The sequence below is a fragment of the Haematobia irritans genome, chromosome 3 (genome assembly GCF_050003625.1).
Source record: "Haematobia irritans isolate KBUSLIRL chromosome 3, ASM5000362v1, whole genome shotgun sequence".
Classification (NCBI taxonomy): domain Eukaryota; kingdom Metazoa; phylum Arthropoda; class Insecta; order Diptera; family Muscidae; genus Haematobia; species Haematobia irritans.
Genome location: NC_134399.1, coordinates 41445856 through 41562642, shown reverse-complemented (window position 1 = coordinate 41562642; position 116787 = coordinate 41445856). Strand labels below are relative to the sequence as shown.

Sequence of the window (116787 nt, the reverse complement as noted above, 5' to 3'; positions counted from 1 at the left end):
TTAAAAGAAAATACTAACCTTCGTAAAATACTTAGTTTTTTGCAATATAAGTAATTTTTGTACAGTATATGTTTTTTAGAACCATTTACTTGTTTTACTTGATTTGAGAATGCCTTTTCTTTATAATAAAAATAGTAGAAATAGGTGTACTACTGTCAGTTGGATTTCACATAGCCGTTTTAAATGCGGAGGAATTAATAAATTTAAATCTGCGTGGTTGGTATTTTGCATACCCACACGTTGTACCTAAATCCAACACGTTGCATTCACACGTTTATGCCTGCAAATTGTGGAAATTGCATTTGAGTAAAAATTTCAAAATAATTTTATAAAAAACTTTTAAATACTTCAATACGAGTATGGCGTTTCCATGACATAGGATATGAAAAATAGTTTTTGAAATTAAATCTAAGGATCATGTAGGTGTTTTTGACATTTACTACGTTTTTACGTTTTATGAAGGTATATGACGTTTTCGACGTTTACAACTTTTTGACAGGTGAAAACTCTAAAAAATGCTACTCGGACCACCCCTTGTCTATTATTTGAATTTGAAGTAAACAAAAAATTTTAATTTTCATTTAGCCATTGTGAGGCAACCTAAATGTGTCTGACAGTTCGATGTACTTGGACATTGTTGTTGTAATAGTGCCATTACCTGTAGTAGTTATATCATCAAAGGCATTATGTGATTCACTGTACATACATATAATCTCGACTTAAATTTAGCCGCCAATTAATAAAAATTATTAATTTACATCAGAAAAAATTATTACTATTCTTGTATTTTTCCTAAAATTTTGAAACCGCAGAATAGACAAATTATATCGACTTAGCTGTTAAATCGCAGTCGCCGAAGGCAAAATTCAGTGTCAGCCGCCGTACAGTGGGGCAGAATCGCAAAAAATGGAGATTAATTAAACTACTTATCCGATTTTAAAAATTCTTTCACTATTATAATGCTACGTTATAACTGAGAATACAGATTGGTTGTGACGATCGAATTTATTGCCAACCTCCTTTTGGCAGTTGTAGCAACTACCAGTTGGCAGTTGTGATACCCAACAAATTCGGTCGACTCAATCGAATGCTGAAAAACCCAAATAATACTATATGTGGAGTTGGTTGTGTCAGACGATGAAATTTGTCGTTGCTCCGTTCTTCATTTAGTTGTATCTCCCAACTTTAAAGCACCATGACTGAATTGAATAACAAAATCCCACAAAATACTGCATTTTATTTATATTTTTAGATGATAGGAAGGTACATATACATAAATACAATATATTAATACATTATAAAAAATGTTCACCCTTAAAAGTATACCCTCCAGCATGAATAGGTTGGGGAATCGACAGATAATGGAGCTAAATCTTTGGTACTCTTAGCATATTAGTATTTATAGATATTGTCCGAACTGTCTATAGCCCATCTAAAACACACAATAAATTAAGTAAAGAAATTAGTGTGGGGTTTTAAAAACGACATACGAACCTATCCCCGATGGTCACTTTCTTGGGGTTTCCTATATATAAGGCAGATGTAGAGATGGATTTTTTCAGAGCCGCCGTGTTAAACACAATGAAATTATTCCATATTGAGGATGCGCACCGTAGCATTGAGTATCCTGAAGCTATTTGTTTGCAATATAGCCAATATTGCTGTGTATTATTTTAGTTTCACAGCCAATATAGTGTACTAAAACTAGTTTCGCACGGCGCGAGTTGTTCACGACAATATTTTATAGGCAGTCCACGGATGAGGCAGATAAACTTCGAAACGAATAAGAAATATTTCGTTTTCAGTTGTAGTTATTTAATATTTAAAAAAACACACTATACTTCAACGTTGATGGTAACAATTTTATTGACATTTCAAAAATATATTCAAAGGAATTCGGCTGGGAGCACCAAACGAAAGTGCTGACTACTAAATGACAGTTATAAAGGTTTTATAAGGTTGGTTGTGCCTATCGAATTCGATCAAAATTTTTCAAAAGAGAGGCATTTAGTTTAGACAACTAATTGTCTTGTATTGCAAGCAACAAATGGTAGAAGGAACGAAATAACGATTGCAAATAAAGTAAAATGAATGACACAACTGTGATTTGATTGTAAATGTAGAATTTTCGTTACAATAATCGATTTTCAACCTATCTGTTTTCTGTGTGTAGGCTACACATCTTTTGGAAAAGTGGGCGGTTAAAAATAGCTCTAGCGGCCATAGTAACGGACCGACTGTCATGAAACTTTCCCAATGTTGTACTGTTAATCTGGTAATAACCCTTGTCTATACATGTCCTGCTAATACACAGAGAATACAGATTGGTTGTGATAACCGAATTTATTGCCAACCTCCTTTTGGCAGTTGCAGCTACTATCAGTTGGCAGCTGTGTCACCCGAATGATTCGGTCGACACAACTAATACCACATATGGTGTTGGTTGGGTCTGCCGACGATATTAGTTGTGACTACCTTCATCATTCGGTTGTGTTGCCCAACCTAAATAATACTCATGACCGAATTAAAAATATATTTAAAAATCAATTACTTAACAGTTAAATATTATATTTTATTTTATTTACATATAGGTATAGTGGTACAAATAAATCTTAATACGCTAAGTGTAGTAGATACAATTTTTCTCTAGAATCTCTATTTATTGCATGAAAATGTATGCACACCCAGAGTATAAATATGATCACTTCTTAGACCAAACATTTTTTACGATGAACATGTATCATTGTTGCTCAACCCTGTTATTTTCTCGGTCATTATGTACCTGATTTCGACAGCTGACGAGGAAGCAACGTTTTTGCGGCGCAAATGTTCAATTTTCCTCGTTCAAAAATTAAATTTTGTTCTAGGAGAGTCATTTTTCTTCCCTGCATGCAAAAAGGCCGTTTCAGCGAGTTCGTTCATTAATCGTAAAAAAACTCAATTTGCATATTAGTAGAACCAAATCACTCATTGGATGAAATAACCAGAACGTACCCGCAATCTCCAGCAACTTCAAGAGATTTAATGTAAAGCAATGTGGAGGCTCATTTTCTATTTATTTGGTCAATTTATAATAATATTCCCATCTTTGTATATGACTTCTCAAACGTATAGGAATATATTTAACCAATCTTTGAAATTTGTTGTCCAATATTCCTGTTTATCACTCTGCATCCAGAGCAAATGTCGGTTCTTCATTATCTTGCGGTTCAGTTTTAAAGACAAATATAATTAAGCGGGCTTGAGCTTTTCATATTTATAGTGGTTTAGAATTGAAATTTGAAAAATTAATTTTTTTCGGCTATAAATTAGTAATGACAACAATGACATTTGAACAATAATTCAATTTACATTCGGCTGTGTATATCGAATCTAAGTTGTGATTATTAACTGTTAGTTACTAAGCTGATTTCAAGTAGGTCGTATTGACTGATATTCTGAATTTTTTTTTTTAATAGAGACACTTGGTTACTACAACTATTTATCATGCATCACAAATGAAAATTCATTCCAATTATCACCAAGTGGTAGAAATGACGAAAAAATGTTTGGAAAAAATGAATGTAAATTCACCCAACTATCATTGAGCTCTAAATGTGGAATTTTCATTATAACGATCAATTTCCAACCAATCTATTCTCTGTGTGTAGACCGTGGCTATACTTGGTTATGATTGGGCGTGGCACCGCCCATTCAAACTTGGAACGGATATATCTCATGAACTATCAGGGGTATGAATATGAGATTTGGTATATATGTTGATCGTACAGTATGAGTTACATCCAAGGTGAAATAGGGCGGTGCCACGCTCCCTTTTAAAAAATGTTCTGGCTCAGTCGAATTTTTTGTTTTTTGGAAAAAATACAATTTTCACATAGTAATTAATTTATTTGTATTATTATTAAAGGTTATACATATGTTTTTATATTTATATCGTTTTATATTATAAGACATGTGTTTCTGATCTGCTATTTTAAAATATATGCCCAAAGTCATCAAACTCGAATGCATTGTCCTCCATATAATCATCGTCGTCATCTGTTTCATGATTTGTGCCTTCTGGTGCCACGTTCGTCAAAACTGAAGGCGAAACAAGTAGATCTAAAGGGTGATTTGTTAAGAGCTTGATAACTTTTTTTTTAAAAAAAACGCATAAAATTTGCAAAATCTCATCGTTTCTTTATTTGAAACGTTAGATTGGTCCATGACATTTACTTTTTGAAGATAATTTCATTTAAATGTTGACCGCGGCTGCGTCTTAGGTGGTCCATTCGGAAAGTCCAATTTTGGGCAACTTTTTCGAGCATTTCGGCCGGAATAGCCCGAATTTCTTCGGAAATGTTGTCTTCCAAAGCTGGAATAGTTGCTGGCTTATTTCTGTAGACTTTAGACTTGACGTAGCCCCACAAAAAATAGTCTAAAGGCGTCAAATCGCATGATCTTGGTGGCCAACTTACCGGTCCATTTCTTGAGATGAATTGTTCTCCGAAGTTTTCCCTCAAAATGGCCATAGAATCGCGAGCTGTGTGGCATGTAGCGCCATCTTGTTGAAACCACATGTCAACCAAGTTCAGTTCTTCCATTTTTGGCAACAAAAAGTTTGTTAGCATCGAACGATAGCGATCGCCATTCACCGTAACGTTGCGTCCAACAGCATCTTTGAAAAAATACGGTCCAATGATTCCACCAGCGTACAAACCACACCAAACAGTGCATTTTTCGGGATGCATGGGCAGTTATTGAACGGCTTCTGGTTGCTCTTCACTCCAAATGCGGCAATTTTGCTTATTTACGTAGCCATTCAACCAGAAATGAGCCTCATCGCTGAACAAAATTTGTCGATAAAAAAGCGGATTTTCTGCCACTGATTTTGGTAATAAAATTCAATGATTTGCAAGCGTTGCTCGTTAGTAAGTCTATTCATGATGAAATGTCAAAGCATACTGAGCATCTTTCTCTTTGACACCATGTCTGAACTCCCACGTGATCTGTCAAATACTAATGCATGAAAATCCTAACCTCAAAAGAATCACCCTTTATCACTGATTTTGGAAGTTGGTGGATTTTTTCTTTTTTTAGCAATTTTGATTTACCAGATAGGATTGGATCTTAACTAAGTAGTAATCTATTTAATATGTCTCGGTGGCAATCCCCTCGACTACATTTGCGAGAAAAATGTTCTCTGTAGTTCTTAAAATCTTTGTTTCGGACAACCCAGGAACCCAATTACAAGTTTTACATCATGTGAAAACGTCAGACGTGTTGACGTTTTCGCATTTCAATACACAACACATAACGCACAATAACAAATATGTACTCTTATCATTGTAACACACAGTTGCTAACGATATTTAAAAACAACAGTTATAACAAAGAAAACGAAGAAAAAGCTAAGAAAAGACAAAAACTCGTGTTTTTTGCTTGAGTGACTATTTTCACAGTTAATTTAATAAAAAAATTTCGCGCAAAAACGCGCAACATTTTAATACTTAATATGAAAGCCTAGGAATTGTAGTTTATTAAAACATTAATATTCTAACGCCAAGTGACCACATTCATGTTTAAATATCCAAGAATATTTTGAAAATAGCCAAAATTTAGACACATTTTAAAATATTTTTTCAAAATATTTATACACATTTTTTGTTTACACAATTTTTGTAGAACAACGCTAAAATACCAGAGGTTGAAGATTCCATAGTGAAAATATTACTTTTGGTTTGCGAAATACTATATATTAGGCTCCGAAATATACCGAATTTAAAAAAAATACTACTTTGCGCGAATAGCTCAAAAATTGTTTAACTTTAACATAATGCAGCTTGACAAGTAAACAACATATGACATTGAAATTTTCAGTAGTGATGTAGAATTTCATATACTTTAATCGGATCCTAAGTATTTTTCAAAAAGCAAAAAAATTAATTTTTCAATTAATCTCTATTTTTTGCGATCTTGCCCCTCTGTGCGCCGCCGACAAAAACTGGTCGGCTTCATTCTCTCCACAACTCGAAAAGTCTCTATTCACACAATTTTTTTTCTGATTCAATCACGAAATTAATGGACCTAATTATTTTTTAATTGAAATGTCTTCAATCACAGAAATGATAGCATCAATTAAAAAATTAATTGATCCAATTAAAAAATTAATTGATAATATTAATTTTTGTTTCAATTAAAAAATTTTTTGAATCAATTAAATTTTTAATTGAATATTTTTTAAAACTCAATTAAGATTTTAATTGAAAAAAAAATATTTCTGTGTTCGAATGACCGGACAGTTCCATTTGTATTGATCTGGTCACATGGACATATCAGGAAACTACATTGCAGGTGAATTAGGAGGTACAGTACTGAACAAAGTATATGGAATTTGTTTCAGTACCTCTGCCAACTTTCAAGTTCACGGTGCATGAAAATGTCATTATAGAAACAAAAGGCATACTACATATAGATGGACGTACCATGATTGTGGTGACAAGAAAAAGTGGTCCATCTAACATTAAACATACATTAGGGCTGTTATCTTTTAGCACTGGATGCAACATTTGTATGGGCTATCCAGAACATCGCTGCACTGGTGTTCTATCCAGAACATCTCTTCAGCGCAAGTCGCGCCGATGTTGCCAGACTGTATTTTGATAAAGTGACGCTTCTTCGATTCCCAATAGCAATTTATTGTGACTAATTTATCGAAAAACATGAAATTCAAAGTGGTACAGTCTCATAAATAATCGCAACAGCAAATATTTATTACTAATTGGAGAATTTCATACATTAAAAATGCTAGATTTCACTTCTTTTCTGTGATTGTTTTTAAACAACTGCTGACAGTGTTGTATATTTTTGTAGATGTCCGGGATAAACGAGTACTCTGTTTTCTTATAGTCTTTCACGGCTTAGGGTATCCAGTGCTAAAAGAAAACAGGCCTATTATATGTAATAATATTTTCAAGGCGTCAATTATCACTCCTGATATCTGTGATATAAGTTCATTGCTGATTTGACTTCTTCAGGGCAAACAAATATCAAATCCAATGTTACAAATTCACATTCGTAAACCGATTGTCTTGAGATAGGGGTATGTTCCGTCAATTTCTCTTGAAAATTATTGTATGCATTCTATGGTGGTGGGTATTTTAGATTCGGTCCGGCCGAACTTGTTTTTATTTTGTTTACTACGTTAGAACTAATGTTGACGATGGATAATATCATGACCATGACTCAAACAATCAAAATTAAAAATTAATTAATTGATTGGAGACAGAACAAGTTTATTTTACTCTCTATTCACAACAAGCTAGAAATCTCTCCTTTTCCAGAATTGAGTTCTCCCTTTGCATATAAGTGGAAGATTTCAAATATCAAAACTATATATATATATATATATATATATATATATATATATATATATATATATATATATATATATATATATATATATATATATATATATATATATATATATATATATATATATATATATATATATATATATATATATATATATATATATATATATATATATATATATATATATATATATATATATATCTCACGAGTATATAGTAAGAGGATTTCATCTAATTGGCAATAAATTGGTTTGTATGTATGTACGAACACATATGTCATAATCACAGCCTACACATATACATTTGCAACAAGAAAACAAAAAATAACAACAGTGCCTTTTACACAATGAAAAATAAATGAAGATTTTAACTGGACACGGAAATACTAAAATATTCCTAATAGTTTGCAAGACATTGTATCACAATAACCCCCATTTGCATGAAGCTCCGTTAGCTAACGAACTTTTAAATCTTACTGTGGACATATCTGTTATCTTGCCAATATATTCCATAAGCCAGTTAGGAACTTTATTACTGAAAATGTTTCAGATAAAGTTAACCGCAGAGAAAATCTTTGAAATTTTCAGTCCGTTAACTGGCAGTTAAAGACTAACGGAGCTACATGAACATGGTCGTAAATCATATATCCTCAATACCATACATGTAAATGTATGAATGATTTTTTCAATGTGAAATAAATATCAATAATTAATAGATGCAGAATAATAGGTACAGGTTTACTTATTTATATGGTAACTATATAAATTTAAATATAGATGTGAATTTTTTTTTTTGTGAATTATTAAGGAATTGTAAGCCTACACTAAAAATTATTTCGATTTAAGAAACAAAAAATTCATACACTGGTAGGTTTCGAATAATGGGTACTATGTTGTCTACAAAAGGTTGACTACACTGAAAAAACAGTGAACCCACCAGGAAGAAAAATTTTGGTTAATTTTAGAAAATTTTAACTAAACAGTACTACAAACGCTGACATCACGCCGATATCACAAAAATAAGTAAATATTTTTCGACAAATTCAAGAAAATTTATTAAACATAATTAATTTTTTTCACTTGACAAAGAAAATTTTGTAGTTTGAAGGAAAAAATTGGAGTTCAAAATGGCAAGAATGTCTTTAGTGCCATACGAAGTTCAAGATGGGCGCATTATTGGTAAAATTTACAAAATTTAAGAAATTCTGAACTATTTTGTGGGATACACGGTTTTAGTTAATCGCTTCATTTGTGTATAATTTTTTCCTCTGTTTAACTAACGTACGCAAAAAGATATTAGAGTCATGGAAACTTTCTTAAAATGTAATAATTCTATGAACTAAAATATAGTTAAATCGGCTTTAGTGAAATATAGGGTTCACTTTTTTTTTTGAGTGTATAAAAGATTTTTTACATTGTAATTCGTATCAGGGACGTTCTCTCGGCAATTAGCGTATACACATTCTCCATCTTTGTCTATATGATGTTATATTCAATAAAGGGATTTCCGGTTTTAGATTTACGGATTATTGGGGGTTCCACTCAAATGTTGCGTGTACGATATCTTCTTGTTCAGCTAATTCTAATAGATTTTAATTCTATATTTATGGTCTTGGCCACCAAATTTTAAGTGTATTTTGAAGGCATCTATTTCTAAAAGTTTAGAGATATCTTAAGCCCATATATTTTGTAAGTTAATGTAAGACATCTTTCACGAAACACTTATTGATCTTAATTGAATTAAAAAATGAATTGAGATTTCAAATTATTTAAAACGAATTACAAAATCTATACATATGTATTTATATGTATAGCGAATAAATTCTTTTGATTTTCTTAAAACATAATTTAAAGTGTTTGCAAAATATGCAACACACTATAAGATTTTGGTTGGTTTTATCATTGCACTGGTAAAAAGGATGCCCGGTTCCAAAGGTTTTGTCTTTACTTTAAAAATGTTTGTATTGATTCCGAGCCAAAGAAGCGGGGAATACAAGTAAGGATACATTTAAGACACAATTCTCTTTTAAATTTGGGTTTTGTGGACTTGCTTCTAGGAAGCAAATTTAATTTTTCGTTTTTTCTTCATATGCTATCAAAGTCCTTTAAAAACGAGTTAATGACAACTTAAATTTCGAAATTCGGACTTGACTTCCAGTAGAAATTTCAAGTAAAAAACGTCTTCAAAATAAAGTGTTGAAAAATATGTCCTATATTTGAAGGATTTTTTGCTTTGTAGTCAAGATGCAAAAAGACATCAAATTTAAAGACAACAATTAAAGTCAAGTTGACCTTAGCCCAACATTTTTTTGTTTCATGTTAGAAGACCCATTTTGCAGTCAAATCACTTAATTATAAGAACAATACGAATTCATTGAAAAGCAAAATTTGCATTCGTATTTTAAAATCTTTGACCTCAGGACAATATTTCTTTCAGTGTGTATTAAACAGTTGATAGCAGAGTTGCACGTTATATATATTCTGGAGAAACGAGTTTAGTGTTTTTTTTTTGTTTTCGTTGAGACTTGCTGTACAATAAGACAAGTTTAACATATTTTATATTATAAAATTATATATATTTCTTTCATATTGAATACGGAGATAGCGAACATAGTATCCTTTTTTCGAAGAGTACACAAACAAACGAACACCAAGTACGAATCTACAAACGCAATTCATTTTTATGTATTATTGTAGACTATAAAATTTAAAAATAAAATTGAGCATCAAATGAAACAAAACAAAAAATAGAAAAAGTATTTTCAAAGCTATCTAAAATATGCAGACTAAAATCTCAAATAAGAAACGTTAATTTTCAATAAAGGCAACACACCATCAATAAAATATTAATAATAAATTTATATATATTACGCTTGTTGCCAAAGATGTGGCGTGTTAATATGACTTCTAAGCAAATCACTGGTTTTATCAACTTGTCGAAATATGAACATTTAATTTTCAACTATAATGATTTCAGTAAAAGTAGTGGCAACTAAACTCTAATTTTATACAAACTAAGAATAATTATTACACGCATTTGTAAGATTATCTGTATTATTGCGAATTAATTATAATTGGAAATTGCAAAGAATGATCTAAGTATATATGTATGTATTTTATTTGCCTATTTCCAAGAACTATTGTAAATTTTTGTGTTATATAAAACTAAAAGAAATATATACATATATAAAATTACAATATTACCAATTGAATAATTCTAGTTAGATAATAAAGAGATAAAATTAAAATTTCATTAAGGTTTTAATTTAGAAAAATAAGAAATCGAACTATAAAAATAAATAAATGCTAATTTACAAATCAAATCATATTGTGGGATTTTCTTAATAGACTATTTTTAGAGGAATAAGATATCTCGATACAAAGTTCTAGCTGTTCTGATCTTACACCAGCCAACCCAACCATATTCCAAATTTTCTTGTCGAACACCCCATACATCAAAATCGACCTCACTTATAATACGTTCAAACAATTTTTAATTCACACCGAATATTATTATATTATATTTATTATTTTAACAATAATTGAGTCATCCTTCGATGAATTCATAGGGCTATATTATTATACGAAGAAAAATCTAAGTAAAGGGTGATTCTTTTGAGGTTAGGATTTTCATGCATTAGTATTTGACAGATCACGTGGGATTTCAGACATGGTGTCAAAGAGAAAGATGCTCAGTATGCTTTGACATTTCATCATGAATAGACTTATGATCTGCCACAACGTCGAATTTTCAGTGAATGGGCCCTAGAAAAGTTGGCAGAAAATCCGCTTTTTTATCGACAAATTTTGTTCAGCGATGCGGCTCATTTCTGGTTGAATGGCTACGTAAATAAGCAAAATTGCCGCATTTGGAGTGAAGAGCAACCAGAAGCCGTTCAAGAACTGCCCATGCATCCCGAAAAATGCACTGTTTGGTGTGGTTTGTACGCTGGTGGAATCATTGGACCGTATTTTTTCAAAGATGCTGTTGGACGCAACGTTACGGTGAATGGCGATCGCTATCGTTCGATGCTAACAAACTTTTTGTTGCCAAAAATGGAAGAACTGAACTTGGTTGACATGTGGTTTCAACAAGATGGCGCTACATGCCACACAGCTCGCGATTCTATGGCCATTTTGAGGGAGAACTTCGGAGAACAATTCATCTCAAGAAATGGACCGGTAAGTTGGCCACCAAGATCATGCGATTTGACGCCTTTAGACTATTTTTTGTGGGGCTACGTCAAGTCTAAAGTCTACAGAAATAAGCCAGCAACTATTCCAGCTTTGGAAGACAACATTTCCGAAGAAATTCGGGCTATTCCGGCCGAAATGCTCGAAAAAGTTGCCCAAAATTGGACTTTCCGAATGGACCACCTAAGACGCAGCCGCGGTCAACATTTAAATGAAATTATCTTCAAAAAGTAAATGTCATGGACCAATCTAACGTTTCAAATAAAGAACCGATGAGATTTTGCAAATTTTATGCGTTTTTTTTTAAAAAAAGTTATCAAGCTCTTAACAAATCACCCTTTACTTGTTACTTTGGGGATAACATTTTTTGGCAATTACCCGAGATGTGAGAAATGCAGTTAACAGAGTATTTTTGTATTAAAACATGAAAAATAAACGTGGATTCAACAATTTAGACAATAAACCGTGAAAGTTATAGAACCGTGAGGGTAAATAAGAGGGGAATACATTATAAACCCATCTCCAGATTTCTTCTGAGAAAGCTTATGCAATCCGTAAGTATATACATTTTAACTTTAAGTGAATTTTATGACTGAATTTTAACTTTAAGTGGAATATTTTCAGCAGTTAGTTTGTGTGTCTTAGCCACACAGTAAATTTTGAAATTTTCGACTCAAAAATTCAAAACGAAAAATTGATGTCATAAGTAAAATTATATGTACTTAATTTTTTAAATTATGTGTCAATAATTTAAGGAGAAATTTTCCACAAATTGTACATAGATGAGCAAAGGCATTGTCATTTATACACTCAATGAAATGTGAACCCACTGCGAAGGGAAATGAGAAGAGAAGTTCACCAATGTGGTATCACAATTAGAGGTGGAGAACTATCGATAGCACTATCGGCACTATCGATTGTTGGGCACTATCGAGCTATAGCAGCCAGACATTTTCGATAGTACTATCGATAGTTAGTCGATAGTTTGGCTTTCACATCACCAAATATTCTCCTTTTTTTGTGACGTCTGCTGCAGCATTAAAAGGAATGGATCGCTTTCTCCAAAGAGGTGTAATATTTACTTTTAAAGTAGTTCTGAGTTTTGACTATGTGTTGAATTTCAGCTAAACTTCGGAGCTCCATGACAATCAGTGAGTCGACCATGTCAGGCATGTGATTACAACAGCACAGACTCAGAGAAAGATTTGGCTACCGAGAGAAAAAAGAAAAATAAAATCTTACAAGTATGGAAATATTTTAAAAGGTCACAGGACAAACAATTTTCAAAGTGCCTTAATTGCGGAAAGGAGTATAAAACGAGCAGAAACACATCGAATTTTCACGACCATCTAAAATGATACCATTCTGGCTTTGAATTTCTAGCCTCTGATTCCAGCTATTTCGGCGGATACTGCCAATATTGCACCGACAAGCAGAAGTTGTAGATCGTCAATACATTCAGTAGCTTCTTACTTTCAAAGAGCCGTTTTGTACGACACAAGCATCCCTGCAACAAAGCGGGACAAATTGTTTTCGACAGGCGAAAAATGTTAACATTATTTTATTTTTAAATCAAACCTTTTGGATCAAATAACTTTAATATCGTAAAATATTCATATTAAAATATTAAACAAATTTTAAATACGAACCAAATATGTATATTATTGTGGACGATACTATCGTCGAATATCGATAGTACTATCGTCAACTATCGATGGTTGTGAAAGTACTATCGTCGACTATCGATATTTCTCCACCTCTAATCACAATGGCCTGAATAGTCTAAGTGCGTCTGAAATATCGGGCTGCCACTATACCTAACCTAACCCGCGAAGGAAAATGTGGAAAATTTTAAATAACATTTATCACATCGATATAACAAAATAAGTAAATGGTTAGGTTAGGTTAAAGTGGCAGCCCGATTAAGATTCAGGCTCACTTAGACTATTCAGTCCATTGTGATACCACATTAACTAAAAGTACCTATTACATATGGGCTCTAGTTTTAATTGCTGAACCTTCTTGATTATTTTTCTTTGTTGAACCAACCAGATTGTTCCAAAAACATTAGCAGACTGCTTAAGTTAACGTTTTCCAGATCCGCCAGTAATCTGAAGCTATATGCTCCTAAAAGTTGCTTGCGCTTTACACAAAATGCAGGACACTCACACAAAAGGTGTTTAATTGATTCCTTTTCCTCCGCATCATGACAGCTCATACAATAGTCATTATACTTCGCGCCTATAGTTTTTGCAAAATCGCCTATCAGGCAGCAACCCGTTATAGCAGATATCAGGAGTGATATCTGACGTCTCGAGGACACTAGCATATCTAGTGTGCGGTTTAAGTTTAAATGGGGCCATATTTGCTTGGTGTCGTTACAACCCTTGCAATTCTCCCATCGAACATTTGCCATCATAACAGCCTTCTCACGCAGCACGAGCTTGCCAGCTCGAGCCAGGGGCATACCAACAGATTCTAGTTCCCCTGGAATATGTAAGGTAGTCCCTAGCCTTGCCAACTCATCCGCTTCGCAGTTCCCCGGTATGTTCCTATGGCCAATAAAACACCTCTTGTGTGAGTGTCCTGCATTTTGTGTACGGCGTAAGCAAATTTTAGGGGCATATAGCTTCAGATTACTGGCGGACCTGGAAAACGTTAACTTAAGCAGTCTGCTAATGTTTTTGGAACAATCGGGTTGGTTCAACAGAAGATAATAATCGAGAACGTTCAACGGTTAAAACTAGAAGTGCCCATATGTAATAGGTACTTTTAGTTAATGTGGTATCACAATGGACTGAATAGTCTAAGTGAGCCTGAATCTTAATCGGGCTGCCACGTTAACCTAACATAACCTAACCTATGGCCAGGCACCCATATTAGGTGAATATTGTACTGCTCAGCCATCTCATTGAGAGATTTGCGGCAGTCGATGGCCGTTTTCGAGTTGAAGAACACAGAGTCCAAGGATTTTATTGCAGGTTGACTGTCTTAGTATATATTAATGCCCACATTTTTTGGAACATTACTTCTCAGCCAATTCGCCACCTCTCTTATTGCTAATATTTCAGCCTGAAAAACACTACAGTGATTAGGTAATCTTTTCGCTATTCCAGATCATTAGAATATACTCCGAAACCCAATTGTCCATCCAATTTGGAGCCATCAGTGTAGAAATCTATATATTCTTTATTCACCGGGGTCTGTGTGCACCACGCCTCACTGTTGGGGATTAGAGTCTCAAACTTTTTGTCGAAAAGTGGACTCGCCAAAGTGTAATCCACTACAGCTGACTGTTTGGCCAAAATGTCTAAAGGCAATAGATGCAGCATGACATTAAGGGAATTTGTTCCTGTCTTGCTGAATGCACCTGAGATACACAAACACGCCATACGCTGCACTTTGTCTAAACTTGTTGGCTGGTGAAGTGCCGGCCACCAGACTACAACACCATATAGCATTATAGATCTAACCACTGCCGTGTATAGCCAATGCACAATTTTTGGTTTTAGTTCCCATTTTTTTCCTATTGTCTTTTTGCAAGAGTACAAAGCTACCTTTGCTTTTCCCGCCCTTTCTTCAATATTAAGCTTAAAGTTCAGCTTCCTGTCCAAAATAACGCCAAGGTATTTTGCACACTCACCAAAGGGAATTTCAATACCCCTTAAGGAAATGGGCCTAACCGTGGGAGTTTTGCGATCTTTGCAGTACATGACTAGTTCTGTCTTTGCAGGATTTACCCCAAGACCATTGTTTTCGCCCATTTCTCAGTCATCCGGAGGGCCCTCTGAATAATATATCTGATTCGTCTAAGAGCCTAAGAATACATGGATCAACATTCAGAGTTGTCAGTCCATTTAATATCGAGCTCGGATGGACATTATTGAACGCCCCTTCGATGTCTAGAAACGCCACGATTGTGTATTCTTTGATAGATAGTGAGCTTTCAATAAAGCTGACTAGGTCATGTAATGCGGTCTCAGTAGACGTGCCCTTCGAGTATGCATGCTGTCGTTTCGATGCTAGTTCTAAGATAAATATTTATCATCCTCTCCAGAGTTTTAAATAGGAATGAGGATAAGCTGATTGGTCGGAAATCCTTCGCCCTCGAGTGAGAGGCTTTTCCCGCTTTAGGTATGAAAACGGCTTTTGTTTCCCTCCACTTTCCTGGGATATATGATAAGTTGATAAATTCTTTATATATCGCCGACAACCAGGGGATAATTTTGTCAGTCACTGCTTGTAACTCCGCCGGAGTAATTCCATCAGGTCCGGGGGATTTGAATGGTCCAAAGCTATTTAACGCCCATCTTATTCTAGATTCCGATACAATTTCCTCGATTGGAACATGGTTCAACCGTCTGATTTCCAGGAAAATGTGTGTCCAATAGTACCTCCAGCGTCTCCCCACTGGACGTTGTCCAATTGCCCTCCGATGTTTTAATGAAACCTGGAGCGGAGTTAGTGGATGGTAGTACCTTCCGTAGTCTGGAAGCCTCGGACGTATTTTCAATACTGCTGAAGTAATCATTCCAAGAGTTATGCTGAGCCTTTCTCAGTTCTCGCTTGTATCCTCTCAGATTCTTCTTGTAAGCGTCCCAATCCTCAGGAGCTCTGGTGGACTTTGATTTGTTAAAGAGCTTCCTGCAGAATTTCCTCATATTACTTAACTCCGTAGACCATAATGGTGGTCGATTTTTCCCCTTGGCTTCCCTCTAGGGCATGCAGCTTTCAGTGAGATGTTGAAGGCCTTAGTAATCCTCTCCACTGCGTGTTCGATATCTTGCACAGTGCTCATATTTGTATCTTGTATTTCCGGTATCATCATATCGAACGATTCCCTATACCTATTCTAATCAGCTTTCCTAACATTTGGCGGAAATATGGTCTTTGAAATACGAACAGCCAATCTGAAACTGATGTAGGATGATCTGAGAAGCTATGTTCCCTCAAAACTTGCCACTCAGATATCTTATCATTCAGTTCCGGAGAGGCCAATGTGACGTCCACAACCTCTTGCCTGTTTTTCGTGACGAAGGTTGGTGCATCTCCCTTATTGCAAACTACCAGGTTAGTACGCAAAATAAACTCTATTAGTGATACTAATGCAAGGGGAGAGTCGCATCGCATCCCATAATGAGTTTTGATTTTGTTTTCAGTGACTCCTCAACTAAGGTGTTAACGGCACATGGAAACATCTCCCTATCATGTCCCATGTAGACCGAATATACCCAGTATTTGCATTTAGATATCTCTAGACTGGCTACGACAGTGTCTGCATTGCTCAATGAAGGAAGTAGAAACAAGTTTAGTTCGTTTTTAGCAATTATACATGCTCGATTTATATCGTTACCGGTATTATGCAAAAGTTTGAAACCCGTAGTGCTTAATTCACAGATCTTGTTCTTATATATGTATGGTTCTTGAATAAGAACTATATCTATGTCTCCTTTCATCAGGAAAACTTTTAAGGCAGCACAAGCGGCCTTACAATGGTGAAGATTTATCTGGAGGAACCGTAGAACCATCCAAATTTTCAACCACCGTCACATCAGCCGCTTCAATTGAGTCATCGAGGGCTTCCTCTTCACAGATCTCGGTGACTCTCGCAACAATCCGCGGTTCAGCTTTGGTGAGGTTTGAGCCTGTAGAAACTTCCCGCCTATGATTTTCGCCATAGTCTGCAGGTTTTATGTCTCCTTCGGCTTCGCTAGGAGATTTTTTCACTGCTGACTTTACCGGAGGCTTGTCCGTTTCGGAATCCTTTGGCTGATCGTTTTTGTATACCTTCATATGGATATCATGAAAGCCATAACTTACACGTCCTTGGGTCTGGGCTAGATGTGGCAGCGACTCAATGTTCAATATAAACACCGCATGTCGTCTTGGTCCATCCACGTCATCCAAACGACCAACCTTCCAATCGGCGGTTGGAAGATCTGGGTTACATTCCTTTAGTCTGTGTATTGACTCAAGATCAGGAGGATTTGCAGGTATCCATGCATGTGCTCTAAGTTTAGCCGGTATGTCTTTTCTATCGACTAACTCCAAAGCGGCTCCTTCCCAAACTTCACCAATTAGCATCAAAGCAGCTTTAAAGTAATCCATAGACCTCTGGTCCGCAAATGCTATTAACTTATATCGTCCTTGATACCATCCAGCATTTTGCCGTCGAGGACTTGGTCCGGGAAACTTTTTTCGAACCTCTGAGTAGACACCAGACATCGCGTTCTCAATTTCCTCCCATTTTTGCTTTGGAACCATACCTCCTTTATTAATGATAGCCATCACTAGGCTGTCTTTTGCAACTGAGGTAAACGATCTTTGATCCCCTTTAGAGGATGGCAGTTCATCCGGTGATCGCTCCCTTTTGTCAGCTTCAAAAATTCCTTGAGCCCATTTTAAAAGATATCTGAGTGGCAGGTTTTAGGTGAACATAGCTTCTCAGATCATCGCTACATCAGTTTCAAATTAAACATTACTTTATTTAATTATTTATATATATATATATATATATATATATATATATATATATATATATATATATATATATATATATATATATATATATATATATATATATATATATATATATATATATATATATATATATATATATATATATATATATATATATATATATATATATATATATATATATATATATATATATATATATATATATATATATATATATATATATATATATATATATATATATATATATATATATATATATATAAACTAACGCATTGTTTATTTTTATTTATAATGTCGTGCAAGCAAACATCACATGTTTTTACACACTCTTTTTGGTTCAATTTCAACAATAAGTAATAATTCCATATTTACGTCGTGCCCATCAAATATACAAACGCAGACATCATGTTACTGAAACTAAAATAAATGATAACATACAGCCAAATTCAGAAAAGGAAACAGATACATTTTTCAATAACACTTCCCTTCATTTATGCTCAGATAAAACCACTTCTGAATAAATAAATTAACACAAAATACAGTAATTCCGTATTCTCCGTCCATTCCAAGCAACAATCAACACACGACTGTCGCGCAAAATAAAAATCGTGTGTACCTGCTCCATGTTTCTATAAAATTCCTCTCGCTGCAAAACGTTAAAAATGGAATGGTCACGAAAAAAATGTACATGGTTATGTAATGGTTCTAGACATGTCTATACGTAACCTATAAAAATACTTTTTTCCCTGCAAAAAAGTAAAAAAATTTAATGGTCAGATACATGATTTTCCCGACCATGTAATGGTTTAAAATTCTTTCATTTAAATAATAGAACATGTTTGCGCCATTTGAGAACCATTTAAATACTTATTGTTAGCATGTATTTTTCTCCGCTAGAAAATTATTTTTACAAAAACAAAGTACATGGTTTTCGCGACACATGATCTAGATAAGCATTAAATGGACTTTTGCGAAATTGCCTACATTCCCCACATTTTTGTATAACATTGTGTTCCGACCCAAGGCATTAGCCGATTAAAATTTTTCCTTTCTTGTTTTAAATTAAAATTATTAAACAAAAATATTTCAAAATGTGTTCGAATAAAATTGTCTGTATTGAGTACCTTTATTCTCATCTAGAGCAGAAATGATTTAAATTCAATGTTTATTTTAACAAATGAGACTTTTAGATTTCTGTCGCTTTTGCTGCACAATTTAATACTGAAACAAGTAAGTAAAGTAGAAAGTCGGGCAGGTATTTGTCTTTTGTCTTTACTTTAAAAAATTTGGTATTGATTCCGAGCCAAAGAAGCGGAGAATACAAGTAAGGATACTTTTAATACACAATTCTCTTTTAAATTTAGGTTTTGTGTACTTGCTTCTAGGAGGCAAATTAAAATTTTTCGTTTTTTCAGCTTTTTTCTTCATATGCTATCAAAGTCCTTTAAAAACGAGTTAACGACAACTTTATTTTCGAATTTCAGGCTCGAATTCCAGTAGAAATTATGCTTTGCGTCAAGTAAAAAACGTCTTTAAAATAAAGTGTTTAAAAACATGTCCTATTTTTGAACGATTGTTTCTTTGTAGTCAAGATGCAAAAAGACAACAAATTTAAAGACAATTTCATTAATTTTAAAGAATTTTTCTGAATTTTTAAAGTCAAGTTGACCTTACCCAAAAAAAAATTTCTTTCATTTAAGATACCCATTTTTAAGTCAAATCACTTAATTATAAGGACAATACTTTATTGAAAAGTTTATCGACTTTTGGACAAAGAAAAAAACTTTATATTACAGAAATGCGTATTTTATGCTAAGCAAAATTTGCATTCGTATTTTAAGGGCATGAAATCTTTGGCCTCACGACAATATTTTTTTCAGTGTATATTTAAGAACATTAAGGGGTACATTTTTATGGGAGTTTTGTCAGGAGTATAACTAATATTGAGCCCATTATTAAAAAAGAAGAAATAGCTCAATTAATGTGGGTAATAAATCAAAAATCGGGCAATATTATTATAAAAGAGTTACATGCAAGTCTAAATACGATGGGATAATACATAAAAATTTGAAACTTGAGTAGAATTGGTTAATAAATAAGTGTATTATGGCCAAATTTGGGAAAATCGAGCGATATATAAATCTGGGAGCTATATATAAATCTGAACCGATTTGGATGATATTTTCCAGGTTTAGTTGATACCACAGGGTGTTACTGTGTGCTAAATTTGAGTAAGATCGGTTAATAAATGAGGCCACTATGGTAAAAATAATTTTTTCAAAATAATTTTTTTCAAAATTGGGTGCTATATCTAAATCTGAACCGATTTGAATGATATTTTGCAGGTTTGATTGATATTACAGCATATTACCTTGTGCTAAATTTGAGGAGTAAGATCGATTAATAAATGAGGCCACTATAGTGGCCAACTTATTGGGGACAACTTTTTCAAAATCGGGCGCTGCATCTATATGTGAACTATATCTAAATCTGAACTGATTTGGATGATATTTTGCAGGTTTGGTAGATACCACAGGGTGTTACTGTGTGCCAAATTTGACTACTAAAAGTAATTTTCTTCATTTTTTAAAATATTAATTTTTATTTTATGTATTTAAAATTTTCTTTTTTATCTTTAATGTTTAATTATTGTATATACTTATTATAAGTCAGAGATGTTTTAACATTTATAATCCTTCACTGTAATTATAAGATTTTAATCTTGTTGTGTACACGCTCACAAAAAATCGCTTCTGTAACATATACTCCCAAACATATTTTGCTTCAAGCATATACATTTTTGGGTATTGCCCAAACATTTATATGTTTGATCTCTTCCAATATATAATATGTTTGAAAGCATATTGGTCTAAACAATATATGTTTGGGTAGTCTAAGTTCCAAACATTTTGTATTTTTGCATCCAAATTCAATAATGTTGTCTTCCAAAAAACAATATGTTATTATGTGACCATATAATATGTTTGGAAGCATTTTGCACCCAAAAATATTATATGCTTAAAAAAATTCTCCCAAACAATATTGTGCTCAAAATTTTATTTATTTATTTAAATATTTACAATCATAATGAATTATGAAAATAAACAGGTAATATAGGTGCTAAACACATAGGTTTTCGACCTGAATGCTCAAAATTTTGTTTCTGCCTAATTGTATATTCTCCACATCTTTCTCACTTCCACGAGATTTTTTAGTTCTTAGCACCTTTTTCTGTAATAAAGGGTGATTTGTTAAGAGCTTGATAACTTTTAAAAAAAAAAACGCATAAAATTTGCAAAATCTCATCGGTTCTTTATTTGAAACGTTAGATTGGTCCATGACATTTACTTTTTGAAGATAATTTCATTTAAATGTTGACCGCGGCTGCGTCTTAGGTGGTCCATTCGGAAAGTCCAATTTTGGGCAACTTTTTCGAGCATTTCGGCCGGAATAGCCCGAATTTCTTCGGAAATGTTGTCTTCCAAAGCTGGAATAGTTGCTGGCTTATTTCTGTAGACTTTAGACTTGACGTAGCCCCACAAAAAATAGTCCATTTCTTGAGATGAATTGTTCTCCGAAGTTTTCCCTCAAAATGGCCATAGAATCGCGAGCTGTGTGGCATGTAGCGCCATCTTGTTGAAACCACATGTCAACCAAGTTCAGTTCTTCCATTTTTGGCAACAAAAAGTTTGTTAGCATCGAACGATAGCGATCGCCATTCACCGTAACGTTGCGTCCAACAGCATCTTTGAAAAAATACGGTCCAATGATTCCACCAGCGTACAAACCACACCAAACAGTGCATTTTTCGGGATGCATGGGCAGTTCTTGAACGGCTTCTGGTTGCTCTTCACTCCAAATGCGGCAATTTTGCTTATTTACGTAGCCATTCAACCAGAAATGAGCCTCATCGCTGAACAAAATTTGTCGATAAAAAAGCGGATTTTCTGCCAACTTTTCTAGGGCCCATTCACTGAAAATTCGACGTTGTGGCTCGTTAGTAAGTCTATTCATGATGAAATGTCAAAGCATACTGAGCATCTTTCTCTTTGACACCATGTCTGAAATCCCACGTGATCTGTCAAATACTAATGCATGAAAATCCTAACCTCAAAAGAATCACCCTTTACAAACATTGTAGAAGAAATTATTCAATTTTATGATTTTTTTATTTTAATTTTACCTTTTGCCGGCCGGGGATTCGAACAGCGGACCACTCAGTTTGTAAGGATCAAAGAAGTAGCTGATCAATTGCCCAAGGACAAATAAAATGTTAATTTTGTAATAACAAGCAACAACCACCAACTTAATTCAATATCGCTCCCTGTTAAATAGCGCTCCAAGCTACTAAACACATATATGTTTATAGGATATTTCTAAATTAATATATGTTTGCATCCAAGCATATTATATTTACAAACATTTTATGTCCCAAACATAATATGTTCTAACATATTAACATATATGTCCCAAACATGTTATGCTAGTTTATGAACATTATATGCTTGCACTCAAAAATATTGTGTTTAAAAATTTGTGTTCCAAACATATAATGTTTATAGCCAAACATATGAAAAACAGTCTTTTTCAACCGTGTAGGTATTCAATAAAATGAAATGAAAAAAAATTGAGTAAGACTATAAGTACTATAAAAAATTATATTTGGTCAACTTTGAGTAAGATCGGTTGATAAATAAGGAACTTATGGCCAAATTTGGGAAACTCGGGCGATACATACATATGGAAGCTATATCTGAACCAATTTCGATGATATTTGGCACAATTAAAGGGTGGTCAATTGGATTTGTAGCAAATTTGACGCGGATCGGCTAGTAAATGAACGAAATCTGACCCCATTTATCGAAATCGGGCGATACATATATATGGGAGCTATATCTAAATTTGACCCGATTTTTCCAAATTCAATAGCGTTCGTCCTTGTACCAAAAAAAAAACGCCACATACCAAATTTCATCAAAATCAGTTAATAATTGCGACCGCAATCCTGCGGACAACAAATAAATGGACGGACGAACGGACACCAAGCGCTAGATCGACTCAGGAGGTGATTATGAGTCAATCGGTATATATTTTATGGGGTCTAAAATCAATATTTGTGGTAGGCACATTTTTTGGCAGATCAAAGTTATTATACCCTGACCACTAAGTGGTTTAGTGTATATAATGAAAAACATCACGAACTTTGGTTGTATTAAATACTCTGCATTTCCGAACATATGCATGAGATACAAATTGAAAAAATTACTAGATTGTATTTTCCTATTCTATGTTAATTTCTATTACAGTCAGGTATCGTGATACCTGTACATCACATAATGTACTAACATTATAATTTAAGCACGTAAATCAATATAAATATATTTCATATCCACTTTAAAATTTTAAATTTGAATGTCTCGTTCTTAACTTTCAGTTAAAAATTCCATTGTCATACGAAACTACATCTGGAAAGTAAAATACTTCCCAAATTATACATGCAATTTAATGAATTTTATTTTTTCTTTTTTTGTAGAAAAAAATTCTTTTAAGCAAATTGAACTTTAAATGGTATATTGGTTTTGTACTGGCAATTCTTAACTTTTTAATAAAAGTAGTAAATTATTGAATTTAATATTGAAATCCTTTTATGAAGTTAAACTTTTCATCGTTCTTAAATAAATAGGCTTGTGTTTAATTGTGAGCAGATGCGAGAACTTTTATTTCAAACTAGAATGTGTCTAAATCGTAAAATCTACGTAAAGGGTGATACGGTCAAAATATGGTCAATATACATGCAATTTAATGAATTTTATTTTTTCTTTTTTTTGTAGAAAAAAATTCTTTTAAGCAAATTGAACTTTAAATGGTATATTGGTTTTGTACTGGCAATTCTTAACTTTTTAATAAAAGTAGTAAATTATTGAATTTAATATTGAAATCCTTTTATGAAGTTAAACTTTTCATCGTTCTTAAATAAATAGGCTTGTGTTTAATTGTGAGCAGATGCGAGAACTTTTATTTCAAACTAGAATGTGTCTAAATCGTAAAATCTACGTAAAGGGTGATACGGTCAAAATATGGTCAATATAAACTTGACGTATTTCTTTCAATTTTGCATTTAAAAAACCTGAACACCCCTCATTTTGAAGGTGTGTGTGTAGAATGTTGCTCCTATTTTGATTTTGGAATTCACTCTTCAGTTGTCAAAATGCCGTCCAAGCAAGAAGAGCAGCGTATCAAAATTTTGCTCGCGCATCGCGAAAATCCGAGCTACTCGCACGCAAAGCTGGCAAAATCGCTAAAAGTTGCTAAATCAACCGTTACAAATGTAATTAAAGTGTTTGGGGAACGTTTGTCGACAGCCAGGAAGTCTGGATCGGGGGGAAATCGAAAACCGGAAGCCGCTGAGACGACAAAGAGAGTTGCCGGTAGTTTCAAGCGAAACCCTAACCTCTCTCTCCGATATGCCGGAAATAAGCTGGGTGTATCGTCTACAACCGTGCATCGAGCCAAAAAACGAGCCGGACTATCGACTTACAAGTAGGTAGTGACTCCAAATCGCGATGATAAACAAAATACGACGGCCAAAGCGCGATCCCGGAGGCTGTACACGACGATGCTGACGAAGTTTGACTGCGTGGTAATGGACGACGAAACCTACGTCAAAGCCGACTACAAGCAGCTTCCGGGACAGAAGTTTTATACGGCAAAAGGAAGGGGAAAGGTAGCAGATATTTTCAAGCACATAAAACTGTCAAAGTTCGCAAAGAAATATCTGGTTTGGCAAGCCATCTGTACCTGTGGCTTGAAAAGCAGCATTTTCATAGCTTCCGGGACTGTCAACCAAAAAATTTACGTGAAAGAGTGTTTGAATAAACGTCTGCTGTCTTTCCTGAAGAAACACGGTTGTTCCGTACTGTTTTGGCCGGATTTGGCATCTTGCCATTACGGTAAAAAGGCCATGGAGTGGTACGCCGCCAACAACGTGCAGGTGGTTCCCATGGACAATAACCCTCCCAACACGCCAGAGCTCCGCCCAATTGAGAAATACTGGGCTATTGTCAAGCGGAATCTAAAGAAGACAAAAAAAAAAACTGCTAAGGACGAGCAGCAGTTCAAGGCAAACTGGCTTTCTGCGGCGAAGAAGGTGGACAAGGTGGCTGTACAAAATCTGATGGCAGGTGTCAAGCGTGAGGCCCGGCAATTCGGATTTGGAAAAGCGAAAGCCTAACTGAATATTTTTCCTGAATTTTATACTAATTGAACTTGAAAAAGAAATTTAATTTGATTTTTTAAATAAACGATTTCACCGATTTACACGCGTTTTCCCTTGACCAAATTTTGACCGTATCACCCTTTATTTTCACAAATATGGCAATATTATATACATTTCTTAGCCGATCTCATTCAAAAATTGCACTATATTATGTTTTATAACATCACTTATCGGCTTAGGCATAGCTTCCATACAAATTTATAATAGGTCGTTTTAAAATTCTTTATAAGGTTTGTTCTAATATACCCCCGTAAAAAAATTATATGTTCAACGTGTAAATTTATGTTCTAGTCTTAAGGTGGGCATTAAGTTCGAGTTTAGCCGCTAAAATCGTCATTTTTTCACTAAAGTGAAAACTAAACAAAGGCATACAATTATATATATTTGTTGCAGATTTCAAAATAACTTGATGGGGAATAGCCAAAATCAAATTTTCACAAAGTTTGTAATAGTGAAAAAATTACGATTTTAGCGGCTAAACTCGAACTTAATGCCCACCTTAAGACTAGAACATAAATATACACGTTGCACATATAATTTTTTTGCGGGGGTATATTAGAGCAAACCTTATAACACGGACGAAACAACACGTACACTGATGTGACAGCCACTGGCCGATGAGTTGGACCCATAGAGACCTCCCACGGCAGACGAGGATAGTTTTAGCCCAATTAAGATCAGGCAAGTGCAGCCGCCTCAATTCCTACTTATCAGTGATTGATAGCAGCGTAGCTGACGTATGTCCAATTTGTAACCAAGGGCCACACGACATGCGTCATCTTTTCTCTTGCCCTGCTAAACCAACCCGACTTACCACCAGATCACTCTGGACGCACACCACCTTAGTCGCAGAGTTCTTCGATCTGACCACAAGATGAAGTACCAGAGCGTATAACATAAAAATGGATGAAATCACAATAAACTGTTACAACAACAACAAACCTTATAAAGAAATTTAAAACGACCTATTATAAATTTGTATGGAAGATATGCCTAAGCCCATAAGTGATGTTATAAAACATAATATAGTGCCATTTTTAAATGAGATCGGTTAATTAATTCGTCTTCAATTATAAGGTAATATTCAGTGACGCTAACCTTTTGTGAAAAAATTGGTTTATGATTTTTTATATTTGTAGGTATTGAAATTGTAAAATGAGGACAAAATCGTTAGGCAGCAACTTATTGAAAGTGAAAGGTACAAGAAGAAGAAAAATGCGGTTTACAGTTGATAACATTACATGGAAATTGGAAATAGCGGAATAATAAACCAATATTTCAAGGCTAGTCGATGCTGTTGATTTTAAATAAGTATATTTAATATATTTATAAAACATGTATTTTATAGAATAAAAATTGTTTATATAAATAAATAAATTGTATTTAAAATTCTAATTTTTATGTAAAAGGTTTTCCACAAATATGTAAGATTTGTCCAAATGATTGAAAAAAAGTTCAATAAAATCAATCCATAACAGGTTGGATGATAAGTCCCCGATCTAACAAAGAAAACACACATTTTTTTGTCAAAATTCGTTTTCATTATTCAACATAGTTCCCTTCAAGAGCGATACAACGATTATAACAACCTTCCAATTTTTTGATAACATTTTGGTAGTACTCCTTCGGTTTTGCCTCAAAATAGGCCTCAGTTTCGGCGATCACCTCTTCATTGCAGCCAAATTTTTTCCCTGCGAGCATCCTTTTGAGGTCTGAGAACAAGAAAAAGTCGCTAGGGGCCAGATCTGGAGAATACGGTGGGTGGGGAAGCAATTCGAAGCCCAATTCATGAATTTTTGCCATCGTTCTCAATGGTTTGTGGCACGGTGCGTTGTCTTGGTGGAACAACACTTTTTCCTTCTTCATATGGGGCCGTTTTGCCGCGATTTCGACCTTCAAACGCTGCAATATCGCCATATAATAGTCACTGTTGATGGTTTTTCCCGTCTCAATATAATCGATAAAAATTATTCCATGCGCATCCCAAAAAACCGAGGCCATTACTTTGCCAGCGGGCTTTTGAGTCTTTCCACGCTTTGGAGACGGTTCACCGGTCGCTGTCCACTCAGCCGACTGTCGATTGGACTCAGGAGTGTAGTGATGGAGCCATGTTTCATTCATTGTCACATATCGACGGAAAAACTCGGGTGTATTACGAGTTAACAGCTGCAAACACCGCTCAGAATCATCAACACGTTGTTGTTTTTGGTCAAATGTGAGCTCGCGCGGCACCCCTTTTGCACAGAGCTTCCGCATATCCAAATATTGATTAATGATATGACCAACACGTTCCTTTGATATCTGTAAGGCCTCTGCTATCTCGATCAACTTCATTTTACGGTCATTCAAACTCATTTTGTGGATTTTTTTGATGTTTTCGTCGGTAACCACCTCTTTCGGGCGTCCATTGCGTTCACCGACCTCCGTGCTCATTTCACCACGCTTGAATTTTGCATACCAATCAATTATTGTTGATTTCCCTGGGGCAGAGTCCGGAAACTCATTATCAAGCCAAGTTTTTGCTTCCACCGTATTTTTTCCCTTCAGAAAACAGTATTTTATCAAAACACGAAATTCCTTTTTTCCATTTTTTCACAATAACAAAAGTTGCTTCACAAAAGACGCTCTATCTCACCAACTAATTGACTTACAGACGTCACGCCATCTATGTGTCGGACCGAGGACTTATCAGCCAACCTGTTATATGAATTCAATTCAGTTAAATTTTTTCATTCTGTAGTATAGTGGTACATACATATAGGAAAATGTTAACTAATATATGGAATGCATTCTACCTAATTTCTACGAAAATCACATCGTTCAAACAAATAAAAATGTCTTTGGCGCTATACCAACTTCAACTTTTTCGCAATGAGTTCATTTTAACATAAAGAAGGGGTCACCTTTTTCTGGGTGTATCAGCCTTATTTTGAAAACGAAGAAGAAAGTTCCACAGAAGAAGAAGGTTTAAGGCTTCTACTATAAGAAATCGCATTGCCCAAAGCTTGGTTTAAATGTAAGAATGCGGTATTATGTATTACGAAAATTTGATTCCATTTATTAATAAAATAAAGATTCAATTCAAAAATATTGAATTCATATTATTTAAATTTACATAGAGATCAAATTTTTTAAACTAAAAGAAAGTACAGATTGCAACTCTTTCCAAACTCAAATTCAAGTTCACAAATCATTTCATTTTATTTGACAAAAAATCTTTTTGGGAATATTTTTTGTATATGTATTCAACATATAACTTTCTTGAGATCAATTTCATTAATTAATTTCCAAATCTGTTTTGAAGTATATTCAAGGCCGTATTCAGGGGGGGGGATGAGGGGGATCAACCCCCCTCCCCCCCGAAATGAATGAATATTTTTATATAAATAAATATATATTTTTAGCTGCATAGAAAAATCTTATCGAAGATGTTGAAGAAAAGCTGGAGGTTTTATTTTGAAACAAGTAAAGAAAGTCTAAAGTCGGGCAGGGCCGACTATATTATACCCTTCACCACTTTCTAAGTCCACATTTTCGATACCATATCAAATCCGTCCAATGTGTTGGATGCTATATGAATCCATACACATATATTCTGTATATCTGAGCAGATCTGTACAGAGTTCTGCAATACTTATAGATTTTACATTTAAGTCGGCTAATGCGCTGAGGTGGAACACAATGTTAGTAAAAAAAATAGGGGAAACATTTAAATATGAACCAATTTTGAGGCAACTTCGCAAAAGTGTATTTATGATTTATCGGTCGATAGATGTGTAATAGAGTAATAGGAAAATTTGAGTCATTTTGATAAGTTTTGGACTTAGCAGTGGCGATTTGATAAGGAAAATGTAGGTATTTCGGCCAGTTTTCCCTAAATAGGAAAAACATATATATGGAATCTATATCGAAATCTGAACCGATTGTAATCAAATTTCACACGCATAGTTACTATGTTGAATCTACTCCCTGTGCAAAATTTCACGTAAATCGGATAACAACTTTGACCTCTGTGGTCATATGACGGAAAAACAGGCGAAAGATATATATGGGAGCTATATCAAAATCTGAACCGATTTCAACCAAAATAAACACGCATATGCAGAACCTTAATTCTACTGCCTATGCAAAGTTTCAAGTTCAATTCTACTCCCTCTGCAAAATTTCACGTAAATCAGTGTATCACTTTTGCCTCTGTGGGCATATTAGACCAAATCGGGCGAATGATATATATGGGAGCTATATCTAAATCTGAACCGACTTCAACTAAATTTTGCACAATTAACGATACTATAAAACGTACTCCTTGTGCAAAATTTCAAGCAACTCAGGGCAAAACTCTGGCTTTTGAGGCCATATAAATCCAAATCGGACGAAAGATATATATGGGAGCTATATCTAAATCGGAACCGATTTTAACCATATTAAGCACACTTAACGATACTATTAAACGTACTTGTTGTGCAAAATTTGAAGCAACTCAGGGCAAAACTCTGGCTTTTGGGGCCATATAAGTCCAAATCGGTCGAAAGATATATATGGGAGCTATATCTAAATCAGAACCGATTTCAACTAAATTTGGCAAAATTAACGATACTATTAAACATACTCCTTGTACAAAATTTTAATAAAATCAGGGCAAAACTCTGGCAATTGGGGCCATATAAGTCTAAATCGGACGAAAGATATATAGGGGAGCTATATCTAAATCTGAACCGATTTCAACTAAATTTGGCACAATTAACGATACCATTAAACGTACTCGTTGTGCAAAATTTGAAGCTAATCAAGGAAAAACTCTCGCTTTTGGGGCCATATAAGTCCAAATCGGACGAAAGATATATATGGGAGCTATATATAAATCTGAACCGATTTAGCTGATATTTGGCAGTTTTTACGGGACTGACAAAACATTCAGATGTACAAAATTTGAAGAACGTCGGTTCATAAATATGTGAATTATGATCAAATCGGTGATAACTATATATGGCAGTTATATCTAAATCTGAACCGATTTTCCAAAATCAATAGCGATTGTCTTCTACCCGAAGAAAGACGTTATGTCAAATTTGAGGACGATCGGACTTAACCTGCGACCTTTACTTTGTGCACAAAATTACATATACAGACAGACGGACAGACAGACAGACAGACGGACATCGCTAAATCGACTCAGAATTTAATTCTAAGCCGATCGGTATACTAAAAGATGGGTCTATGACAATTATTTCTTGGCGTTACATACAAATGCACAAACTTATTATACCCTGTACCACAGTAGTGGTGAAGGGTATAAAAAGCTTACCTATAAAACTTGCACAAATCATAGAATACTAGTTAAAAAGTCCGTCAAACGACGGCCGAAAAAACAAATTGTTTTTGTTCTCGCACCACAAATTTCATTTTTGGAAAATGTCTTTCTGCTTTTTATTTGTGTTTGTTGTTCTTTTTGTGAACATGACTCGCTTTGTTTAGCCATAGCAACAACAACGAAATAGCCAAACACACATGTGTAAATGAAATGGCGCAAAACCTGCGAAAAGAACCTGCCTAATTCAGCGATGGAAGCACTTGGAGAGTGCAATAAAGAGATATTTCCAAACGTGCATATTTTTTAAAAATTTTGGTCAATTTGCCAGTTACTCAGGGATGGAAAATACAATTTTTAAGAAAGTACAAAAAAGATATTTTTTGAGCGGAAAGGTACTTTTTACAAAAATTTCACTGGAAAATTATTGTCAAGAGTCTAAATTTTAAAGAAAATAAAATTTTGACAAAATTTTCTATATAAATAAAATTTTGACAAAATTTTCTATATAAATAAAATTTTGACAAAATTTTCTATATAAATAAAATTTTGCAAAAATTTTCTATAGAAATACAAAATTTTCAATTGAAATAAAATTTTGATAACATTTTCTACCGAAATAAAAAATCGATAATATAGAATCGCATTCTTTTTTCGACTAAAACATTCTTGAAGATCAATAAAATCCTGTTTTTGACTATGTCTTTTACAAAATCGAGATTTTCTTCCCACATGAACATGTCTGTTTTGCCATATTTGTAAAAGACTATTAGCAAATAAGGTTGATAAAGACTTTCTCAAAATATTAAAATATTTTGTCAAAGATATTGTACCATAAATCTGATATCGACTCAAAAATGTCTACACAAAAGGTACTAAATCATTCGCGGGGGTACTACGGTACTGACCGGGGTGAAAAAGTATTGAAAAAAGTACTATAGTACTGCATTTTCCATCCCTGCAGTTACTACGTACTCATCCGAACTTTCATTTTCAACAATGAAGAGATTAAAGACGTATCTTAGAAATTCGACTAGCGAGAGTAGACTCAATGGATTGGCATTAATGTCGGTTCATCGCCGAATAAATGTGCCGACTGAAGAAGTAATTGATTTATTTGCTGCCCAAAAAGCCCGTCGGCTCAATTTAATATTGTAAAAATATTGCATACATACCTATGCATAAATAAAATTTTCTACACAAGTTGACAAGTTCCACACATTTTGTATTTTTGCATCCAAATTCAATAATGTTGTCTTCCAAAAAACAATATGTTATTATGTGAACATATAATATGTTTGGAAGCATTTTGCACCCAAAAATATTATATGCTTTAAAAAAATTCTCCCAAACAATATTGTGCCCAAAATTTTATTTATTTATTTATATATTTACAATCATAATGAATTATGAAAATAAACAGGTAATATAGGTGCTAACAACATAGGTTTTCGACCTGAATGCTCAAAATTTTGTTTCTGCCCAATTGTATATTCCCCCACATCTTTCTCACTTCCACGAGATTTTTTAGTTCTTAGCACCTTTTTCTGTAATACAAACATTGTAGAAGAAATTATTCAATTGTATGATTTTTTTATTTTAATTTTACCTTTTGCCGGACGGGGATTCGAACAGCGGACCACACAGTTTGTAAGGATCAAAGAAGTAGCTGATCAATTGCCCAAGGAAAAATAAAATGTTAATTTTGTAATAACAAGCAACAACCACCAACTTAATTCAATATCGCTCCCTGTTAATTAGCGCTCCAAGCTACTAAACACATATATGTTTATAGGCTTAAATTAATTAAATTAAATTAATATATGTTTGCATCCAAGCATATTATATTTACAAACATTTTATGTCCCAAACATAATATGTTCTAACATATTAACATATATGTCCCAAACATGTTATGCTAGTTTATGAACATTATATGCTTGCACTCAAAAATATTGTGTTTAAAAATTTGTGTTCCAAACATATAATGTTTATAGCCAAACATATGAAAAACAGTCTTTTTCACCCGTGTGGTGACATGGCAATTTGTGAGTACGGTCCACCACCAGTTGCAGACGTTTCGGGTTTTTTATGAACCAATTTTTTTTTCGAATGTTTACTTTCCAACCTATTCAAATGAATGGCTTAATCGTATATGTTATCCACAATTATTATCGTTATATAAAACTTACGTCTTTTACTGGGGGTCCAACACTATTTAATGACGCTATTAATCTACCCCATTTCTCATCAGCGTGTACGCGGTCTCCTTTCACAAAGCCTTAGCGATGTTCGGATTTTCATACATAAACTGGAGAAATATGTCCTCCTGCTGTAAGTTTTTGTGTTTTCGGCTAAAATAAATAAAAATTTAAATTAAAAATGCAAAATTAGTCTTATAAAAATACTTACGTCGTCTCGAAATTCTCAGAGTTGTCAATCGTTTACAAATTAGTTTAGAGGATTACCAATCTTTTCCTTATTTACGCCAATTACGCGAGTAGTCTCACTCAAAAATTACGGAGTGTTTGAAAATGATTTGTTTTACGAAAAATAAGTTTTGGATGTGGGTTTTATTGTTAAAAATAGAATCTTATGCGCTTTACAAACTATCAGTTATTCCGGACGACAGTGCTCGTATCGAACATATCCCATATATTGTGCACAGTATAAGTTAAGTCCGAAGGCATAATCGATACTGCTGCATGTTTATGGTATCGATAACACATTTATCGATCGCCGACAAGTCGTATCGATCCGACACACTGTAAGATTCTTTACAAACACCGACATTCCGTCCGGAATAACTGATAGTCTGTAAAGCGCATTAACTGTATTTTCCACTATATCACTTTTTGTATTAAACATATTTTGTCGTTTTGACATAGAAAAAAGCACCACAATTCTAAATTCGCAACCTCAAGTACAATCGAATTGGAATGACCAGAACACGCCAATTCGCAAAAATTTTGCGTATGTGAAAACCAGAACACGCCTGATATTTTAGCTATACAGTGCACTTACGGTAACGTGACCACCCCCTAACGTGAACTCCTTATAACGTGAACACGCTTTTTATACCCTCCATCATAGGATGGGGGTATATTAACTTTGTCATTCCGTTTGTAACACATCGAAATATTGCTCTAAGACCCCATAAAGTATATATATTCTGGGTCGTGGTGAAATTCTGAGTCGATCTGAGCATGTCCGTCCGTCCGTCCGTCCGTCCGTCCGTCTGTTGAAATCACGATAACTTCCGAACGAAACAAGCTATCGACTTGAAATTTGGCACAAGTAGTTGTTATTGATGTAGGTCGGATGGTATTGAATATGGGCCATATCGGTCCACTTTTACGTATAGCCCCCATATAAAGGGACCCTCAGATTTGGCTTGCGAAGCCTCAAAGAGAAGCAAATTGCATCCGATCCGGCTGAAATTTGGTACATGGTATTGGTATATGGTCTCTAACAACCGTGTAAAAATTGGTCCACATCGGCCCATAATTATATATAGCGCCCATATAAACCGATCCCCAGATTTGGGTTGCGGAGCCTCAAAGAGAAGCAAATTTCATCCGATCCGCCTGAAATTTGGTACTTGATATTGGTATATAGTCTCTAACACCCATGCAAAAATTGGTCCACATCGGTTCATAATTATATATAGCCCCCATATAAACCGATCCCCAGATTTGGCTTGCGAAGTCTCCAAGAGAAGCAAATTTCATCCAATCCGGTTGTAATTTGGAACATGGTGTTAGTATATGATCTTTAACAACCGTGCCAGAATTGGTCCATATCGGTCCATAATTATATATAGCCCCCATATAAAACGTTATCCAGATTTGACCTCCGGAGCCTCTTGGAAGAGCAAAATTCATCCGATCCGGTTCAAATTAGGAACGTGGTGTTAGTATATTGTCGCTAACAACCATACCAAATTGGTCCAATCACACAAAAATTGGTCCATATCGGTTTATAATCATAGTTGCCACTAGAGGCAAAAATAATCTACCAAAATTTTATTTCTAAAAAAAATTTTGTCAAAATTTTATTTCTATAGAAAAATTTGTTCAAATTGTATTCGGTTCATAATCATGGTTTCCACTCGAGCCAAAAATAATCTACCAAGATTTTATTTCTATAGAAAATTTTGTCAAAAGTTTATTTCTGTAGAAATTTTTGTCAAAACTTTCTTTCCAAAGAAAATTTTGTCACGTATGGACTTACATACAATTTAGAAGATGGTGTTAGGAGGTTTTAAGATACCTTGCCATCGGCAAGCGTTACCGCAACTTAAGTAATTCGATTGTGGATGGCAGTGTTTAGAAGAAGTTTCTACGCAATCCATGATGGAGGTAGGCTTGCCAGATGGCCGGGATTCGCCTGGATTGTCCCGGAATTTCGTCTCTATGAAGTGTCCCGGATCATTCACAAAATTTACCAAATATCCCGGAATTTCAATTACTCAAGGCATATGTTTTATTTTTTTTACATTTCTTAAAAATGAAAACGATTTAAAATTAAATCGCTTTCAAAAATATTTTTGGTTTTGGATTTTCATACATTTTAAATGTACATTTGTTTGTCCGATTTTGTACCATTTCATTTAATCTCACCACTTTGAGAAAAAAATCAAATCACTGTCTTGCGAATCATCAGCTGTCACTTGAGTAGAATGTAAAAAAAATATACGCAAATATCCAATTCACGTTTTTCTGCAAAATGCATTTTAACAAATTATAAGTCAAGTTTGTGCTCCCTACCATCATTTCAAAGTTCGATTTTATCCTATGATTACCATAGACCCTTTAGTGACACTATAACAATCCCCAATTCGGATACGAAATATACCTAAAACCATGTCCATGGCGATATCCAAATTCCCAGTCCAGTCGAAAGCCACTACAAAAGAAGCAGCGATTGTCACCTCAGAGCTTAAGTTTGTTTGCCAAACCCGAAAGTAATATGCCAGTAAATATGAGTTTCGGTTTCCGTTTAAAAAAAATATTCCCAAAATTATTTACGTTTTATATAAAATCGTCGCAGCCATCTTGGGAGAAAGTTTCAGAGGCTCCAATATATTTAGGAATTTCAAAGCTTGCTGACAATTACGACTACGCCATGGCGTTTATGCAAATTTACCAAGTGATAAAATATGGGGAACTAATATCGAAAAATATGACTGTTTTTGCTTGTCCCGACAAATCCCGGAATGTACGGCGCAATGTCCCGGATTTCGGCAACCATCATCTGGCAACCCTAGATGGAGGGTACATAAGCTTCGGCCTGGCCGAACTTACGGCCGTATATACTTGTTTTACACTAAATACTCCGTAACGCTGAAAAACATGAAATTTTACGTTAAAGCCAGATTCACAACGCCAAATATAATTTCAAATACACCTACGGAATTTTTTAGTGATCTAGTTTGGCTTTTTCGTGAATTTTAATTATTAATTTAAATTGCTTTATAATTACATACCCACTGATATTTATCCGATCTGTTTTTTTTAACGTTTTCATGAAGTTAAATTAAGTTTTTAATATTACCAATAATAAAACTAAAAGACTATCACGCTAGAACGTGTAAACCTCCCGAATATGACTATGTTTTGTTCTGAAATTCGCTGAAGTTCGCTAATGTGAACTCTATTGGTTTTAATTAGTTCACGTTACCGCGAGTGCACTGTACATCAAAATAAAATTAAGATAGTTTTATTAACTAATACACCCTCAAAAAAAATCGCTTCTTTAACATATGTTCCAAACATATTTTGCAGGAAGCACATATATTATTGCATACTGCCGAAACATTAATATGTTTGTTTTATGTGAACATATTATATGTTTGGAAGCATTTTGAGCCAAAAATATTATATGCTTGGAAGAATTTTTCCCAAACACGATTGTGCTCATTCCCTAACATACTCGTAATTTTCACTTCCACGAAATTTTTTAGTTATGGGAACCTTTCTCTGTAATACAAATAATGTTGAAGAAATTATTCACTTTTATAAATTTTTTAAATTTTACCTTTCGCCTGCACGGAGAATCGAACCGAGGACCATACAGTTTGTAAGCCAACACACTATCCACTGGGCTACGTAGCTGTTATAGTCACCAGTAGATAATTATCGTTTTAAGTTACATTTATATAGCATAGTTTGCAGCGCCCACGAGCCCATGCAAACATAACATTATTTAACAGAAACATACATTTGTTTGCCACGTGGAGCAGTGGTTAGCATGTCTGCCTTGCATGCAAAGGGTCGTGGGTTCAATCCCTGCTCCGACCGAACATTTTTTTTTTTTTTTTTTTTTAATTTACACATTTATATTTATACTATATTAATTTTTTTTAAATGAAACTTCGAAATGTGTGTTATTAAAGATTTATAGTCAGTAACAGTGCTTGATATAAACGAAATTGACTGATTTTTGGATAAAATATTATTTTTTATTGCAAAAATAACAATCTTGTAATAAAAAACTGTTTTTGTACAAAACTTTAAAATTTGGAAGGAATTCAAAAACTAACAAAAGAAGAACGTGGAGTCGAGTATAAACATACATACATAATTTTATAATATAAACATAAATTTATTTAGGAGTGAACAGTTTTTTACTAGCATTTAACACCATCGCTCTAAAATTCCTTTTATTTTTCTTTAATAATTCATTTTAAAGAAAATAAACTTTTTAAATTGTTTTAGCTGTAAAACTCGAACTTAATTCCCGCTTTTATATTTGATGGTGTCCGTCAACTCCTCGTGGACTACTTTTTAATAAAGAGGAACTAAAGTTTGTTTTTTTACATTTTACTGTGTAATTTTTCACTATTTCCTCCTTATTTCATTTTACTGTCCCAACTCTAAAAAGAGCATAGTGCCCTTTCGTTATTTTTATGAAGACCCCTGATTTCGTTTAACGAACCAAGAAAAAAATTGTGCCCATAATGCCAAAATGATAAACAAAACACATGTCCACACATACATAAAATGCTGCTCTCAAGGCGAAAACATAAGCTGTTTGTTTTTCAAATGTCTATTCTCTTGGTTCAGAATGTATATTCTCTTTATTCAAATTAAATAATATTTAGACTTAAACATATCAAATTTTTGGCCTTATCATAAAACAGTTTTCCGAAACAACATACAAGCGGTTTCACAGAAATTGTTCTCTTTTGACTCTTTTGCTGTGTTATATTGATATCTTTCGTCAACTCTCCCGGTTTCCATCTCTATTTCTCTCTATACTCTCTCTGTCGCTTGAATAAAATATCACAACATATGTATGTTTAGTCGAAATTTGTAAATTTATATATGTTTGTATTCACACATATGATTTTTATGAAACATTGATGCCCCAAACATAATATATTCTAACATATTAACATAGATGTCCCAAACATTTAGTGTTAGTTTAGGAACATTACATGTTCGCACTTAAATATATTGTGGTTTAAAATCGTGCCCGAAACACATTTTGTTTATATCGGAACATATGAAAAACATATTTTTCTAACAGTGTACGATATAGTATTGCCCTTGTTTATTATTGCTGTAATCGGTGAGGAATAGAACATACCAAGTTTTTCAAAGTTGCCATATAGAATTTTTCCCCATTGTGCCGTAATTGCAGACTTCAGTTCTTTGGGCGTTGTATATTGCTTGGACTTCGCAAATACCATAGCGGATAATATGCCCCAGAAATCTTCTATAGGATTTAGATTGGACTTAGCGCTGGCCAGTCCAGTAAAGGTATATCAAGAGACTTAAAAAAGTTTTTTGTGAGGCGTACAACATGGATGGGAGCAGTATCTTGTTGGACAGTCCAAACACATATAACACATCTGCAGAACTATTAAATTGTTCTCTAAAAAATCGACATATATCTAGGCTTGCCAGATTCGCCTGGATTGTCCCGGAATTTCGTCTCTCACAAAATTTGTCAAAAATCCAGGAATTTTAATTACTCAAGGCATATGTTTTAATGTTTTCCATTTCTTAGAAAAGAAAACTATTTGAAATTAAATCGTTTTCAAAAATGTTTTTGGTTTTGGAGTTTCATACTTTTTAAATGTACATTTGTCCGTCTGATTTTGTACAATTTCATTCAATGTCATCACTAACAGAAACAAATCAAACTACCATCACGGTCTTTCGAATCATCAGCAGTCACTTGAGCAGAAAATTAAAACAAAAAATATGAGTAAATATCTAATTTTATTTCAAATTGACGTGAAATGCATTTTTACAAATTATAATAATCAGTTCACGTTTAGTGTCCAATTCTGTTCAAGTCTGTATTCCTTGCCAACATTTCAAGGTTCGATTTTATCCTCATCACTAGCACAGACTCTTTACTAGCACTATAAATCGCCAAATGTGATGCGAAATATACCCAAAATCATGTCCATGGCGATATCCAAATGCCGAGTATCTAAAGGCACTACAAAAAAACAGCGATTGCCACCTCAGAGCTAATGTTTATTTGTCATAACCCTATGTAATATGTCATAATATAAGATAAGGCTTCCGACTTTCAAGAAACAACTTTTCCACAAATTTCGACGTTTTATTAAAATCATCGCAACCATCTTGGGAGAAAGTTTCAGAGGCTCCAACATATGTAGGTATTTCAAAGTCTACTGACAATAACGACTACAACATGGCGTTTATGCAAATTTACCAAAAGAAAAACTAAGTGATAAAATATGGGCAATTATTTTCGAAAAATGTGACTGTGTTTGCTTGTCTCGACAAATCCCGGATGTGCGGCGCAATGTCCCGGATTTTGGCAACCATCATCTGACAACCCTACATACATATATCTCTGTCTTCATTTTAGTAGGGACAAAACATATTTTAGATTTTCCTCGTGCTCCAAAAGCTGCCCATACCATAAGAGATCTACCCCCTTGGGTGCGTTTATAGCAAGTTTGATGAGGGTACCGAGAATCTCGCCAATATTTGTGATGGTCATCAGAACCATCCAAATTGAATTTCTTTTCGTCGCTAAATATAACCGTTTCGAACTTTTCGTCCCAAAACTTGTATCTTTCAGCAAAAGAAATACGAGCATTTTATGGTGTTGTGTTAACCGCGGTTTAGGAATTTTATTTTCGTATTTTAGTCCTATATCGTGCTGAATTCGTTGTCTAGTCACATTCAGACTCAATTTTACTTTTATTTTTCTGCAGCTCATATTTTCATTGGCAGCAAGTTGGCGAATATGTCGCTTTGTCCTTTGGTCAACGGAATGCGCCTACGGCGTTTAGCACAACCATAGTTTGTGGGATTTTCTAAAAAATTGCTAATCGTATTGCGGTGTCGTTGTCACCGATGCAATTTCTCCAATTTTTTGCCAGCTAGGTCCATTCCGATAATTTTTCCGCGTTATTCCTCTGAAAGTTCACTTCCTCGAGGCATTATTCACTAAAGATTAAAAGTTTGCGCTAAATTTCTTCTGAATACATAAAAAGAACATAAATCTATATTTATTATTCACAACGAAACTGTAATGAGCCTGTGCACTCTTCAGCAATGCATATATAACTATTTGCTATTGAACTTCTAACTTTCATTACAAATTTCATATAACGGTACATCGAATTAAAAGTGGCAGCCCGATTAAGTTTCAGGCTCACTTAGACTATTCAGTCCATTCTGATAAATGTTAGGTTAGGTTAAAGTGGCAACATGGAATTGGTGTCTAGCGATAAAATCGCTAATGATAATCATATCATAGAGGGCGATAAACATTGTTAAAAAGAAAAATTTTAAGTACCGCTATTTTCGTCCAAAAGAGAAATGAAACAATTTTTGCACATATATTTATTTTACAGAGGTACTTCCCACAAATGCAAACCTATATTTGGATGTAAACGCCATACCTAACATAGACACCAACCGATCTTGGCAAATGTATAAATAGCCCATTGCACAGAAAAAAATTTCACGAAAATTTTTCCAATTAAAATTTTAATCGAGTTTTAAAAAATATTCAATTAAAAATTTAATTGATTTAACAACTTTTTTAATTGAAAATTAATAGTCTCAATCAGGGATCCGGAGCGGAGCGGAGCAAGCCCTTTCTTTGCCGGAGCGGGAGCGGCATTTCTAAAATCCGGAGCGGAGCGGGAGCGGAGCGGTTTCCAAATGAAAAACCGCTCCGCTCCGAATAAAATATTACTTGAATGAAATGTGTAACTTTGAAATTACACTGTGTAGGTAATTTCAAATATAGCTAGTACTTAGCGTAGTGTGAGTAAACGTTTAAAATGTACGATATGTATTTTTGTACGTACGTACATTGGAAAAAACACAACGTGTTTTTTTAGTAATTGTTTTCAAAAACGGCAAATGTCAAAATATATCTCTAGCATGTGTTGTAAAAGTAACAATAGTACTTTCGATCAATTTAATCCCGTATTACTACAAAGATGTTTGTAATGAACGTCAAATAAATGCAATTAAACGATCTTATTTATATTTAATTTTTTAGTTTTCTGAAAAAATATTGTCGTGAAGTCAAAGATTTCATGTCCTTAGAATAAGAATGCAAATTTTGCTTAACATGGAAGACGCATTTCTCTAAAATAAAGTTTTTTCCTTGTCCAAATGTCAATAAACTTTTGAATGAAGTTGTAATGTCCTTATAATTAAGTGATTTTACTTAAAAATGTGTATCATAACATGAAAGATACAATTTTTGAGGTAAGGTCAACGTGACTTTAATAATTAAGAAAAATTCTTTAAAATTAATAAAATTGTCTTTAAATTTGTTTCCTTTTTGCATCTTGCCTACAAAGCAATAAATCGGTAAAAAATAAGACATGTTTTTCAACACTTTATTTTAAAGACGCTTTTTACTTGAAACATAGCATAATTTCTACTGGAAGTCGAGTCTCAATATGGAAAATAAAATTTTCGTTAACTCGTTTTTAAAGGATTTTGATAACAACTGACGAAAAAAATCTAAAAAAATGAAAAATTAACATTTGCTTCCTAGAAGCAAGTACATAACCCCCAAATTTAAAAGAGAATTGCGTCTTTAAAGTATTCTTACTTGTATTCTCCTTCTTTGGCTCGGAATTAATACCCAAACTGTTAAAGTAAAGACAAAATCTTTGGAACCGGGCATGCTTTTTTTCAGTGTAAGGACATTCATATTTGCTTTACTATTGTACTATATCCTAGCATTCTCTTATTTCTGATATTAGTTATCGAAAATTTAATTAAAATTATGGATAGTTTCAATTTTGGTTGAAAAATGTGCGCATATACATTTATTTTAATTTTTTCTCACATTGAAAACTAATGACTTGATTTGTATTATTGCATGTTATCTACTTTTTTTGAGAACGAACATTTCTTAAAAACGCTGTTCGAAAATGTATTTTTACAATAAAGGGAAAAAAGTGAAATTAGGTAACACTAGATCTGAGTAAGAATATTCGTAGGTATACCACGGGCTGATTTCGATGGAGGTTGTTGCAAACATAAACATACACTCCCACATTACAAATATAACAAAACCTCTTCTCTACGTCTGTTGCAAAACCAAAAAAAACTTTCGGAGAGTAGTTACTTCTACTCTGTGTATAGACTTTCAATTCCAATCAGCGTTGCCGTTTTGGTCCGATCGGACCAAAATCGGTCCAAAAGATTTCTAATTTTTGAATTTGGTCCGATGGTCGGACCAAACAGAATTTGGTCCATTTTCATAAATTTGGTTTCTATCACATATTAAATAGTAGATGGTGCACCGCAAAGAATATTGTCGGGAGGCCAAATATTTCACATGCTTAAAATACGAATACGAATTTTGCTTAGAACAGAAGACGTATTTCTCTGAAATAAAGTTTTTTCCTTGTCTAAAAGTCTCTAAACTTTTCAATGAAGTTTGTTTGTCCTTATATCTAAGTGATTCGACATAAAAATGTGTATCCTAACATAAATGAAAATTTCGTTTTAATGAAGTCAAATGGATTTAATATTTCTGAAAAAAATCTTCAAAATTAATAAAATGTTTCAACACATTGTTTTAAAGTCATTATACCCTAAACCACATAGTGGTTAGGGTATAATAAGTTTGATCGGCCAAAAAATGTGCCTACCAGAAATATTGATTTTAGACCCCATAAAATATATACCGATCGACTCAGAATCACCTCCTGAGTCGATCTAGCGCTTGGTGTCCGTCCGTCCGTCTGTCCAGGTATTTTTTGTTCACAGGATTCCAGTCGCACTTATTAACCGATTTTGATGAAATTTGGTACAGGGAGTTTTTTGGGCACAGGGACGAACGCTATTGAATTTGGAAGAAATCGGATCAAATTTAGATACAGCTCCCATATATATGTATCGCCCGATTTCGACAAATGGGGTCACGTTGCGCTTTTTTTTCAAACGGATCGTCACCAAATTTGGCAAAAGGTAATCTTTTCCATCGCCCTTCAAGTCTGAAAAATTTCATCCAAATCGGTTCAGATTTAGATATAGTTCTCATATATAAGTATCGCCCGATTTTCCCAGATTTAGCTATAGCTCCCATATATATGTACCGCCCGATTTTTTTAAATATTGCAATAAAACCCTTATTTATCAACCGATCTTACTCAAAGTTGGCTAGATCCAGTCCACTATAGTACTAACGGTATGTGCAAAATTTCATCGAAATCGGTTCAGATGTAGATATAGCTCCCATGTATGTATCGCCCGATTTTGAAAAATTCGCCCCTAATAACCTTATTTTTGACCGTAGAGGCCTCATTTCTTAACTGATCTTTCTCAAATTTTGCACAAGGTAACCTTTTGTGGTATTAATTAAACCCGCAAAATATTATGCAAATTGGTTTAGATTATATAATTATATAATATACTATAATTTTCTCGAAGAGGAGCGGAGCGGAGCATGGAGCGGAGCGGAGCGATTTTTTTTTCTCGGAGCGGAGCGTGGAGCGGAGCGTTTTTCTTTTTTTCCGGAGCGGGAGCGGAGCGGAGCGAAAAAAATGGACCGCTCCGGATCCCTGGTCTCAATTAATTTTTTAATTGGGTCAATTAATGTTTTAATTGACTTTCCATTAATTTTTTAATTGATACTATCATTTCTGTGATTGAAGACATTTCAATTAAAAAATTAATTGGATCAATTAATTTCGTGATTGATTCAGATTTTTTTTTGTGTGTGTGGATAGTTGTCTAGTAAGAAATATGGTGTAGTCGCCGCAACTTTCATTCAAAAGATTTCACTTGTGTGGTGAAAACTATAATAAATTTTTATTTCACATATATTTAACAGATTTTTACATATATTAAAAAGATTTATACATATATTTAACATAATGTTTACTTCACTTAACGTCTACATACTCGTATTTGGAAAATAACATATTCTTATATACACGCTAATCTTATGAGCTATCATCTCAACACGGTCGACATGTTGTTTTCATATTAATAACTAAGCTGGGAAACATAACGTACTCCCTTATACTGCGCTATACTTTTTTGAAATTTGAAATATAGCTTTATTAGGAATCCAAAAAAGGCAGGATTTCGTATATAGTGTGAACGTAACATGAAATCAGGACATAAAATGAGATTTTGGTCATCACTGCTTCATTGAAATAGCTTCCTTTTGTCCCTTCTCAGCCGATTTTAATTTGTTTTCAAACTCAGTGGAAACGTCTTTGTAATAATGGCCCAATTCTTCGCGCACATCGTCATACCATCTTGTAAGTTTATTGCGGCTAGCGAATGGATTAAAACCAATATATTCTAAAAAGAAATTGAGACATTTTTTAATGAAAAGATATTTTGTGTAAAATAATACGAGCTAATGTAAAAGAATTTTGGTATTGATTCCAACCAACAGTCGCGACTCCCAACAAATAAAGATACCTTAAGAAAACAATCTACCATACAAATTCCTTCAATAAAGTGCCAGTAAATTATTATGAATACGGACATACGTTTACAGCAATTTCAATTAAAATAAAGTTCACAATTCCCAATAAACACAAACGTTTGAAAAATACTAAAATTCAATAATTTTTCAAACATTTTTTCAAAGGATTAGGGTAATATTCAAGTTGAGAAATTGTTGAGAAAATCGCGTTCTCAACAAAAAACAGACATTACCCTCAACAGTAAAATTCAACACAATAGCAATAATTTCTCAATTGTAATCCTCAAATTGAAATGCATCGCTACTCAATAATTTCTCAAACAGTTTTCAATGTGAGAAAAATAAAAAACTAGCATTGTTGCGAATACTTTCAAACCACAATTTGTATGAAAGTCAATCCTAGTTCTAACTGAAAGTCAATACTAAATTTCTAGGGATTTTGTAAATTTTATTATTTTTTCGTTAACAAATATAATAATCTTAAAAATAACATTAATAATATATGAAAATAATAATATTATACCAATCAAAATGTAATTATCTTATTAAACGTATTAATAAATAAAACTATGAATACAACTTTAAATATCATAAACATTTTTACATGTATAATTCCATTTCCTCCATAATGTTGGTGTCATTAATATGCTGGCAATTTGAAATAATTACTATCGAGGAACTTGCTGGCTTGTGTGTTAGAATAGATTCCAGCAAGAGGAAATCACAAAATATCAAACTGATGACGGGATGTAAATTGATGTAATGCACATTTTCATCCAGAAGTTCTTGATATAGGAATTGTTGCACTTTGTTTTAATTGGTTGCACTTTGTAAGTTTTCTGAAAACTTTTCTTTGTTGTTTCCTTCATCGGTTTTTCATCGGCCAACATCTTCCAAGAATATACCATTCAATGATTTTAATTTTCTGCAAAACAATCGAGTTTTGTGATTTCCATTATGTTTTCATTTCACTTTTTATTTTGACTTACCAATTTGTATTTCTTCCAACTGACCACGTACTTCGTGATTTCCTCAAGAATGTTGGTGTTACAAAATTGTTGTTATTAAAATACTGGCAATTTTCAGGAACTTGATGACCAGATAATTGGAATAAATTTCCAGCAATTTCAATTCACAAAATAACAAATTAAACCGATGATGCACATTTTCATCCAGAAGTTCTTGATATAGGAATTGTTGCACTTTGTTTTAGTTGGTTGCACTTTGTAAGTTTTCTGAAAACTTTTCTTTGTTGTTTCCTTCATCGGTTTTTCATCGGCCAACATCTTCCAAGAATATACCATTCAATGATTTTAGTTTTCTGCAAAACAATCGAGTTTTGTGATTTCCATTATGTTTTCATTTCACTTTTTATTTTGACTTACCAATTTGTATTTCTTCCAACTGACCAGGTACTTCGTGATTTCCTCAAGAACGTTGGTATTACAAAATTGTTGTTATTAAAATACTGGCAATTTTCAGGAACTTGATGGCCAGATAATTGGAATAAATTTCCAGCAATTTCAATTCACAAAATAACAAATTAAACCGATGATGCGATATAAATTAAACTATCGATGTGATGCGAATTATCATCCAGTAGTTGTTGATATGGAAAAACATAAATACCAAGTTTTTTTGGTTGCACTTTGATTTATGGAAACTTTCTCTTCTCGATAAGCCACTACCATTTTTCATCGGCCAGCCTCTTAATGTGTCCAAGAATCAGCATCCAAATATTTTAGTTGTCTGCAAAGAGATTTGAGTTTAGTGACTTCCTTCAAGTTTTCATTTCGTGTTTTAGTTTTACTTACCAATTATTATAAGCAATTTCAATTGATTATTAAAAAATTTCCACATTTTTGTATTTCTTCCACGAACTTTGTTGTCCAAAGTAGTATTGAAAACCATGTGGTTTTTTCGTTGCATTTCAGGGTAGTGTTTTGTCAAAGTTTTCTCCAATTATCTTCAACACATTTTCAAAGTTTTCGTCAACATTTTGCCAAATTGGTTGTAATTCGCAAACAATTTGAAGATGAATTGAAGATGAGCTTTTTCAAGTCAAGTTGAATTTATGTTGAAAATGATATTTACCCTCAAACTGAAGAGGTGTTGCATTTGAAAAACGCTCATCCTGTGTTTATTGGGTTTTTTTTACTAAGTACACACACTAGCGAATCTCATTTGACTGTAAACTACGCAGCAAGTGACAGGACGCAAATGTATGTTAGTTTTACAATAATTTAAATGTAAAATATTAAATTTATTTTTTTAGCGTTCTGCACTCAAAAAATGTTTACTTGGATCAAATGATTTTGACCTTCCCCTTTTAACCTTAACCTTCCCTTTAAACGACATACACTAATAGAAAAAGTTTCGTTATATTAACGAAATGTGTCGTTAAAAGTCAGCCAACGAAACAAATTCGTTAATACAATGAAATTTTTCGTTATTATAAAGAATTTTCTGTTAATTAACGTAACGTTTCGTACTATTAACGAATATCTTCATTGTATTAATGAAAATGGTTCGTTATATCAATGAAAATTTTTCGTTGGCTGAGTTTTAATAAAATTTTCTTTGTGTGTATCTGGCTTTAAATCTAAATAAAATTAATATTAGGGTACAGATCTCATTAATCGAATTTTCGTTCTTTTCGTGGTATTATAATAAAGCTATTCACGTAGAAACAAATGCCCGTTTAAAAATCCAAATTGTAACGGATACTTCAAAGTACAAAATTTTTTCTTAATTCCAAACAAACTTTAAACCAAAGATGCTAAATCCTCAAAATAAGTCGTAGCCTATATTTGAAGCGTTTTTATCTTAAATCTAAAGATCCAATATTTTAATTGACTTAAGGACGATTTCTTTAAATCGAAAATGTCTTTCTTTACATTAAGGAAAATTTGCCTTAGATCGAAGACATGCGACTTTAACGGAGGGACGCACATTTCCAATTTTTTTCCTAAATTTAATAAAAACAAATGTTTTGTAGGAACGATTACAAACTTTATTTTAATAAAAATTCCTTATTTTAAACAAATTTGTCCTTAATACTTTGTAAATTGCACACCCTAAAATTTAGGTTGCGTAGTCTTTAATATCACGTAAATATTTAATTTTCGACATAAAATCGATTATATCGTGCCGAAAAAGTACAAAATATTGCTTTGAAATTTTTGGCAAATCTATTTTTCTTCTCTTTAAATTAAATGAGATATTAAGTCTTTGGGTTAAAGATAAAACGCTTCTTATATAGGCTAAGATTTATTATGAGCATTCTGTATTCTTGACTTAAAGTTGTTTTTGAAAAAACATTTCTTTACTATAATTTTGATTGTGTTCATAAATAGCTTTGTTATTATATGGCAAAAGAAAATGGATAATTTGGTAAATGAGATTTGAAAGAAACTGCATCTTTGGCTCGACATCAATATCGAAATCCTTAAGTGAATGTCAATGAAGGATCCAGGTAAACAAAATTCGATTAATCAATTTTTTGTCTATCGAAATAGTGGAAGATTGATCCTCAGTGATAGGATAAGAGAGCACTCAGTGATAAGAGAGAAGTTCACCACTGTGGTATCACAATGGACTGAATAGTTTAAGTGAGCCTGATACATCGGTCTGACACCTAACCTATCCTAACCCGCACATAGGAGTATGAAGTAATTCGAATGAGCACTAGATCAGTGGGTTTCCAATTTTTATAAACTAATACATAGTTTTGAAATTAAAAAAAAACTGTTAAACACTTGGAATCAGATATAATGCCAACGTAGCATTATACGATTTCTATCAATATTTCATAAAGATCTACACAATATCCTTAAAATTAAATAATATAAATCGTTATAAGCGTCTTATATCGTTAAAACTTTCTTGTTATTATTATCAAAATATATTAAAAAATTGCAAAGGTAAGTTTTGTTAGGTAAAATGCCCCCCAATATATATTTTTAAAGAGATTGGATTATTTTACTTTTTAAACTCCTCTACTAAATTTTAATATACCCAATGGTAATAAAAACCAGCTTTTGGTATTAAAATTATATGCAAAGTATTGTGAAAAATATTCCTGGTAATTCTCGCTCTTAATTCCGGGGAAAGCGGGAGCGAAAATATTGTAAAACCCCGAGAACTCCAAGAATCTTTATTCTTAGCGATTTATATTATTTTATTTGTTCAAAAAATTTACCTAGAATTTGTATAAATCCAACGTTCACTTTAATACATTTCCGTGATTTTAGGTTACAATTACGATGCCTTTTGCTACATAATTTAATATCGAAAAAAAATTATTGCATACATTACATTATATGTATAACAAACAATAGCACGAACTTTTGTAGTATCAAATTGTCTGGATTCCAAAACATATGCATGCGATTGCAAATTGAAAATTTTACTAGATTTTATATTCCTGTTCTATGTTAATGTCTGTCACAGTCAGGTATCGAGATACCTGTACATCACATATTGGTTTAACATTATAATTTAAGCACGTATAACAATAAAAATATATAGATTTCATATCCAATTTAAACATTTTAAAATGTGACAAAATTAGAAAAAATTTTTAGTTTATAAGGTGAGTACTATGTTCGGGTTTTTCACCAAAACACTAAATTAAAAGTACAAAAATATATATGAAGACGATTATATTTTTATCAAGTCTTGTGAAATAGAGGATGGAAAATATACAAGGAATTAATTGCGATGCATTTTATATTTCTGAACTAATTAATTTAAAAAGTAACCGTGAAAACAGCTTGAAAACGGAACATAGTACTCAGCTATACGCACAAAAAACATATTAATCGAGACTTTGTTGTATCGTAAACGAAAATGTTACAACTTTGCCCATTTTATTCGCAGTTTCGAAGAAAATGTTTTATACATTTATGAAGAAATTTCAACCGCGAATATTTCGTAAAACATTCCTAGTTCACAAAAATCATGAAATGTGACAAAAGTTTCGTTAAAAGTACGAAGACATAGTAATGTAAAATGTTTAAAATATACCAAAAAACTCAATTAAAATTTCGTAGCTAATAAAAATACTTCGTAAAAAAAATCTGAGTGAAGTTATGGCTAGGATATCATATAGCCGACTCGGCCCGAAATTAAAGATTAACAAGTATATACGGCCGTAAGTTCGGCCAGGCCGAATCTTATGTACCCTCCACCATGGATTGCGTAGAAACTTCTACGAAAGACTATCATCCACAATCGAATTACTTGGGTTGTAGTATATTAAAACTCCTTAACATCGTTTTCTAAATTGCGACTTAGTCCATACATGGTAGAGATCCAGAATTGAAATATGGGGGTCGCTTATATGGGGGCTATATACAATTATGAACTTGATATGGACCAATTTTTGTGTGATTGGGGATCGATTTATCTGAGGTCTATATATAACTATAGACCGATATGGCCCTAGTTAGGCATGGTTGTTAACGGCCATATACTAGCACAATGTACCAAATTTCACCTGACTCGGATGAAATTTGCTCCTCCAAGAGGTTCCAAAACTAAATCTCGGGATCGGTTTATATGGGGGCTATATATTATTATGGACTGATATGCACCACGTACCAAATTTCAACCAGATCGGATGAATTTTGCTCGGAAAGCCAAATCGGGGGATCGGTTTTTTTGGGGGCTATATATAATTTTTGACCGATGTGGACAAATTTTTGCATGGTTGTTAGAGACCATATACCAACACCATGTACCAAATTTCAGCCGGATCGGATGAAATTTGCTTCTCTTAGAGGATCGGCAAACCAAATTTGGGGGTCTGTTTATATGGGGGCTATACGTAAAAGTGGACCGATATGGCCAATTTGCAATACCATCCGACCTAGGTTAGGTTATGTGACAGGCTCACTTAGACTATTCAGTCCATTGTGATACCACAGTGGTGAACTTCTCTTTTATCACTGAGTGCTGCCCGATTCCATGTTAAGCTCAATGACAAGGGACCTCCTTTTTATAGCCGAGTCCGAACGGCGTTCCACATTCCAGTGAAACCGCTTAGAGAAGATTTGAAACCCTCAGAAATGTCACCAGCATTACTGATGTGGGATAATCCACCGCTGAAAAACTTTTTGGTGTTCGGTCGTAGCAGGAATCGAACCAACGACCTTGTGTATGCAAGGCGGGCATGCTAACCATTGCACCACGGTGGCTCCCATCCGACCTACATCAATAACAACTACTTGTACCAAGTTTCAAGTCGATAGCTTGTTTCGTTCGGAAGTTAGCGTGATTTCAACAGACGGACGGACATGCTCAGATCGACTCAGAATTTCACCACGAACCAGAATATATATAATTTATGGGGTCTTAGAGCAATAGTTCGATGTGTTACAAACGGAATGACAAATTAATATACCCCCCATCCTATGGTGGAGGGTATAAAAAAGATCAATCCTTTCTCACTTAGTTTTTGTACATATTTTAAGTTTTTTGTACATATTTTAATAGGTACACCTTCAAAAAAATCGCTTCTCTAATATATTATTGGATACTGCCGAAACATTAATATGTTTGTTTTATGTGAACATATTATATGTTTGGAAGCATTTTGAGCCCAAAAATATTATATGATAATATTGGAAGAATTTTCCGCAAAGAATTTTCACTTCCACGAAATTTTTTAGTTCTTGGCACCTTTTTCTGTAATACAAATAATGTTGAAGAAATTATTCAATTGCATAAATTTTTAAAATTTTACCTTTCGCCCGGACGGAGAATCGAACCGATGTCCATATAGTTTGTAAGCCAACACACTATCCACTGAGCTACGTAGCTGTTATTGTCACCAGTAGACAATTATCGTTATAAGTTACGTTTATATAGCCTAGTTTGCAGCGCACACGAGCCCATGCAAACATAACATTATTTAACAGAAACATACATTTATTGGCCACGTGGAGCAGTGGTTAGCAGTCTGCCTTGCATGCAAAGGGTGGTGGGTTCAATCCCCGCTCCGACCGAATACCATTTTTTTTTAATTTACACATTTATATTTATACTATATTAAAATTTTATTATGAAACTTCGAAATGTGGGTTATTAAATATTTACAGTCAGAAACAGTGCTTGATATAAACGAAGTGGATTGAGCTTTTGGAAAAATATTATTTTTTTATTGAAAAAATAACAATTCTGTAACAAAAAACTGTTTTTGGTATAAAAGTTTGAAATTTTGGAAGGAATTCAAAAACTCTAACAAAATAAGAACGTGGAGTCGAGTATAAACACACATAAATAATTTTATAATATACACATAAATTTATTTAGGCGTGAACAGTTTTTTACTAGCATTTAACACCATTTTAAATGCATTTAAAACTTATCGTGTTTTGTACTTAATTTCATGTTTACCTTTAAGTCCGGTATTATGTTGGCATTATCGCTCTAAAATTACCATGTTTTGCCTTTTACTTTTCTATAATAATTCATTTTAAAGAAAATAAACTTTTTCAATTGTTTTAGCTGCAAAACTCGAACTTAATGCCCGCTTTTATATTTGAAGGTGCCCGCCAACTCCTCTGGGGCTACTTATTATTAAAGAGGAACTAAACTTTGTTTTTATACATTTCACTGTTTAATTTTTCACTATTTCCTTCTTTTTTCATTTTACTGTCCCAACTCTAAAAAGAGTATAGTGCCCTTTCGTAATTTTTGCATATTTTCCACCGTTTTTTTTTAATTTCGTTTACCTGAATATTTTGACTTACTCCTCGGGAGTCACGGTGGTGCAATCGCTAGCATGCCCGCCTTGCATACACAATGTCGTGGGTTCGATTCCTGCTTCGACCGAACATCAAAAAGTTTTTCAGCGGTGGATTATCCCACCTCAGTAATGCTGGTGACATTTCTGAGGGTTTCAAAGCCTCTCTAAGTGGTTTCACTGCAATATGGAACGCCGTTCGGACTCGGCTATAAAAAGGAGGTCCCTTGTCATTGAGCTTAACATGGAATCGGGTAGCACTCATTGATAAGAGAGAAGTTCACCAATGTGGTATCACAATGGACTGAATAGTCTAAGTGAGCCTGATACATCGGGCTGCCACCTAACCTAACCTACCCATCGTACATTTCGATTTCTTTTAAAAAACCAAGACAAAATGATAAACAAACCACATGTCCACACACACACACAAAATGCTGCTCTCAAGGCGAAAACACATGCTGTTTTTTTTTCAAATGTCTATTCTCTTGGTTCCGAACATAGACCTTATAATACATAGATGAGCCATGGGTGTCAAACTATGTTTGACAGTTCCGAAGATTAAGAATAAACAAGAAAATTAAGAGCACGCTTACAATCTCTTTCGTTTTCCTTTTTGTAGTTTGCCAATTTTACACAAAATTAGAACGTTTATGATGCAACAGAGGATTTATAAATAAACTAATATATTAAAAGTTCATATTTGAACAAAAAATTGTGACCGCGAAAATACGAAATTTAATTTTGAGCAGCATTGCTCTTTACGAACAACACAAAAGCAAATGCGCGAAAATTAATGTTTGGGACTGACTCTTTAAAAAAATCAAAACGAAATGTCAGAAAATTAATTTTTGGAACTGACACATTTTTTTAAAGAGAATAGTGGATCATCTGTGTATTATAAGGTCTACGGTTCCGAATGTCTATTCTCTTTACTCCGAATACTCATTCTAATATTCAAATTAAATAATATTTAGACTTAAGCATATCAAATTTTTGGCCTTATCATAAAACAGTTTTCCGAAACAACATACCAACGGTTTCACAGAAATTGCTCTCTTTTGATTCTCTCGCTGTGTTATGTTGATATCTTTCGTCAACCCTCCCGGTTTCCATCTCTATTTCATTCTCTATACACTCTCTCTGTGGCTCTCTAAATAAAATATCACAACATATATATGATTACTCGAAATTTGTAAATTTATATATGTTTACATTCACACATATTATTTTTATGAAACATTCATGCCGCAAACATAATATATACTAACATATTAACACATGTGTCCCAAACATTTAGTGTTAGTTTAGGAACATTACATGTTTGCACTTAAATATATTGTGTTTAAAAATTGTGCCCCAAACACATTTTGTTTATATCGGAACATATGGAAAACATATTTTTCTAACAGTGTAGATATGTGTTACGATCACAACAAATACCATGAAATGAAACTGTATTTGTATTGCAATTACTTACTCGGCTGATCAATTTCACAAATAGCCATTAGGTCAGCGTATGAAATGTTATCTCCAATCATAAACCGTTTCGAACTGAGAAAGAGATTTTCGAAGTCATTTAGGGTACGTTCAAGTTGCTTGGTCGCCACATTCACCTAAAGAAACAAAACAATGATAAATATATGCAGCTCATCGTTAAAATTTTAACACGAAAGAAATGAAACAAAACAAAACAAAGAAAGACAAAATATGCAAATCGACTGAAGCGCTTGTAAAGATTAAATCAAGTTTTAAGGTGAAAACGGTGTCATTGTCAAGGTGCTTCCGTCATTTCATTTGCATGCACTCATGGAAGACATTAGTGACGCTTTTGTTATTAACCACCATTGTTTTGTATATGTTTTCGGTGGTATACTTACGGAACGCTCATTGGGCCTGGTCTTCTGCAGGTATGGTACAAACCATTTTTGCTGGAAATAGTCGGTGCAAGCCACACCCATGTTACGTTGACGCCATTCTAAGTACTCATCGACACGACTGCGACCCAGGTTCTTGCGTGGATACCAATGTTCGGGAACAAGTTTCTCACGAGCTAAGTGACGGAATATAGCAACACTTTCGGACAATTGAAATCCATGATCATTAATTGCTGGAATCTTTTTGAAGCGGGTAACTTTGTCGCGGTATTCTCCAGTCAAATGTTCGCCTACAATAAAAAGATACAGTCATTGATTATAATGCCAATGTATTCAACCAATGAAGTCCCTTATTACAAATTGTAAGATGTTACACTAATAGCAAAAATTACGTTCCATAGTCGTGAACGCACGGTTACAAAATGAAGCGGAAACGTTCACAAAAAATCAAAACGGAATGTTCACAATTTCGTCCACGGACGTTCACGATTTCATGAACGGCATTCGTTTTTCTTTGGCCATGAAATGTCTTAAAATAATTGTTAGACGCTATTATGGCAACTCCCTCGGTGGTGCAGAAACACAGGTTCGAGTCACACCAGCGGACCTCTTTTTTTTAATTTTGTTTATAAAGTCGTAACCATAACGTTTTCAGATCATGAACGCTGGTTGTTGTTTTGACAACGCATGGTATCATTTTACCATTGTCAGATTGTCACCGCCTGTTCTCAGTGTGACACCACATGTTTCTTCATTCACTTTCATAAACGAATCGTTTTGAAATGAGCACGCCGTGCATGATTTTTTCTATGAGTGTATATACCTCTTATACACTGATCATAACACAGAGAAGATACAAGATGAACATGATCATATCCGAAGAGCAAAACAATATTATTGGTGATTTTTTGTTTCGATTATGTACCACTTTCACCGCAAAAAAAATACTTTCCTGCAGAACGAAATTTGATACATTTTCTAGCGGGAATATAAAACTTCGTTCCCCTGAAAATAAAACTCGTCTTTCTTAATAAAAATAACATAATGTTATAATCTCCATGAAAAGCCATTTGTTCGAATTAAATGTGTAAACTGTTGTGGTATTCGGTAAAAATGTTTTCTCCCACTTAAAAGAACATGGTTACCATTTAAAATGGTATGATAGTTATTTTTCCCAGTTAAAAGAAAGTAGTCATCGTATAAAATGTTAAAACGTAGAAATATTTTAGAAATCTGTATATAACATAAGTACCTGGTTCAATAAATAATTTATTAATATTATATTTCTTTGTTCTTCGAATATGATGGAAGCACGCCGTGCATTATTTTTTCTATGAGTGTATATACCTCTTATACACTGATCATAACACAGAGAATATACAAGGTGAACACGATCATATCCGAAGAGCAAAACAATATTATTGGTGATTTTTTGTTTCGACTATGTACCACTTCCACCGCAAAAAAAATACTTTCCTGCAGAACGAAATTTGATACATTTTCTAGCGGGAATATAAAACTTCGTTCCCAAACTCGTCTTTCTTAATAAAAATAACATAATGTTATGATCTTCATGAAAAGCCATTTGTTCGAATTAAATGTGTAAACTGTTGCGGTATTCGGTAAAAATGTTTTCTCCCACTTAAAAGAACATGGTTACCATTTAAAATGTTATGATTATTATTTTTCCCAATTAAAAGAAAGTGGTCATGGCATAAAATGTTAAAACATAGAAATATTATAGAAATCTGTATATAACATAAGTATCTGGTTCGATAAATAATTTATTAATATTATATTTCTTTGTTCCTCGAATATGATGGAAGCTCGTTCTTTGCAATACAAGAAAGCTTTAGCAATATAGTCTAATACATGCAGAGAAGGAATGTGATCACCTCAAACATGTTTCTCCCACTTAAAAGAACATGGTTATCATTTAAAATATTATGATTGTTATTTTTCCCAATTAAAAGAAAGTGGTCATGGTATAAAATGTTAAAACATAGAAATATTATAGAAATCTGTATATAACACAAGTATCTGGTTCAATAAATAATTTATTAATATTATATTTCTTTGTTCCTCGAATATGATGGAAGCTCGTTCTTTGCAATACAAGAAAGCTTTAGCAATATAGTCTAATACATGCAGAGAAGGAATATGATCACCTCAAACAAGTTTCAAGAGCAAATTTGGACAATGAACATGGAACATTTTTGTCGCAAAAATGTTCTTTTATCGGCAAACATATACATGGTGGCCGAAGTCAGATACATAATTTTCGAGAAAATAACTTTTTTGCGACAAACATGTTACATGTTCCCCTCCAAAAATAACATTTTGCTCTTGCAACATTTTGAGGTGGTCGTATTCCTTTTCTGTGTGTAATTGAAATAAGTAGATCGTCCAACAAATGAAACTGATGAGGATGTGGAAACATAGACCAAGGAAGGTATAGACATCTCAAGTGAATTTACAGCGCTGTAGTTTGTCTGCACACCGTAGATGGCTCTTTTTCGTCTGCAATTGAGTGATTCTTTAATTTGGCTTTAATTTGTTTTCTTTCCTTTGTTTTCTCGTTGAAACACCAAATATTGCGAAAGTTTATAAAATACTATTCATCCACACCTTTTTTGTAATGCAAATTTACTCATTTATACGGTTATTCTCGTTTTCCAAAAAGAAATTGAGTCACTTGATTGCGCAATTGAGTGGAATGACTGCGCACTGCAAATAAACAAAACCATGGTGAATTATCAAGGTATGTCTCTATATTTTCTTGGTCTATGGTGGAAATCCGAAACAGCTGTCTTCTCAACCATTTTAGACAACATTTTTTCCTTTCCATAACATCATAAAAAATGAGTAATGATAGGCTCATATAGGAGCCATAACCCTCTAATGCCTAAGCCCGCCTTTAGGCGGGCTTCATTTAATAAGGAAGCTTTTAGTAAAACACACCTTAAGGCAACAAAAATGGGCAAAATAAAAAAAAACTTATTTAAAACTATTCAAGAGGCTTTGCAGCATATGCTGTATTTTACGGTATACATTTTTCTTGATTAGTTCTCTTGCTTTTGTGTCGTTAACATTGAAAATTTAATAAGCTGGCAAAAAATTGGGGCATTAGAGGGATAATATGATTACATTTCCTAGAGTACAATAACCCTGCCAACATTTAGGATGATTGTTTGCAAATATGAGTAAAAACTTACTCTCTTGGAAGATTTAAAAATGTTCAATCGAAAAACTGACTCATAGTTTAGTCATTTTTAAGCCTTAAAAATGATTGTTTAAATTTTGAACACTAAATCAGTAGAAAGACTTATTTTTTACTCTTTTGTTACTCTTCTCGAGTATTGTTTATATTTGAACATATGAAGTGAGCAATTTTTAACTCTATTTAGCAGTTTTTCAATTAATCGAAATTGACGCATTTGGGGGAGTTATTTATAACTCTCTTTGCTGTTTGTTTCAAATGTTTTCTGTACAAGTTTGTCTAAGTAGTTTTGTTGAAATGCTTGTCAATGTGACTTTTAACAAGTATATACGGCCGTAAGTTCGGCCAGGCCGCATCTTAAATACCCGCTACCATGAATCAAATATTAGGGTTTTCTTTGAAATTTCAAGGGGTTTGAGGACAAATCAAGCAGAAAATTCAACCAGTACACTTCCCGAAGATAAATTTAAAGATTGTACCTATGAAAACTATATCAGATTCTGGATTTGTAAGAACCATTTTTGTTTGAGTTTTAGAGGAATCATTAACATCTCTTGTAAGTGTGCAAGAAAATTATAAAATAATGTCTTGATTTGAAATCTTAAATCTGTAGATTTTCACCCGAGAAGTAAAATCTGGAAGTTTTACATTGAGTTTCAAGCAATTTTCATGATCGGTGCGCCTTCTATACCCTCAAGAAGTGAAATTTCAGGCAAATCGGATAAAAACTACGGTTTCTAGAAACCCAAGGAGTTAAATCGGAAAATCTTTCTTATGGGGGCTATACTAAAACATGCACCGATACCCACCGTTTTCGGCACACCTTCTTTTGGTCCTAAAATAATTCTAGATTTCGAATTTGATGCAAATTGGATAAAAACTACGGTTTTTATAATCCCAAGAAATAAAATCCGGATATCGGTCTATATTGGGGAAATACCAAAACATGAACCAATACACACCCTTTTCGGTACACCACCTCTAGAATCCCAAACAATAAAATCATTTCTTGCACAGCTATTTATAGTCCTAAACAACCTCCAACAACCACGGTTTCTACAAACCCAAAAAGTAAAATCGGGAGATCCGTGTATATGGGTTCTATACTAAAACATTGACCGATACTCACCATTTTCGGCATATCTCTTTATGGTCTAAAAATAATTCTAGATTTCGAATTTCATGCAAATTGGATAAAAATTACGGTTTTTATAATCCCAAGAAATAAAATCCGGAGATCGGTCTATATTGGGGATATACCAAAACATGAACCAATACACGCCCTTTTCGGCACACCTCTTTATGGTCATAAAATACTTCTAGATTTCCAATTTCAGGCAAATTGGATAAAAGCTACGATTTCTATAAGCCCAATACCCCAAATCGGGAGGTCGGTTTATATGGGGACCATACCAAAACATGGACCGATGCTCACAATTTTGGCACACCTCTTTATGGTTCTAAAATACCTCTAGATTTCCAATTTCAGGTAAATTGAATAAAAACTGCGGTTTCTATAAGCCCAAGAAGTAAAATCGGAAGATCGGTCTATATGGGAGCTATACCAAAACATGGACCGATACTCACAATTTTTGCACACCTCTTTATGGTCATAATATACCTCTAGATTTCAAATTTCAGGCAAATTGGATAAAAACTACGATTTCTATAAGCCCAAGACCCCAAATCGGGAGGTCGGTTTATATGGGGACTATATCAAAACCTGATATAGCCCATCTTCGAACTTGACCTGCCTAAGAGACGAGCTTGTGCAAAATTTCAGCGTGATTGCTTCATTATTGAAGACTGTAGCGTGATTACAACAGACAGACAGACAGACAGACGGACATGGTTATATCGTCTTAGAATTTCTCCCTGATCAAGAATATATATATACTTTATATAGTCGGAAATCGATATTTCGATGTGTTACAAACGGAATGACAAACTTATTATACCCCAGTCACCATTCTATGGTGGTGGGTATAAAAATAATAAAAAATATATTTTAGTATCAAAAATTGTGCTGAATTTTTACAAAATGGATAAAGGCCACAAATATCAAGGTAAAAAGTAAGTCTGGAATACTTTATTAATTTTAATACAGGTAAGTCTAAACAAAAATAAACATTTTTGAAAATTTTCAGGTTCATATGTTTATGTCTTTTGTAATATGTTTTGTAATTGTTATATGTCTTTTTCTTGGGTTAACAAAAAATCGTAAAAACGAGTTATTTCTATCTCGTCCAATCAATAAATGTTTAATCATTTTGGGGATTCATTTGTTACTCTTTTTTATTAACCATTTATGAATCATTCTTTTAACTCATAAATGAGTAAATATATTATTCATAAAATACTCATTTTACTGATTAATTTATGAATATTATTTGCAACTCTTTTATGAGTCAATGAATAGAATCATTTTTCGACACAACTACTTTATACTGGAGACTCATAAATGACTCCCAAAAGCACTCTTCCGCAATCGTTTTGAACATTAAAGTTATTCCTAAATGACTCATTTACGAGCGAAAATGTTGGCAGGGAATGTACTTCGATCAATACATTTTGAAACACACAGACTGAATAAAAAACAAAACAAAAACAACGGTTACAACTATATTTATGCTCTGCATATATATTCCCTCTAACTATCATGGATATATGATTAAGTGATGGGCTTTACTGAGTACCATAGACCAAGGAAGGTATAAACAACGAAAGTGAATTCACAGCGCTGTTGTTTGTCTGCACACCGTAGATGGCTCTTTTTCGTCTGCAATTGAGTGATTTTTTAATTTGGCTTTAATTTGTTTTCTTCCCTTTGTTCTTTTGATGAAACACCAAATATTGGGAAAAAAATTTAAAATTCTATACATCCACACTTTTTTTGTAATGCAAATTGACTGGAATGACTGCGCACTGCAAATAAACAAAACCATGGTGAGTTGTCAAACGATGTCTTTATATTTTCTTGGTCTATGATGAGTACCAAGGCAGATTTAGTAAGGTAGTTTTAGTATTACAAAAACAAAAATGTCAGTCGCCATATTGAAACTTTGATTGTCAGTCAAATTGAATTAAATTTCTCACTTGTCGAACAATATATTCAATAAGTTGGGAATTTAAAATAGAGAAAATCTGGAAATGATCGATGTATGCTTCGAAATATGATACGGTCTACAAGAATAATTGAAGTAATTCTTACCATCAATTATGATAATTTATTTCGATACTTTTCTGTCATAAATTTAAAGCAAATTGAAAATTCAAAATTTTTGGTATAAAAAAAATTTTATTTTGAATTTTTATTTTTATTTGTCACAATTGTCTATTGAAACATTGGCGTAGCTAGCAACATTTTCGTAGGGGGTAAAAGCTACGATGTGTGCTCATTGTGAAGATACCTCAAAAAGAGAAAAAATAAATTCTTATAGATGGGAAGAAACCATAATATTTAATTCAATGATATATAATCATGATTTGAAGAAATACTGAATGGTATTTGGTAGGGGGAGATGAAAAACCCATAAAACCCCTTTAGATACGCCTATGCCACTAAGCAGATACCGACAATCAAAGTTCTGCTCAAATGAAAAAATTGTAATCATCTGATAGCTTGAAACTACCTTCCTAAATATACCTTGGATGAGTACAATTCCTTTTTTTATCGGTAGGTAAGAAGTTCATTTCATAAATGGATCGTATAAGACAATCCCAGAAAAAATTTTGGAAGTTGTTCTCAAAGCACAACTATAAAAGCACTTCCAAATAGAGGTGTGCACGTGAGTAATATTTTGCTCACGCACACTTACGACGTGAAATCTTATTCACGCACACACACGCACGATATTTTTTTGGTAGGACTCGCGCTCACGAAAAGAAAATTTGTACTCACGCACGAAAATCTTTAAAATATCGTGACTCACGAATAATTTTATGAGTAATTTATCTATAGAACCTGATTGAAAACATGAGTATGATTAAAATCGAGAGCGTTACACCTAGGGTGTCACTAAAATTATAAATGAATTCAACTCGTAAGCATTTTATGTTCGTACGCGGAATTATTTTCGTGAGTGTGTTTTTCCGAAATTCGTTACTCACGCACACTCAAGAAGATATTATTTTCGTGACTCACGCTCACACACGACATTTGGTTGGTTAATCACGCTCACGCACACTCACGACGTTGCCGTCAGCGTGAATCACGAAAATTTTCGTGAGTCACGACAATTTCGTGTCACGTGCACTCCTCTACTTCCAAATAGAGGTGTGCACGTGAGTAATAGTTTACTCACGCTAGGACTCACGTTCACGCACACTCACGAAAAGAACATTTATACTCACGCACACTCACGCACGAAAACGTCGTGACTCACGAAAAATACCGTGACTCACGAAAAATATCTTGACTCACGAATAATTTTATGATTAATTTACCTTACCGAAGTGTTTGAAACCTTGAGCATTATTAAAATCGAGAGTGTTTTTAAACTCTTAACATCGCAGGTGTCACTAAAATTGTAATTGAATTTAACTCTTAAGCGTTTTATGTTGGTGAGCAGGAATATTTTCGTGAGTGTAATTCGTTACTCACGCTCACTCACGAAGATATTATTTTCGTGACTCACGCTCACGCACGACACTTTGGATTGTTAATCACGCACACTCACGCTGTTGTCATGAGCGTGATTCACGACTCACGCACGAATCACGAAAATTTTCGTGAGTCACGACAATTTCGTGTCACGTGCACACCTATACTTCCAAACATGTTCCATCAAAGAACTTATTTACAGTGAAACCTCTCAAACTTGCACACTCTGAAAACCGGACACCTCCCAAACGTGGTCAGTTGTTATAAAGGGTGATTTGTTAAGAGCTTGATAACTTTTAAAAAAAAAAACGCATAAAATTTGCAAAATCTCATCGGTTCTTTATTTGAAACGTTAGATTGGTCCATGACATTTACTTTTTGAAGATAATTTCATTTAAATGTTGACCGCGGCTGCGTCTTAGGTGGTCCATTCGGAAAGTCCAATTTTGGGCAACTTTTTCGAGCATTTCGGCCGGAATAGCCCGAATTTCTTCGGAAATGTTGTCTTCCAAAGCTGGAATAGTTGCTGGCTTATTTCTGTAGACTTTAGACTTGACGTAGCCCCACAAAAAATAGTCTAAAGGCGTCAAATCGCATGATCTTGGTGGCCAACTTACCGGTCCATTTCTTGAGATGAATTGTTCTCCGAAGTTTTCCCTCAAAATGGCCATAGAATCGCGAGCTGTGTGGCATGTAGCGCCATCTTGTTGAAACCACATGTCAACCAAGTTCAGTTCTTCCATTTTTGGCAACAAAAAGTTTGTTAGCATCGAACGATAGCGATCGCCATTCACCGTAACGTTGCGTCCAACAGCATCTTTGAAAAAATACGGTCCAATGATTCCACCAGCGTACAAACCACACCAAACAGTGCATTTTTCGGGATGCATGGGCAGTTCTTGAACGGCTTCTGGTTGCTCTTCACTCCAAATGCGGCAATTTTGCTTATTTACGTAGCCATTCAACCAGAAATGAGCCTCATCGCTGAACAAAATTTGTCGATAAAAAAGCGGATTTTCTGCCAACTTTTCTAGGGCCCATTCACTGAAAATTCGACGTTGTGGCTCGTTAGTAAGTCTATTCATGATGAAATGTCAAAGCATACTGAGCATATTTCTCTTTGACACCATGTCTGAAATCCCACGTGATCTGTCAAATACTAATGCATGAAAATCCTAACCTCAAAAGAATCACCCTTTACTTTTAACACATAAAAAATAACCTCCCATGTACATCTCAAAGGTGGACAAAACTAAGGCTATTGTGTGTGTCCACCTTTCGGAGGTATTTTAACTACACAGGAAATTATTCTAATTCAATTTTTATAACTCGCGTTTTTAATATTCTTGATGGGTAATTTTAACTTTTTTGTTTCAAATATGTTAAAAACAGAGTAATAATTAATAAAATGGTACCAATTATTTAAATTTAGGCGAAAATCAGTTCCAGAAAAATTGCGAATTTTCGAAAATATTCAGACAAACGTTATAACGCATTAAAAATCATAAAAAAATTATATTCACATCAAAAACAGCGAATTCGGAGAAGAAGTGATGCAAATTCAGAGCAACGGCTGTTGAAATGATGGACATTTGTCCTATGACAAGCCCATGTTAAATGCATAACTTCTGCGACAAATTTTAGACAAACAACAGTCACCATTGTTATAAAGCATTTTCCTTAAGAGCAAATATACGGTAATCTATTACAAACGATGTAACGATTGTCTCTAATCTATTTTATTTGCGTTTAAGGAAAGATATTTAGTGTCAAAAGAAAAATTTAGTTGCCTAAAATGTTGTTCCTCAGGAAAGAAACGAATTGTACTTCTTTCAGTATAGAATTATTTTGGGACAACACCAATAATGGTTCTTATCCGTCCACTTTCCATAACTTCTTGAGCACATAAAAGGTTTAATTTAAGTTCATCGCGCGATTCTCGAAGATCAGCCAGAAGTGTACATTGTTATGTGTTGTTAACTGAAGTTAACGCTACGATAACGATTCATATGAACGTTCTAATCAACGCTTCTTTTTTTTCAATCATAAAAACTTTACAATTGGCTAATGCAAAATTTAAGTCGTTTCGGTGTCCTTATTGTTTCCAAACAGAAATGTTAAAATCATTTTCTGAAGTGTTTAGTTAGATCTTATCGTTGAAAATTGGAAAATAATAACCTAAATTTCTTGACAATCCCAGCTAAAGCGCAACAAGTTATAACAATATAAAAAAAAAAAAACAAAAAACAAAAAAACATAAAACTAATTATGAAACAAAATTAATTTGTCATAAAATAAAGTATCGTTTTTTTTTTTCATGAAAAAAGTACAACAGTAAAAATTGGATATATTTTCACATTTCGCGTATTGATAAATGTCAATAAGTATAATATGGTTATTATCGTATTATTATCGCCAAGAAAATTGACCATAGTTATAACCAAAATGTTATGATATTTGTACAAGTATACGAGGAAATCTATTAATCGTTATTCAATAAAATGTTGAGTTATTGGCCAAACAAAGTAAAATGTAAAAATTCGTTTAGTCCAAAATAATTATTCGATTTAATCTCAATTCTCGAGTGCCCACGATAATCGAATAACGATACAATTAAATGAAAATTATGGAATTAAAATACCTTGGATTTTTTTTAATATTTAATTAAATTTTAAAGTGTCAATACATTTCTGTTCTCTATGCCCTTTATATTGCCAAGTAATATATTTTTGTTTCTTACGCTATTTTGCATATTGAAAGAGTATATTTAAGTGTACCATAGGTCGTGTTTTGCTACCAAACATATAAAGCAATACCGTGTGTATTAAAACTGTTTGATAACAGAATTGCTTCAGTTAATTGAAAAATGGCCTGAGAAACAAAAGAACAAAAAATATTAGGAATATAATAAATTGGTTTCATTGTTTATTCTATCGCCCATGGAAATCTCCGATAGTCAAATATTTTAGTCCAATGTTATTGACATAGAAACCATTTCTAATCGTTTAGACAAAATGGAACAAAGCAGATGTGATTTAGAAAGTGTCACTCACTCACGGAGTTTTTTAGATCTATCATTATCTATGGCGGTAAATTAATAATATTATATATTTTTTTGCCAATAATAAAAAATCCGCACACTGGTCCCAAATTATTTTTGTTTTTGTTATGAGAGACAAGGGTAGAACTCCTGGGATTTTCGGATGTTTTCGATCCCGTTTTCCCGAAAATTAAATGCGGGAATTCATGGTAATGTGTTTACAATATTTTATACACAATTTTACTACTAGTTTGTCCAGATAAGAGGTTTTTTGAAAAAGCGTATGATCACACTAGGCAAATATTTGTCCAAAATAAGTGTCAAACTTTTTTCCAGGAGGACTTTCGAAATACTTCGATACCGTTTTTGGAAAATACTCTTGTCATGAAGTTTCGATGTTCGATCTTATGCATATAGATTCACGACCAGGATGATGATCTGGATATGCCCATCTTTCTGATGGACACTCTTATGATGCAATACTTTCAGTGCAGGCGCAAAAATACATATACAGTCTAAGCCTTATATTCATAATAATTTACTCTATGTTTATCGAAGGAATTTGTATGGTAATAGTAGGTTTAAAGTTTATGTTAACTTTTATGAATATGGGGGTTGTTCCCCCAAACAATAAACCAGACTATAAACCAGATTGTAGCACACACACAAGCAGATTCAAAGAAACTTCATTTAAAGAAAACAAACTACTTTAGTTGCAAAAGTCAGATTCCTTTTTTAGGAACAATGTACTAAATACAACTTTTGGATAAAATTGAAATAATGTGATTTTACACATATTCCAAAAATATTTGGAACGGATGTTCGGCATTGCATACCATTATATAAAATTTTTGTTACAAAATCTTAAATTGTTTCTTATTTAAAACATAAAGTCAGAAAAGTATTTTTTTGGCAATAAATTTATGAACTTTTCGAAGAAATTCGAAAGACTGTAACAATAGCACAAATTAAATCGTCTTGGACTTTGCAATAGAAAAATATTTATCTACAGAAAAGCTATACCTTGTGTTTTAGATAAAATTTTTAATTTTTCAAAGAAACTGGAAATGAAAACGAGTTACAGTTCAAATGCTGCATGGAAAGTTTCGTACATCAATTTTCTTTTTATTCAGATACTATTCTGTAAACTTGTATTTAATCAAACTTAAATGATTATTGTAAATGATTTCTAATAAACTGTCAAATAGATAGTAAACAAATACTGATTGTATAAGATTATCATCATTTTGCAAATATCCATTTAAGATTTCTGAATATCAGAATTCATTTGAAACGTTAACCGGTTGGAAATGAACTACAATTGTAATTGATAATACATTTAGTTGAAAGGGCGTAATTACGTTAAGTATGGATTTAAAAGTTGATTAGGAGCCTTAATTAAGTAATTACAGCATGGAATATTTTGCTTGCTGATATCAGATAGACTTTTTCCAATGTGTGATAAACATTAACCATGTTTTGGACATCAATATAAAACATTCGAAATATGTCGCACCTTAAATACAAAAGCACCACATGTCCAAATAAGGCCATTTTTAAAACTTATTTTAACTATTTTATGATTTTTGTAGAAACTATGAGTTTATTGTGGGTTTCGGCTGTTTTAGCAAAACATGAAAGTCTCATCGTTTAAGAACCATTTTATAAAAAACAAAAATAATTTTTGCTATTTTTTTAAATGGGTGCCTTTTGTATCTAATGAACGATGTATATTGTACATATAACAGCCCTTTCAAGCTAACTATCGTACGAAAAGGGCCTAACGAATCATTTAAGCCCTCAGAAATGTCACCAGCTGAGAGTAGACAAAACACTGCTGATTTTGATGTTCGATCGAGACTATAATTGAAACCACGACCCTTTATATGTAATGCGGGCATGCTAACCATCCATTCATCTGGATTCTAATTTTGTGTATCAGTAATAAAGGTTATTATCATAATGTAAACTATGTTTACTATATACCATACACCCAGAAAAAAGTGACCCCTTCTTTAAGTTAAAATGAACTCATTGTGAAGAAAGTTGAACTTCGTATAGCGCCAAAGACATTTTTATTTGTTTGAACGATGTGATTTTCGTAGAAATTAGGAATAATGCATTCCATATATTAGTTAACATTTTCCTATATTTATATACCACTGTACTACAGAATGAAAAAAATTAACTAATTTGAATTCATATATGGAATGATTTTATTGAAATTTTTTCATTCATTTCGACAAATCTTACACATTTGTGGTAAAACTTTTACTTCATAATTAGAACTGCTTACCTTCGTTTTTAAATACAATTTTATTTATTTCTATAAGCAATTTTATCTTCAATAAAAGACATGTTTTATTAATATATTGAATATATTTATTAAGAATCAACAGCATCGAATCTCTTTGAAATATTAGTTTATTATTCCACTATTTCCAATTTCCGTGTGATATTATCAACTGTAAAACGCACTTTTTCTTCTTCTTGTACTTTTCACTTTTAATAAGTTGCTGCCTAACGATTTTGTCCTCCTTTTACAATTTCAATACCTACAAATCATAAAACATTTTTGTTGCAAAAGGTTAGCGTCACTGAATATTACCTGATAATTGAAGATTCCAAAATGAAGACAAATGAAAGGGTTGTTATTCTGCTGGTGTTTTCTTTCTTTATACACTATCACGAACATTGATAGATTTATTTAAAAAGAACGAAAATTTTTCTCACTAATTTAAAATAACAAATATTTTATATATTTTATTTGTTATTTATTATATTATTTTACCATATTATTTTTTAACAATCTCTCCGAAACAACGCGATTCCAACTAAAAAAACAACCGACGCGCAAATATATCGATTACACCCACGCGCAAACACATCGATTACGATGACAGGTATCGATTACAGGTAGACAATAGAAATTTAGGAAAATTTCCTATATTCTAACAAGTGTGTTTCCTTAAGTTTTGAAAGGATTGCATACTTCTTAGTACGAATGAACTAAAATATTTTTCTATGCCAAGTGTTGTTCGTATGTATGAAAAACTTTCTATTATAAAGGAAGTCGCAATTATCATTTTATAAGAAATTTTACTAATTTTGAGGAAACTTGGTTTTAATTCGGTTTTTGTTTATTTTTACGAATGCTTTGTTATCGGTGAATAAAATTTTCTTTTTCAGTAGTAAATTCTTATACCCAGCGAAGAAAATAGTATGAGTAAAATTCCATGCCTTATTCTAGTTAATGAACTATTCCTAACTGCTTACAGTTTAGGATTTTTTTTACTGAAACGAGTAAATTTTATTATTTTTCACAAAAATTTACCTTAATGGAAATAAAATGGATAAACTATATTGATGAAAATTTTTTCCTTTAGTTTCGAAGGCACTTTTTTCTGGGTGTAGTAAAATAATTCACAGGTAGTTGCAGTATTACAAAAACAATAAAAACAACAAAATTCAAGTACACCCAAATGTTTCAGTTTTGTTTACAAATTTAATGTTAGTAAACAAAAGATATTAAATATTTTCTATTTGTTTTGTTTACATTTTAATGTTAGTTACCAATAGTAACCTATGTAACCAATAGTTACCTATGTAACCAGTAGTAACCAGACATGTTTTTGACAATAATAACCTGCATGTAAAATGTAACCAATAAAATCTACGTAACCAATAGTAACCTATGTTGTTACCTACACTGAAACAAATATTGTCGTGAGGTCAAAGATTTCATGCCTTTAAGATTTCATGTCATGTCTTTGCTTAGCATAGAAGACGCATTTCTCTAATATAAAGATTTTTTCCTTGTCCAAAAGTCGATAAACTTTTCAATGAAGTCGTATTGTCATTATAAACTGGAAGTCGAGTATTAATTTGGAAAATAACGTTAACTCATTTTTGAAGGACTTTGATAGCATATGAAGAAACAAAGCTGAAAAAGCGAAAAATTAAAATTTGCTTCCTAGAAGCAAATACACAAAACCCAAATTTAAAAGAGAGGATTCTTAAAAGTATCCTTACTTGTATTCTCAGCATCTTTGGCTCGGAATCAATACCAACTTTTTTAAAATAAAGACAAAATCTTTGGAACCGGGCATGCTTTTTTCCAGTGTATGTCACCAATAGTAACCATACATATTTTTGACTATAGTAACCTGTGGAATGTAAAATGTAACTAATAGTAACAAAACATGTTTTTGGCAGTTGGATGTACTCAGCTGTTAACAGTTGACTGTGATGTAGTACATAGACCAAGGAAGGTATAGACATCTCAAGTGAATTTACAGCGCTGTAGTTTGTCTGCACACCGTAGATGGCTCTTTTTCGTCTGCAATTGAGTGATTCTTTAATTTGGCTTTAATTTGTTTTCTTTCCTTTGTTTTCTCGTTGAAACACCAAATATTGCGAAAGTTTATAAAATACTATTCATCCACACCTTTTTTGTAATGCAAATTTACTCATTTATACGGTTATTCTCGTTTTCCAAAAAGAAATTGAGTCACTTGACTGCGCAATTGAGTGGAATGACTGCGCACTGCAAATAAACAAAACCATGGTGAATTATCAAGGTATGTCTCTATATTTTCTTGGTCTATGTGTAGTACCATAGACCAATTAAAATAGAGACATACCTTGATAATTTACCATGGTTTTGTTTATTTGCAGAGCGTAGTCATTCCACTCAATTGCGCAGTCAAGTGAAGCGCATATACCCTTACTAGGGATGAGAAAGTTTAAAATATAATTCACGCGAGCACCCAAATTTTTTCTCAAACTTCGACAAATGTTATTAGTTCACAATTCAAGAATTAAGGTTATTAGTTCACAATTCAAGAATTAAGTTTTCAAATTTTGATAAATGAAATTTGCAATCTAATTTTATTTTTATCCTAGATTTATAGCCAGATAGGTCGCTAAAATGTCTTTATTTTAAAGAAGCCGCATATTTGGCTCGGAATCAATACAAAAATCCTTAAGGGAATGTCAAAATCTTTGGATCCAAGTTAACTTTCTTTTTGAGTGTAGACTATACATTCCATTATGATACCACAGGTGGTGAACTTCTCTCTTATCAATGAGTGCTGCCCGATTCTATGTTAAGGTCATTGATAAGGAACCTCATTCTCCCATATAGCTTCTTGACTAATTGAGACTCTACATGATGTTAGTATGTTACAAGTAAAAAAGAAGAAAATTTTTAATTTTTAACAGTATATTTAAAGTGAAAGAAAAACGAGTCTTCCGACCTATAACAAACCAACTTGAAATACATTGCTTCTGATCTGATTTTGCAACAATTCCGGATCAAAAAAAAAAAACGTTTTCAAAAGCTACACCTTTTTTTCGATCGGATATATTTACGAGTTTATATATCTTTATGACTTTAAATAGATCCAGATTCGAAAAAAATCATATGGGTCTATACACTCAAAAAAAAGTGAACTCTCTATTTCACTAAAGCCAATTTAACTTTATTTTAGTTCATGGAATTATTATGTTTGGAGAAAGTTTCATTTACTCTAATAATTTTTTGCGTACGTTAGTTAATTGAACTAAAAAACGGGAAAAAATTATCCTCAAATTAAGCAAAATGATTTACTAAATTCACGCTTCCCACAAAATAGTTCATTATTTCTTTAAATTTGTAAATTTTACCATAAATGCGTTCATCATGAACTTCGTATATCACTAAAGACATTCTTGCATTTTTTAACTCCAAGTTTTTCCTTCAAACTAAATTTTCTTTGACAATTGAAAAAAATTAATTATGCCTAATAAATTTTCTTGCATTTGTCGAAAAATATTTACTTATTTTTGTGATATCGGCGACATGTCAGCGTTTGTAATACTGTTTAGTTAAAATTTTCTAAAAATATTCAAAATTTTCTAAAATTAACCAAAAATTATCTTCCTGGTGGGTTCACTGTTTTTTCAGTGTAGTACGTCTTATATGTTATGTGTCTAAATAAACCCAAACTATGCATAAATAAGGTTGCAACTTCAAGAATTAACATCGGCTCTAGAATTAAAAACTGCGTGGTTGATACACTCAGAGAGATAGACATACCTAGATCATCATATGATATCATTCTGGTCATGAATTTATACGCATATGGTCGAAAATCAATCCCAAAACTTCGATGGGTTGCAGATGAAAATTTAGCAATAACAAATGAGATATTACCATACTTGACAAACATACACTGAAAAAAAAGCATGCCCGGTTCCAAAGATTTTGTCTTTACTTTAAAAATTTTGGTATTGTTTCCGAGCCAAAGAAGCGGAGAATACAAGTAAGGATACCTTTAAAACACAATTCTCTTTTAAATTTTGGTTTTGTGTACTTGCTTCTAGGAAGCAAATTTTAATTTTTCGCTTTTTCAGCTTTTTTTCTTCATATGCTATCAAAGTCCTTTAAAAACGAGTTAACGACAACTTTATTTTCCAAATTAAGACTTGACTTCCAGTAGAAATTATGATATGCTTCAAGTATTAAACGTCTTTAAAATGAAGTGTTGGACAAGGAAAAAAACTTTATAGTAGAGAATTGCGTCTTCCGTGCTAAGCAAAATTTGCATTCGTATTTTAAAGACATGAAATCTTTAACCTCACGACAATATTTTTTTCAGTGTAGGGTCCTGTCATTTCTTATATAAGTACAAGTTTTGAGTTTTACGAATCACTCAAACTTTATTTCACATAATATTTTTGAGGGACTTAAATGCAATAATTTGACAGTCGGATAATTAGTTTATGAATTGACAGTGAGATTGACATGAAGTGTTATCAAGTTCACACTGATATGATCATAAAATGGAAATAACAAATATATGATATTTGTTTTATGATCAGCTCTATTGTTTTCATGTCGCCAAAACCATTTGCTTCTGAGTTTTTTTTTTTTTTTTTTTGTTAGAGAGTATAAATACATCTTAGAGAATACATTTTTTGAATATCGGACCCTAAATCGTTACAATGACAGATAGAATAAAAAGACAAGAGGACGAAACTGTGAAGCGAAACTGCGTCAGTAGGTGACAGTCATGAGGAAAATTTCTCTAATATCATGCAGTTTTTGTTGGCGCTTCTCTCAAATATCATACAGTTTGCGTCGGCGTCACCCAGTTCAGTTCTCTGCCGGCTTTACGAAACGTAAGGAAAATAGAAATTAGAACCTACTTTGTAATAACAAATGTTCTTTTATATAAATATTTTCATTCTATTAATTTTTTTGGCAGACAATTTGAAATTTCACAGCGCTTCGACCGCAACGTCGGTAATACCAAAGCTGTAGGCATTGAGCGACATCTATACGGTTGAAAAGAGCGCTTTTCGTTCTCTTGTATTTTTATTCTCTCTGACAATGATATTGGTAGCGTTGCCAAACTTCAAAAACCACGATTTATGGTGAGAATTCAACGAGAAACATTTCCCAATTCGGCACATTTTACTCTCGAAAAATTGTCGTGTTTAGTTTATCGAACGCATATATGAAAATGTATACCATTGCATATTCGTCTCTCTGAGGCCACCATAAAGAGCGTAATTACCAAATTTCGGTGCCAAGCTACCGAAAAGAATGCGAAGAATGTGCTATATGGTGCGGTCTATGGGCTGGCGAATACATCCGTTCTTTAAAAATTAAGAAGGACGACGCGTTAGCGTGAATGGAAATAGACACTGAGTGATCAATGAATTTTTGTTGCCAAAACTTCAAGATATGGACGTGAACGAAATGTGGTTTCAACAGCATGGTGCCACATGTCATATTGACTTATTGAAAGAACATTTCAACCACAACATTATTTCTAGAAGTGGACCGGTGAATTGGCCTCCGCGTTCATGTGAGTTGACGCCACTCAATAATTTTTTGTGGGGATACCTAAAGTCATTGGCAACGATTGACGCTGTGGAAACCGATATTCAAAGTGTCGTTGCTGAAATACGCCATCAAATGCTCGAAAAGGTGGACGAAAACTGGACCTCCTAAATAGTCATTGTGGCCATATGCCCGAAATTATATTTAAATGCTAAATGACAAGAAATTATCTACCAAAAAATTGTTTGGCCATTTCATAATTTGGAATGTGTTTATATATTTAAATTTCAAATCAGCGAGAAAAACACCTTTTATACTATAATTCTCTTCCAGACAAACTTTTCGATAATGCTTAGTACTATGTTCGTTTCTGCAAAAAACAAATATTAGCATTTATCACAGTCAATATTATTATTTGTGCGCAATAATATGCCTGGTTTTTTCCGTGCGAAAACTTCAGAGTTGTATTGTTATCATTATATGTTCGAAAAAGTTCAAAACAAAGACAAATAACATGTACTTTTTTGTACAGAGTGTAATACTTTTTCGTGCGGAAACGTGATCTTTGTACTGGAAATAAGCCAAAGAGAGATATAGGTAAATAACGTCATCTATTGAAAATATAATGGATTTCCTTTTACTACAGCTAATATACAATTTTATGGTGATTGTGAAGTAATTTACGAAATACAAATTTTGTCAGTAAAAGAAAGATAAAGAAAGAGAGGCGCAGAGGAAATAATGTAATCTATCTAAATAAATTATTATGTTGTAGTAATGAGAGCTTTTGTCCATCTACGTATTTGTCTGTCTTAAAACAAAAACTATCACTCAATCAATTATCGACTTTATTGAATTGCCTTAGAAACTGCCTTGATGAAGAATATATACTTTGTATCAAAAACCAAAGAAAATGGGGGATGAATGTCGTAAATGAAAAATTTCGTATGAACGGAAGCCGGAATTTTTATTCCATTTGTTTAAATTTAAAATCCGGAGGTATTCTAGATCTATGACAAATATAGTTTATATCGGTCAATGTTTCGATAAATATCATTAACATTTTGGTTCTCATAGCCCCCAATATAGACTGATTAAAAGTGTCCATTTCGAACAATTACCATCCACTGCCTATATCTACAGAATTGAACAGCAGACTCTCTCTAGAAACCAAACAAGGAGAGAGAGGGATTTTCCATCTAATTCACTTGAAATTCTACACTCGAAAAAAAGTTTACTTTGATCCAAAGATTTTGACCTTCCCTTAAGGAATTTGGTATTAATTCCGAGCCAAAATGCGGCTTCTTTAAAATAAAGACATTTTTAGCAACATATCCGACTTTAAATCTAGAATCGATAAAATTGAAATTAGGATACCGATCTCATTTATCCAATTTTCATTCTCTTTTCGCGATATATTAATAAAGCTATTCACTTACAAACAAATACCAGCTTAAAAATCCAAATTATAACGGATACTTCAAAGTAAAAAATCTTTTCTTAATTCCAATAATCCTCAAAATAAGTCGTAGTCTATATTTGAAGCGTTTTTATCTTAAATCTAAAGATTAAGATCAGTTAATTTAAGGACGGCTCCTTTAAATCAAAAATGTGTTTCTTAATTTTAAGCAAAATTTTCCTTAGTTAAAAGACATGTGACTTTACCGCAGGGACGCAAATTTACAAACTTTGTATCCTAAAGTTAATGAAAAAAAATTTGAAGATTATAAACTTTATTTTAACTAGGCTAATCTTTATATTACGTAAATATTTTTCATTGTAATATTAAATTTATGGCCTCAAATGTCCATAAAAAAGTGTCTCAATACTTCCAATTTACATTTTTTATCCGCAACAAATATCATGATGTTATATATGTGCTATATATGACAATCCATTACGACACTGAAAAAATATTTACGTGTTATTAAAGATTACGCAACCTAAATTTTACGATACCCAATTTACAAAATATTTAGAACAAATTTCTTTAAAATAATGAAATTTTAATTAAAATAATGTTTATAAATTTTTTTATTAAATTTTGGATACAAATTTTGGAAACTTGTGTCCTTCCGTTAAAACCGTATGTCTTTGAATTACTCGTAGGTAAATAAACACATTTTTGATTTAAAGAAATCGTCCTTAAATTAACTGAATCAAATATTGAATTTTAGATTTATTTTGAGGATTTAGCATCTTTGGCTTAAAGTTTTTTTGGAATTAAGAAAACATTTTTGCTTTGAAGTATCCGTTATTATATGGATTTTTCAGCTGCCAGTTATTTGTACGTGAAAAGCTTTACTAATATACCGCGAAAAGAGAATGAAAATTCGATAAATGATATCTGTATCCTAATTTTAATCTTATTGGTCCTAGATGTAAAGCTAGATAGGGCGCTAAAAAATGTCATCATTTTAAAGAAGTCGCATCTTTGGCTCTGAATCAATGCCAAAATCCCTAAGGGAAGGTCAAAATGGTTGGGTCCATGTAAACTTTTTTGAGTGGAGTATGTTTTCAAATATAATTATTGTATTTGTTTCACGGTGGCTTATAGTCATGTTTTTTCTTCATATGGTCAAAAATTAAGTTTTTGATGATGGGTTACAAAATGAATGGCAAACCTAACCTACTCCCCATGCAAAAGTGGAGTGTATCGAAAGCTTGTTTGCGAACCGTAATGCATCTATGTTAGCTTGATGAAATCAAAGTTTCCATCAAAGCCATTCAAACGATAGATTTCCAATTGCATGCAAGTTCAAAGAACTTTTCATTTTCAAACACTAAGGCTAATGTCCGACTTGAAGGTGAACAATGAGCATACTACTCATATACACAACGGGCGCCAATATTTACATTCTGGAAACAATATTTTAAGTGATTTCACAAACCGAAGGTGGTGGTATTTCTACTAACTAACCCCAAGACATTACTGCATAATTTGCTCTATTGAATATGGATGTATGCATGTATGGGCGCTTTGGCTTTAGGTGCATTTAGGCAATTCAAATTGATTTGCCTACTTGAGCACATCGGACTTTGGTCTGTAGTAATAAAATAGATGACATATGTTATCTGCGTGTATATATATATATATACGTGGATATAGATATGCGAAGCGCGTCTGTTGAAAGTTGTTTAATTATTACGTGCATTATATATACGGAGCGGAAAAACCTGTATAGTACAAATCTTAGATGTATATTCAAACTGAATCAATTTTTTACAGTGCCTATTAAACTTTATTGCTGCAAATGATCGTAAGAGTGGAGTGTTTTTGAACTATAGATAGTAATGTTCCACTTTTAGAATGGCCACCTTGTTTACAATTGGCAGCGATTGAAAAATACGAAACAAAACGAACTAAAATGCGATTGCCACATGAAGAAGATGTCATTTCACTAACCCAAAAATAGTATATATTACTACAGTGGAACCTCTTCGAAGAGGCCATCCACGGTCCTCTACGTTTTATCTATACTTGGGGTTATACACTTACTTTTACTTTTGCTGAACAGCAAAACCATCAAGGCAGTGGCGTACGCGGATGACATCGCGATATTTTTATCGGCAAAATTCCTGAATACGATCTCAGATGTGTTGAGTGAAGCTTTACAGTATCTCTCGGACTGGACAAGAGAATGTGGATTTGGTGTGAACCCTGGAAAAGCAGAGATGATACTCTTCACCAGAAAAAGAAAGACATTTTATACAAAGCTCTTAAATTTCAAGGGACGAATTTGAGTCTCACGAAATCAGCAAGATACTTGGGAGTTCCCTTGGTCTCTAAACTGGACTGAAAGGAAAATACGGCAAACCACATAAGGAAGGCCTATGCGGCATTGTACTCTTGGTAGTCGTTTGGTAGACAATGGCGAACCACTAAACTTATATATCGAAAATAAATAGGATAAATAGAACTCAACTTCCGCTTTGGAGGTGGAGATGGGAGTATGCTCACTCGATTTGCACATAAAGAAAATAGCAGAGGCGATAGGTTAGGTTAGGTGGCAGCCCGATGTATCAGGCTCGCTTAGACAATTCAGTCCATTGTGATACCACATTGGTGAACTTCTCTCTTATCACTGAGTACTGCCCGATTCCATGTTAAGCTCAATGAACAGGGACCTCCTTTTTATAGCCGAGTCCGAACGGCATTCCACATTGCAGTGAAATCACTTAGAAACCCTCAGAAATGTCACCAGCATTACTGAGGTGGGATAGGTTAGGTTAGGTGGCAGCCCGATGTATCAGGCTCACTTAGACTATTCAGTCCATTGTGATACCACATTGGTGAACTTCTCTCTTATCACTGAGTGCTGCCCGATTCCATGTTAAACTCAATGACAAGGGACCTCCTTTTTATAGCCGAGTCCGAACGGCGTTCCACATTGCAGTGAAACCACTTAGAGAAGCTTTTGAAACCCTCAGAAATGTCACCAGCATTATTGAGGTGGGATAATCCACCGCTGAAAAACTTTTTGGTGTTCGGTCGAAGGCATCGAACCCACGACCTTGTGTATGCAAGGCGGGCATGCTAACTATTGCACCACGGGGGCTCGGTGGTGGGATAATCCACCGCTGAAAAACTTTTTGGTGTTCGGTCGAAGCAGGAATCGAACCCACGACCTTGTGTATGCAAGGCGGGTATACTGGAGAGCACTGTTTGCAGACATAGGGAACTTCTTGGCGAGCGTCAGCAACTGAGTATGTTATTACCATACGCCCAGATACATTATACCAAGTTTGGAGGAGTGGGAGGAAAGAAGGATACTTTTCAGAACTCTGAATATGTATACAGACGGATCGAAAATGAACGAAAGCATTGGTAGTGGCATTTATTGCAGTGAACTAGGAATACGGGAAACTTACATGTCGATATCAGTTTCTTCATCGACAGTAAAACAGTAATAAAAGTCTTGTTCAATGCGGACATAATGTCTGAGGTAGTCGCCCGCTGTCATAGAGAACTTAATGTTCTTGCTGAATAGCAAAATGTAACTATGTGCTGGGTATCTGGGCACTGTGGAATTACGGGAAATGAGAAAGCAGATGTGCTGGCTCGTGGAACGAATAATGTCCTTGCGGGACATAGAAATTACGAAAGTCTGATGACGATGAACAGACAGTTATTACTTTAATTGGCATTATAACTGGACATAGCACACTTGGGAAACATATGGTAAGAATATGACTTAAAGATAATGACATCTGCAGATGGTGTCTGGACCCGTAAGCTCTCATCGAACTGCGGGAGCGTAGCTTAAGGAACATACTCGCCTTCATCAGGGCCTCTGGCTGGAAGTTTTAAGCAATTTTAAAGAAGACGGACAAATGGTAGTTCTTGAGCGACTTTAAAGGAGACCACCAGGTTGTGTATAGAGACGGGCAGGCTCACTTAGACAATTCAGTTAATACCACAAGTGGTGAACTTCTCTCTTTTCAATGAGAGCTATCCGATTCAATTACAAGTTACTTCCGCTTTAAAGCTGAGTGCGAACGGTGTTTCACATTACAGCGAAACCACATAGAGAAGCTTTCATCAGCATAATCCATCGCTGCCACAAACATGTTGCATGGTCAAAAAGTAAAATTATGCTCTCGAAAGATGTTTGAGGTGATCATATTCATTCTTTGGGTGATATTGAGCCTGAAGGACATGCTATGTGTGAAACTTTGGAATACTAGCATTACTGAGCGGACATAAACTATCGCTGAAAAATCACCATTCACTACTCTGCATTTTTTTCTTAAGAGCGACACTGAAATCTAAACCAATATTTTCTAAAATGTAATTGGATGAATAAATTTTGAAGCGTAATCAGTATAATATAATGCTAGATCAGTTATTTTGCATCACTGACCTATGATAATATTTTTTTCTGTGTGCTATGTAAGTAATAAACTCAATTGGCTTTAACGCACACTCACGTACATTTTATTGTTGTAATAAAATAACATGTTTGCATGTATGTAAGTGTGTTTAAGATAAGCCGGTTTAAATTTGTAAATAAACTTCGATTAACAAGTTTCAACGTTTTTTTCTTTGTTATTATTATTAAAGCTGTCTACAGAAATCACAGGTCTTTAGTGGATGCATGTGTCAACGTAAATATCTTCCATCTGCTGCAGTATCCTATCAGTTTAATAATAACAATAAAATTACAATGTTATGATTAAAGTACATATGTGTATTCCAAGAGGAAGGCGGTAAACAAAATATTCGCGGTCGTCGATTCTCTTGAGGTTAGATTCTGGTAGGGATGTAGAGAAAAGTTAATGTGCATATCCAATCCATGTTAATTTTAACTTTTCATTTGCTAATTTAAGGTTAAATATACGACAAAAAATATAGTTTTTAATTGTACTTTACTGGCTACACGACACGACAAATATAAATAACTCGTTGAAAATATAGTCGTAAACACAACGATATCTTGTCCTTAAAAATATATACATTGTTTTCCAATATTGAGACACATTTCTCTATTGCACAGAAGTTTCAATTAAAGTTTACCAATTTAATTTGGCCTTAAAAGCATTTTGAATTTAAAGTTGTTCAATTGGACTTTTTAATAAATCTAAGAAACAAGTCACATTGAAGAGAAACGTTACGAACATATAGTTACATTTGTCTGTAAGGATTTTTGTATCTAAAGACTTAATAAATAATAAAACAAATGAGTATGGTTAAACAAAGGTCGCTCAATGGCCTCACTGCATTATTAGAGATTGAAGCGGCGTTACAGTAAATTTTTGCAACTGCCTCTAAAATTGGAATCGTAAGTTATATGAATAACTCTTGTTTGGGAATAACACGTTCTAACTTAAGCGATCCCGTACAAATTCCAAAATAAGTATCATAATGTCTCAGTTTCTACACCGAAAAAAATAAAAACTAATGCTAAATTAGCTTATTTGTATTGCAAAAAAAATTATTTCTTTTTAGTTAAATTTTAATAATTTTTTTCGAAATTTCCCACAGCCCAAAAAATTTTTTCCTTTTTTAAGTATGGCAGAAACATTTTATGAACTAAACGTGGCTATAAAGTTCAATGACCGTGCACATAAGTTCAATATGAACTGAAGCAAACGAATGGGATGAGCTACTTAATTTTAAAACAAATACATATTTACCAAAAAAAAAATAAAAAACAAGAAACAAAAAAATTGGAATTGCATTAACTAAACAAAGAATTTATTTAATGTACAATTATGAAATTTTAAATATCAGATACCATTTAACATGACAGTGCTAAAAGTTACAATTGTCAGTGTCTCGATTGAATAGAGTAATTGATGATTTCACTTTCATATGTAAACACATGAAAACGTATAATCGAATATGTAAACAAAGATATAGTGTTAAAATTATCAAAATATTTACATAAACTCAAGCAAACAATTTTAAAAAATATCTGTGTACAATAAAATGTACAACACACAAAGTCAGCTGTTCAAATATAACCCTATTACATCTTTAATGCATACATTTACCAATTCATTTTTACGGTATAAAATAAAATAAATAAAGGATTTCGAATATATTACGTTATTTACATGATAGTAATGTTCTAATTCAAAGGTATGAAGTTAGTCTACGATACCGATAAATATTCTGGGGGGCTTATCACCCCCTAACTACGCCACTGATTGGTATATATTTTATGGGGCCTAAAACCAATATTTCAGGTACGCACATTTTCTTGCTAAATTTCCTTACTTATGTTAACCTACTAGACCTATTTTACGATATTTTGTTTATTTGTAACCAAAGTATTGGTCTCAGTTTTTTATTATTAAGTAGAATGGGGTAATTTTATCTCTTTTGTCCCATATACATTTATTTGACTACAAAATGCATTTTAGCGATGTGAATGCAATTTTAACGAAATCGGTCCAGATTTAAATATATACGAGTATCTTCTACAATTTATGCAAGGAACCGTTTTGAATACTTTCATCTGGAGCGAAAATTTAGACAAACGAAATTCCTCTTTAATGTAAAGTATTTTTTCATCAAATAAACCTGAATTCATGAGATGTTCTCTAATCTTTTCCATTTGCATTTAAATTTTTTTGTATTCAAAATAAAATTTCGTTCCTCAGAAAAGAGAACTCTTCTGACAGAGTTAATCTACAAAGTGATGTAGAGTATAATTAGTCCGTCCCGTCCGACTTGTATAACTCCGCCTATTTATGTTCTTTACTTTTAAACAAACTTAAAAAAAAACTTCTTGTTTATTTTACACTTAAGTCAAATTTTGAATAAAACTGATATTGCCAATGACCGGGTTCCTTACTACCTGTTCTATGCACTGAACTTAAAAGAAACATTTCCATATATATGTATTCCAACCTACCTTTTAGCAGAGATATTGGTACGGCTTCAAATGGGATTTTTGAAGCTTCCAAAAATATATACAAAGCGCGACTGGACTGATTGAGGACATCATAATAGAATTTTATTGGTTGCATAGGCATGGTCACGTGAATGTTCTTAATATTTTTTAACGCTCTAGATGCATAGGTAGGTTAAAATTTAAATTTGCTATTAGCTTAGATTCTTTTAGCCAATCTAATGAGACTTTATTCACTTCACTTTGCGTCTATTTCGATATTTAGTCGACCAAAGTCAATGTTGAACTGAGCTTAATTCACCAGTGGAGATCAATTAATATGTGTCTCCACAGTTTTGGGGGCCTGCTTTTACTGAGTGAGTTGGACCTTGCGCTGCACTCATACCCATTGATCAACTAATACTAGAGTTGCTACTTTTTTCAAAACACCTACATATGAGTGCAGTATGTGCGATGTTTGTATACGTGTTTAAACGTAGGGTACGTAAAAACAATAATTCCCTCTCTTCACCACACTTTACTCAATTCTAGCAAGTACTTGAAATGCAAATATTTCTCCTTTGACGTAAATGTGCCTGTAGTGGTGAGAAAAAAAAGCCGGTCGTTCAGTCCAACGAACAATCGATCGTACATCGTACCATATAGTAAAGCATATACAAATTTGTACAATAGGGTATTATTTGAAAATTTTTAACAATCATATAATATTCAAAACAAATAACAAAAAAGAACTAAGGTCGGGCGGAGTCGACTATGATACCCTAAATCAACCGTTCTGGATTAATATACCTCAATACGATAGTGCAAAATTTTATGAAGATTTGTTACTTGATGGCATATTAATGCTACATTTTCCAAATCGGTATATTTCGTTAAAAAAATAAGATAAACTTTATTTAAAACAAAGTACCAAATACAACTTTTTGAAACAGACATGATGTACATACATACATATACAATATTCCAAATATTTTGAAAGCATGTTCGGCATTTCATTTACTACGGAGCTAGAAAAGAACAATGCTTGATGTAAACGTAATATACTGTTACGTTTTTATATTGAGGCGTATTTAATTACCCGATAATTAAAAAGACAGTTCTTTTCAATAACGTTAATCTACAATTTATTTGTTTAACTGATTGGTTTCACTTATTTGCTCTACGATGTGTACTGTATAAACTTTAGCTTACGACTGACTTGACTGCTCCCTCCGCCAGGGGCTTATATACCGTGATTTGACGATTTCGAAAATTCTGGATAGTCTGGCCTACAACCATCTAGAACTATCTTGTACAATTTATCTAACACCACATATTCAACTGGTTATCTTCATTGCCTACAGCCATCTGGAATATTCTATCGGCGTTATTTTACAGGTGATATGGCACACATACTTTTAGGCTTATGCTAATAATCTAGTGCATTCTACTAGATTAGGTAGATGTCGTGCAGGCATAAAACAAAAGGCGTTACTTTTACAATGAACGATTGGAAACACAAAAGATGTTTAAGAAAGTACTAGAAAATAAAGAAATGACTCTAACAAGTTATGACGTAATTTTATCGTTACAATTTGAAATTTAAATTAACGTAAACTAATTTAAATAAACTTAAATCTAGAAATATCACATTCGTAACACTGCCTCCCGCTTAAGCCTGTTCGTCCCGAATAGGCACAGAACCCGTTCCGTATGGAGCCAAACGTTCCAGGTGAACGACTTTCATCTTTGACCTTGGGCTGTCGTCTTTTTGAATGCGGTATATATTTACATCATTGATCTTCTTGATGACTTTATATGGGCCTTCCCACTGTGTTTGTAGTTTAGGACATAATCCTTTCTTTCGTTGCGGGTTGAATAGCAGAACCAGTTGTCCTTCACTAAAGCCCTCAGTGTTTGCTGCACGATCATATCTCGCCTTCATTCTGTTGCTAACCATTTTTATTTTGTTTCGCACTGATTCGTGAACTTTACCAAATGTGTTTGGTATGTCGTTACTGGTTTCTTCCATGGCGAGCTCATTGGGTGTAGCGCCAAATATCAAATCTCCGGGCAACTTCAATTCCGTTCCGAATAGGACCTTGGCCTGTGTTCGTGACGTAGAATCATGTATGGCTGATCTATACGGCAGCAACAACTTTGGTATATGATCGTCCCAGTCTCGTTGGCCGTTATCCACCACCTTTCGAAGATGTTCTTCCAGAGTGCGATTAAACCTTTCTACCATGCCATCAGACTGCGGATGCAATGGCGTGGTCCTTGTTTCCTTGATACCAAGGGAGTCACACATCTCTTTGAATATGGCCGATTCAAAATTTCTTCCTTGGTCTGAGTGTATCTCGGTCGGCACACCGTAGCGACATATCCAGTTCTTGTCGACTACATCTACAATCGTCTTCGCCTCTTGGTTAGGAATGGCATAAACTTCTGGCCACTTGCTGAAGTAGTCCATGACCACAAGGACATATCGATTTCCAGAATCACTTACTGGGAAAGGCCCTGCAACGTCCATTGCTATTCTTTCAAAAGGCGCTCCTGGCCTATACTCTTGCATAAGACCTCTACTTTTTCGTCTTGGCCCTTTCGCCTTTATGCACTTCTCACAATTTGCTACCCATTCAGCAATTGATTTCTGGCATCCAACCCAGTAGAATCCTTGCTTCACTTTCTCGGCTGTTTTGGTTATTCCTAAGTGACCTCCACTAGGTCCATTGTGGAATTCCGTCAAAACATCCTTTACCTTAGAATCTGGCACGATTATCAAGTTGCGGCTATTCTTGCCATCTTCACTTTCCCAATTACGTTGTAGGGTTCCGTTGACCAGACATAGACTGTCGCATTGAGCCCAGTATGATTTCATAAGTGGGCTTTCGGCTGCGATGTCTTTCTTACTGGGTTTCTTATCTTCTTCTTTCGCCGAAATAATTTTTCTCAGAATGGGATCTTTACGTTGCTCTGTTGACCAGTCTGTGCCAGATTCGATGTGTAACTGCCTGACATTTACAACTGTCTCCTGTGGTTCAGCCTTCGTGTAGCGTGTGCTTTCTACATTGCAATGCCGTCGTGTCAAGGCTTGATCAATAACTTGTTTGCCACCTTTTCTATTATCCGCAAAATTTAAATTTGAGTCGCTTGGCTTTGTGGTCGCCTTCTTATGATTATTGTTTAATGGAGATGGCGAGATTGACCCCGACGTTTTACGCCACGCTTTACATTCCCGGGATAGATGTCCAGCCTTATCACAGTTATAGCATTTTATTCTAGATTTATTTGCCTGCTGCTTCATTTCTTGCATTATCTGCCTTAGAGCCTCTTTTACCAATTCAATGACCGATTGCGTTTCTTCACACTGGGTCTCTACTCTGCGTACTTTGTGAATTTGAGGCCGTGCCAACAATCTCGCAGTTTCTTGTGCATGTGCAAATGTTACTGTTTCTGCGAATGTAGCCTTTTGTGACGCATATGTTGCACATTTTATATCAGGGTCTCTAATTCCATTCACAAAGGTCTCGATCTTGATGCGGTCCACAAGTGGATGACTTTCTCCTGGATATGTCAAAAGCACCAACCGCTCAACCTCTGTTGCAAAGTCTTGTAGAGTCTCATTTGACTTCTGGACTCTTCCTCTTAATTCCATTCTGAAGATGTCTTGCTTATGTTCTCCGCCGTACTTACGTTGAAGTGTCGCTATTACTTCATTATAATTATTTCTAGAGGCAGCGGGAATGCTTTGTATCACGTCAGCGGCATTGCCCTTTAATGCCAATAGAAGTTCAATTGCTTTGTCGTTGTCGTTCCACAAATTTCTACAAGCAACCATTTCGAATTGGAATTTGAAGACATCAAATGATGTTGAGCCATCGAAAACAGGAGGTTTGGTTTTTGAGCCCTCGATAACGCGCACTGGTCCACCTTTAATTTCCAGCTCTGACATTTTTCTTTCAATGTGTAGAAACTTCTCATCATGAACCATAATTTTCTCATCCACAGAAATAATCTTCTTATCCAGCTCCCCAATTTGGCTTTCGATATGGTCCACACGTTTTTCCATGCCTTCAGCAATTTGTTGAAGATTCTCACTTAGAATTCTAGAATTTTCGTCCATCTTTTTTGAATTTTCGTCGAATTTTTCTTCCAATTTTCTAGAATTCTCTTGCATTTTTAGAGAATTTTCTTCCATTATTTTTCTAGAATTCTCTTGCATTTTTAGAGAATTTTCTTCCATCATTTTTCTAGAATTCTTTTGCATTTTTAGAGAATTTTCTTCCATCATTTTTCTTGAGTTCTCTTGCATTTTTAGAGAATTTTCTTCCATCATTTTGCTTAAAATATTGACCATCGATGTGTAATCAACAACATTAGAAGCTACAGATGGAGTTTCCAAGGCGCTGGCTACTACTGATTCGTCAAGATCTTCCTTATAATCGAACTCATGTGTTTCGATATCAATACTGCGCCGCTCGAACTCTTCCAGTAGTCGCTTTTGTAATTGAGCCTTGTTTCCTGTAGTCGACTGCCCCATTTTGCTCAATTCCTTTTTCAAGTCTTCCACTCGGAGCTGATTAAACTTCATTGTAGATTTTTTTTCGTTATTTCACTTCCGACACCAATTGTTACGTTTTTATATTGAGGCGTATTTAATTACCCGATAATTAAAAAGACAGTTCTTTTCAATAACGTTAATCTACAATTTATTTGTTTAACTGATTGGTTTCACTTATTTGCTCTACGATGTGTACTGTATAAACTTTAGCTTACGACTGACTTGACTGCTCCCTCCGCCAGGGGCTTATATACCGTGATTTGACGATTTCGAAAATTCTGGATAGTCTGGCCTACAACCATCTAGAACTATCTTGTACAATTTATCTAACACCACATATTCAACTGGTTATCTTCATTGCCTACAGCCATCTGGAATATTCTATCGGCGTTACTTTATAGGTGATATGGCACACATACTTTTAGGCTTATGCCAATAATCTAGTGCATTCTACTAGATTAGGTAGATGTCGTGCAGGCATAAAACAAAAGGCGTTACTTTTACAATGAACGATTGGAAACACAAAAGATGTTTAAGAAAGTACTAGAAAATAAAGAAATGACTCTAACAAGTTATGACGTAATTTTATCGTTACAATTTGAAATTTAAATTAACGTAAACTAATTTAAATAAACTTAAATCTAGAAATATCACATTCGTAACAATACCATGGAATATCTATCGGTGGGTACTGTGTTAACTTTTCCAGCCGAACAGCAGCTTTTTTCAATTTTTTATCAATTAATTTTAAAAGATGAAATTGTACACAATCAATGCTCTAAATCTCTTTCATCCAAGGTCTGAAAAGATTAGAAACAAGTATATAAGGCCGTAAGTTCGGCCAGGCTGAATCTTATGTACCCTCCACCATAGATTGCGGGGAAACTTTTACTAAAGACTGTTATCCATAATCGAATTACTTGGGTTGTGGCAATACTTGCGATGGCAAGGTGTCTTAAAACTCTTTAACATCATCTTCTAAATTGGAAGTTAGTCCATACGGGGTATATATTAGGCAAATAAGGCAGATTAAAATTGCCGGTCAAGAACACGCAGAGAAGGAATATGATCACCTCAACCATGTTACGAGAGCAAAATGTTATTTTTGGAGGTTACCATGGAACATTTTTGTCGCAAAAATGTTGTTTTCTCGGCAAACATATACATGGTTGCCGAAATCAGACATATGTTTTTTTGAGAAAATAACATGGTTGCCGCAAACATGTTACATGTTCTCTGTCCAAAAATAACATTTTGCTCTCGAAACATGTTTGAGGTGCTCATATTCCTTCTCTGGGTGAACTCAGTTCATATAGGTTTAATTCAGTTCTTGACCGGTATGAATTTTTGCGCGCTAAAAGAGAGGCAAAAGTGAAATATGGGGGTTGATTTTTATTTGGGGCTATATACAATTATGAACCTATATGGTCCAATTTTTTGTGATTAGTACCAAAGAAGTAAAATCTGGGGATCTGTGCACAATTTTTTTTGTCTTCAAACACGAAATTAATTGAACCAATTAATTTTTAATTGAAATGTCTTCAATCACAGAAATGATAGTACCAATTAAAAAATTATTTGAAAGGCATTAACAAATTAATTGATCCAATTCAAAAATTAATTGATACTTTTAGTTTTTGTGATTAATTTTTGTTTCAATTAAAAATTTTAATCAATTAAATTTTTAATTGAATAGTTTTTAAAACTCAATTAAATATAATTACGATTTTATTTAACATAATTTTGTTTAGCTATAGAGTATATACATATGTCTTTACTTAAACTTAAAAATCAAAAATGAAAAACTCAACACTGCAAAACTTTTAATTGAAACAAACCCTTTGTAAAGTTTGTTTGTTTTTACGCTCACTGTATATTTGTTCAATATTTCTATCTTGCATCAAATGTGGTTTCAATATGGAAGAGTGTATGTTCATACACACCATAATATTCGAATTTGTTTTTGTTTTCGATTTTTTGTTTAGTCCGTAGTATTCGTTAACTTGTTGTTAATAAAACACATCATATCATAAAATCAATTCGTGTTATGAATGTAAAACTAGAGATAAATTCAAACTACAGTCAATAAAAAGCAAGATATTATACACCAAAAAAAAAGTAAACTGTTTTATAGGAAGAATAAACTAACTCGTACGAAAATTGAACTAATTTTTTTTTTATTTATTTATACAATATATTACAATATTCAAATATATAATGCCTCAGTGCACAGGGGCTTAAGGAGGCTAAAAAAGAGCAACTGCTTGAGCTTGTAATTAATACATAGATAATCAATCAATTATAAAAAAAAGATGTTCAGTTTAAAGTAAAATTTATGCAATAAGTATTTCCATATTATTAAGAAGAACGTTTTTGAGGCGTGTCTTAAAAGTAGACAACACTCGTATTTCTTTGAGATCAGTCGGAAGTTGATTGTATTCATAAGGACCAAAATAATATATTCTCTGCTTAGTAGCTTCAAAGCGGCATCTTGCTGTACTTAATTCCATGGCATGTCTCGTCATTCTATTCGTATGGGATATGTTACGACGAAACTGAATTCCGTAGGATCCCAGTCCCCTCAAGGACTTAAAAACATACATCAGAAGTTGATATTTAAAAAGACCTCTCATGGGCAAAATATTCCTCGCATAATTATTATATAAATGTATTGTATGAAACCGGATTGGAAGATTGTATACAATTTTTAGAGCTTTGTTCTGAGTGGATTGCAATGCTCGTAGTGAATGGCTCATCTTATACCCATATACTATAGGGAGGTAGCACAAATGCGACTGGACTAACGATTGATACATCATAAGCTTCACCCTAGTATCAATTTTCCACCTAAATTTATGGAGTATACCAACTGCTGATGAAGCCTGTGAACTCAATCGAGCAATGTGTTCATCCCACGTTAGATTATAACTAAGCCACAACCCCAAATAACATACAGACGTGGATATTCCCTTATTACATTTTACACATTACATTTAATCCACATTTTGAGATTTCCACAAAGCGTTGTTAAAACCAGGAAAATTTAATGCCCCGTTGTACTTTTTAACTGCAGTTCTCGAAATTACACCCTCACATAGAAGAAGAAATTAACTAAAATTAAAGAAAATCATGACCATTCATTCTTACTATTTTTGGGAATCCTACGAAAATTTTCATTTGCTTTAGTTCATATTGAACTTATGTGTACGGTCATTGAACTTTATACTCACGTTTAGTTCTTAAAATGTTTGAGACATACTTAAAAAAACGAAATTTTCATTGGGCTGTCGAAAATGTCGTAAAAAATAATAAAATTTAACTACAAACGAATAATTTAACTACGGAAATTTTCTCCTGTGTAACAAATATTTCTAAAAAATTTAAAGTGAAGCTATACAGAAACTACTATGGGAATTAAATTTCCAATCCCGTGCAAAAAAACTACTACTTTTATTAGACTATAATCATATCAAGTGAAAAAGTTGACATGATTAGTAAAATTATACGTACTTAATTTTTAGAGATAATGTGTACATTCATTGAGAAAAAGTGTGCTCAAAACAGTAGTCAGTATCTGCTCATACATTTTTGTACTTCATGGTCTAACGTACAACAATTCGTAAAATTTGTATTTTCAAGAACCGAAGATAGTTTTTTTGCCCTCTAATATCCTTAAAACCCCCCTTAATGCGACAAGCAAACATTTTGCTCGCTGTTATTTCTTCATTTGATATTCAATTTCTTTTATTATTGTTTGTTTCGGTCAAACTAAAACAAGTTTTAGTGTAATCAAGTAGACATTGTTTGTTTTTTTCAGCACATAGTTGCTGTTTTCCTTTTTTCAGCAAACTTTTTTTTTACCGATTTTAGGAAATTTTTCTGCTGTGTCACTAAAAAATTTCTGGGTGTATGCAGAACAATTCTAAAATTGTGTTTAGACGAACAAAGGCAGGATAGGGAGCCACCGTGACGCAATGGTTAGCATGCCCGCCAGCGTTGCCAGAATTGTTTCACCAAAAACCGCTAGATTTGCCCAAAAAAATAGCTAAAAAAAGCTAAAAAATTCTAAAAAATAGCTAGAAAAAAAGCTAAATTTTTTTTGTATCAAAAGTCAAATTTTTGATTGAAATTTAACAAACTTAAAGGCTTTATTTCACTTAAAATGCATATTATTTTCATTTTAATTCAGTTCAATTCCACTTCTGTGAGACTGTAACAATATCTAAGGCATATTAGCTCTGTTTGCGTATTCGATACATTTTGATTACTATCACAATTTTTTTACTGGAAGTCTTTCGTTTTGTGGGAGTTACCTTCTCAACACCTCTATTTTATTTACTTGTTATTTTAAAATATTAAATAATCTAAGCAAGCTTTGGATTGGGTAAGAAAATGATTTGTCGTTTTTTTTAAATAAAATTTTAGTTTGGTTTTGAAATTGTGAGAAATTCGAAATACATTACTTTTATTTAAATTGTAGAAGATACCTACAGTTTACATTTCCCAATAAAAACATTTTCCTTTTCTTCATGAGCTATCAAAGTGCTTTAAAAACGTGCTAACGCCAACTTAAATTTCCAAATTCAGACTCGACTTCAAGTAGAAATTATTTTAACATATACGTTTTTAAAATAAAGTGTTGAAAAACATCTTCTATTTTTGAATGCTATTTTGGTTTGTGGTCAAGATGCAAAAACTCCTCACATTTAAAGACTATTTCATTAATTCTTCCTTCTTTCATGAAAAGATACCCATTTTTAAGTTGAATCACTTAATTATAAGGACAAAACGACTTTATCGTCTTTTGGACAAGGAAAACAGTTTATATAAGAGAAATTCAAAAATGCTATTATAACCAAAATTCGCGTTCGTATTTTAAGGAGATGAAATCTTTGGGCTCACGACAATATTTTTTCAGTGCACAAAGCAATCCACATCTACTATTTTAATTTAGTAATATCGTAATAACTTAAGAATATTATAATAACATAAAAACGATTAACGAGTCAAATGCTAATATTCCCAATAATTTACTGACAGTTTATCTAACAAATTTGTATGGTAATAGTAGATTTAAAGTTTACGATAACTTTTATGAATATGATGAAAAAAACTTTACAACAAGGTGTATTTGCTACAAAAATGCCCGCATAATGGCTGGAATCATTATTAATGTTTCAACTGAGCTTTGAAATATGTGGATACTCTTATTCTTGCAGCAAGGCTTAGATAAAAACGCCGTTTTATCCATATTTCAATAGAAACATGTCGAAAATAAAAAAGCCAAAAATAGCTAAAAGGGTCATGAAAAAAAGCCAGAAAAAAAGCTAAAAGCTAAATGCATTTTTTTCCCGCTAAACGTCTTCAAAAAAAGCCAAATCTAGCGGGAAAAAAGCCAAATTGGCAACGCTGATGCCCGCCTTGCATACACAAGGTCGTGGGTTCGATTCCTGCTTTGACCGAACACCAAAAAGTTTTTCAGCGGTGGATTATCCCACCTCAGTAATGCTGGTGACATTTCTGAGTGTTTCGAAGCTTCTCTAACTGGTTTTACTGCAATGTGGAACGCCGTTCGGACTATAAAAAGGAGGTCCCTTGTCATTGAGCTTAACATGGAATCGGGCAGCTCTCAGTGATAAGAGAGAAGTTCACAACTGTGGTATCACAATGGACTGAATAGTTTAAGTGAGCCTGATACATCTGGCTGCCACCTAACCTAACCTAAGGCCGGATCCCATTTGGGAGTTGAATCTGCGATCCAAGCTCAGTAACAGATAGGCAAACAGCATTGATACATAACATATATCTAATAATTCTATCTAAAGGCCGGTACTAAATTCGTGCGAAAATATTGATTTTTTGAAAGTTACTTTTCTTCAACAATTCATTTAATAAACTAACCTTTTGAATTGTTGCATTGGATCATTCCAATTCAAGAAATGCGAAAAATGTTACCATTTCTTTCAACACTCCAAACAAAGTTTCTTACATCCAAAGATTTTGGCCTTCCCTTAAAGGTTTTCGTATTGATTCATATACGTCATATAGATGATATATGTATCCCAATTTCAGTTTTATAGACTCGAATCGAATTTTATGGTGTTTTCTTTTCTTGTAAAAAATGCGCACTTCTTTGGCATTTTTTCTAAAAAAAAACAAGCAAAAGTGCGAAAAGGCTTCGAATTCTGTTGTGAAATTAGTGCCACGCATAGAGGCAAAATGCGAGCATTTTCAGCACTGCCGATAAACAAGAGTGCTGCGTAGCCCTGTTTGCTCCTTTGAATTCTTTGTATCTTTGTATCTGATACAATTTTTTAGGTTGCTGGCAACATTTTAAAAATGCGCATTCTGTTTAGACAAAATGAAGGGACAGCACTTTTTGGGAAAAGAAAACACCATTAAATTCTTTTTGCAATATAAAGGGTGATTCTTTTGAGGTTAGGATTTTCATGCATTAGTATTTGACAGATCACGTGGGATTTCAGACATGGTGTCAAAGAGAAAGATGCTCAGTATGCTTTGACATTTCATCATGAATAGACTTACGATCTGCCACAACGTCGAATTTTCAGTGAATGGGCCCTAGAAAAGTTGGCAGAAAATCCGCTTTTTTATCGACAAATTTTGTTCAGCGATGAGGCTCATTTCTGGTTGAATGGCTACGTAAATAAGCAAAATTGCCGCATTTGGAGTGAAGAGCAACCAGAAGCCGTTCAAGAACTGCCCATGCATCCCGCAAAATGCACTGTTTGGTGTGGTTTGTACGCTGGTGGAATCATTGGACCGTATTTTTTCAAAGATGCTGTTGGACGCAACGTTACGGTGAATGGCGATCGCTATCGTTCGATGCTAACAAACTTTTTGTTGCCAAAAATGGAAGAACTGAACTTGGTTGACATGTGGTTTCAACAAGATGGCGCTACATGCCACACAGCTCGCGATTCTATGGCCATTTTAAGGGAAAACTTCGGAGAACAATTCATCTCAAGAAATGGACCGGTAAGTTGGCCACCAAGATCATGCGATTTGACGCCTTTAGACTATTTTTTGTGGGGCTACGTCAAGTCTAAAGTCTACAGAAATAAGCCAGCAACTATTCCAGCTTTGGAAGACAACATTTCCGAAGAAATTCGGGCTATTCCGGCCGAAATGCTCGAAAAAGTTGCCCAAAATTGGACTTTCCGAATGGACCACCTAAGACACAGCCGCGGTCAACATTTAAATGAAATTATCTTCAAAAAGTAAATGTCATGGACCAATCTAACGTTTCAAATAAAGAACCGATGAGATTTTGCAAATTTTATGCGTTTTTTTTAAAAAAAAGTTATCAAGCTCTTAACAAATCACCCTTTACTTACAATGATATACAGGTACAAACAAATGTCAGTTTAAACATCCCAATTATACAGATGGTTTAAAGAAAAAATGTTTTTTTAATTACATGTAAAACTGTAAGCCAAAGATTGAAAATACTCAAAATAAGTCATAGCCTATGTATATATGCAGCATTTCTGAGTTGATCTGGCGATGTCCGTCCGTCTGTTGAAATAACGCAAAATTCCGAACGAAACTTGAAACAAGAAGTTGTTATTAATGTAGGTCGGATGATAGTTAGTTAGTATAGCCCTCATATAAACAGATTCCTAGACGAGTCTTCCGAAAACTATTTGAAGAGCAAATTTCATCCGTTCTGATTAAAATTTGGTATGTGATGTTACTTTGTGCCCTTAAGAAGGCAAAATTGGTACATATCGGTCTATAATTATATAAAGCTCCCATATAAACCGACCCCATGGAGAAACTTATTTAATCCGATCCGGTTCAAATTTGGCTTCTAATTATCATGCGAAAATTGGTTAATATCGGTTCATAACATTTTATTAGACTCCTCTATATAAGACGATTAAGTGCGAAAGTCTAAAATCAATACCGAAATCATTATATATTTAGAACCCGTCAACTTCGATATTTCTTTTAAGCACCAAAAAGTTTTTATCCAACATACGAGGGCGGCTCGGAAACTTCTTAGCCTATCAATGAAAGAGAATAGTTAGTTTTGCAAAAATATTTTTATTTTTCAATATAATCTCCTGAAACTTCAATACACTTAGTCCAACGCTTTTCTAGCAATTCTATCCCTTGATTAAAATAGTTTTCCTCAAGGTCTTCAAAATATTGGTTTACAACTGTAATTGAATCTTCATTTGAGGTAAAACGCTTGCCAGCAAGGATTTTTTTAGATTTGGGAACAAGTAAAAGTCACTGGGAGCTAAATCAGGAGAATAAGGTGGGTGGTCAAGCAACTCGTACTTTAATTCGTTGATTTTAGCCATTGTTAAAACACTCTTGTGCGCTGGTGCGTTGTCTTGATGAAAAATTATTTTTTGTTGTAAGCCAGGACGCTTTTCTCGAATTTGTACATTTAATTGATCCAAAAGGTTGCAATAGTACTCTGAATTTATTATTTTACCCTTTTGCAGATAGTCAATCAATAAAATACCTTTGAAGTCCCAACAAACCGTTGCCATAACCTTACCAGTCAATTGAATTGTGTTTGCCTTCTTTGGGGCACTTCCTCTAGCGTCAGTCCATTGTTTGGATTGTTCTTTTGTCTCTGGAGTATAGTGGTGGATCCATGTCTCATCAACAGCTATGAAACGACGCTTTAAATCCATTTTATTTCGCTTAAAACGATCCAAACAAGCTTGAGAAATGTTCATTCTTATGCGTTTTTGATCGACTGTTAACAAATGCGGCACTCAGAAAGCTTTTTCATCTGTAGTTCTTCATGCAAAATTGAATGGACTCGATCATTTGAGATGCCCATGATATTAACAATTTCACGCACTTTTATTCGTCGATCATTTAATACCATATATCATGCACTTTGGCTACAATTTCTGTTGTTTTTGCTGTTTTTGGACGTCCACTACGTGGTTCATCTTCAATGCTTGTACGACCACGTTTAAATTCAGCAATCCATTTTTTTACTGTTGCATCTGAAGGAGCACTTTCACCTAACACATTCACCATATCATTATGAATGAATTTCTTGTCCCGATAAACCTTTTTTATGTAAATATTTAATGACAGCACGCGTTTCTAATTTTTCCATTGTAAAAAAATTGGGGATGCGTCTTTTTCGAACACCTGTTTCTATATGAAGGAGTTGCCAGATCGAAACAAAATTTAACATGTATTCATAACAGAGATGGAAGTTTCCAAAACACTTAACTTTTTTCTGTTTATACCGCACTTTTTGTGCTAGGCTAAGAAGTTCCCGAACTGCCCTCGTACAGATGTACTGAATAGGTTTGGATTGTTTGTATTCTTATTATATATTTTTTCTAGCAGTTGGCTCTAATCGTCGAATCTGATTGACAATAATATTGGCTAGAACCTACTTGCGAAGAAGAATTTCCGGGCATTTCCTGGAAAGCTGCCGTGAAAATATTGCAAAGTTTCCGTAATTCGAAATTCCGGCTACATTTTATAACCTAAATGACACTAAATATTAATACTATGATATTTATGAAATGTAATTTCTATAAATCTACTGTAGACCCCTGAGGAAGCGATTCGATATCGTAATCGCAAAATATTGGGAAAAATAAATAAAATATTGAAAAAATGCCTCGATCTTGAAAAAACATGAATTTATTATTTTTCGTCATTATAAGAATAAAATTTCAAAAATGAAAGGACAAGCAAATGTCTGTTAAAAAGCCATACATTTTTACTAGCACCGATCCTACATGCAGGTACACAGAAAAAAAATTAATGAAAAATTTTCCAATTAAAGTCTTAATTGAGTTTTAAAAACTATTCAATTAAAAATTTAATTGATTGAACAAATTTTGAAAAAATGAATATAAATTGAAACAAAAATTAATAGTATAAATTATTTTTTAATTGGATCAATACATTTTTAATTGATATTATTATTTCTGTTGATACTATCATTTGAAGATATTTCAATTAAAAAATTAATTTGATCAATTAATTTCGTGATTGAATCAGAAAACAATTTTTTTGTGTGTATCGACAAAAGCATTCTTTCCTTACCAAGTATTTGAACTGAAACTCCCAATTTGTTCACATTCTGCAATTTTTGGGCTATATCTGATTGTGGACCAAATGGTCAATTCATAGATTGGTCAAATCAGGAGATTGGTTTATTTGAGGGCTATTTATGGGACGATATGGACCACGTTTTGCTAGTTTATTAAATGGTTTGTACAGAATTGCAAAAGGCTCGTATTCATAACAGACTCAATAAAATAAGTCTGCTCGCGATGTATGTCATGGGGAAAAGTAAGACTCAAGAGGTCAATTCTGTGTATCTGGGGGAGTTATGAATAGGTGTCACAGTTATCATGATTTCAGCAAGCGCACACAAGGCCGTAGCTAGGATTTTAATTTAAAAAAAAAAAAAATATTCATATAATCTCATGTGTAGAAAATTTTATTTATGCATAGGTATGCATACAATATTTTTATACCCACCACCATAGAATGGTGACGGGGGTATAATAAGTTTGTCATGTGTTACAAACACATCGATATATCGATTTCCGACTATATAAAGTATATATATATATTATTGATCAGGGAGAAATTCTAAGACGATATAACGATGTCCGTCTGTCTGTTGTAATCACGCTACAGTATTCACTAATGAAGCAATCGTGCTGAAATTTAGCACAAACTCGTCTTTTGTCTGCAGGCAGGTCAAGTTCGAAGATGGGCTATATCGGTCCAGGTTTTGATATAGTCCCCATATAAACCGACCTCCCGATTTGGGGTCTTGGGCTTATAGAAATCGTAGTTTTTATCCAATTTGCCTGAAATTTGAAATCTAGAGGTATTTTATGACCATAAAGAGGTGTGCCAAAAATGGTGAGTATCGGTCCATGTTTTGGTATAGCCCCCATATAGACCGATCTTCCGATTTTACTTCTTGGGCTTATAGAAACCGCACTTTTTATTCAATTTACCTGAAATTGGAAATCTAGAGATATTGTAGGACCAAAAATACGTGTGCCAAAAATTGTGAGTATCGGTCCATGTTTTGGTATGGTCCCCATATAAAACGACCTCCCGATTTGGGGTCTTGGGCTTATAGAAACCGTAGTTTTTATCCAATTTGTCTGAAATGGGAAATCTAGAGGTATTTTAGGACTATAAAGAGGTGTGCCAAAAATGGTGAGTATCGGTCCATGTTTTGGTATAGCCCCCATATAGACCGATCTCCCGATTTTACTTCTTGGGCTTATAGAAACCGCAGTTTTTATTCAATTTACCTGAAATTGGAAATCTAGAGGTATTGTAGGACCACAAATACTTGTGCCAAAAATTGTGAGTATCGGTCCATATTTTGGTATAGCCCCCATATAGACCGATCTCCCGATTTTACTTCTTGGGCTTATAGAAACCGCAGTTTTTATTAAATTTACCGGAAATTGGAAATCTAGAGGTATTGTAAGACCACAAATATGTGTGCCAAAAATTGTGAGTATCGGTCCATGTTTTGGTATGGTCCCCATATTAAACGACCTCCCGATTTGGGGTCTTGGGCTTATAGAAACCGTAGTTTTTATCTAATTTGTCTGAAATTGGAAATCTAGAGGTATTTTCGGGTCATAAAGAGGTGTGCCGAAAACGGTGAGTATCGGTCCATATATTAGTATAGCCCCCATAAGAACGATCTCCCGATTTAACTCCTTGGGTTTCTAGAAACCGTAGTTTTTATCTGATTTGCCTGAAATTGTAAATATTATGGTATTTTAGGCTCACAAAAACGTGTATCGGATTAAGTTTTTATCGGTCCATTTGGTAATGCCTCCATATAGACCGACTTCACTTCTTCAGGGTGTAGAAGGCGCACTGATCATGAAAATTGGTTGAAACTCAATGTAAAATTTCCAGATTTTACTTCTACAGATTTAAGATTTCAAATCAAGACGTTATTTTATAATTTTCTTGCACACTTACAAGAGATGTTAATGATTCCTCTAAAACTCAAACAAAAATGGTTCTTATAAATCCAGAATCTGATATAGTCCTCATAGGTGAAATCTTTAAATTTATCTTCGGGAAGTGTCCTCAAGTCCTCAAGCCCTCCTGAAATTTCAAAGGAAACCCTAATATTTGGTTCATGGTGGTGGGTATTTAAGATTCGGCCCGGCCGAACTTACTGCTGTATATACTTGTTATAATATTAAATTGAGCCGACGGGCTTTTTGGGCAGCAAATAAATGAATGACTTCTTCAGTCGGCACATTTATTCGGCGATGAACCGACATTAATGCCAATCCTTTGAGTCTACTCTCGCTAGTCGAATTTCTAAGATACGTCTTTAATCTCTTCATTGCTGAAAATGAACGTTCGGATGAGCACGTAGTAACTGCAGGGATGGAAAATGCAGTTCTATAGTACTTTTTTCAAACCTTTTTCACCCCGGTCAGTACCATAGTACCCCCGCGAATGATTTAGTACCTTTTGTGTAGACATTTTTGAGTCGATATCAGATTTATGGTACAATAGCTTTGACAAAATATTTTAATATTTTGAGAAATTACAAATATGGCAAAACAGACCATGTGGGAAAAAAAATCTATTTCGTAAAAGACATAGTCAAAAACAGGATTTTATTGAACTTCAAAAATGTTTTAGTCGAAAAACGAATGCGATTCTACATTATCGATTTTTTATTTCGGTAGAAAATGTTGTCAAAATCTTATTTCTATATAGAATTTTTGCAAAATTTTATTTTTATAGAAAATTTTGCCAAAATTTTATTTCAATTGAAAATTTTGTAAAAGATTTATTTCTATAGGAAATTTTTGCAAAATTTTATTTCTATAGAAAAAATTTTGCAAAATTTTTTTTCTATAGAATTTTTTTGCAAAATTTTATTTCTTTAGAAAATTTTTGCAAAATTTTATTTATATAAAAAATTTTGTCAAAATTTTATTTTCTTTAAAATTCCGTCTCTTGACAATAATATTCCAGTGAAATTTTTGTTGAAATTTAGTAAAAAGTACCTTTCCGATCAAAAAATACCTTTTTTGTACTTTCCTAAAAATTGTATTTTCCATCCCTGAGTAACTGGCAAAGTGACCAAAATTTTTAAAAGAATATGCACGTTTGGAAATATCAGGCAGGTTATTTTCGCAGGTTTTGCGCCATTTCATTTACACATGTGTGTTTGGCTGTTTCGTTGTTGTTCTATGGCCAAACAAAGCGAGTCATGTTCACAAAAAGAACAACAAACACACATAAAAAGCAAATATACATTTTCAAAAAATGAAATTTGTGGTGCGAAAACAAAAACAATTTGTTATTTTCGACCGTCGTTTGACGGACTTTTCAACTAGTATTCTATGATTTGTGCAAGTTTTATAGGTAAGCGTTTTTCAAAATAAAACCTCCAGCTTTTCTTCAACATCTTCGAAAAGATTTTTCTATGCAGCTAAAAATATATATTTATTTATATAAAAATATTCATTCATTTCGGGGGGGGGGGGGGGGGTTTGATCCCCCTCTTCCCCCCCTGAATACGGCCTTGAGCGCACATGACTCAGAATTTCACGACGATCCAAAATATAAGTTTGTATACTCCCATCCAATGGTGGAGGGTTAAAACCATTGTATATTTTTTATTTTCCATGAAATACGAAACGACATATTTTTTGCTTCGTTACTTAATTTGTAACAGAGAATGACATATTCCAAAACTGTTATAACGATATAAAACAATATCGAATAATAAAACAGACCACAAACCAATGCAATTTTATATGGTTTGAAGGTTGATTAGATAATTATGAGAGAAACAATTGTGGCTATAATTCATAAAGAATATTAATTAGGAGAAAACGTTAGTTACATTTCTGTTGTAGCAAGAATAAGTACATATCTCTGAGTGATAATCTGAAACACCCTTTTCTGGCCAACCATTGGTAAGATTTGTTGATTCTTCAATGAACCCTTGTTGAGTAATTCGAGAAAAGCTTTTCGGTGTTGGCTTAAACTAGTTTTCTTATTTGCAGACTAATTGTTGCAAATTTGACATATTAACCTATCGTTTGTGCTTTTGGTTTAGTCGATTTTGAAGTCTTTTTAGTGTTTGTTTAATTGATTAATTTAATGATGAAATTTCATTTAATTCGTGATGGGCAAGACGTATGCTATGTTCTTCAGCATACTGCTGCAGAATTGAATGACGAGAACTTCTCCGAGGAGCAGCGGTCAAATCGGCACTAGAGTTACACTAGAGCAAGACACAACACAAATTATCGATATTTGTTAGTTACCCAAACAACTTACATTTAGCATCTGGCTTTAAGCGACTTTCCTGGAGTACTTCCTTTATAATATTTTATATTCCCTGTCTCATAGAAGAAGGTAATTGAGTTTGGTGTTGATTTATCGACATAGCAATTGGAGTTTGAGGTGGAATTAAAGTATTCAAATTGTGTTGCAAAATTTCTACAATTGTACACTGTTAGAAAAATATGTTTTTCATATGTTCCGATATAAACAAAATGTGTTTCGGGCACGATTTTAAACCACAATATATTTAAGTGCGAACATGTAATGTTCCTAAACTAACACTAAATGTTTGGGACATCTATGTTAATATGTTAGAATATATTATGTTTGGGGCATGAATGTTTCATAAAAATCATATGTGTGAATACAAACATATATAAATTTACAAATTTCGACTAAACATACATATTTTGTGATATTTTATTCAAAGCGACAGAGAGAGTATAGAGAGAAATAGAGATGGAAACCGGGAGAGTTGACGAAAGATATCAATATAACACAGCAAAAGAGTCAAAAGAGAACAATTTCTGTGAAACCGCTTGTATGTTGTTTCGGAAAACTGTTTTATGATAAGGCCAAAAATTTTATATGCTTAAGTCTAAATATTATTTAATTTGAATAAAGAGAATAGACAGTCGGAACCAAGAGAATAGACATTAAAAAAAAAAACAGCATGTGTTTTCGCCGTGAGAGCAGCATTTTATGTATGTGTGGACATGTGTTTTGTTTATCATTTTGGCATTATGGGCACAATTTTTTTCTTGGTTCGTTAAAAGAAATCAGGGGTCTTCATAAAAATAGCGAAAGGGCACTATACACTTTTTAGAGTTGGGACAGTAAAATGAAATAAGGAGGAAATAGTGAAAAATTACACAGTAAAATGTAAAAAAACAAACTTTAGTTCCTCTTTAGTAGTCCACGAGGAGTTGACGGACACCATCAAATATAAAAGCGGGCATTAAGTTCGAGTTTTACAGCTAAAACAATTTAAAAAGTTTATTTTCTTTAAAATGAATTATTAAAGAAAAATAAAAGGAATTTTAGAGCGATGGTGTTAAATGCTAGTAAAAAACTGTTCACTCCTAAATAAATGTATGTTTATATTATAAAATTATGTATGTATGTTTATACTCGACTCCACGTTCTTCTTTTGTTAGTTTTTGAATTCCTTCCAAATTTAAAAGTTTTGTCCAAAAACAGTTTTTTATTACAATATTGTTATTTTTGCAATAAAAAATAATATTTTATCCAAAAATCAGTCAATTTCGTTTATATCAAGCACTGTTACTGACTATAAATCTTTAATAACGCACATTTCGAAGTTTCATTTAAAAAAAATTTAATATAGTATAAATATAAATGTGTAAATTAAAAAAAAAAAAAAAAAAAAAATGTTCGGTCGGAGCAGGGATTGAACCCACGACCCTTTGCATGCAAGGCAGACATGCTAACCACTGCTCCACGTGGCAAACAAATGTATGTTTCTGTTAAATAATGTTATGTTTGCATGGGCTCGTGGGCGCTGCAAACTATGCTATATAAATGTAACTTAAAACGATAATTATCTACTGGTGACTATAACAGCTACGTAGCCCAGTGGATAGTGTGTTGGCTTACAAACTGTATGGTCCTCGGTTCGATTCTCCGTGCAGGCGAAAGGTAAAATTTAAAAAATTTATAAAAGTGAATAATTTCTTCAACATTATTTGTATTACAGAAAAAGGTGCCAATAACTAAAAAAATTGAAAATTACGAGTATGTTAGGGAATGAGCACAATCGTGTTTGGGAAAAATTCTTCCAAGCATATAATATTTTTGGCTCAAAATGCTTCCAAACATATAATATGTTCACATAAAACAAACATATTAATGTTTCGGTAGTATGCAATAATATATGTGCTTCCTGCAAAATATGTTTGGAACATATGTTAAAGAAGCGATTTTTTTTGAGGGTGTAGACTTCAGAGGAATTCCATTTAAGGTACTATACGAACGTTGAAATGGTGTGAACTTGTTTGCATTACTACTTTGTAATGGTTTTATTATGTATGGAGTTTGTTTCAACTTTGCATATTTCTAAAAGTATATAAATACGAATAGATTAAATTATTATATTTCAAATTAAATGATGGAAATTCTATTTTTGTGTAATAAACATAACCTAAAGTGTAATAAACATTTATAATACTTAATTTCTGTAGAAAAACTATGTCAGATACGAGTGATGACGACTCAAACGAAATATCATCGACAGTTTTGACAGCAGTCCAAACATTCTTGGATGGAAAATTCGGATATAACAACTACATATATCAAATACAACTAGTCGGAAAGAAAGGCGATAACTACATGGGTATCGTGTATCGTATTAAAGTAGTTTCAAACAATAAGCAGACTACAAAGATTATACTTAAAGTACCACCTCAAAATGAGCTGAGAAGGCAGCAGTTTTTTGCTAGGCCAGGATTTCTTAGAGAGGCATTGGCATACGAACAAGTGAGTTGAGAATATTCTTAAGATATAGATCATAATTCTACATATTATTTGCTTGTTTAGTTTCTTCCATTAACCTTAGATTTTCAAAAATCTAAAGGTCTTGAAGATCTTTTGCAATTTATTGAATATCCCTTATGTCATTTTACGCTTACTGAAGAATATAATGAAGCCATTTGCATGAATGACTTGCAAGATGATGGTTTTTATATGCACGATCGATTTGTAGGTTTGAATTATGACCAAGTAGCACTTGTCATGGCGATTTATGGAAAATTACATGGGACATCACTTGCTCTGAAAGACCAAAGGCCCGAACGGCTGGAAATTTTTAAAAATATGGTAGATATATTTGTTCAACGAAAGAATGACCAACAATTGAATGACTATTTCGAAAGCCTTAAAAAAAGTGCTCTAAGCTGTCTAGACACAGAAAAGGACGCTCGTTATTGGTGTAAACTTAAGTCATATTTCGATCAAGGCTCATTCTTTGACTTAATGTTGAATTTATTGGATGCGACTAAAAGTGAGCCGTACAGTGTAGTATGTCATGGAGATTGCTGGAGCAACAATATTTTGTTTAAATATGAAGTACATAGCACATAAAGTTACAAGAATTTTTATAATCTGTCATTTTTTGATTTTCAGAAAGGGAAACTTGTTGATGCCCGTTTACTGGACTGGCAGATTATGAGATATGCTTCTCCAATTGTTGATATTATGTACTTTTTAATGTCCTGTACAACAAGGGATTTTCGACTACAGCATTTCAATGAAATGTTAAATATTTATCACGCGGCGTCGGCGAAACATATAGAAAGGCAAGACATACCATTCAATAGTTTCAAGATAACTAAAAAATTCTTTTACTTATTTAGTTGACTTCTCATGTAATTCAATGACCCAATGAAGTTAATTTTAACCATAATTTGCATCCTTATATATTTCAGATTGGGTTCTAACCATGAAATATTATATCCACGTCTTGGATTAGAAAGAGAATTGAAAACTAAAGGTGCCATAGGATTACTATTCGCCATGATCGTATTGCCTATATTAACAACTAAAAGTGAAGATGTCCCCGACTTGGAAAAGCTAAGTGAAAAAGTATCAGCAGGAAAGTCCACTGACGCTATGGAGGCCGGGTTTGTTGGTGCCAAATCTGCTATGTTTACTGAGAGAATGAAAGAAATTGTTTACGATACCGTTGACTGGGGTCTAATATAATACTACCAAATTATGTGGTAATGGTATTTGGTGTTTTCAGTAAATATTTTAAATAATTTGCAAATAAATATGTATAATGTACGTATATGCATAGTAACACAATGCAAATAGAATAGTATGTTTAGGATTTCATGTCCTCAAACGACAATACACGCTTCTACCCAAAATTCTGATCTTTGAATACGACGTGCTTCATGTAGACGTGCTTCATGTAGCGGAACCTAAAGAAGACCAAAAAAACTGCTAAGGATGAGCAGCAGTTCAAGGCAAATATATATATATATATATATATATATATATATATATATATATATATATATATATATATATATATATATATATATATATATATATATATATATATATATATATATATATATATATATATATATATATATATATATATATATATATATATATATATATATATATATATATATATATATATATCTATATATATATATATATATATATATATATATATATATATATATATATATATATATATATATATATATATATATATATATATATATATATATTTGCCTTGAACTGCTGCTCATCCTTAGCAGTTTTTTTGGTCTTCTTTAGGTTCCGCTTGACAATAGCCCAGTATTTCTCTATTGGGCGGAGCTCTGGCGTGTTGGGAGGGTTCATGTCCTTGGGAACCACCTGCACGATGTTGGCGGCGTACCACTCCATGGCCTTTTTACCGTAATGGCAAGATGCCACATCCGGCCAAAACAGTACGGAACAACCGTGATTCTTCAGGAAAGGCAGCAGACGTTTATTCAAACACTCTTTCACGTAAATTTTTTGGTTGACAATCCCGGAAGCTATGAAAATGCTGCTTTTTAAGCCACAGGTACAGATGGCTTGCCAAACCAGATATTTCTTTGCGAACTTTGACAGTTTTATGTGCTTGAAAATATCTGCTACCTTTCCCCTTCCTTTTGCCGTATAAAACTCCTGTCCCGGAAGCTGCTTGTAGTCGGCTTTGACGGAGGTTTCGTCGTCCATTACCACGCAGTCAAACTTCGTCAGCATCGTCGTGTAGAGCCTCCGGGATCGCGCTTTGGCCGTCGTATTTTGTTTATCATCGCGATTTGGAGTCACTACCTTCTTGTAAGTCGATAGACTGGCTCGTTTTTTGGCTCGATGCACGGTTGTAGACGATACACCCAGCTTATTTGCGGCATCTCGGAGAGAGAGGTTAGGGTTTCGCTTGAAACTACCGGCAACTCTCTTTGTCGTCTCAGCAGCTTCCGGTTTTCGATTTCACCCCGATCCAGACTTCCTGGCTATCGACAAACGTTCCCCAAACACTTTAATTACATTTGTAACGATTGATTTGGCAACTTTTAGCCTATTTTGAGGCAAAACCGAAGGAGTACTACCAAAATGGTATCAAAAAATTGGAAGGTCGTTATAATCGTTGTATCGCTCTTGAATGGAACTATGTATAATAATAGAAACGAATTTTGACAAAAAAATGTGTTTTTCTTTGTTAGACCGGGGACTTATCAGCCAACCTGTTATACTGCCGTAAGTTCGGCCATGCCGAATCTTATGTACCCTCCACCATGGATTGCATAGAAACTTCTACTAAAGATTGTGATAATAATTACCGATGACCAGGTATCTTAACACTGTCTTCTAAATTGTAAGTTAGTCCATACGTGGTATATAAAGGGTGATTCTTTTGAGGTTAGGATTTTCATGCATTAGTATTTGACAGATCACGTGGGATTTCAGACATGGTGTCAAAGAGAAAGATGCTCAGTATGCTTTGACATTTCATCATGAATAGACTTACTAACGAGCCACAACGTCGAATTTTCAGTGAATGGGCCCTAGAAAAGTTGGCAGAAAATCCGCTTTTTTATCGACAAATTTTGTTCAGCGATGAGGCTCATTTCTGGTTGAATGGCTACGTAAATAAGCAAAATTGCCGCATTTGGAGTGAAGAGCAACCAGAAGCCGTTCAAGAACTGCCCATGCATCCCGAAAAATGCACTGTTTGGTGTGGTTTGTACGCTGGTGGAATCATTGGACCGTATTTTTTCAAAGATGCTGTTGGACGCAACGTTACGGTGAATGGCGATCGCTATCGTTCGATGCTAACAAACTTTTTGTTGCCAAAAATGGAAGAACTGAACTTGGTTGACATGTGGTTTCAACAAGATGGCGCTACATGCCACACAGAAATGGACCGGTAAGTTGGCCACCAAGATCATGCGATTTGACGCCTTTAGACTATTTTTTGTGGGGCTACGTCAAGTCTAAAGTCTACAGAAATAAGCCAGCAACTATTCCAGCTTTGGAAGACAACATTTCCGAAGAAATTCGGGCTATTCCGGCCGAAATGCTCGAAAAAGTTGCCCTAAATTGGACTTTCCGAATGGACCACCTAAGACGCAGCCGCGGTCAACATTTAAATGAAATTATCTTCAAAAAGTAAATGTCATGGACCAATCTAACGTTTCAAATAAAGAACCGATGAGATTTTGCAAATTTTATGCGTTTTTTTTTAAAAAAAAGTTATCAAGCTCTTAACAAATCACCCTTTATTACGAAGAAAGTTATAAAGGGTGATACGGTCAAAATTTGGTCAATATAAACTTGACGTATTTCTTTCAATTTTGCATTTAAAAAAACTAAACACCCCTCATTTCGAAGGTGTGTGTGTGTAGAATGTTGCTCCTATTTTGATTTTGGAATTCACTCTTCAGTTGTCAAAATGCCGTCCAAGCAAGAAGAGCGGCGTATCAAAATTTTGCTCGCGCATCGCGAAAATCCGAGCTACTCGCACGCAAAGCTGGCAAAATCGCTAAAAGTTGTCAAATCAACCGTTACAAATGTAATTAAGGTGTTTGGGGAACGCCAAAAAACGAGCCGGACTATCGACTTACAAGAAGGTAGCGACGGCCAAAGCGCGATCCCGGAGGCTGTACACGACGATTCTGACGAAGTTTGACTGCGTGGTAATGGACGACGAAACCTACGTTAAAGCCGACTACAAGCAGTTTCCGGGACAGGAGTTTTATACGGCAAAAGGAAGGGGAAAGGTAGCAGATATTTTCAAGCACATAAAACTGTCAAAGTTCGCAAAGAAATATCTGGTTTGGCAAGCCATCTGTATCTTTGGCTTGAAAAGCAGCATTTTCATAGCTTCCGGGACTGTCAACCAAGAAATTTACGTGAAAGAGTGTTTGAATAAACGTCTGCTGTCTTTCCTGAAGAATCACGGTTGTTCCGTACTGTTTTGACCGGATTTGGCATCTTGCCATTACGGTAAAAAGGCCATGGAGTGGTACGCCGCCAACAACGTGCAGGTGGTTCCCAAGGACAAGAACCCTCCCAACACGCCAGAGCTCCGCCCAATTGAGAAATACTGGGCTATTGTCAAGCGGAACCTAAAGAAGACCAAAAAAACTGCTAAGGACGAGCAGCAGTTCAAGGCAAACTGGCTTTCTGCGGCGAAGAAGGTGGACAGGAGGCTGTACAAAATCTGATGGCAGGTGTTAAGCGTGAGGCCCGGCAATTCGGATTTGGAAAAGCGAAAGCCTAACTGAATATTTTTCCTGAATTTTATACTAATTGAACTTGAAAAAGAAATTTAATTTGATTAATTTGAACGATTTCACCAATTTACACGCGTTTTCCCTTGACCGTATCACCCTTTATGTTATACAAGGAAGTCTACAAATAATTACAAATATGATATGAACTTTTGCGCGGCAATTAGAGAGCCAAAATCGCTTTGTCGCTTTGTATGGGGCTATATACAATTATGAGCCGATATGGACCAATTTTTGTGTGATTGGGGATTAGTTTATCCATTTATATATATAACTATAGACCGATAATGACCAAATTTGGCATGGTTGTTAGCGGCCACATACTAACACAATGTACCAAATTTCAACCAAATCGGATGAAGTTTGCTCCTCCTAGAGGATACGGAGGTCAAGGTTAGGTTAGGTTAGGTTAAAGTGGCAGCCCGATTAAGATTCAGGCTCACTTAGACTATTCAGTCCATTGTGATACCACATTAACTAAAAGTACCTATTACATATGGGCACTTCTAGTTTTAACCGCTGAACCTTCTTGATTATTTTTCTTTGTTGAACCAACCAGATTGTTCCAAAAACATTAGCAGACTGCTTAAGTTAACGTTCCGCCAATAATCTATCTATCTATATGCTCCTAAAAGCTGCTTGCGCTTTACACAAAATGCAGGACACTCACACAAGAGGTGTTTAATTGATTCTTTTTCCTCCGCATCATGACAGCTCATTCAATATTCATTATACATACTTCGCGCCAATAGTTTTTGCAAAATCGCCTATCAGGCAGCGACCCGTTATAGCAGATATCAGGAGTGATATCTGACGTCTCGAGAACATTAGCATATCTAGTGTGAGGTTTAAGTTGAAATGGGGCCATATTTGCTTGGTGTCGTTACAACCCTTGCAATTCTCCCGTCGAACATTTGCCATCCTAACAGCCTTCTCACGCAGTATGAGCTTACGGTAGATAGGGGCATACCAACAAATTCCAGTTCCCCTGGAATATGTAAGGTAGTCCCTAGCCTTGCCAACTCATCCGCTTCGCAGTTCCCCGGTATGTTCCTATGGCCAGCCACCCATATTAGGTGAATATTGTACTGCTCAGCCATCTCATTGAGAGATTTGCGGCAGTCGATGGCCGTTTTCGAGTTGAGGAACACAGAGTCCAAGGATTTTATTGCAGGTTGACTGTCTGAGTATATATTAATGCCCACATTTTTTGGAACATTACTTCTCAGCCAATTCGCCACCTCTCTTATTGCTAATATTTCAGCCTGAAAAACACTACAGTGATTAGGTAATCTTTTCGCTATTCGAAGTTCCAGATCATTAGAAGATACTCCGAACCCCACTTGTCCATCCAAATTGGAGCCATCAGTGTAGAAATCTATATATTCTTTATTCCCCGGGGTATGTGTGCACCACTCCTCACTGTTGGGGATTAGAGTCTCAAACTTTTTGTCGAAAAGTGGACACGCCAAAGTGTAATCCACTACGTTAGTCACATCTGGCATTATTTTGAGGACAGAACTGTGACCGTAACCTTTTTCCGACCACATCGATAGTTCGCGCAACCGCACAGCCGTTGTTGCAGCTGACTGTTTGGCCAAAATGTCTAAAGGCAATAGATGCAGCATGACATTAAGGGAATTTGTTCCTGTCTTGCTGAATGCGCCTGAAATACACAAACACGCCATACGCTGAACTTTATCTAAACAAGTCGGTTTCTGAAGTGCCGGCCACCAGACTACAACACCATATAGCATTATAGGTCTAACCACTGCCAATTTTTGGTTTTAGTCCCCACTTTTTTCCTATTGCCTTTTTGCACGAGTACAAAGCTACAGTTGCCTTTCTCGCCCTTTCTTCAATATTAAGCTTAAAGTTCAGCTTCCTGTCCAAAATAACGCCAAGGTATTTTGCACAATCACCAAAGGGAATTTCAATACCCCCTAAGGAAATGGGCATAACCGTGGGAGTTTTGCGATCTTTGCAGTATATGACTAATTCTGTCTTTGCAGGATTTACTCCAAGACCATTGTCTTTCGCCCATTTCTCAGTCATCCGGAGGGCCCTCTGAATAATATCTCTGATTGTGGATGGGAATTTTCCCCTGACTGCCAGAGCCACATCATCTGCGTATGCCACCACTTTTATCCTTTCTTTTTCTAGAGTAACCAGAAGGCTATTTATAGCAACATTCCAAAGAAGAGGTGATAGAACTCCTCCTTGGGGAGTTCCTCTGTTCACATACCTTTGTATGTTTGCTTGTCCTAGTGTGGCTGAAATACGTCTCTTCATTAGCAGTTCGTCTAACAGCCTGAGTATACATGGATCAACATTCAGAGTTGTCAGTCCATTTAATATCGAGCTCGGATGGACATTATTGAACGCCCCTTCGATGTCTAGAAACGCCACGATTGTGTATTCTTTGACAGATAGTGATCCTTCAATAAAGCTGACTAGTTCATGTAGTGCGGTCTCAGTAGACCTGCCCTTCGAGTATGCATGCTGTCGTTTCGAGAACAAACTTCAATCGATGCTAGTTCTAAGATAAATATCTATCATCCTCTCCAGAGTCTTAAGTAGGAATGAGGATAAGCTGATTCGTCGGAGATCCTTCGCCCTCGAGTGAGGGGCTTTTCCCGCTTTAGGTATGAAAACGAGTTTTGTTTCCCTCCACTTTCCTGGGATATATGATAAGTTGATACATCCTTTATATATCACCGACAACCAGGGGATAATTTTGTCAGTTACAGCTTGTAACTCCGCCGGAGTAATTCCATCAGGTCCGGGGGATTTGAATGATCCAAAGCTATTTAGCGCCCATCTTATTCTAGTTTCCGATACAATTTCCTCGACAGGAAACGATCGCAACTGTGGCACCGCCAGTACATGGTTCAACCGTCTGATTTCCAGGAAAACGTGTGTCCAATAGTATCTCCAGCGTCTCCTCACTGGACGTTTTCCAATTGCCCTCCGATGTTTTAATGAAACCTGGAGCGGAGTTGGTGGATGCTAGAACCTTCCGTAGTCTGGAAGCCTCGGACGTATTCTCAATACTGCTGCAGTAATCATTCCAAGAGTTATGCTGAGCCCCCCTCAGCTCTCGCTTGTATCCTCTCAGATTCTTCTTGTAAGCGTCCCAGTCCTCAGGGGCTCTGGTGGACTTTGCCTTGTTAAAGAGCTTCCTGCAGGATTTCCTCATATTACTTAATTCCGTAGACCACCATGGTGTTCGATGTTTCCCCCTTGGCTTTCCTCTAGGGCATGCAGCTTTCAGTGAGATGTTGAAGGCCTTAGTAATCCGCTCCACTGCGTGTTCGATATCTTGCACATTTCTCATATTTGTCTCTGTTATTTCCGGTATCATCCTATTGAACGATTCCCTATACCTATTCCAGTCAGCTTTCCTAACATTTGGCGGAAATATGGTCTTGGTGATATGAACATCAAATTTGAAACTGATGTAGCGATGATCTGAGAAGCTGTGTTCACTTAAAACCTGCCACTCAGATATCATTTCATTCAGTTCTTGCGAAGCCAAGGTGATGTCCAAAACCTCTTGCCTATTTTTAGTGACAAAGGTTGGGACATCTCCCTTGTTGCAAACTAGCAGATTAGTACGCAAAATAAACTCTATTAGCGACTCTCCCCTTGCATTAGTATCACTACTTCCCCATATACTATGATGTGCATTCGCATCGCATCCCATAATGAGTTTCGTCTTTGTTTTCAGTGACTCCTCCACTAAGGTCTTAACGGCATAGGGAGGCATCTCCCTGTCATGTACGGAGGTCAAATCTGAGTATCAGTTTATATGGGGGCTATATATCATACAATTATGGACCGATATTGACCAATATGACCATGATTGTTAGAGGCACACACATACTAACACCACGTACAACATTTCAACCGGATCGGATGAATTTTGCTCCTCCAAGACTCTCCGGAGGCTAAATGTGGGTATCGGTTTATATATAGGCTATATTTAATTATGAACCGATATGGACTAATTTTTGCATGGTTGTTTTCTCCTCCAAAAGGCTCCAAAACCAAATCTGGGGATCAGTTTATATGGGGCTATATATAATTATGGACCGATATGGACCAATTTTAGCATGGTTGTAACGGGCCGTATACTTACACCACGTACAAAATTTCAACCGGATCGGAGGAATTTTGTTCCTCCAAGAGGCTCCGCAAGCCAAATCTTGTTGTTGGTTTATATGGGGCTATACGTAAAAGTTGTCCAATATGGCACATTTGCAATACCATCCGACCTACATCAATAACAACTACTTATGCAAAGTTTCAAGTCGATAGCTTGTTTCGTTCGGAATAGAGGTGTGCGCGTGACAGAAATTTCACTCACGCACATTCACGAAGCAAAATATTTCACGCACGATACGTGTGGTAGCCAATCCCACTCACGCACATTCACGAAATGAAAACCAGTACTTACGAACGCTTACGCACGAACTACTTTTAAAGACTCACGTTCACGCACGATTCACGACAAGTCACGTGACTCACGAAAAATTCACAAGACTCACGATATTTTCCAAATCAGCCAAGGTAACAAAATTCAAAAATAGAATAGATTATTTGCGTGAGCCCGATTTTGCAGAATTTTTATTCATGCACGAGAGTTGATTTGGATTTCATTCACGACTCACGTGATTCACGCGTGTCACGATAATTTCGTGTCACGCGCACACCTCTAGTTCGGGAGTTAGCGTGATTTCAACAGACGGACGGACGGACATGCTTAGATCGACTCAGAATTTCACCACGACCCAGAATATATATACTTTATTCCGATGTGTTACAAACGGAATGACAAAGTTAATATGCCCCCCATCCTATGGGGGGTATATTCTATATAACTCTTCTAGTTAAAAGAAAGCCAAACTATTAAAAGAGAACTTACCAATTTTCTATTAAATTATACGCTGAAGAAATATATAAAAAATTGTCCAAATTCATCTGAGGTTATTCTGAACTTGGTTTCCAAAAAAATGATAATGAAATAATAAAACGATCTATTAAAAACTGATTTTTGCCAATGTGAGGTCATAAAAATGAATATTCTGGTTAAAAGAAAGTCAAATTAAAACAAGTATATACGGCCGTAAGTTCGGCCAGGCCGAATCTTATGTACCCTCCACCATGGATTGCGTAGAAACTTCTACGAAAGACTGTCATCCACAATCGAATTACTTGAGTTGTGGTATCTTAAAACTTCTTAACATCGTTTTCTAAATTATGAGTTAGTCCATACGTGGTATATATTAGACAAAAAAGGTATATATAGGTAAGTCTACAAATAATTACGAATCGACATGGAAATTGAAATATGGGGGTCGCTTACATGGGGGCTATATAGAATTATGAACTTGATATGGACCAATTTTTGTGTGATTGCACGGACGAAAAAGACTGTTTTTCATATGTTTGGGTATAAACATTATATGTTTGGAACTCAAATTTTTAAACACAATATTTTTGAGTGCAAACATATAATGTTCATAAACTAGCATAATATGTTTGGGACATATATGTTAATATGTTAGAACATATTATGTTTGGGACATAAAATGTTTGTAAATATAATATGCTTGGATGCAAACATATATTAATTTAGAAATAGCCAATACACATATATGTGTTTACAAAGAGAGACAAAGTGTATACTGGAAGTAAAATAATGAAAGTAACCAATTGGCGCATTACAAATATATATACACAAAGAAGATTTCATTAAATATAGGAAAAATACTATGTGTGAATATAAACAAGTATAAATTTACATGTTATGAGTAAAAATATATATGTTGTGATATAAGACTTCGCCAAAAATTGTATATGCTTAAGTAAAATATTAAAATGAGTATTCGGAGAGAAAATTCATTCGGAACCAAGATAAAATATATTTGAAAAAAGAGCATGAGTTTTGTTTAGCATTTTCGCATTACGGGCACAATTTTTTTGTTTCGTCAAAACAAATCGGAACGTAGGACGAGTAAGTCAAAATATTCAAACAAAGGTAATTAAAGGGATCTTCATAAAAACTAACGACTAACTAACTAACTATACACTGAACAAAAAGCATGTCCGGTTCCAAAGATTGTGTCTCCACTTTAACAATTTTGATATTGATTCCGAACCAAAGAAGCGGAGAATACAAGTAAGGATGCTTTTAAGACACAATTCTCTTTTAAATGGGGTTTTGTGTACTTGACTCTACGAAGCACATTTCAATTTTTCGCTTTTTCAGCTTTTTTTTCATAAAAATAAAATAAAGTATTGAAAAACATATCCTATTTTTGAATGATTTTTGCCTTGTAGTCAAGATGCAAAAATGCAACAAATTTAAAGATAGTTTCATTTATTTTAAAGAATTTTTCTGGATTATTAAAGTCAAGTTGACCTTAGTCCAAAATTTATTCTTTCATGTCATGATACCCATTTTTAATTCAAATCACTTAATTATAACGACAACACGAAAGTATCGACCTTTGAAGATCTATAAAAAACAAAGATTAGTTCCTCTTTATTAATGAGTAGTCCAAGAGGAGTTGACGGATTTTTTCGAAAATAAAAGTGGGCATTGAGTTCGAGTTTTGCCGCTAAAATTATTTCTCATTTTAGCGGCAAAACCAGAATAACATTACAACTTTTTCCGGTAAATTGTATTACAACATGGTGGGGAAAGATCCAAAGCAACAATTAAATAAGTTTATTTTCTTTAAAAGAAATTATTAAAGAAAAGTAAAAGGTAAACATGGCCATTTTAACGTGATAATGCCAATTTATACCGGCCTTAAGAATTAAATTAAGTACAAAATTATTCGTTAATAAAAATTCATATTTATTTGTATTTCTAAATTAATGGTGTTACATGCTAGCAAACAATTGTTCACACCAAAATAAATTTATGTGCTGTTTTAAAATTACTGTTTAAAATTTAAATATAATGTGCTTTTGAATGGTTATCGTTAACCTTAGGATTCGATGGAAAAATATTTATATATACTCGACTTCACGTTCTTCTTTTGTAAGAGTTTTTGAATTTCTTCGAAAATTTTAAACTTGTGTACAAAAACCTTTATTTGTTACACAATTTTTATTGTTGCAATAAAAAAATAATAATTGATTTGAACTCAGTCCATTTCGTTTATATCAAGCACTTTTCTTTTCTGACTTTAAGTCTTTTATAAAAATTTAATATAATAGTATGTAATGCTGAACACCTTTTCGGGAACTTCCGAACGTATCTGGAATATATGTTAAAAAATATATAAAAAAACGTGTTGGTCGAAGCAGGGATCGAACCCAGGTCCCCTGTCACGCAAGGCGGACGACCAACCACTGCTCCACGCTGCCAACAAATGTATGTTTAACAATGTTATGTTGTTAAACAATGTTATGTTTGCATCAGCTCGTGGGCGCCGCGAGCTATGCTATATAAATATAACTTATAACGATAATTATCTCTTGATGACCATAACAGCTACGTAGGCCAGTGGTTAGTGTGCTGGCTTATAAACTGTGTGGTCCGCTGTTCGAATCCCCGTCCGGCAAAAGGTAAAATTAAAACAAATTATAAAATATAATAATTTCTTCTAAAATGTTTGTATTACAGAAAAAGGTGCTAAAAACTCGTGGAATGTGAAGGAATATACAATTAGGCAGAAAAAAATTTGAGCACAATCTTCTTTGGGAGAAAATTCTTCTAAGCATATAATATTTTTGGGTTCAAAATGTTTCCAAACATATTATATGTTCACATAAGAACATATAGTTTTTTGGAAGACAACATTATTGATGGAAAAATACAAAATGTTTGGAACTTAGACTACCCAAACATATTATATTGTTTTCAAACATATATATATTGGAAGAAATCAAACATATAAATGTTTAGGCAATACCCAAAAATGTATATGCTTGAAGCAAAATATGTTTGGGAATATATGTTACAGAAGCAATTTTTTTTTTGAGGGTGTGGGGATCGATTTATCTGAGGACTATATATAACTATAGACTGATATAGACCTAGTTAGGCATGGTTGTTAACGGTCATATACTAGCACAATGTACCAAATTTCAACTCGGATGAAATTTGCTCCTCCAAGAGGCTCCAAAACCAAATCTCGTGATCGGTTTATATGGGGGCTATATATGATTATGGACTGATATGGACCACTTATGGCATGGTTGATAAATATCATATACTACCACCACGTACCAAATTTCAGCCAGATCGGATGAATTTTGCTTCTCCAAAAGGCACATGAGGTCAAATCTGGGGATCGGTTTATATGGGGCCTATATATAATTATTGACTGATTTCGACCAATTTTTGCATGGGTGTTTGAGGCCATATATTGACATCACGTACCAAATATCAACTGAATCAGATGAATTTTGGTCTTCCAAGAGGCTCCGGAGGTCAAATCGGGGGATCGGTTTATATGGGGGCTATATAATTATGGACCGATGTGGGCCAATTTTTGCATGGTTGTTAGAGACCATATACTATCGGATGAAATTTGCTTCTCTTAGAGGCCTCGCAAGCCAAATCGGGGGATCGGTTTATATGGGGGCTATATATAATTATCGACCGATGTGGACCAATTTTTGCACGGTTGTTAGAGACCATATACTAACACCATGTACCAAATTTCAGCCGGATAGGATGAAATTTGCTTCTCTTAGAGGCCTCGCAAGCCAAATTTGGGGGTCCGTTTATATGGAGGCTATACGTAAAAGTGGACCGATATGGCCCATTTGCAATACCATCCGACCTACATCAATAACAACTACTTGTGCCAAGTTTCAAGTCTATACCGTGTTTCGTTCGGAAGTTAGCGTGATTTCAACAGACGGACGGACGGACATACTCAGATCGACTCGGAATTTCACCACGACCCAGAATATATATACTTTATGGGGTCTTAGAGCAATATTTCGATGTGTTACAAACGGAATGACAAAGTTAATATACCCCACATCCTATGGTGGAGGGTATAAAAATACTTAGCAATTCGTTAAATTATAAGCTGAGGAGTAATAAGAAATGTTGTAAATTACTCTGGGGTTATTCTGATATTTTATATTTTTTTACTTTAAAAAAATATTAAATGTGTTAATTAAAGTAATAATAAAAACATATATAGCATTGTTACTTCAAATGAAACCTTTTTCAAATCAAATGAATCCTCTTTCATTTCAAATGAAACTTTTTTCAAATCAAATGAATCTCTAAAATCAAAAGAATTATTGTTAATGAATGTATTTATAATAAGCCCACAAAATTATTCTGGAAGGAATTGCTATATCGCTAAAAGCAAAAATACACTTTTTTGAAGAATTATTTCGTTATGTGTTACTTTC

General features: G+C 34.0%; 3 protein-coding genes and 1 long non-coding RNA gene across 5 annotated transcripts; 1 reads left to right on the top strand and 3 right to left on the bottom strand.

Annotated features, from left to right (window-relative positions):
- Nucleotides 1–43871: 43871 nt before the first annotated feature.
- Nucleotides 43872–81524, bottom strand: GstT4 (Glutathione S transferase T4). Its single transcript, XM_075299159.1, has 4 exons — nt 81214–81524; nt 54160–54446; nt 53760–53895; nt 43872–44399 (listed from the first exon to the last, which is right to left on the bottom strand). Exons 1-4 carry the CDS (start codon nt 81332–81334, stop codon nt 44233–44235), a joined length of 711 nt encoding a protein of 236 aa, XP_075155274.1. The 5' UTR covers nt 81335–81524; the 3' UTR covers nt 43872–44232.
- LOC142228671 (uncharacterized) lies at nt 44957–48313 on the bottom strand. The gene is made up of 4 exons (XR_012720241.1): nt 46344–48313; nt 45915–46278; nt 45519–45850; nt 44957–45454 (listed from the first exon to the last, which is right to left on the bottom strand). It is a non-coding gene; the product is annotated as an uncharacterized LOC142228671 (long non-coding RNA).
- Nucleotides 81525–82307: 783 nt separating the features above from the next.
- On the bottom strand, nt 82308–86399 carry LOC142230310 (uncharacterized). The gene has a single exon (XM_075300956.1). It carries the CDS (start codon nt 85781–85783, stop codon nt 82862–82864), a length of 2922 nt encoding a protein of 973 aa, XP_075157071.1. The 5' UTR covers nt 85784–86399; the 3' UTR covers nt 82308–82861.
- Nucleotides 86400–99588: 13189 nt separating this feature from the next.
- On the top strand, nt 99589–103977 carry pkm (Pinkman). 2 transcript variants are annotated; one of them, XM_075300889.1, is made up of 5 exons: nt 99589–99717; nt 102292–102586; nt 102647–103174; nt 103232–103404; nt 103534–103977. In XM_075300889.1, the coding sequence occupies exons 2-5, from the start codon at nt 102299–102301 to the stop codon at nt 103808–103810; spliced, it is 1266 nt and encodes a 421-aa protein (XP_075157004.1). In that variant the 5' UTR covers nt 99589–99717; nt 102292–102298; the 3' UTR covers nt 103811–103977. The 2 variants fall into 2 exon arrangements, with proteins under 2 accessions (XP_075157004.1, XP_075157005.1); XM_075300890.1 differs by lacking the exon at nt 99589–99717 and adding an exon at nt 99837–100162.
- The last annotated feature ends 12810 nt before the right edge of the window (nt 103978–116787 follow it).

What these genes read in the sequence shown, in the direction of transcription:
- pkm (XM_075300889.1), top strand. Translation starts at nt 102,299, where the DNA reads ATGTCAGATACGAGTGATGACGACTCAAACGAAATATCATCGACAGTT. An exon ending in ATATTTTGTTTAAATATGAA is followed by an intron (nt 103,175 to 103,231) that starts GTACATAGCACA and finishes TTTGATTTTCAG; the next exon opens with AAAGGGAAACTTGTTGATGC. An exon ending in TCGGCGAAACATATAGAAAG is followed by an intron (nt 103,405 to 103,533) that starts GCAAGACATACC and finishes TATATATTTCAG; the next exon opens with ATTGGGTTCTAACCATGAAA.
- LOC142230310 (XM_075300956.1), bottom strand. Translation starts at nt 85,783, where the DNA reads ATGAAGTTTAATCAGCTCCGAGTGGAAGACTTGAAAAAGGAATTGAGC.
- GstT4 (XM_075299159.1), bottom strand. Translation starts at nt 81,334, where the DNA reads ATGCCTATGCAACCAATAAAATTCTATTATGATGTCCTCAATCAGTCC. An exon ending in ACCAATATCTCTGCTAAAAG is followed by an intron (nt 54,447 to 81,213) that starts GTAGGTTGGAAT and finishes TTTTTATTGTAG; the next exon opens with GCGAACATTTGACTGGAGAA. An exon ending in CCAGGCCCAATGAGCGTTCC is followed by an intron (nt 53,896 to 54,159) that starts GTAAGTATACCA and finishes TTGTTTCTTTAG; the next exon opens with GTGAATGTGGCGACCAAGCA.